The sequence below is a fragment of the Lepisma saccharinum genome, chromosome 21 (genome assembly GCF_977018435.1).
Source record: "Lepisma saccharinum chromosome 21, izLepSacc3.1, whole genome shotgun sequence".
Taxonomy (NCBI): domain Eukaryota; kingdom Metazoa; phylum Arthropoda; class Insecta; order Zygentoma; family Lepismatidae; genus Lepisma; species Lepisma saccharinum.
This window is the reverse complement of record NC_139249.1, coordinates 22,753,714-22,878,135: the sequence shown is the minus strand read 5'-3', so window position 1 is coordinate 22,878,135 and position 124,422 is coordinate 22,753,714. Positions and strand designations below refer to the sequence as shown.

Sequence of the window (124,422 nt, the reverse complement as noted above, 5' to 3'; positions counted from 1 at the left end):
GAATAAAAAAGTAATGAAAGTAGTGGTGGACAATTTGCCTACCATTATCTTTGCCGTTGACTGAACGTCGTTCACTGTGTGGGAGTGTATATTTTTTTGTCGGTTGGGAAGGAATTGGGCCGGAAATAAAAAGAAAAATCCAACATTGTCAACAGGAAACTTCTAACATTTTTAAACGGGAAACGTTCATAGTTTTTTCAGAATGTAATGGAAATATGGCGGTAACACGAAAACCAGCCGTAATATTTCGGGGAGTGGCAGCCATTGGAAAAACTGTGGCAACAATGTCTGCAACGTTGTGGATTGTGATCGTTTTAAACCAATTCTCGCATGCAGAGTTGATGAATTTCTTGAGAGGTCCAAACACTGACCAATCTATTGGTTGCAATTTGTGCGAACAGTGGGGTGGGAACGAGAGAACCACAACACCGTCTTCTCTGGCGTATTCCAAACATTCAATTGACCGTCTCATCCATATTATAGATATCTGAGGGACGAAACTTGTGGCGTTCCATTATAAGCTTTAAATTGTTGAAGAATGTTTCGACGTTTGTTTTGTTGAAGCTGGTTGCTCGCGCAAGGCTGGTTGCTTGGGGAGTTCTTATAGCAAGGTCAGCATGTCTTTTCAGAAATCCCGAAAACCAGTCTGTGCCAGCAGTGCCCTTTTCGTTCCACGACCTCGGACACTTCTTTCCGAGCGCTTTTGCATAGTTGTAAGCCAAATCGCGAACCTCTTTCGTCGTGAGTCCAAAGTATATGTCCGAAGCTTGTTTTAGGTATGATACTAGTAAGTCTTCCTCATGTTCCGCAAATACTCTGTTACATGTTGAGTAATCCAATGTGAATGAGCATTGCCCGGACTGTAGTTCACCGTCTGTAACACGTGCACAAAATCTCGCCAATCTTCTGTAGTGGACATGAAATTCTTTGGCAGCTTTACGTATTGATACGGGGTTGTCGTTTCTTTTCACGGCTCTTGCTGCAGCCAGTAGGTCTCCCATGGGCGGGGCATTCTTCTCAGTCTTTCTCTTTTATGTTCTCACCATCTGCGAAGCAAGAGAACCACTTATTAAAAGAGGAATACACCACTTGCATCATGACTAACACACAGTGGGGCACATTGTCACAGTGACAACATGCCCCGTCTTATTTGTGACAACTTGCCCCAGGCGTCGTCGTTCCTCGTTGTAAAAAAATACCTGTACCAAACAATAAGATTAAGCGCATTCAGAGTATCACATCATGAAGCTCTATTTCTAACCTACATAACACACACGAAAATACCAGGACTAAAAAAATTTACACTGAAGCACTGAAAACAGACAAAGCTCAACTGACTCTGCCACGTGTTTCCCGCGAACCTCTAAACGAGTACAGTTGTGAGTGACATCCAGTGGGTAAAAGAGAAAGCAGTACCAGCTCGCTGACGTTTAGGCTTTTCTCAGAATTGCTACTGTGACAACGTGCCCCCTGTGACAATGTGCCCCGGTCTCCCCTAATATCAACATTTATGTAATCAGAAATAAGGATTTTGTTCTACTCAATCGGAACGCTCCGGTATGGCGCCGTCGAGGGCAGTGCCCCAGGCAATCGCTTTGGTCGCCCGGCCCTTAAGCTGCATTCACACACAGATACACTTATTGTTTTGAACGTTGGTTAAGCATTGGTATAAATATGTAACACTGCAACTTTCAGCCACATCAATGCAGTATGAAGTAGCACACACATGTTTACAGGTACATGTAAAACAAAATACTAATCCTGATTATATAAAACAGTGGCATATTGAAAACAATATTTTCAACTCCTGCTTCACTTTCCCGAAGGGAAACAAATAGGTGCCTCCTTTGTAATTGACTGGCTCATTCAAGAGCATGAAAACTATAGTATCCCCATGCTTCTTCCTCTATTCTCGCACATATTAATTTATAATATACCATGCGTTTTACTTAATCCATTGTCGGTTAGAAAAAGGAAATACTGAAATAGTTAACGCACAAGCACAAGAAAGACACTCAAACAGCCCATTTCAGAACAGAATCCTGCGAAATTTCCCACCTGTTGTGTGCGAAGTTTCTGTGTGCAAAAGTTATGTAATTTGTTGAAAGTTATACATTGGGCCCCTATAGGGAGGGCCAAACGAGAACTAGAAGGGCCCGGGCCCCCTATAGGGAGAGCCAAACGGGAACTGGAAGGGCCCGGGATGTCCGGTCCTCCGGTTTCGGCGCCCGTTGTTATGTGATGACACAGTTTTTTCACACTTGAAAAATGATACACTTGGTACAAGCATGCAGCCATAACTATTTCCTGATTAAAGATAGGTTGAAGAAACCTTCATCCCTGCATTTCTCGTGATTGATTCTAGTCTGACTGCCACGCGGGAGACCCGGGGTGGGTAGTGTTGTCCACGAGACGAGACTTTGGCCTGTCTCGTCTCGTGGAAATGCTGTCTCGTCTCGAAAATATTCGTTTGCCTCATGTGACATGGTCAATCTCGTCTCGTCTCGAATTTTTAAAAGCCTGTCCCGTCTCGTCCCGTGGACAACACTAGGGGTGGGAGATCTAAGGACGGATTTTTTCCGGCTTTGTTCCCGTATAAAGCGACTCCAGGGCCCACCCAGCCTCAAATGAAATGGTACCGGGGGGAGGGGGGCGGAGTGTGGTGCTGATCACATCACCTCCAAGATGTCAGACATCGAAAATATGTTGGGCCTTACCCCCATATACCCTAAATGTGCCTTCATGGCACGGTGCTATATGCACATTGAACTTTACCTGTATACCTATATATATTGTATTTGTTTCTGTACTCCTGAGTAACTACATTTATTTTTTTACATACGCGAAACCTCTACTATGTCAATGGCTGAGGGCCCCCTAAAGGCTTACTTGTCTCCGGGCCCCCTTGCACTGGGGGGTTTTGCGGCTTGTAGATCCGGCACTGTCTGAGATGCTTCTTCAAAGGAGCAAAGAGATGGTAATCGCTCGGAGCAAGCACGGGAAGTATGCTGGATGATGGAGCACATGCCACCCAAAACCGGCCAGGCCAGGACGTAACGGTTGGGCTCTGACAACAGGACCCCGAGTTCTATCAGACAGGCATCATGAACCTCGTGAAGCGCTGGGATAAATGCCTGGACCGGGGAGGAGACTATGTTGAGAAATAGTGTTTGAAGTATCCTTTCACGTGAGTCCGTTTGTATTCGTCTATTAAATACATACTGGAATTTACAGGCTTTGTATTTTATTTTCCGATCATCCCTCGTATACACACATGCATACTTACATGTGTATGGCGGCTGCTACGCCACTAGCCAGAAGAAAAATAAAAAAAAAGAAGGAAGTACACCATCTCCATTGATCTGCTTACAACGTTCAATGTGCTTTGACACTTTTGTTGAAACCAGATGCAAATGAAGATGCCGTACGGTAGAAGATATTCTGTGTTACGTTGTAAAGAAACAGTTTGTCACTCATTAGGCTTCTGGGCTAAGCATATGCTCGTTGTGTGGATGGATGGATATTTTGTGGGGACCGTTACACACTTAAGTTTTTTGCGGCATGTTAACGGGTAGTCGTCCATCACTCATAAGTGCAGCGTGTTGCTTTGTGTTGAGATAAACGATGTAGCAATATGAAGAGGAAGGGTGTGTTTAAGGGTTTCAGGGAATGACAACTGCATCTTAGTTATTTTAGGTAACGGACAACGCTAAACGATGGGTTAAGGAATCTCGCTAAACGATAAATTAAGACAGGGAGGTATTTCCGGATTTTTCGGGGAAGGGGCAGGACCTGGCAACAACACAAAATACATAGAATCCTTCGTTAATATCATTTTCAGATTGCTGAATGATACAAAACAGTTTAGCACAACTGGCGTATTTCACCCTGTGTTTTTATTTCAGTCCAAAAATTTGTTCATAACCTTTCCTCGCGTAACCTTCGCATCAGCTCGTCAGATAACGAAACCAATAATAGAAACTTCCATAGCAGACACAGATTATTAAATTTTGTAGTCTGTACTTCGCAACACTGTAGTAAATTCTCACAAGTGTGATATTTCTACTATAATGCACAAATCAATAACAACTAAAGTTATTTAATTTGAATTTGAATATAAAATTGTGGGTGCGTCAGCACTTAGGCTATTTTGCACCTGTCACTTTATACGGGGTCCAGCCCCTTACCTAAACCAAAATGTAACTGATAACATAACTGTAACGTTGGAAGACTTAAATATTCTGACTTAGGTTAACAGAACTAATATAAACATAACTGTAATGTCGTGTTGTAACTAAAATATTAAAATATTCTGACTTCGGTTAAAAGCTGAGGCTGTAAAGAGGCACTCAGCACACACAAGGACAAAAAACAGAACAACACACAGAATTTGGCCATAGGGTCAGTCGCCAGAGCCTTGTTCGTCTGCAAAATGCAGTCCAGGGTGTACTACGTGGATGTGAGGTTGACAATTGGGTGAACTACGTGAAAGTTCACCCTTTACACCCTAATAACAACTAACAAGTAATGTGTTAACATTTTTCAGATGGGATTAATGTTCGTTAAACTGTCAGGAAGAAATCATGTGCGTCGATTTAGACTTCAATTTTAACGTACGAGTATATTCACGAGTATTCCGTGCATCCCAATCTTGCACCAAATACAATTTGTAAATAGTAATAAATGATTTCTTTAACCTTTAAGTAGGTATGTGGGGTGGCCACAACACCCCAGGGCTAAAAATTGTTAAAAAAATAGTCATAAGTTGGCAACACTGTTCATCTTTCCGTTACCTTCATGTTGTTTACTCCTTGAAAGGTAAGTTTTTTAGTAGCCTGATTGTTGTGCGTTGGTCCACAATAACAAAAGAGCTTTGCGTTCTGGGGTGTTATCAGCACCCCACCTACCTACTTGCGTATTGATTTAAACTTTATTTTGCTCGAGTGTTGCAATACTTGTGGCTTTTCTTTTCTTGGAAATGGAATACAAGAAAGAACAGGAACGTGTCAAGAAGCTGTTCGAGTTTTTGGACGTGGTTAGTAGTGTAAATGCTCTTGCAGATCCTTATCTGACAAGTTTTCTTTACGTGAACTGTAGTGATATTCAAAAATTATAGGCGTGTATCGGTTTTCTATATTTTTTGTAGCCTGAAATTCATGTTTATGTGTTACCATTTAATCAGTAATGATTAAATATAAATACTCGTACATTTGTTTAATACATATGCTACGTTTCAGTAACTATTGTGTATTCTATTTGGAAGGAAAAGTAAAAAAATATAATAAAAAAGGAATTGTCCCTAAAAAATAGAAGAAAAAAGGAAAATTATAAAAATGTCCTTAAAAAGTCTCAAATTTAGTTATTTTCATTATTCGCAATCTTACAACCGTACAAATAATGTAAAATTACATATATTACAATTATAATTGTTAGAATATTACTATAAGTGTATCTTTTCTGTGTACCCGCTTGTGTACAATTTGACCTACGTACCGGCAAAAGTAATATAATTTTTTTTTAAAAAAAAAAAAGCCTCACAAAATTGTCAAGAAAAAGAACTTCTGTCGTTCGGAATTTATTTCACTGCAACTTTTCTTCTTGCTCTGATGTGTATGATTGATTTTGTGTGTTGATGTGCACATATACACAAGATATGCTTGCCCCTAAAACTATGTGAACATTCACACCGTGTAGAGGGCTTCGACATGAAAGAAACTTTTTTTTTGGTAATAATTCATTGTTCTGATATCTATTAATATCATTCTCTATCCTGCACACGTAACCCCGTGGAACAACTTCGTGGTTATCACTGGCATCCGCCAGATACGGTGGGGGCTATTAGAGGGTTGGCTGAAATGGCAGTTACCATTCCACACCCACTTTTTGCTCCTCAGTAAACGCCCCTTCCCCCAGTTTTGGCACCCAATCGCTTCTACTGGCCAGATAAGATTATAAAAACGATAGTACGCCAGTGGAGACTCCGTCAGGATGAAGCCATTGGACTTACCCTGTCAGGGTTAAGATAAAATAATAAGATAACATTTTCACATGGATCCCCCTCCCACACTTTTAGTAGTATGAAATACAATACGGACAGCGCCGGAAAGGAAGAGGTCCCTCAGATTGATTTGTTTATACTTAAAACTTGCTCAACATGAGCATATGAGCTTTTTGCTCTAGTGTGGAGCTTTTTATAATCCAAGATTTTTGTAAAAATGCTCTCGGGAATTTTTCAGAAAGGAAGAGGTCTCTCAGATTGATTTGTTTATACTTACAAAAGTTGCATCAGCTATAAACTTGTCAAAAAGTGATATATTTTTGGCCACACCAGAAATTAAGCTTATAGTATGTTTTTCTGTCAAAATCCCAGGAATTTTGAATTGATATCTATTGGGTTCTGAGACCGAGTGGAGTGTGGTACATGGTTTTTATTGTCTTGTAATCAAAAGGTTCGGGTTTGAGTCCTCATAAAATCTGATGGCAAAATGTTAATATTGTTGTTTTGTAAACAAGGGGCTTTGGGTTCGAGTCCTGATAGATGTGGCACTCCATACGTGAGATTTTGAGAATAATTACTGTTAGTTGATAGCCCCCAGATCTTAAATTTGGTAAAAAATGTTATACAACAGAGCAAAATTATTCTTTATTAAGAATCACCAGAGTTTTGTTATCTGGGTAAAACAATACGGGCAAAACTGCCTGATCGATACAATAGAATGGAGGTCAAGTAAACATTCCATGTTCTTTCCAATCTTTTGATCAGTCCCATGTTTCCGCCAACAATTAATCATGCTTGCCCGGGAGTTGTATGCCAGCAGATAATAATCTTTATTGCGTCTTTTCAGAGAGAAATAACATCATCAAAGAGTAATTGCCTTCTTTCTGTATGCCTGAGTGATTATATCTGTTGATATTACCTATGTGCCTTTTTCCGAGGGAAATTACATGTCATTTGTCATGGGACTCAAAGAGAAATTCTTATCTACACTGTGCCCCCCTTTCAGGGGCTATTCATCATATTGAGGAATTGCCTTCTCGGATATTGTCATGCAAAGGTTTGGTATTGTCGCAACAAAATAATTGCAATGGCAGATGTGCTGGGTAGGTAAAAGCTTTTCTGCTCGTAAGCATAGGTGCTATAAAATGGGTAGGTAATATATTTTCTGACGGTAAAGTATTGTTTTATATCCAAAGAGTTTCTGTGTTTGAATCGTGCTTCTAGTTCGAGTTGCTGTTTTAAGTCCATTTTATGCACAGTAAGGCTAATCGGGACTGGCCCTACAGTTTTAAAGTGGGATCCGAACTACTTGTGCCTCTACCGGGTATCGAACCCGGGACCCCTTGATTACAAGGCAATGACGCTACCACTGTGCCATGGGGGGAAGCCCTGAATCGGGCCTCTAGAACTGCTCTGTGACTCGCTCATTTCTTACATCATAAACATATGATTTTTCACCTATGAGAATAACGCTACATATGGTGTCTTCAGGTAAAGCCTCGTGGAATTCACAGATAATTTTAATGTTTGTCCTGTCATTAACCACAACTTGTTTCCTTTTTGAAGTGTTAATTACAAACATGGGTCTCCGTGCCTTGAATTCATCTGGTGTGTAATACATATCAGTACTGCCAGTAGTGACACGCTTGAAAGCCGAAAAAGCCTCATATAATTTGAGAAAATCATCCTTGGACATGTCTAAATTGTAATTTTCTCTAGGAAAGACCTCATTTCTGCCATTTTTAAGATATATGTTCTTGATGTTGCAGTTATCAAATCTACTTGAATTTTTTTCCTGATTGTTGTGTCTTCCAGTCTGAAACAGTACCACTACAAAATCAGGCATGTCAAATTGAATACTGGAGAATGAATTTGTGGCATCAAATTCATAATAAGTACCAGATGCAACCTTCTGTACGCATTGATATGTATAAAATTGTAAAGGTACTTGTGGATTTTTTATTATATCAGCTTTGTATTTAAGAGCGTAACTGGCCTCATATTCAACAACAGGGATTCTTAGCTCCATAGTCTGAATAATGCATTTGCCTGCATCAGGTAGGGTATTGGGCAGAGCTTCCCCTGCGGGGTTTATGTCACTGTACCTCATCAAAGCATTGTTATCATTGGCAGCTCTTCTAAATGTGATTCTTAACCCCCCCTTCCACATGATATCTTTGTAATCTGAGAAGAATCCTGGCAACAGGCGCATCGGGAACAGCACTGTGTGGCTCTTGGTTAATATCTTATCACCAGCCTCAAATCCGCCGATTCTGTAGTAAGAAGCCTCTGTTTTGGATAATTTTAATGTGGCCAAAGCTGTGGAGGTAATGCCGGGATAATCCACTCTGTTTATAACAACACCATGCTTTCTGATCTCAATCTCTGAGAACAGATGTGGCACAAAATTGTCTACAAGTCTTATATTTGTATTTGCCGGATAATCTGTACCATCGAGCTTTACAACATCAAATTTGATGTATAGATCTGCTCTGTGGGGGTGTATAAAGCCATCCCCTACATCAAGATCAACCTCGATCTCTGTGTTGGGTTGATTTAAATTTGCAAATGTCCTCCTGTTTGGGGGGAATGATTGTAGCTCATAACTCTCAATATTTTCCATTGTATGTATTTTTATTTAAATGTTAATCTCTATGATTGCAGTTGTTGTGGCTCCAGCAAAATCAACTAATTCTTCTTTTTCATTAGTGACCATCAATTCAATGTTATCTATTCTGTTATGACACACAGGAAAATATAATGTTGGGGATGGATTGTAGATGATTGGCTCCATGAATTCAGAATTAGGTTTGAATGTTGCAATGATGCCAGTTTGTTTGTGAGTGCCTATGCCATTTGATTTGGTGATCATACCCTCGGCCACATTACAGTGAATATTCAGAGTCTCTATGGCTAAGAATTTAGGTATATTCATAGCAGTGTGTTTGATGGCCGGTTCAAGTTTTGTGTTGTTCTCAAAGCCTAACAGCTCTCCTATAGTACCCAGATCCACTGTTTCTGTAGCAGATACAATCTCTACTCTGTGAGTGACAGAATTTTGACTTAACACCACACCTCTGGGTAATTGAGCATTTAGAGTGGACAGATTATATTGCCCTGGAGTGATGACAATTTTTTGATCCCCTACTGCAATTGTGTTGTTGTGGTGTGTAATATTAGGGATCAGGTACATGCCGTAAAATGCTCTGAGAGCTATTGTTTTGGGATACACTATGTCATCATGTAATCTAAGTTTCAATATTGAATTTTGGCTGGTGAGATGGAATACCCCCATGATGTTTTAAATACCACAAGGCTTTTTGAAAATCTTCAATTGATGGTTTATTTATTTGAGACATATATCTGAGAACAGATAAACATAAATGTCCACAATTAACATCTTTGAAATTTTGAACACGGGCATTATTGTAATAAAGATTAGGTGATTTTAGATATTTTATTAAATTTTCAGGTGGAACACCTCCAAATGAATCAAACACAAATGCCTCATCTTTTAAATATTTAAGATAACAAATCCAGTGAGTGCCCTGATTTTTGTACTCATCCAAATTAACAATGCCACACTCTTTGTTGAGTGGTTGTTCCGGTAAAGAATCAGACATGTACACACCTCTAAAATGTTTGATGCCCAGTGGCTTGATTAAAGCTTCAATATCTTGGTTTGTAAGCGGCTCTTGTTTTTTTTAAACTTATTCATGGCTCTCTTAACACCTTTGCCTTTTTTCTCCATGGCCAGGTTATGGCGCTTCTGCTCATCTAATTCTGCCCTATTTTTCTTGGCATCTATTACTGTTTTTGCTATGGCAGCTGATCCCCCAGCCAAGCTCCCAACAGCCCCGAGAGCAGCTAAGATGGCAGGGATGGTAAATATGAATCCCCCCACATGTGATTTTTTTCTTGATTGCTGTAATTTTTTTAATTGAGGGGTGCTAAGTAATAATTTCATACCATGGCCCTTTGCAAGACAAGAATTTTTTTTCTTTCGCTGCTTTTTGGTCAAGAGACTGTCAATAGTTTTAAGAGATTTAAGACCTGCATAAGGTATTTGATACATAACACCCTTGGCCTTCATTGTAGGTTTATTATATACATATTCACAACCCCCACCCCAGTTTTTGTTTGGTGCTCATAGCTATGGTGGTCCCCAATGCTGCTATTTTTTCACTTAAAGAAGCATCTTTGCTTACAAATCTGCCAAATGCAGCCTCTTCTAATTTCTTGTCTGCAACATGTCTCTTGTCAAGATCAGAATGTGTGTTGTATGCTATGTCATGGTCTCTACAAGCAGCATCTAAAGGATTAACACCAGGATCCCCTCTGTTTAATCTATGATCCAGTTTTGTGCCTGGACCACAATACTGATAGCCTGGAATATGTAGTTCAAATGGCAGCTTGTTTATGATGTCATTAACCAGGCCCCGACCCTCAGAAATATTCCAAAATTTAGGTGGTAGAGTATTAATAATTTTTATAAGATATCCAATCCCCTTAGTGTCATTCACTATAAAATTAGACAATTTTGTGCTTATCATGTCCATAATTCCAACCTTTTCGTTGTAAAAATTGTGGTTGCCAGCATTTTCCTCCCCAGCTATCACCAATAACCTATCTACAAGTTTCCTGACATCATCAACCCACACAAATTCTTTAGGCAGGGTGTTGTATTGTTTGATTCCACTGCCAGTCTTGATCTGAGACCATATGGGCTTGATTAAATTATTGTATTTTGCTCCACTGCTCGACTTGACTCTTTTTTGTGTGGGATCATTGTTCTGGTACAGAGCATCTGATTTTATTAATATTTCTTTGTAATGTTCATAATCTTGATCTGTGTAGCTGCCAGGCCTTTTCCTAGTCATCAGTTCCCACAATCCAGGTGTTCCGGGGTACTTAACAAAAGCACCTTTTTCTCCGAGACGAGATTCTGAATATACAATTATATCATCCCCCATAAAAGTTACTCTGAAATTACCGATTCTATGAATAATGCTGCCATCAAGCTCTGTGTCGGCATATAAGCCAAACACCTCATCTTTGTTGTCTTTAGGTGTGGTTAAATATTTTTGAGCAAGAAGACCCAATTCAATAGGATCCTGTGTAGCTTCAATTCTTCTAGGAGCAACAGGACTAGGTGTATGAATACTGGAAAGTGGGGTGAATGGATAATCTAATATGTTCCTAGCAGCTACAGGTACAAGCTCTGTGATCAAATCTTGATTTTGCTCTGTAACAGTTTTGATATTCTTACCTAAATTATTAATAGCATCAATGACAGGCTGTTCTGTTTGTTTGTGTTTTTCATAAATTCCACGGTTCTCTGATTTCCATCCCTTAAATCTTTTTACAAGATAATCTCTTAACTTAAGATCATCAATGACTGGTCGTTTCATGGTTATTTATATATGTTTCAACGTCTAGAAAATCGTTGATTTTATTTCTGTATTTGCCAGTATTAGGTGTTCTTGTCATATCAATTGTGACAAACCCATAACTGTCCTGGTTCCAGCACCTGCTGCAAAACTTGGAAAAATCATTGTAGCTCAAGTCCCCACCTACATATTCATCATGTATGTGTTTGAGGTTGGTATGATCTTGATGAAACACACATATAAAATTGCTATTGTCTCGGATCAGTTGCTTCGGTATTTTAGAAAAAGTCTGTGCCAGGTAGAAGCAGTCAATGTTTTTGTGTCGGCCCTGTGTAAAGAAATTTCTAACCTTGTTTTGATTATCCAGTATAATGTCATCAAACACAACAACAGAATTATCGAGACATTCATCGAGTGGCTTAACATCTGGTTCAAAAGTGGCAATATCCAATCCATCATATAGCTTCATCAGCTGCTGATATTTTAATTGTTCCAAGCTCTTAGAGAAAACATACAAGTGCCTGTTTTTCCAGTCTAACCAGTTGGGTGCCAATAAAAAATTATCGACCATTAGTGTAGTTTTACCACAAGCTGATGGCCCAACAATAAGACACCTAATATTATCAGGCAGCAGCACTCCATTTATCTTATTCTGCTGTTCAGGTTCTGGCAGCCTCTTTATAACATCCCAGGTGCTCATATTATCACTTTGTCTGCATCGATCCAGCTGTTTTCCGGATGACCCAGCCATTTGACAAATAACTTGTTGCCTTTTCTGCGGATGATTTTTTCTATGAGATATGTGTCGGGCTGTTTAGTTTTGCTGAGTTCTTGTTCATAGAATCTGCCTTTGAGAATTTCTCCTCGATGATCCTTTATTATATATGTGTTAAGGGTCCCGGGTTTAACTTGAACTACTGTAAATAATTCAGTGCTCCAGTTTCTTGTAAAGCCTCTCTTGAATAAGTGCTTATATTTGCTGATTCTTACTTGATCGCCCACCCTGTATTTGGCCCTTCTTGTTGTTGGCTGGTATCTAGGATAATAAACAGTCCTGATCAATCTTTGCTCATCAGATGAAGTTACTTCAGAGGGTTTCATGTTGATTGTGGAATGGACCGAGTTGTTATATTTATGTAGAAGTTCTGGAAGAATATTAACCCATTTATAATTACCTTGGAGGGTAAATTGTTTATACATAAGATTTTTTAAGGTTCTGTTGAATCTCTCTACAATTGAGGCCTTGAGATCACTGTAACTCGAGTAATGTTTTATTGCCTGGCTTTTAATAAATTGTTGGAACACAGAATTATAAAATTCTTTGCCATTATCTGTTTGCAAATAGCGCGGTGATCTTCCTGAATGATTGATGATTGTCCTGAGGGCTTCTGTAACACATTTTCCAGTCTTGGATTTGAGTGGCACAGCCCAGGCAAATTTTGAAAATGTATCTATGACAGTGAGTAGATACTTGTAGCCCTTGTTGATTTTGTCTAAGTTTTTCAACTGCCCACTTGACAACTCAATCAAGTCGCTCTGCCATAAATCATCTATGCCTTTTGTGACTACTGGGAGTCTCTTAAAATTATGTCTGGCTTGTCTGTGTAATTCATCAACGATAATTTGTCTAGACATAATATGTAAACAAGAATATTGCAACTATAGGGTGTTCAGCAGCTGATACTGAAGGATTTTCTAAATATAATTTGTCCCCTATTTGTATTTTAAATTCCAAAGTGCCATCATCTTCAGTATAGGCTGTTTCTAATGTATTGGGATCTGTAAAATCCTCTAACTCTACACTGGTGATTTTTGGTTTATTATCAGCATTTGTTATTGATAAGGTGGGGTAGTGGTGTGCCTGTGGTTGAAGCCAATATTTGATCTTGATTGGTCTCAATGTGCCCCCAACAAAAAACTGGTAATAAAATTGTGCAGGGGACAGCATATATATTTTGCCACCTGGTGTAAATGGAGAATCATATTCTTTGTTGGGGATGCTGTACAATTCAAGAATTACTGTATGTTTTGGATTCTCGATTATGCCCGTTATTTCTTTTTCTGCTGTAAGCAATCTGCTTGTTACAGATTCAAGGTGCTCATTGATTGTCCTAACAACATCATCATGGCCTGGCTTGATTTTTATGTCCACAGCAAGTCTCTTGTATTGTTGCACAATCTCTTGAAGCTGGGTGGCAAAAACAGACAGAGCATTTGCTTGATTGGATTCCATGGTCCCTAGCTGTTGCTTGATATTAGCTACAATTTGTTGCAAATTTTCAACAACTGCCAATTTTGAATTTTGAGCAGTAAGATCATGGACCTGTCTTCTGATATCCTCAAACAAGGCATGCAGTTCATTAATATGTTGATTGGTTGGTAGAGTGGCCACTGTCTGAGTGAGATGTTTGATCTCTGTTTGGATATTCTTGATATCTTCTGATTTCAATATCCTATTCACTGCTCTCTTAATATTTTTAAGTTCCTGTGATGTAGGCAAATTGGATACTGTATTTTGCAAAAATTCAAGTGCCAATTTTACATTGTTTAATTCAGAAGCATCAGCCACATTTTGCATAGCATTTTGGAGCAGGGTTATATCTGCCTGAGAGGGTGTGGATTGTTGTAAAATTTCAAGTTTTGTTTGGATATCATCAATCAAGTGATGAAAATGAGATAGTTCAGATTCGGTGTTGAGGTTTTCAAGCTTTGTGATCTGTTGCTGGACACTGACAAGTGTATCTACAATCCCAGGCAATCTGGATTCTAGTACATTTGCCAAATCACTTTGCACTGCTGCTATTGTACCTTCAAGATGGGTTATGGAACTTTGAATTTTTCCAAAATCTTCATATGTTTCAAGTTGCAGCTTAATATTAGCTACACTCCGAGTTATTGCATTCAAAGCATCAGAAGATGGCAAGTTGTTCATAAAATTTTCAAGTGTCTCAATTTTTTCTTTAACCTCGGCTATGGCATTGTTCAGAGGGTCCAGGTTAGGTATCTGGAGTGACTGAATCTGTTCTTTTAGAGTGGAAATCACTAGATCAAAATCTTCTTGTGATTTTATGCTTTTGACAATTGTTTGGAGTTGTGTCTGGACATTATTTATCTGTTCCTCCAATTGCTGTTTCAATTGTTCCGAGTTGGTGGCCTGGGTCTTAAATTTGGCTTGAAGAGCTGCTACAGCTTCTTCTAAACTTTGAAAATTATCCAATGTCGCCAGATCAGTATATTTCTGAAGCAATAATTTGAGCTCAGAATCAATTTTAAGAAGAGGGTCCATGCATTGTGATATTCTATAAATATTTCTCCCTACTGAAATCTTGACATCACCCTCAGGAGTTGTAATAAATTGCAATTGACCACCTACAGGTAATTGGTAATGATTTAAATTATTGTTAAATATGTACAATGTTTTACCCGTTTCATCATCAACATCTGTAAGTATGCTGTTCAGATGAATAATTAACAAGCCACTCAGTTTAGACAGCATATCGGAAGAGGGTTGTGGTGTTGGCAGCTCCATAATAGCCTGTTTTTTGAACCCAAATAAGTTCATAGGCATGTTTATTTATTACAAATCATGCTCTGGAATTGGGCATTGTTTCCCATTTTTCAAATCACAATGCCCCCAAGGTAAAGTATGTATGTCACATGATAAAATGCATCTCTTATCATCATGTGGGTCCAGGGCCACTTTTCTTACAACATTTGAAGTCAACAAGTGATCCTCACTCTGAATTCTATTTTCTGATGTTCTGATTGAACTCTGGGATTTGATGCAATTTTTATAATCTTCAAATACAAGATCTTTTTCCACAGTAACTCTGCTAATACCCTTGGCCTTTTTGACAACAGCACTACATGTTTTAAAACTGTACACCTTGGCACTTAACCCAGCAAATTCCACAATAGCATCACCACATGTCTCATCTTTTAACTTGCCAGGCACCTTTTTGTTGTGGGGTTGAATTATTGTATGTTCACTGGTATCAAAATATTGAAACAATTCAGGCTGTGACATATCTTGATAAACATCTTCTGTTTGAATATCAAGAATAAAACTATCCGTATCCATGTACAATAATTTTACACGATCACCATAAAAAGGTTTCAGCACATCATAATATAATATTAACATATGTAATTTGGACAATTCCAATATCACAGCCCCTACGTAAATAGGTTTATCAAACTTGATCTTTGTTTTCATCATGTTGAAAAGTGCCATGTGCTCATCATAAATTCTTCTGTAATTGAAGTTGGGCTTTGCAACCAATTTTTTGCTCCGGCTGGGGTCAGTAATTATTTTAACATCGGTATGTTTTCTGACATTTTCAATTGTTTTGCCATACACTGAATTCACCATCAATTTAAACAATGCCTTATCAAATTGGCTCTTTGCTGATGTTCGAAGCTCCGTGTTTGTATCAATGTATGGTTTCAACCATTCTGAGTGCCTGAACCTCAAAACTTTGCCAACTTTGGTCACTTGAACACCATGTTTCATCAGGAACTGGAGGTTTTTGTAATATATAACATAACCCTCTTTCGGCTCCAGAGTCATCATGAGCTTCTTCTGTTTAGAGCCAGGTGAGCACTGAACCTCGGGAATTGGGGGCAGATCAGAAAATTTATTGTGCAAATCATCAGGAATTGTCAGATCAACCTCTAAGAAGAGGCCATAGTCACTGTCATCAAAATTCTTAAGATCCTCAATATTAAAATCTTCAACCCACTCAAGCCCTGCATATGGCAGTTTTTGCATCATAGCGTGACCATAGAGGTTGTTTGCATCTACATACAGTATATAATTTGATGGCCGTGCTGGATCATAATCAGGCATATGCTTGTTATTTGCTCTGGCATATCTCTGGGAACATTGCACCATCCCTCCTCTTATACATTTCTCCATAAACAGATACATATTTTGATCGTGGATCAGATCCAATTGCATTTTAGTGTTCAAAAACATTGCAGACCATGCTAGGCCCGGGGCACTGTAAAAATATACTGGGTCCAGTTTATAATTTTGCATGGAAGATTTTCTGAATGCCTGCAATATATCAGCTAAGAGGGTCACATCAAGTTTCAAATATGCCATGTGATAATCACCAAATGTCTTGCATTTTAAATCGTTCCACATCAACTGAGCATGGTGATAATCATCATCACTGATTCCAGATCCTCTGATTTTGCTGTAAAACTCTTCTTGTGGTGGCAGGGAACACTCATCAAATTTAGAAAAATCTGTGACATAGTCATATGAATATACACCCTTCCGCCTAATTAATTTCAGGTCCTGATTTGGAAACAATGCACTTGTGATTTTGAATTGATCATCAGGTAATTGAGTGGCCAGTGTATCCAGGCTAGCCGATAAAAATCTGTAAGAATCAAGAAATCTTATGTGAATAGGAACACCATCAACTTTAATTATCTTGCTAATAGATATATATTTCTCATCATTTTCAGCTAAAATATTTAAATTCTGCTTCTCAAACCCCTCGTACCTGATCAGATGATGAAAATCATAATTGGATGCTCCGTGGCAAAATATGGGGACAAATCTTGGTCTCTTGATCTGAATATTACAGCTATTACACAGAGCCATTAAGAATTTACCATCTGTATGAGAATGGTGATGAACCTTGATATTTGTATCTAAAAATTCACAATCACATACCGGGCATTTTTCTGCATTGTTGAAATCTTCAATCTGTTCCTCTGTTAAAGGCAACATAGGCTTTGATTTTAATAAGATGTTATATGCTATGTCACGGCACTCATTTTCTATTCTATGCGCAAATATTTTGATGGCATTTGGTCCCTTGTATGAATATTCTTTAATAACAACACCATCCCGTATAACCACATAACAAAAGCTGGAAGGTTCATGTAGCTGGTATGATGTACTTGAAGATTCTTCTGGATCTGGATTGCAGAATGCAAGAGATTTGAGATTTGATTCAGAATCCCAGACAATATATGCTGGGTGTTCCAACGAGGCTTCATACTTTTTGAATTTGCAATTTTCACTTGGATTGGGCATCACCATATGAACAGGTTTATGGTTGCCACAGTATTTCAGATGCTCAATTAACTTGTTTTTGGCAATTTCTGCATTCACTTCCCGAACCCCCTTCACTATTTTTTGACCATCAAATACAGTTAAACATCTTCTGCACAACTTGAATATTGTATGAGTTTTGTCTAGTTGCGTTCTCACTAAAGCTTCAAGACTGTGTATCAGAGTGTAATGGTATGTATCATCCCCTTCAATTAAGAGCAGATCAATCGGAATTGCAGCTTCATCATCAAGTGTACTGATTCTGAGAGGTGCTATCGGGCAATTGCCAGTGGAACAAATAAATACATTAATAGATAATTGCTTGCCATTGATGTGCCTGGCCCTTTTTTCAAATTTATCAATATTCTGTACAGACATTGGATATTCCAAACCCTCCATTGCATCGTCAAAAAGATGCTCATGCTGTTTGTAATAAGTTATTCTCTGAGGATCCCTTGAAACTGGATACAAAGCAGCTAATATACACCACAAAAAGCATTTCGCGTCATTATTTTTTATATTGACCACGGCTCTTTTGTTTTTGATATTAGCAGGTAATGGCAGATATGTAGAACCTTTTAATGGGCTGAATTCAGAAATATGAACATATAACTTGTGTGATGAACCGCATAGGCTCCATCCTGACTCTTTTGCTGCAAATTCAGAGTGTTTAGTGTTCAGTTGATCTATCAACCTGCTTATTATTTTGTCCGAATTTGTATTTGAGTATACAGGTACAGTTTCTGTTAAGTGGGGATGTATAAATTTTGTGCCGTTTGGTTTCTTATATTGTACAAACAATTTGAGGGTCAGCTTATAAGAGCCATTTTGTGCATTTAGAATTGCCTGGAGATTAGGATTTACACTGTTCAAGAAATTCTCAATACCACATCTTGGCTCTGATACAAACCGATAATCCCTTAATTGGCCATTAAAACTGCTACGGATAGGTTCATAGCGTGGCTGCTTTGCTGCTCTGGCATTAAGACGTACTTCGTGCCTTCTTTTCAGAGCAGAAGTAGATGGTTGAGAGGGCAAAGCAGAGCAAGTATCTTTATGTGTATATGTGAAGTATTGCGTGCTGTATTTTCTATTGCATTTGGGGCAAATTATTGTGGGAGTTCTGTATTTATCTGGGTTACAAATTTTTTGGTGTCTTGCCCAATTAGAGCTAAATATATTTTTATTGCACTGATTGCAATATTTTTGATTCGGCATTTTTGCTGTTGTTTATTATATACAATTTCCCGGGTTTCAATTCAAAACTTTATACTGGATAAAAAATATCAGATGGGTTCAGCACTGTGATTTGTATGTATGTATATGTATGTATGTATATATGTATGTTAATATTTTCGGCTTTGGTATTTATATACAATTTCCTGGGATTCAAATCTAATCTCTATGGTTTAATATTAATAATATGACAGGTTGTAAAGCCAATAGCCCACAAGTGGAAAATCATTCACACTAACCCAGCACAAATGCCTGCACGAACATGCATATCTTGAATAGCAATAACCTTGTTATGTATAACAGGCTAGGACAAATATAAGCTTGACTCTAAATATGAGTGGATTACAACAAATAACAGATTTTATATTGTTCAATATGAATTTAAACCAGTAAGTATGAGAAGCACTGTATCAATACATCTGTTCTCCTCAGTCACTTGCACAATACTGGCTGATGTAATATCCGGGAATTTCTGTAAATACTGGCGCTGAGGGCAAAGCAAAAATCAATACTACCGTCTCGGGAATTCCACATACTGACGCAGAGGAGAAACATGCAAACACAAAGCAATTCTAGAAGTAGGCTCTGCATATTGCATTGTTTTAATATTAAATAAGCAAATTAAATAATATCCAATTAAACTTAAACCTGAAGTAAATATGTATAGGTAGGTATGGATACAAATTTATAAACTGGCTGATGCAATTTTTGTAAATCTGCTTGAGGGGGGGGGGGGTTAATACTTTCCGAATTACAAAACTCTTGGGTTAGGCAGGTGCTACACTTGAACAAATAGACATGTTGAGCAAGTTGTAAGTATAAACAAATCAATCTGAGAGACCTCTTCCTTTCTGAAAAATTCCCGAGAGCATTTTTACAAAAATCTTGGATTATAAAAAGCTCCACACTAGAGCAAAAAGCTCATATGCTCATGTTGAGCAAGTTTTAAGTATAAACAAATCAATCTGAGGGACCTCTTCCTTTCCGGCGCTGTCCGTATTGTATTTCATACTACTACTTTTCACTCTACCATCTCTAACTTTCCACCCTGGCTCCTCTACTTTCCACGCCCAATAAAATCTTGACCATATAACATATTTACCGTTTTAAATATGAAAAATAATAGCCTTATTTTAAAATATTTTAAATATTACTGTTAAAGAATACGTTTATTGATACGTGTGAATTTACGTATTTAATACCTACATAATGAAATCAAAACAAAAGTATAATATCTTAGCTTAAATAACTACATGATTTTGGAATATATGTATTATGTTCTGCAGCAGTAAATTGGATAAATTCTTCCTTGGAAGGATGGGCCACATTGAACTAATTGAATTGAGTGGCTATATTGAACTGGAGTTGACTTCGTTGCCTACCAATTTACTGTACGCTTGAATGCAGAAAACCCTTCCATTTTTCTTTCCACCTTCCACCTATTATCTATTTCTTATACATTGTGCTCACCTTATCTACATATTTTTATTATATTTCTGCTTTCAATAAATCGACATTTATCCTCCAACCATTTATTAATATTATTTCTTCATGTGCTGTCATCTGTTTCATTTTCAAAACTCCTTTCTTTCCATCTTTTGTTATTAGAATATCTGGTTTCCTTTTGAAACAAATAGCCACGGTTATATAATCAAAATTAAGGGTTTGGCGGTACTAAAAGAGGACGGACACCCCAGTTTGGTGTTGCCCGGCCCTAAAGCCGCCTCTGTAGTCTGTACCCTTTTGCCCTCTCAAGTGTGAAGAGGGCTTCTTGCGATAGCAACTTTCTCACTTTGATTTTGAAACTATCGCTGTCTGTTTATAAATGGAATTCAAGTGAGGACACTTTGCTCCCCTCCCCCCTGAAAAAATCTTGCTTGTCCTCCCTGAAAAAAATCCTGCAGACGCCCATGCACATTCATCATCATAATCCTTAATTATGACGCATTAATGACAAGAAATATTTGCTAAAACCAGAGTTCACCTTTTGAATGAATGCAATTTTATGCCAATTAATTTCAACTTTTGCTGCTTCAATTGTCGCCGATTGGCAAAAGCCAGGCATAGATATGCAAGGCGCAACACACACACACAACTTTGTAGCATCCTGTCATAGGTAGCAGGAAGCAAGTTGAAAAAAACAAAGGCTTGTTTTGAAAGCTTTACTAACCGTTAAGCTCCTGAAAACACGCTCGCAAGCATAGAGACAAGGGAACCAAGTATTCTCTGTAAGGGAAATACCAGTACACGAGGTGTTGGCCTCACGTCGAATTGTTTGCCTGTCACGTATGAAACAAGCACAGACGACATGACCTTGCCCACTTATACCCTTGCAACAGTGGCACACCTAGCGGCAGATTGACTAACAAAACGAGGCGTGTGTTTGTCCTTTTGTCCCTCCCTTAAAGTTTATTATGTGCTCTGCTTCAGACGCCCCAATATGGCGTATTGCGTAAGGAGAGTATTCTGTGGAGAGATTATTTAAGTGCTTGTGGGTAATTTTCTCGGCTAGTTGATCTTGCTGGCTGTTTTTATCCGCAATGTTTCTTCCAAAAATTGAGTAAGTAAAATTAAGTTTGTTAACCTGTAAATTGTAACGGTGGTGGAGTAAAATTGAATCTGAACTGGATTGGCGTGCACAGGCTCAACCAGAAAGTTTGTAAATGAGGGTCAGAGTGTTGAAAAAGTGTCTTGAACGTTCTTATGGGCAGGGAAATGCAGCATAATATTTACAATTACCTATTTTATCAAGAGAATTAAGTCTGAAGAGTTATGCTCCCATACCCAGCCCTCTCTTCTGTGCGCCTATGGTGACGAGGTGATTGACTTGCTCACATTGAAATTAACTTTGATTGGTTGGTTTAAAGAATGTTGCCTTTTTTTTGGGGGGGGAGTTGCAAGTTGTGAGAAAATGGAATAAATAATCTATTTGAACTACAATTCAAGTAAGCTGTGTTTAAAAAGAATGTAATATTTTAATAAAAGATTAAAATGCTGACCATGGCAAAATTTATTGTATAAAAATATACACTAAAAACGTAACGTTTCCACCCTCTAACAGGGTCTTCTTCAGACGAAGATTCACAATCTGAAAAAGAGCCCGTTAGAGGGTGGAAACATTACGTTTTTAGTGTATATTTTTATACAATAAATTTTGCCTTGGTTAGCATTTTAATGTTTTATTAACATGGAAGCAAGGCTAAACAGTGTTTACCATTGGTAATATTTTAGTTCATTTTCTTAAATATCAAGTATCTACATATCATCGTTCCTATTAACCTAACTCATTCTGTTGATGTGAAACTGATGTTACCCTCTGATTATTGTAGTTTTTATTTCGATTAATGATCACCACATTGTGGAAAGTGAAAATGGTGAGGGACAATTTGCCTACTATTTTTTTTGCCGTTGAGTGTACACAGAAGCTAATGAAAACTTTGAAGTAAACTCGTCTCAGTAGTGCTCCAATTCTGTTCTTTGCACAGCGTTATTGTTCTAGGTGCAGTTCAACCGACATTGTTCGATTTTTTTTTAAAATAGAATTTTCTATTCCTTATTGTAAGTAGTATTTAATTCGTCTCTCACCGAAAGTGAAAACTTTTCTAGTGATTTTTACAACATTTAAAATGAGTGCATCACAATTGCGTTATACAAATTACACAATAGCTACTACTAAATTCGTTGACTGTACAGCCCGAACTCCTGAAAGGTGGATCTAAACACAAATCCAAGCCAAATACTCCATTAGATGATGAAATGTACGCTATCAGTTAGGACTAAAATAACGGTGCGAGTTTGTTCAGAATCGGCTTGGTTGAAACTAATCTGTTCTGTTTTCTTGTACTGATGGGGAGAGCTCGTTGGTGAGAAGTGCCGCGTAACCGTCACTCCCTAAGGTCGTTGGTTGCCGTGCTGCTATAGCAAGATGGTTAAAGAAGAAAAGTGTGTTATAGAGAAGTGGCATCTATTGCTGCCAACAATGTACTTGAGTGACAAGAGTAAGTTTTAATTGCTGTTCTCGTTTCAGACCTACCATGCTGTTGTTTGTGCTGTTTGCTGCTTCTGTCGCTGCAGACACTGTGGACTCGATAGCAGCTAATTCCACCAAAACACCAGTGGGTAAGTGTTTCATTAATTTTTATACAGAGTATCTAATTTCTTTTCTAGCGAGGTTTACCTTGGAAAGTTACGCGTGTCTTCATATATTTCATCCCTACTCATAGTTCAAATGTTTGTAAGTCTGGAACAAATGAGTCCTTGTGCCTATTTCACTCTGTTTTTCTGTCTGCTAGGGATGGTAACAAGGAAAGACGAGACTTGGCTGCGTCTCGGTTTTGTCTCGAATGTCATATGATTCTTATTCACGGTGTCGAAGGCTGTCACCAAATTTGGACACACACACACACAAGTCTAGAAATTTGCGTGTGTGTGTGTGTGTGTGTATATATATATACACACTGTACATCATACATATATATTTATTTTCTACATATTAATAATATTCATTACATAATGTAGTTTATATGCCGTTAAGTTCTTAATTTGTTGTTAGTAGTAGTTTTACACAACACAGACACACATGTGTGTATGTTTGTGTGTCTAATACAATAACTATAAAGATGAAACAGATTGTGGCCCCCATGCAAAGTTTTTCAAATAAATAATTTGTTTTTCTAATATTAAAGTAAATTTTCGCCTAAGTCACGGTAATTTGTTGGGGAGGGGTAACACGTGAAAGCTTCCGAAGAGCCAGTGCCCCCAGACTCCCTTACCGACGTCCCTGCTCGAAGGGCAAGTGTCTGGCTTGTCTTGAAAACAATGGCAACTTATACAGCTTGGGATGCCGCCAGAAATAAAGTGTGTGTGGAGGTTAAAAAGTGCCGGGAATATCCTCCGTGGTGGCAGCCACATTTAGTAAATACCCAATAACTACAAAAATGCATATTTGGAAGAGATTTCAAGAAATTATCGCGAGGCCATGTTTCGCAGTTTTCACGAGAGAAGTTTCGAGATATCACAGTGATAAATGTGGAATCTCTTGCTGTCATTTTAAGTATTCTTTTATTCGCGGAACCACAATGGAATTTGTATGAATATTTGTGAGATATTAATTTGTTACCTACCTTTCTTTGTTCTTTTGCTTTTCAGACCCTCGCCTCCTCTTCGTCCAATTCAACCGGGTCTCCTGCAGAGCGAGAAATGGGCGAGAAGGGACGTGCTACAACTTCGCCGAGTGCCTAAGACAAGGAGGAAGCAACGGTGGCGCATGCGCACTGGGATTCGGGATATGTTGCGTTTGTAAGTAAATTTTATTATCATATCTTCTTCATCTACAATCACAGAAATGATATTTCTAAGAAACTGAAACAATGTTTCTTGAGATAAAAGCCATATCAGTAGTTATGTAAGATCAGAAGGCCTTTTCTCAAACAGCTGCTTAAAAAAACATGATCATGTTTTAGCTGTATATTCGAATGCACTTTCCAATGACGTTTATAAGCGTGCAATAGGTGCTTAAATATCCAGCACCAGAAATATAAGAAAAGGGAGGGAATGTCAGCACCTCAGCACCATAAAAAAACATCCAGAAATAAGACACCAAGTTTTCTTACAGATTTTTGTTTCTTTCTTGTACTCACAACTATCCTTCGCTACAGATTAACTCACCACATAGATGCAGCTCATCTTTGCACAATGAATGTTGTTTCTTCTCCAATGTGTATGTGCAGTGGACCACCCAGTTGTATTTCAGTGTCCCTTTGGATCACCTCTATACTATGTCCCGGGAATGTCTGGAGCGAGCGAACAAAAACAAGTCTGCGCAAGTAATGACTCCAGAGGACTCGACCAATAAACTCGTGGGAGTAAACGGGATTGCGTGGAGAGGGAAAAGCGACTGCAGCTACCAGGCTTTGCAGCAGTGTGTCTGGAGCGAGCGAACAAAAACAAGTCTGCGCAAGTAATGACTCCAGAGGACTCGACCAATGAACTCGTGGGAGTAAACGGGATTGCGTGGAGAGGGAAAAGCGACTGCAGCTACCAGGCTTTGCAGCTTTGCTCCGCTCACTTGCTTTCTCCCCTTCCCTACCGTTATCAGCAACCTTGCTCCAGAGATTCTCGGGTTACAGTATAGTTGCAAAAATTACCCCCCCCCAAGTTAGTGATTTTTTGGGGGTGGGGTTAAAAATTGCTCCTTAAAAGTCTGACTAAATATGACTATTCTCCGTTCACTGAAAGAACGAAGTCTGTGTAAACAAATGCATATGACGTTCGAGAAATCCCATTAGCTAATCTCGAAGCTAACTGTGGCGCAGAAATGTTGCGCGTGGGAATATTGTCGGTTTGATAGAGCCAGTCCGCATAAGTAAGCTATCATGGTGAAATTTTTTAAATGAAGTGTATAACTATGGTCAATATATCTATGAATGAGCTGATTAACCAATAGGTAAACTGCACAACTCACGTGCTTTTGTTTACATTGATTTCATTCTTATGGTGGATAGAGAATTGTTTAGTATCGACTAGAATACGTCTGTTTTTCTCTGTTACTAATATGCCACCCTTAACTCTGATCGCTACCTTTATGAGGACATATGAAACGAACTTCCAATAATTTTTCAGTGCAGAAGACTTGTGGAGCGACTACTTCAGCCCCAACATCATACTTTGTGAACCCCAGCTCGCCCAATGACGACACTCAAGCCAGAGCATGCCAGCTTAACGTCAACATTGTCAACAGGAATGTCTGCCAACTCAGGTAAGTAATATGGCCTCACAGTTACCAAAAAACATGATAAGACAAAGTTTTCTTACAGATTCTGTTATTGTACTCACAACTAATTCTTCGCTGCAGATTAACTCACCACATAGATGCAGCCTATTTTTATTAAAACTAACCTCGTCTCTTCTCCAATCTGTATGTATGTACATGTGTAGTACAGTGTATCGCGTAGCAATAATTTCAATGCAAACTTCACAACACACGTAGAGCACAATTTTATAAAGGTATTAATAAGATCGGATGCGGACACATCTCTTTTCTTAATCTTATCTACCGACTTAACTTTCGGTGTCACTGATAAATGCTCTTATTTAACCAGGGATCGGTTGCGCTTGCTGGAGTCTCATCGTTGCTAGCTGGTGAGGCGGCGCTCACCACTGTTTTTCAGACTTATTCCACCGCATTTAATTTGTTTTGCGAAGATGGGGATGAGTGATGATGTGATGAAATTGATGAATGGACACTCAGAAACATCCACGCCTAGGCCGGGATTCGAACCCGGGTTAGCGCGACGTGCTAACCAGTTTATTTGTTTTCCAACAGCGTAATACGTCGTCAAATCGAACAATCTCAGCGCTAACAAGAATAGCATGTTCCTCAAAGCTGCTCTGAAGAACTCCATTTGTGCTCACAAATCTGCCACAATACAAAACAATTAGATACCGCTACTTTTCGTATATTCTATTAACACGACAAAAACACGTCATTACGAAAACTCACTACAAACTGCGTGAACTTATTGACTAAATAATGCACAAATCTAAATAAAAAGAATGTAACGAAATCGGTAGTGGGTGAGCTCTGACAACACTACTTCCACAATAATGGTCTATCTCATTAGAATGTGATCAGGTCGCTCCTGGCACTCTAAACGTCAGGTAGAGAGCACCACAGATCAATACTTTAAATACTGTTAAATTTGCACTTCATTAAAATTGAAAGTGAGCGCGGCGACCGATCACAAGTTAACTCATGCCGCGTGTGTGTGTGTGTGTGTGTGAGAGAGAGGGGGCGGAGTTAATCCAAAATGAACCTTTTGCCTTTTCAATAATAAAATGCTCTTTGATGATTGTAGCATTCATCTGAAAGACTTAATTATTTCTCATATGACTTACTTCTCACTGCCTGTGTATATGCCCCCTTTAGATAATCCGAAAAGTCTCCTAAATATCTGAAAAACGTGTTTCTACTTAACATTTTCGGAGACTAACACACCTCCACATTACGCCATTGCTTATGTCTTATTGATGCACCCGTTATCCACCCAGCTTAGATGGACAAAATGCACATGTAGTCATTCAGATTACCGAAATGAAAAAATAATCTAATTGTAATGATTAGTGAACGGAACTTTATGTGCTAAAAAACTCAGAAATATTTTTTTATGTGTCATAAATGTTGAAAATATGTGATAAAAACAGGAAAATATGTGACAAAAATAAAAAAAACATTTGGTAACAAAAACAAAATATTACATGCATTTTAAACACCTGAAATCAGTTTCTAAATGCTTACCTCTTCGCGAGCTATTTTTTGGAAGAGTTGCAGTGGATCACCATAGTTTTTTTTCCAAATTCTCCTTTCTAAATGCATCTTCTATTGTGAGAAAGATCGCTCCACGTCACAAGAAACAATTCTTGCATATTTGAAGCACGAATGCCACTAATGCTGAAGTTTTCCAAAGCTTCCTCTTCCTCTACTTCACCTTCCAAAACACTGCAATTTGGCACAAATTTTGAAAACCTTGGTTTTTCCCAAAAAATTCTGTACATTTAGACATGAGCACTTGTGCGTTAGATCCAGTGGGGGTAATATTTTCCCCCAATAGGATCGTAGGCGAGGCGCCAGAAGTCTGCCAGCGAGCGTGTTCAAAGACAAAAAAAAACCTAACACTTTCGATATGAAAGAGGTGTGGAGAATAAACATTTTTCATTCGAGGATTTCGAGGTAGCTGAAGTCAATGAGCGATTTTATGTATTTAAAATGAAAATTTGCAAACTATGTATTTACATATGGAAAACTGGAAAATATGTGTTTTTATGTAAAATAAAATTTGCTGTGTTGACATATAAGGCTATGATCAGAATTTTGACAAAAATGAGGGTCTCTATCTTATCGCAGAAGAAACATTTATTTACCTAAACTTCCGTTTCCTAGTAATGATTCTGTTTTGTAAAGTTCTTTCAGTTTCTTAATCTCCCATGTATATATTTCTTAAAATGTGAATGGTTGTGATTAAACATATCTTAGGTTCTGATCTAAGAGGCGGCTAGACCTTTGGCTTGTCTCAGGAAAGGCTTTTCCGAAAATTTCTTTCCTTTCGTAAATTCGGTAAGATACTCCAAATTCTGAAAAGTTACGCCTGTTTACAATTCCATCTAGAATATTCGTGTGGTTTACTTTTTAAGTTGTCTAAATTTCTGCCATAGAAAGTAGATTTTCGGTGTTGCAGAACTGTTGCAGATAACTAGACATTTGAAGCGAAAGCAAATTCCACGAAAATTCACTTGAATCCTTTATAAACAGATGTAATTTTTTCAGAATTTGGTACGTCTTAGCGATTTTTCTAAACGAGGCAAATTTGCGAAAAAAATCTTTGGAGGTACAAGCTAAAGGCCCAAGGTTCCTTTAACTATTAGAGAGATGGGGTTTGGCGAATTCTAGCTTGTGCCAGAAAGTACTATCATGATCTCTTTGGTAATTTATTTTCTGCATGACTAGGCTGGATTTCGAGTCCTTCAAGCTAGCAGCCCCAACTCCCAGTCCTGCAACAACAGGACCTTTTAGATGCCAGGACCATCAGTTCACCGTCCGCCCCAACACAGGTGGAAATCTTGGCTTCACCGATTTGTGTGGGGACAACGCGGGACAACACAGTAAGTCTTCTATTTTCTTTCATGTTTAAGTCTATATTGTCAAGAATTCATCAATGGCTTATGAAAAAGGTGGAGAATTTTGATACGAAAGCGAATAATTTGATGTTCAGAAGTGGGAAATATTTTCAGGCCGGTTCTGCTTTGGTGGCCATGGGTGTTAAGATTCAATCTTTACTCTCTTTCTCTCCTTCCTTCCTTTTTTCTCTCCTTCCTCCCTCCTTTTCCCTTCTTTCTCTCTCCTCCCTTCTTTCTCTCCTTCCTTCCTTCTTTTCTCCCCTTCCTCTCTCCTTTCCCCTTCTTTCTCTCCTTCCTTCCTTCTTTTTCTCTCCTTCTTCCCACCTTTCTCTCCTTTTCCCTCCTTTGTCTCTCCTTCCTTCTTTCTCTCCTTTCTTTTTCCTTCTCTCCTTCCTTCTTTTTCTCTCCTTCCTTCCTTCTTTCTCTCTCCTTCCTTCTTTCTTTTCTCTCCTTCCTTCTTTCTTTTCTCTCCTTCCTCTCTCCTTTCCCCTTCTTTCTCTCCTTTCTTCCTTCTTTCTCTCTCCTTCTTCCCTTCTTTCTCTCCTTTCTTTTTTCTTCTCTCCTTCTTTCTCTCGTTACTTCTTTTTCTCTCCTTCCTTCTTTCTTTTCTCTCCTTCCTCTCTCCTTCCTCTCTCCTTTCCCCTTCTTTCTCTCCTTTCTTCCTTCTTTTTCTCTCCTTCTTCCCTCCTTTCTATCATTTCCGTTCTTTGTCTCTCCTTCCTTCTTTCTCTCCTTTCTTCTTCCTTCTCTCCTTCTTTCTCTCCTTCCTTCTTGTTCTCTCCTTCCTTCCTCCCTTTTTCTCTCTCCTTTCTCCCTTCTTTCTTTCCTTGTTCGTTTCTCTGCTTTTTTCCCTGTTTTCCCCTTACTTTCCTTCCTCTGTTTCCTTTCTCTTTCTCTCTCTATAACACTTTCTTTCTTCCTTCTCTCTTATTCTTCTATCTCTTAATCTCTGTTTCCTCTGTCTGTGTATGTGAATCTTGCTCTCTTTTAGCGCCTCAACGACGCATCAATGGACAGAGCCAAGTCTTTTCTTTTTGTTTTGATGTCTTCTTGGTCCGCGGGCGCCATTTAAATAACAAATTGCTTAATTGATTTGGTTTATTTTACTTCGCATTCCTGCCACTTTTGGCTAATCGCTAAGATGAGTGATGATATGATGAAAATGATGAAGGAACACTCACAAGGAACACCCATGACTAGCCCGGGATTCCAACCCGGACCACTTACTTCGTATCGCGCTGTGCTAACCACGGAGGCCTGCTAATGACTAATTGCAACGACGAGAAGGAATGATGATTAGATGAACGGACAATCACAAAGGAACAAATATGTCCGGGTCTTCACTGTAACCTATAACCATAGACCAATGTATAAGGTTTATGCATTGGTCTATGCTATAACTATCGATAGCATTTAAATGTTCCTCTAACTTTCCAACAAATTTCCATTGTTAGAATTAGGCCACGAAATCACACGCAGTGATTCAATTTACATAATTTACTTGTTTTTTTCCCAGTTTACGTACCGGTGGACAATTCTCAGTCAGGGGTGCAGCTGGCAGTTACCACCTCGGGATCAACAGCTTATAACTGGCGAATAAAAGTAACTCAACTTGACTGCTCCAGAAGTACGACTGTACGAGGTAAGTAGTTGCTTCTTATCATCTTTGTGCTGCAAAACACTTTCAGTTTCTCCAGTGATTGTTTTGTTATGACAAGAAACAAAAATATATCACACATCAAGAGCTTTTCAATTTCAAGTAGCCATTTAAATATCTAGGTCAGAAAGAGAGTGAAGCTTTCTCGTATATTCTTTATAATTTCTCATTGTCTATACAAATATATTTCTGAACAGATCTGAAGTAGGACCGACACTCACAGTTGCCAACTTTAGCAGGAGCAAGCACTTTTCAACAGTAGCTCCTGTTTTTCATAGTATATTTATTTATTTGCTCAATGTTGCTCCCCTCAATTCATTTGATGTTGGTGCTACTGCTTACATTGGAGACTTGGGTTTGATTCCTGGTGAGTGATTTGAGGTAGGACTTTTTCCATGGTAAATGTCTTCTGTAAACGACTTGGTGAGTCACCCAGCTTTCCTACCAGTATCCTTTGATAGCAGTGACGCAACCACAGGGGGGCATTGCCCCAACCTGGGACTGAAATGAGTTCTAGGTGGGGCAGGGGGCAAACATTTACGGCCAAGTGTACCTGCAGGGGGCAATTACCGCCCGCAACTTCAAATTTTATGCAGATATAAATACTGTTCGTAAAATTTTCTTGCTCGCTTACTCGTAATAACTGCTTTTCTTAGTCTTATAAAGTTCAGAACCGTAGCTAGGGGGCGGCGGGAGTCGATCCTGGGCGCCAAACGATCTAAATGAAAATACGTTATAAGATCGATTTATTTATTTTTGGTTTTAAGTCCACTTTACGCACAGAAAGCCTAATCGGGACTGGACATACAGTTTAAAGTGGAATCCGAACCACCGGGTATCGAACCCGCGACCCCTTGATCACAACGCGACGATGTTACCACTACACCATCGGGGAGGCACAAAAGTTGTAAAAAAGAGAATGCATTGGCGTCCAGTGAAATTATTTGCGCCCTATTAAATCAATATTGATTACAGCCTGCAAAAAATTGTATCCAAAAATTTTCTTGCTCGCTTTGCTCACAATATATCATTCTTTTCTGTAATGCATTGTAAATTTCCAGGCAGAGAAATAAGACTTGTCTTAATTGATTTTGTTTTAAATGCATGACCAATTGTTTTGAGGAAAGGGAACGTGCACATTTGAGAGACAATTTATGTAATTCTTGCTGATGGTTTATTGTGAGATGAATGAATTGGATGTGTAATGTATTTAAATAATACCGGGTGCGTCAAAAAAATGTATACACACTTTGAACTGTCATAGAAAATTTATTTTCCAACCTACAAGGTTAAATTTCTGGGAAAAGAAAGGCTACAGTCCAATTTGAAAAATAAGTGTACTTTCTGGTCAAACTGAATGTTCCAAATGGTGGTTAAAGTAAATGTTCAAAATGTTCGCCTTCAGCTTCGATACATTTCTGAGTAAGGGTCACGACTGTTTCCGTACTTCGCACCAAGGTGTCCAATGGGATTTCTGCACACACCGCTTGAATCTCATCCCAAAGTGTGTCAAGGTTAAGTGGTTTTTGACGGTACACCTCATCTTTTACTGTGCACCATCGAGCGGCGTAAGGTCTGGAGAGCGTGCAGGAAACTCGATTGGTCCCCTGCGTCCTATCCACTGGCCTGGTATATTTTGATCCAGGTATGCTCTCACATCCCTATGATAGTGCGGCGGGTCGCCATCTTCTTGGTAATGAAACCTGTCATTACCTTACATTGCACGAATGGCAGGGAAAATGGAATCAGCAAGCATTGTTAGGTACTTTTCTCTAGTTACAGTACCTTCAAAACGGAAAGGACCAATGAGTCCCCTAGGAGACAAACCACACCACACATTTACACCAGGCAATTTCACAGCCTTTTCAACAGTAGTGTGGGGATTATCTTCAGGCCAGTACACACAATTATGCCTATTGACAGTTCCATTACGTTTGAATTGTGCTTCATCCGACCATAAATCCCGGTTCACGCGTAACCATCTCCTGAACCCATTCACAAAATTGTACCCTGCGATCTGGCTCGTCGTCACTTAGCTGTTGCACCAGCCTTGGAATGTACACACCCAACTTGCCTTTCTTCAGAATGCGTAGCACACTACTAGCACTTACACCACTCTCACGTGACCCTTGCTCAGAAATGTATCAAAGCTGAAGGCGAACATTTTGAACATTTACTTTAACCACCATTTGGAACATTCAGTTTGACCAGAAAGTACACTTAGTTTTCAAATTGGACTGTAGCCTTTCTTTTACCAGAAATTGAACCTTGTAGGTTGGAAAATAAATTTTCTATGACAGTTCAAAGTGTGTATACATTTTTTTGACGCACCCGGTATATTTCGTATATAATATGTATTTAAGAAACTTAGAATACGTACACAATTTAGTGTCCACGTCGCTCCATGTTGAATATTTTTTATGTGAAACACATATCATGCATCAAAGTTATACATGTTAATGTAAAAAAGAATTTTATTTGGAATGCATTTATCAAGCATTTTCTGTCTTTCAAAAATTGTTTGTGTGCTTGTTTTCCATTATTAGGGCCTAATGTGAAATTGAACGTGTTGAAGAAATAATTCAAATCGTTTGTTCGAACACAAATGCTTTAGCGACAAATTCTACCCCGTTCTTGCATAATTTACGAGGGTAATAACGTCTTTGATACTACCGCTACTACTACTACTACTACTACTACTACTACTACTACTACTACTACTACTACTAATAATAATAATAATAATAATAGCACTGCACAACACGAAATTTGTCCTTTAGATGAAAATGTGTGATTGTAATATATTTGTGCATGGCAAAAACAAGTCTGCAATTTGTTTCCGAGTATAATTTACCCTAAAACACAAAATTTGAAAGTTACATAAGAAACGTAAGGTACAATAGCCAAAAGTGTGTTTCTCCTGTGTTACAAAGGATGAATGCTCGAAATTATACATTGGTATGACAGGAGAAGATGTATGCAAGAAGGTTACATGAAATACTGTTGCTTCCTCTGTGAGTGGGACAGTCGGGACAGAGACGATCATTATGTCCGTAAACACTGGTCGCTACTACAGGCATCAAGAACATATCACGAGATCTAATTGAGACGCCCCAAAATGTGAGATGCGGCAACGAGAGAGAAGTTATTTTAATATAATAAATCAATCAGAATGTATTTCTGCACCATTACAAATCAAGCTTGGTTTGATCAGATCTTTGATCTTCGTCATGGCACTAGTCCGGGAAGGCCAAGCTTTCAGGTACCTATGGACGAAATTCCCACAGTTAAGTGAGGCAAAGGTTAAGGAAGGTGTGTCTGTTGGCACAAAGATTAGAGTCGGTTGATTCTACAATTTCTGACCCAGCAAATGCAGCATGGCAGGCATTCAAGTTGGTGTGTTCTAGCTTCCTGGGTAATGTCAAAGCACACAAATATGAATCACTGTTCGTGACATGGTGCACTGATTCCATATCATGGGATGCCACATGTACCTCAAATTACACTTTCTGGACTCACATGTGGGCTTTTTCCCGAAAAACCTGGGAGCAGTCAGTGATGAACATGTGGAAAGGTTCCACCTGGACATGCTGTGTTTGAAAAGTGGTTGGAACGCAGTATGCTTGCTGACTATTGTTGGTCTTTCATCAGGGAGACCCCTACAGATATGTACAAGCTTAAATGCTCCACAACGTGATGTTTGTAGGTATTGTTACTGTGCTTTCTTACTGTATAGTGTATTGTAATATGCCTTTCACACATGCATCAGGTGCCTGTCCAATGAAAATGATACGTGATAGAAGCATACGGTTTTCACACTTCAATTATGTATTCTTGGTTTAGTCCAAATCACATGATTTCATCTAAAGGACAGAAAATGTATTCAAATTTGTTGTGTACTGTAATAATAATAATTTTGGTCCCGGGTTCGAATCCCGGCTTGGGCATGGATGTTTGTGAGTGTCCATTCATCAATTTCATCATTATTATCACTCATCCCCATCTTTGCAAATTAGCCAAAAGTGGCACAAGAAGCGAGGTAAAATAAAGCAAATGAATAATAATAATAATAATAATAATAATAATAATAATAATAACATTATTATTATTATTAAATAATAAAATACTACTACTACTACTACTAATAATCCTTTGCGCAACAGTCCATGAAGGGCCTGGGCATACCTACCGACTGCCGGTCTCCCTCCCACACTTTATCTCGTCACCTCTAAGCGTGTAGATCTTCAACCAGTATTGGAATAGTCGGGGGGTCAGCCCGACGTATCCCCAGCCGTTATAGTAGGTCGCCTCGACCGGATTACGCTCACTCACTCGGAGCTTCCCAATTTCCTCACGATGGTGGGTTGCCACCGGCCCTATACGTAGGCCGAATAAATTACGACCAGAGCCGGATTCGAACCTACGCCGTCCCGCAGCGAACGATCTCAAGACGAGTGAACGCCTTAACCCGCTCGACTACGGAGGAGGACACTACTACTACTATTATTATTATTATTATTGGTATGTTTATCCTGATACTTGCCCCCCCTCCCAAACAAAAAATCGTAGTTGGCCTCTGCGTTTGATGAGAAGCTTTAATCTCCCTTAAAGCGACAGGCGACAAGTGTTGCTTCAGGATTTCAGAAATCGAACTCTAGCTTCCGTCATGCCGCTACGGTGTGAAACGTTGCTGTTGATTGGCTCATTTCAAGCGGCACATTTAGCCTATCGCTGGTACCTTCCGTCCGAAATCTCCCTTGGAAGATTTCACACTGAAGTGATCAGCTTAGAGCAATAGGTGATAAGCGACACGTGACAGGCGACAAGCGACATGGAGAATTCACACTGAAGCGACAAGCGACACGAACCCATTCAGTCTAATGGAAACATTCACCGCGCATGCGCGAGCAACAACACGAGGCGACACGATGCACGGTAGTGAGAAAACGGCCCAGTCCGAGCGACACGGAAGCGACAAGCGACACGTGCAGCTTGGTTCGTCTCTCCGGTTTGAAAGGTTGCATTGATTACTAAGGGTACGCTTCCAAGCCACACGTGTAGTTTGTCGCTTTGGTGTGAAATCTCCCTTACACTCTGTCATGTCGCTTATCACGTGCTGTGTTGCAGATTTAAGGCGACATGCAACACATGTCGCTTGGGAACAAGCCAATCAACAGCAACATTTCACAGTTCACAGGCCGCACAAGACTGCGTTCGATTGGTGCATGCAACACGTGTCGCTGCCGTTTGTCGCTTCGGTGTGAATTCTTCCTAAGGGAGATCTCCCTTACACCGTAACGACAAGCGACACCCGACACGTGTCGCTTGGGAACAAGCCAATCAACAGAATCATTCACCGGGCATGAACGAACAGCAGATCGAGGCAATGTTTCACACCGTAGTGGGCCGTGGCGGTTCGCACAAGCCTGCGACACGATTGTGAAAAACGGTCCATTCCGAGCGACACTCAAGCGACAAGCCACAGGTGCAGCTTATCGTGTCGCTTTAGTTCGAAAGGTTGAATAATCTGAGGGTTCGCTTACATGCAACACTTGTCTTTCGTCGCTTGTCTCTTTGGTCTGAAATCTTCCTAACACATTTCTATTTTCAAAATGTTGCAGCGCCTGACGGATGCCTCCAGTATTACACAGACCAACGAGGTTCGTTCGAGAGTTTCGGGTTTGCTAACGGCGCAGGGAAGTACCCAGCAGGTCTCAATTATGCCGTGTGCGTTCGAAGAGCTTCTGGAACATGCGGAGTCCGCTATTCATCCAGCAACTTCCACATTGCAGCGGCAGATCCTGGCGTGCAAGTGGGCAATGTCGGATGCGATAGCAGCGTCAGCTCTTCAGGCGGCACTGCGACCACCACCATGTCTCCTTCGACCGGGGATTCGCAAGACTTCTTGTTCATCCCTCAGGGACGCTACGACACGACGAGTCCGGAAGAGAGCAAGTTCTGTGGCGACTTCCTGCAGAGTAATGTAGTTACTAGTAAGTACTTAAGTTCTTTCTAGTTAGTGGCGGGCTAACAACCTTCTCTCGTGGGCATTGGGCTTTAGTCCACTAGTCCACTCTGCTGCCCGCTCAAATAAACACTTAATATTTATTACAGTAAAACCTCGTTAATCCGAACTAATGGGGGGATAAGTTGACCGGTTTAACGAAAGTCCGGATTAACTGAAATAACCTAAAAGAACAGTAGAACGTGCATTAAAACTCCGTTTATAGCAACAAAACACGTTTATTATGGTGTATTTAAAGGGTATGACCTAAATACACTATACAGTACAGTCCAAAGTCTGCGGGAAACAGAGTTTCATCAGTGGTTGAGTGCCTCTTCTTTGGGAAGTTCTCTTGTTGACTTCTAGCCACATTTAAAACTTGCATTCTGCTTCTTCTTTTTTTTTCAGATTAAGCGAAGTCCGGCTTATCGGGCTCCGGATTAATGAGGTTTTACTGTATGTACTAGTATAGCAACAATCTCTTTCTTATCTCACAGCAGAGGTGCCCACGGGGGGTGGGGGGATACTAGTTCTAACCGCGCCATAATATTTTTTGGGGGTTATTTTCCCATAAAATAATATAAAATTAAACATTACGTTGGTATTCTTTAAGTCCACTTTATACACAGTTAGGCTAATCATGACTTTTTTTGGTAAAGGAATACCCCTATTCGGCAGTATCCCCGTCATTCACACATTTCTCAAACTTTCACTGTATTCTCGTTTTTACTCATTTTTGGACAAACACAAACATCCAAGTCCTAGCCGGGATTCGAACCTCGGACCCCTGGCTTTGTAGCGCGCTCTGCTAGCCAGGTCGACGGAAAAAGTCGGTTCTACAAGAGATTTGAACCTGCGACCTTCAGACAACTGGACCAGCTCTTTACCATTTTCCCACTCTATTACTCGACCTACAGTTTATAGTGGGATCCGAACCACTATAAGCCTTCACCGGCTACCGAACCCGAGACCCCTTGATTACAAGGCGAGACCCAAAATTAAACATGTTTATATTCTTCTAAAATATATGAAAAAATATGTGCGATGAGGCGAGGGTGGGGGAATCATGATAGGTATATTTTCTTAGTAATTCTTGTACATTTGCTGGTTCTGAATCAATTTTGCAACTAGACGCACAATATTTAATCCTTCAGATGAAGAAACGGAAGAATTTAGGGGGCAGATCAAGTAAAGTGTTCAGTAAAGAAGAAAGTAACTTTTAGTTATAGGATAGTGGTATACAAGCTATCGTAATTAAATATGTTATTGGAATCATCATTTGATCTGGGGAGACGCGCCATTGGTCTTGGGAAGGGGGGATAGGCACCCCTGTCTCACACACACACACACAGACAGCATGAGAGAGAGAGAGAGAGAGAGAGAGAGAGAGAGAGAGAGAGAGAGAGAGAGAGAGAGAAAATGTGTGTGTTTTATAATTTGTAAACTAAAAATGAACATTGTTGTTCTAAAGCAAAACCTACTGCAGCAACCTGGTTTGGAAGACAAGCATTTACATTGACATAAATCATAAATGAATACATCGTACTCGATAAATCGAGCATTTCATTTTGTATGTCGTGACTACACCACGTGTCAGACTCTACTTGTAGTCACGTCTTTAGTTCAGCTGCACCTCATAATACTGTAAGTGCTGAACTTTTCCATTCTCCACTTTTTTAAAGAAATGTACGATTTATTGTACACTAATTAACGCTGTCAGCGGGGTATTTGGGGCCAATCGCCTAACCCACTTTTGTGTCATCATTAAGTGATAAATTAAATGCCCGGCGCCTCCACCATGTTAAGTCGTTCGCCAGCCTAACAGCTTGGCTACGAGAGGGGTTTAAATGTGAGAAGCGGGAATAATTAATGCCCCTTTGTCTCTCACCTATTTATTATTGATTGATTGATTGATTGATTTGGTATTTTAAGTCCACTTTATGCTAAGCGGGACTGGACCTACAGTTTAAAGTGGGATCCGAACCACTATGTACCTCCACCGGGTATCGAACCCGGGACTCCTTGATTACAAGACGACGACGCTACCACTGCGCCATCGAGGAGGGCTGCCTATTTATTATGTACAAGTCGAACAGGTAAAGGGGTGACGGTGTGTACTTTGGGCACTGCCCAACCTTTGCACGGACGCACTTCACGAGTCGCACCACTTACAAGGGAGGTTATGTAAGTGTCCCCCACCGATTTCAATGAAACTTGGCAGGTGTATAGAGGGGCCCTATGCCCCCTGTTTCTTCCTATGACATATTTACGTGGTTTCGGGGTCAGATCCCCACTTCAATTTCTTCTCATCTTGACATTTGAGGGGCGGGTTTAAGTAAAACACAAAAACACGTACTTCTTCCATTGGGCCCCTCTTTAAACCTGCCAAGTTTCATGGAGATCGGAGTGGGACACAGGGCTCAGATCCCCGCGTCAATTTGTCTTTATCTTAATATTTGAGGGGGGGTTTGACCCCTAAAACCGTTTCTTTTTAAGCTGAAACAAAAAAAAGTATTTCTTCCTTTGGGCCCCTCTATACACTTGCCAAGCTTCATGAAAATCGGAGGCCCTAAGACCGTTTTTTAGCCGAAACAAAAAACACGAATTCCTTCCTTTGGGCCCCTCTATACACCTGCCAAGTTTCATGGAAATCGGAGGCCCTAAAACAGTTTTTTGGCCGAAACAAAAAAACACGAATTCCTTCCTTTGGGCCCCTCTATACACCTGCCAAGTTTCATGGAAATCGGAGGCCCTAAAACCGTTTTTTTGCCGAAACAAAAAACACGAATTCCTTCCTTTGGGCCCCTCTATACACCTGCCAAGTTTCATGCAAAACGGAGACCCTAGAACCGTTTTTTAGCCGAAACAAAAAAAAACAAACACGTATTTCTTCCTTGGACCCCTCTATACACCTGCCAAGTTTCATGGAAATCGGAGGGGGACACTTAGATAACCTCCCTTCTTAGACCAACCACTCGCCTTGCCCGCTTCTCTTCACACTTCTGTCTGGGCTGCTTTTGTGTTGACAAAGCATTTTATTTCCTTACCCCACACTATGGCCTCTTAATTCTAAGCCTTTTTTTGCCAAGAGAAAGTAAACTATCCTTTCCCTCCCCTCCCCCCACAGTTTGTAACGGTATATTTTGTGCTTTTAAGCTGATTCTCAGCAACATACACAATATACACAACCATACATTTTTGAATCCTTGTCCCGAGGTTCAAAACTTGCAGTACTTGAAGTTCTGTGGATGCTAGTTTAGGCAATAGACACGTACCTCTTCAAATTACAACTTAACGCCCATTTCCTTTTAGATATATATAGGTTTATTCATATTATATTTACAGAAGTTAATTCTTGGCCGTTATTCGGAAGATTACATTTCGGTGTACCCTGTCCCCTCTTCCCGAAGAGAGTGTGTAGACTCGCGTAGCCACTGGCTCCATGAGTAAAAAAAAATATAACCCTCAGTACCAAAAAAGGTGGCTGAAGGTATGTGTGTTATGTACCCGGTTTCCCACATGAAATGAACTATTGGAATAATGTGAAAAGAGCAAGTGTGTGTATTAAAAGAAAGAAAGTTAACATCCCCGCCGTCGGTTCACATAATAAGGAAACAAAGCTCGCCCAGCCGCTCCCCACAGAGAAAAAGATACCTCTTACATTTCTGTACTCCGACAAACATCTGAGGCCGACTGCTCCCCTGCCCTTCCTATTTATAGGCCCCGCTAATGACCTAAACCGTTACTGGAAACTTACCGCTCCCCCAACGGCCACGAACCCAAAAGTACAGGAATACATAGCCATACACAATTTATAACATAAAAAAGGATCCAGTAATGATCGCATCATTACAAGTTTTGGCACCCAATCGCCGCCACTGAACGCTGCTATACAGTAACTAAGTAAAATAAAGAATTCCTGCTCACGGCATAGTCATATTAAACCATTCAGCAATCATGGCAGAAGATGAAAGTGGACAATACTTTTGCGACTCTTAAAATGACTAGGAAAACAATTATCTTGGCACATGGACCATATTATTTATTGCCTTTCAATCTTTCCACTGATCCTTTAACACAAATTATTCCCGACATCCATTGAAACTTTTAATAAATGTTAATTCTCAACCAATACTTGAAACTGGGGGACAAAACGGAACTCTGCCTCTTAAGACATTTGGGGGAGAGGGCAGAAAGTGCTTACCCCCATAAGTCGGCGCCTATGGATAATACTAATTATGATTATGTTTTAGGTCGTTCTCCTGGTCCAATAGTTGTGTCGTTTACATCGGACGACAGACAGAACGAAGCCGTCACTCTGCCAGAAACAGGATTTCGCGTCAACTACGAGCAATTGTCGACTTGCTAATATCTACATCTGAAGTCTTATGTTTGTACTGTGTTTGGAAGACAAGCATCAATCTACAATATCTGGTAATTCGTACGTTTGTAATTACTTTTCTTATTCAGAATTTAAAGTATTAACCTGTGTTCGATATACTGTATACAAGATCTGATTGTGTTATATTTATGACTACCAAACATTTTGTAATAATTTTGGATTATTGTAAAAGATAAAAATAAAAAAAACATATTACGATGTGCACAGTTTGCTTCCTCAGTACTATTTAGTTGAAAAACTCATTCATAAAAATCCTTAATAATTCTTCGCAACTGGATTCATTCCTTGGTACAGTGGGAAGCACAAGTATTGCTTGGCAAATTGTCCGTGGCTATTTTTATTAATTTTGCTCTTGAATCCTTCGTGTTATTAAGGACTGGATTTTTACGTGTGCAGGTGCAGAGTTTGTAGCTTGTTGGACATTGTATCTAAATTCTTGAAACTCTCATTGCGTAAAACAAGGATAATAGATATGGTGACGGACAATTTATTGGTAATATTTCTACACTTACACTTCAAGTTAATAATATGCAAATTATATGCAAGAAGGGCTTTATTTCTTCTTGTTGACCTGGATTTTTGTACATTGCATTGAAATGCATTCTTTTTTATAAGTAGACAATATAGATTTTTCTCATTAACTGACCTTAAAGTGATTTGATGATTCTGTTCCTAAACACCATTACGTTGAGTTATTAACCATTGACAAATTACATCTATGAGGTAGAAAATGAGTAGATAGTTCATACAAATCTTCTCACTTCGACACTATTAAGGTCTGTTCATCGTTGTTACAAGAAATTCAACTCGGGTAAGATGAAAACAATTGAAGCCATGGTCTTGATATTTTAATTGTGATCGGTAATAATACAATGATGTTATAAATACTTACCGGAGTGAGCAAGTCTCCCACAGTAAGCTTAAGTGGTGCAAATGTTGCTCTCGAGGTTTCTTAGACTATCTTCTTCAATATTACCTTGGTCACCCCCTTAACAAGTGCCTGTATGGAAGGTTACAGACTTTCCAATTTCCACGGAAACATCTCTTTCTCCGCAAAATGTAAATGTCTTTAGACTAAGATTAAAAAGACAAAAAAATGACCAAATCAAAGACAATAACAAGTGGTTACGTTGAACAATACAGTAAGGAGTTACATTAAAAATCCAACAAAATATGGTCGCACAAAAACAGTGCCCACACATGATGATGATACGATCTTAAGTCACTATATTTAGCCATCTCAACGCTATTTTTTTTTTTTACGGAAGTTGTCAAAGACAGGCGTTATGTATTCCACCAATTCATCTGGTGCACTTCAATATTTACAAACCATGTATTTACTAAAATATATACAAAAGAAAAACAGTAAAAATAACTGATACATAACGCATTCGGTTTAGCCCGAGGTCTGGCATGCGCAAAGCGGGAAATGTTTGTCGTCTGCAGCAGAGGTCACGTGACTCATAGGAGCAGTGTTGCAATACGCGGAAGTTACAATTCTACTAGTCATGAAACTGGTAACGCTATATGCTGTTGTCTAATTAAAAAAATAAATACTTGCGAATCTAAAGTAGAACGCCGTCCTTCACGATCGTGAAATTCGTCAATTCTTCTACGAATAACACACTTGTCAAATTCGTCCGCATCACTTTTAAATTTCTTTCTTCTGCGTGGTTTGTTAGGCGTTACCAATCCCTTTCCCAGTTACTTTGTAGCGATCATTTTCGTTTCAAAGTATTTACTGACATATCAGTAGCTGCGGAAACACGCTTTTGCACTTGTTTCACGTTCAACGCAAGACCACTGTCAGCTTCTTTCTTCATAAACTTATGCACGTTCAGATAATTTTTCTACTCTGACTATGAATCACTTTCTTTTCTCCAATATTCATTCCAGTTTTCACCTCAGCTTCCGTGAATAAAACACCCTAAGCAACAGAGGTCAACAATCACCTTACTCGCGGTAACACGATTTGCCCCCCCCCCCCCCCCGAGAGGAAGAGGAGGAGAGGGAGGATGCCTCTTTCGTTGAGGGGTTTAATCAATGTGGGTTTCACCTTCTCAAACTGTCGCTTTTTAATATATATATATAAATGCAGCAAGTACCGAACACACCTACCAATAAGCTCTGAAGTCAGATTATGGATATAGGTAATTGTTAAGACAGTTAGCAACACTGCTCTCAGTGGAACTCTCGTATCGTCGCGCTGAGGGCAGGCTTCTGCTGAGCTGAAGGTCAGAGCTCAAGCTAAACCGAATGGCCTTGTAAGCTTCTGGAAGTTCTGCGTTCTACAAGAGAAAGGCAGATTTTAATAAGAAATAGCCCAAAGATAGAAAAAAAGTCTTGTTATTTGCTGGTGAAACCAAAGAATACAGAAGTACTTAATTCCTGTTCAGATGAAATACGCAACTATACTCTGTCCCAGGAATGTCTGGAGCGAGCGTACGAAAGCAAGTCTCCGCGCAAGTAGTGACTCGAAAGGACTCGACCAATGAACAAGTGCGACGGAACGGGATTGTATGAAAGAGGGAAGGCGACTGCAGCCACTAGTCTTTGCAGAAACGTGTACTGCTTTGCTCCGCCCACATTTCTCCCATTATGCGTAGACTTGCTCGAGATTACGAGGGTAGAGCATGGTGCTTCTCCAGGTTTTCAAATTGAAACTAATCATGTTCTGTGCTAGATCACGAGAAACGACAAAGTATAATTTTAAGTAGATATAAGCGTGCGGTTTGCATACGAGTGTTCACAATAATGTTCTTGTACTGAATGCAGATTTACTACTCTCCCTTGTAACTTCATCTTCAATTGAAAAAGTGAGAATAACAGTTCCATTTATTTTCAACAATTTCCCCAAAAATCACGCTATATTTGAAGTAATACAAGAAGGACATGGGGGAAATTGTCCCTCTCCCCCTTAAAATCCGCCAGGTTTAGCGAATTCTTGCTAAAGTTTGCAACTATGTAGCACAGACCTTTTCGATTCCCCCTAGACATGCCTTGTATATGCTGCACTTTGGTGTCGAATGTAAGAAGTATTGCCGCTTGCATAAGTGTTCACACAGGGAAGTGAACATCTTCGAGGTATAGTGGCCAACAGCCCCTTAGCTGTCAGCTCTATGCAACACGCACAGCACTTATGTTCAACGCCCTCTGTGGAACACCGTGGGAGCCAGTGTTTCCAACTATCTACAAAAGTTATCAGACGAGAAAGAAGTCGTGTCAGAGTAAATTGTGTGTATATACTTGAACATCAAAAAAGTACTTTTTCGATTAAATATATATGTGTGTGTGTGTGTGTGCATTTAATATGTACGTAATTTAAGACATATACATGAGTGTTCACGTCCTCATACGAACATTATCAGGCGACGTACCTGCGATTCTATGTTATATAAATTCAGTCTTCAGTTCACAAATGAAACATTTCTAAAACTAACAATGCTTAAATATTTTACTTTTGCACAAATATAATTCATCTTGCAGTAATCAGAATAACTGAATACAATTAATTCTAGATATTAAGATGTGTGTGGGTCTCTCCCATGGCGCAGTGGTAGCGTCACTGCCTTATAATCAACCCGGTGGAGGCACAAGTGGTTCGGATCCCACTTTAAACTGTAGGTCCAGTCCCGATTAGCCTTACTGTGCACAAAGTGGACTTAAAACACCAACTTAAACCAATTAAGATGTGTGTGCGTGCGTGTATTCAATTTTTTTATTCACATTTCTCAACATATAGTAAACTTTTAAAAAGTGGGGTATATAATGTATATTATAAAACTAGAAATTAATTTCTTATAATATTTAAAACTTACTTATTCGAGTAATCACTAATCATGGTTATTTGTATCCTTGTGACCATGAGAGGTTCGTTACAGTTTTTGCAAGGCAATATATTTCCCACAAGTCCTCTCGCTTCGTGTCTCCATCCCAACTGCAGAGACGTCACTTCCCCAACTTCGGTTGGACTGGTTGCCAGAAAGGTGTGAGTTTTGTTTCCTTCCATTTCCCTCGCGCTGCCAAGAGAAGAATTGAATGTTCATATCAGCAGTTTTCTGGTTTAATTCATTTTTGACACCTCTCTGGAGCATAAGACCCACTTTTGACTTCAGGATCATTATGACAGAAATGCACCTTGGACCAATTATGTCTTGTGGTAATATTACTATTTACACTCTTTAATTACAGCAATATTTCTTATCGGTAAAGTTCAATTACACATTTAAAGAAAACTTCTTTAGTTTTAAGAACACGTGTTCTATTTATATTTAGAGGCTTAGTATTCAATCGAAACTACAAGGGCTAACTTTTCTGCTTAACTATAAAGATAATATTTACCATAGTGAATCTCCCACTTCTGCTGAGAAACATACATACAACGATATTATACGTACCAGGGGCGTATATTCTAGGCTAGCTAGGCTACTTGCAAAGCCTGAAGTCTAGAGAATAAAATACAGGAGTAAAATCGTTCACAAATTGCAAATAAAATTATTCATATCAGTGAAATGATAATGGTGATTCTGATTTCTTGTGAGTTGGTAACCTGATTTCCTATGAGTTCGCAACCTGGTTTGCTATGAGTTGGCAACCTGATTTGCTATGAGTTGGCAATTTGATTTTCTATGAGTTGGCAACCTGATTACCTATGAGTTGGCAACCTGATTTCCTCTGACTTCGCAACCTGATTTCCTATGAGTTGGCAACTTGATTTCTTATGAGTTGGCAACCTGATTTCTTATGAGTTGGCAACCTGATTTCTTAGGAGTTGGTAAATGTATTTCTATTCATAGCCTAGAACCACGTGACATAGTGAGATAGCCCAGATCTTGGACTCAGTATACGCAAGGAAAGCAAGCCCCCTACAAGTATTGGATCATTGCTTCTACTTTTCTTCTTTCATGTCTTCATTTGCCATATTTCCACTTAAGTTTTGTTTGTCCTCACTTTTATTCTTCACTTTATATTCCCTTTATACTCTCCTCTTTCTTCATTTGCCTCCTGGTATTAAACTTTGCTGCTTCATTCACTTTTAAGTTTTTCTTTTCACTCACTTGTTTTATAATATTTTTCCTACTTGTTTTATATTATTTTTCCTACTTGTTTGTTCCCCCTTGACTTTCTCATTTCTTGCCTGGTTTATTTGTTTTCTTCGCTCTTTCTTCTTTATCTTACCAATTTATTAATTTATTTTTCTTTCTTTTCCATTTCAATCTGAATTTTCTCTTTCCTTTCTCACGTGTTTTTCAATATTCCCTTCCCAATCCTTAAGAAGAGATCTATCTTTATTTCTACATATTCTATGTCACATGCTTGATTTCTAGGTTCTAAGAATGTTGTGAACAAGACAAAATGCCTGAAAAAATCTCTTGAATATTATGCACAAATGTATCAGCAAACATCAAAATCACACATACCTACCTACGTGCTACATCCAAGACTACATCTGATGCCAAGTTTCCACTTAGTTGGACTGTAATGTATCCATTCACTGATTTCGGATCATGGTTTGAGGTATCTATAGCTATCCGGTAATGATAAACTGAAAACAGAGAAGATATTTAATCAATATATCCCGCCAATTCCTCATGTTCAATGATTTTAAAAGCCTACATAATGATTTATTTACTTGTACTGAATACTGAATACGTTTCAATACTGCTAAAGCTAGTTAAATTCTATTGATATGTATTTTATTTATTTTGATGAGTTCATTCGCGAGTAATGTAGCCTATATTTTCATTGCAGGCTACTGTTTATTCTTAACTGGCTGCGAAATGATCATTGGAAAAGCACAATGGCTCATAGGGTAGTTGTCAAGTCTACGGAATTTTAATAAGATGTTCTGATAAATACTTTTGTAAGCCGTGGCAAGTTAAATAAATGCAAGTTAGAATATCTTAAAAAAATAATATATTTAAAGTTATTTTAATCATAGATTTACATTTTCAATTTATCGTGTAAAATGTATCGTTTAACCACCTCAAGCGAAAATATGTTCAGTTGAGGGCAAAAAACTAAGTTAGCATTGATATCTAATTCACAATGGGATCCATGAGAATTACGTGCAAATTGTCCATGACTATTTTCATAACTTTTTCTCTTACATCCTATGTGTTTTTAAGTGATGGTTTTTTTATCGGGTGCAGAAGTTGTCAACAGCTTGTTTTGAGTTTTATTTTAATTTTTGAAGCTCTTATTGGGTCAAATAAAGTGCACGAACCTGGTGTTGGACAATTTGCACAGTAATACTCATGGGTCAAGTTTTCAGGAGTCTTGCAATGATATGTAGAAAAAGGAAAATACTAAACAATAAGGTGTTAAAGGCGATTATCTGTAATTTCATCACAGTTCTCATTTTAAATTGTCCGATATTTTTGAAAATCCGATCTCTAAAGGAATGCTGTCCACATTAAAAGAAAGGAAAAACAAATGACCTGCCAACACTGTTAGACAATATTTTCGTATTTACCTCACTTGGGTTTAAAAGTCGGTGGTGTTTATTTTTACAGTGAATTGTGAGAATTTACAGATCGTGTTGTGCAAAGGATGTGTGCGAATACTTCACTAAATCTGAATAGAACTATATTATTTATTCTACAGACCTGGGATTCTTGCCTGTTAGGAAGAAATTCGAAGATACTTGTAACGAAGATTCACCCTCTTCATCTCGAAACCGTAAAATTCTCACCGTCAGGGTGCGAAATCACTGCAGATTGGTTGGGGGGGGGGGGGAGGAGCAGATGATGATACAAAGTTTCAGGGATGATGGAGAAGGGCTCATGTATCAATTTGAGATAAGGAACCCTGATCCGGAAACGACTTAGTCGAAAAAGCGAAAATCGGTGTATGAAGATGTAATACTTTTATTACCTGCACAAGTTTCACAAGCTGCTACATTCACAACAGTTGTTCAAAGTGGCGTCCCCCAGCTTCGCTGCAGGCATGACATCGTAGCACAACGTTCTGACGTACCCGCAGACTGAAGAGGATCTCCTGGCAAGAATTATCGCTGCTTGTGACATTGTTCGAACGACCCCGGGGTTGTTCCAACGGGTACGTCAGAACTTTGTGCGACGATGTCATGCCTGAAGCGAAGCTGGAGGACGTCACTTTGAACAACTGCTGTGAATGTAGCAGCTTGTGGAACTTGTGCAAGTAATAAAAGTATTACATCTTCATACACGGATTTTCGCTTATATCTTTCGACTCAGTCATTTCTGGACCAGGGATCCTTATCTCAAATTAATACATGTGCCCTTCTCCATCATCCCTGAAACTTTGTATCATCAGCCCGGAAACACCCTGTATATATATATATATATATATATATATATAGTCATTAAATATGTGTCAATTATTATATAATCAAATTATATTATAAAATATACAATATATTATATCAACTGTCTTTCATCCCAAATGTAATTGCATATTGAAAATTTTGATGTATACTGATGCTATGAACAATGATTTGAGTAAGAGAGGAGGAACAAAAATTAATAGTTTCCTGTATAAAATTCACATACAAGTGTTTTACGTGTTTTACTAATATATTTATGTACTTCGTTGTTCCTAACGAAAGGCGATGAGAAATGGAGAAGAAATAAGTCGGTCTAATTTCCGTGTTCTGGGGATTGCTGGATTTAGTGTACTAAGTATATTCGAAACTCAAACTAATTGTTTATGTTCGTTGTTAAAACAAAATCTCTCCGCCCCGGAATAGTTTGGTGGTGGGAAATTTCAGGACAAGATTGATGGTGGGGGAATCCCCCCCCCCCGGGATTTCGCACCCTGCTCACCGTACAGGTAGATTCAAAATACATTTTTCACACTATTTCGATAAGTTTCTTGACTATGTAAGATCCTGTCAATTTTATCGTCCGAACCACGTAGATTCATATTTTCAATATGAAGGGAACTTTAGTGCCATTTATAGGAAAGTGTGATTTAAACAAATTGAGAACCTAGACAATCCCAAGTGCTTTTGCGTTGATGCAAATGATAGGCGATTGTTGATTGATTGATTGGATTAGGTTGTTTTTATTTCGCTTTTCTGCCACTTTTGGCTAATCGCGACGATGGGGATTAATTATGATAAGATGAGATGTATGAAAGGACAACCACAAGCACATATGAACAACACACAACACGAGTTCCACAGAGGATTATAGTAAGTGAGTTCAGACGCCAGAGCCTAGTTAGTTGCAAAATGCAGTCTATGTACTACATGGGAGTAAGAATGAAATTTGGGTGCCTTCATACACCGCATGTGAGTGTAGTAGAACTTTCAGCGAGGGGTGGGAGAGGGGGTGAAGTCACCGCGTTTAATGTAATTATTTGTTATAAATAAATATAAGTGTTCTTTCGTAAGTCCGGGCAAGAATTGCCTCCAATTTTTGTTATACTGAAGAAAATTTAGAATATCCATCATCGCATGTTCGATTACCAGATTCGACTTGAAACTTCAAGTTTAATTCCGATAAAACAATTTGAGTATGAAGAGTACCTAAGGCAAACTTTATTTTAATCAGCATATTTAAATGCAACTGATTGCAATAATTAACTTAATGAAGGGAACAATGTTATTTTTTCAATATACGTAGACGCATTGAAAGCAGTATTGGAATATTTGCATCATTTATAATGAAAATAATAGTAACTTCCAGAAAAAAGTTTACAAATATAGACCTGCAACAACATAAAGGATTTATCGAAAGATAACTTCACAATACTTACGACAGAACGGATGCTGAGCAGCTGTTAGAAGATAGAATTTGTTTTCTTGTCCTTCAGTGATTGGATTTCTTTTAGAGTTCAATCCCATTTCTGCACAGTCTTCATTGTTAGGCCCACAAGATGTACATTCTCCCTGAAAAAGGGTTATACGATTGTAGGAATGAATGAGCACGTGTGTTGTGGCAGCGGAATTTTGAGGTTGCAGGTAATAATTCAAATTCCTGCTATCACATATACGTTTTCTGATACCAAGTATTTGAATTATTATTACAGTTACACTATTTCTGAGAATTATTGTCTGAATTATTTGAGCAGTTGGAACAGTATTGTTTATAATAGATGAATATTAATATCGATTGTGAGTCACATAAAATCCACAATAAAAATATTTCGAAAGCGTAGCTTGATACTTTTGGCAAGAATTTTAACCCCGTATGGGGCAAGTAAAACAAAATATTACCATATGAGATCAAAGTTTATTCTCTTAAGACGTGAAATTTGACATCGTTCGCAACTAAACAAATTGTTATCTGTACCTACCCTGAGCAAGATTAACAAATGCATACCATCTTTGTCAATTTCCTTAAAATCCATCTCAAAAGTATTCATCAACTTACATCTTGGTTTTCTTGATGGTTTATTACTTTCCGTTTCCCAACAGGTATCCTATAAAGTTCTCATGTGTGCCGCAAGGACACCACTCCCCACCCCCCACCCCCGGCCAGGCAAGGGTTCTAAATGGGGAGATAACGGTGCAGATCAAAATTTGGAGGAAGGCCATTGCATATATATTTCTAAAATATATGTAGTAAAAGTTTACACCTTGCCACCATGATGCATTAAGTGCGTAGAGACAATTGGGGGTGAAGTGGGAATGAGAATATATTTCCTTAGTAATTTATTTACTTTAGCTGGTTCCAAGAACTTTTGCTACTAGAGGAACCATCAGTTAGATGAAGAAAAGGAAGAATTTAGGAAGGGATCAACTTAAGTGTTTACTAAAGCTTCGACTTTCAGTGCGATAAGATACGCTGTCATAATTAAATACTCTATGGGGATTATGACATGATATGGGGGGACGCGCCATTAGTCTTGGGCGATGTGCAACCCTAGGCCCTAGAAAGTATTCTTGATCTAATTGTTCTAATATTAGAAAATTGATATATATTTTGCAATTCAGTAGTATGCAAACTTCTATACACACCTATTTCTTAACATGTCAATTCTAAATGTAGAGAAGATTCTAATTTGTTAGGACCATCGTATAGCCTGAAGTCAGAAATATCCGCTGCAATTGTTCAATGAACCAAACTTGTTCAAAAATATCCCACTTACCTGTAAGAACTTGAAGAAGTCACTGCACCTGAAAGTGACGAATTTGCATTTCGAGTGTATGGATTCGGTGAAGAAGTGGATGCTCCTGTAATGGCTGCAGGACACGGTCTCGTCCAACGAGCCCTCCTTGAAGGGCTTCAACAGGAGTTTACTCGCAGCCCACGCCACGTGGCAGCCCGGTTGGATTTCGCCGTTGTTTGGGTAGAAATCAAGATGGCCGCCGGGGTCGATATCGCCGAAACCTGTGGAAAGATAGACGGACACGTTCATGAAGTGTTAGCACATTGTTGCAGATAAGATTTAAGAATCGGCCATGCTAGTGGCTAGGCAAATAAATAAATAATAAAGAAATACTTGTGGCATTTCGAAATAAAATAGTGGGTAGAGCGGGATGATCGTTACCCCAGGAATCCAATCTCCTATTTTTTTTTCAAACTTTGCAAACTTAGAAAAACTACCCATCGAAATTCGAAATGCATCCTCAGTATCAATTTTTAAGAGCCAAATATTTCCATCAACTTTATGGGCGTACTGGTAACGTCGTCGCCTTGTAATCAAGGGGTCCCGGGTTCGATACCTGGTGAAGGCACATGGCACAGTGGTTCGGATTCCAATTTAAACTGTAGGTCCAGTCCCGATTAGCCTTCCCGTGCATAAAGTGGACTTAACGCAACAAATCAATCAAATCTAAAATTCATATCTGTGTGGTATGCTCATGTTTATCTCTGTCTAAATTTAGATATCTTTGTGTACTATTTTGTTTTTGTGTTTATTTTTATTTTCCTATTTTTTATTAGTCTTATTCTTTTCATATACTTATATCAATGAAAAAAGTAGATGTAACCATGGCTACGTGGTACTGAAGGCCCCCACAGCCTTAACTTTGCCATGGAAAAATAAGGCCGAATAAATAAAAATATTGAATGAAAAGGAATCTCTACCGCTTTTGTGTAGGCCTAAGTGTAAGTCTGCCTATGCAAACAACATAGAATGCTTTACTTCTTTATAAATGTCAAAAGTTTGTGTCGAGCATGAACGTTCACAGGGATTTTCTAGTGATGGGCAAGCAAGGTATCTTTTATTCGGGGAGGTGGGGGGAGAGCAAATGAGGCATATTGTCACCTATAATAGCCTTGCTTCCCTCAAAAAGACGCCTCATCAGCTTGAAGTTATGTTCCCACAACGTCGTTTTAATTATTACTGTGACTGAAAGGAAATTATATATGAATCGCTCGCTGCAGAAAGGCAACATGTCAACATTTCACAATTTTTCAGGAGAGGCAAAAAACTGCATAAAACTATCTTTATGATATTTCCATCATGACATGTATTTTTCCTTTCTTAATAGAAGTATACGTGATGAAAATACGAATGCAAAATTTGTGTATTACGTAAAGGGATAGAGAGAGCAATTAGGCACCAAAATGGTTCACATTCACATGTCCTGATAAGTGCAGATGCCAATGCCAAATCTCCATTATGGTATGGCGAGGAACTTGATAACAGAGGCAAGGAAATGGAAGACCTTATTGCAAGCAACAACCTTCATATTGCAAATAGAAAATCCCCAATACCAACATTTTGTAATAATAATGGTGGTAAATCGAACATAGATATTACTTTAGTGGATTACGAAGGCCGGCAGTTCATTCATAACTGGTGGGTTAAAGATCTGACGACCAGTGACCACAATGTAATTGGATGGAACATAGCCTGTGTCAAGGATGGTACATGGATGACTCCAAAATACAATATAAAAAGAAAATGGAGTAGGAAAGAGCAAGACGAACTAAGATATAAGGTCAGGAAAGGTTTTGAGAGTAACCCAGTTGTAATAGACCAAAGGTTACAAGATAATGTCATGAAAATAACATCAACATTGACAATAGCAGTTAACCAATTTTCAAGGCAGGGAACAGCAGAGAAAAAACAAGTGTGGCCTATATATATCTTGAGAAGAAGAACGATAACAAGGAAATTGCGCAAGAACTACCAGAGAGCAATTGATCCTAGAATAAAACAAACCTATTTGGAAAAATATAGGAAATCCAAATGGATTTATCAAGACCTGTTGAAACAACACAAAATTAAACAATGGGCAAGATTACTAAAGAATCAGATCGTTAAAGATCCATGGAGCATCGCGTATAAAGTGGTAACTGGGAAACTAAGACAGGCATATACACCCACAACCTTAAAACGTCAAGATAATACGTACACAAACTCATGGATGGATACTCTGCTGTACTTGATGGAAAGGTTGCTACCACTTGACAGTGAAGCTGAAGACTCTGATATTCAAAGAAATATTAGATGTGAACTGCAAGAGACTTACGAGAATGATACATTAGTTCTACCTTTTGCAAAGGAGGAAATTGCCCTGGCAATAGACCAACTTAAATGTAAGAAAGCCCCAGGGCCTGATGGACTGGTAAATGAAGTCATAAAAATAACTAAGAATGAGTTATTGGGAAGTCTGCAACAAGTTTATAACCAGTGTCTGGCAGCTGGTGAGTTTCCAGAGGACTGGAAACTGGCCAATCTGATTGTCTTGATGAAAGACAAAGATAGAGATCCCGAAGAGCCGAAATCCTTTCGACCAATCTGCCTGTTGGATACAATGGGTAAAATCTTAGAAAAATTAGTAGTTAAGCGATTGAATGAGAGAAGAGCATTAACTGGGGTGTCAGAAAAACAGTATGGATTCACCCGTGGACGTTCAACAGAGGATGCAATACAACACGTACAGACATTCGTCCAAGAGAATTCACATAAATATGTACTGGCCATCACACTTGATATAAGCGGTGCTTTTGATAATGTGTGGTGGCCGTACATATTGAAAATTCTAAGAGAGGCTCAAACACCCAGACCATTGTACAACTTGATAAGGGACTACTTAGATGGCAGATCTGTCCAGTTTAAAGGACCTCAACAGACAGTTAAAAGAGAAATAAATAAAGGATGCCCACAGGGATCTGTTCTGGGCCCGGTTCTTTGGAACCTTACTTTGGAACCATTATTATACTTTCTTGAAGAATCCAAGGATGTGGCAGAAGTAACGGCATATGCCGATGATATCCTGATTCTCATAGAAGCAAACAATCGCAGAGAGATAGAAGTTCATGCAGAGGAAGCCCTACGACTAGTCGAGAAGTGGACCCTAACATCGAAAATGAAGATAGCAACTGACAAATCCCATCATGTTCTGTTAAGAGGGAAACTTCAAAGACCTGCTATTATTAAGAGAGCTAATATAATTGTTAAAGTAGCTCCGCATATTGAATACCTAGGCATAACTTTGCAAGCCCAATTTAAGCTAAGAATGCACGTTGAAAATGTGGTTGGGAAAGCTAAGGTTCAGCTTCACAAGATCCTCAGTATGGGGAATCAAGCTTACAAACTCCCACAAGAAATATCGATGACATGTTATAGATCAATCTTCTTGAGTATAATATGCTATTCAGCATCGGTATGGGTTCATCTCACTGACCAACAACAGGTGATTAATAAAATGAGATCCTCACAACGGAATGTATTAATGAGAATATTCGGAGCCTTTAAAACTATATCCACAACATCAATCATAGCGATTGCAGGAGTGCTTCCTATCGACTTGGAGGTTAAAAGGAATGCCTCGAGGTATTGGTGGAAAAAAGGAAATTACAAGAAGACCAACCGAATTCTGGGTACCCAGATTAATACCCTTGCTGAAATAGACTCATGTTTATGGGATAAGTGGCAGGCAGAATGGAGTCAACAGCAAATCTCGATCCACAGCAGAAGATATCTTCCTGATGTGAGGATAAGGAAAAAGTTTTTCAAACCAACAAGGGGCATGGTCCATTTGATTTCTGGCCATGGACCATACAAGTCTTACTTCAAGCGATTTAACTTAAGTCACAATGACCAATGTTTGAAATGCGGCGTTGAAGATACTCCGGAGCATGCAATTGTTAACTGCACTAAGCATTCCAGTAATGAAATTGAGAGACTAAGGCAGGGACTTCTAGAAGAGACCTTGGCAGCTGACATCTGGAAACCTGAAAGGTTTCCAAGAATCAATAGGCTGGCAGAGAAAATCTCAACCTTAGAAGAGGAGAGCTACATCCCAGAATTGAGAGTGAGGCGTAATGAAGACACAATTCAACTCACTCTATCAAGAAGGAAGAGTAGCAGAATCAGTAACTTGGAAAGGAAATCCCAATATCAAGAATTGGAAGTGTCTGAAGAATCCAGTGAAGTGAAATTTTATGAAATGGGCCCTACAGCATTAAACAATGGAAATTCTATGTAAAATCACTACGAGGGACCAAACCAGAAGAGTCAACAACGTAACTCTGGCTGGTGTTGGCAGACATAACAGCCAAGGAACCGTCATGGACTAAAAGACGGTCCGCAATTGGCCTTAGTGGACCTCAATGGATAGTGTATTCGTGGAAGACTGTATGAGTATCCCTAAGTGGAGATTTAAAAGTAAAGTGTGATATTTGGATACTGAGTGTGGTCACTCCAAGAAGCCCAGTAAAGGACCATGGACTAGCGAAACTTCATCCACGGATCTGTCATGAACTTTACATTTATCCATTGGATGACGTCCAGGAACCTCTAGATGCGGAAGACTAAATCCAAGTCGAAGAAAGGAGATTGAAGAAGAAGCCATCATCCGGTCTAGTAACTCCCCTCACTTTGGGAGGCTAAAGGATCTAAGGATCCACTGTATTAATCTTAATTATGTATCGATGTTCTGTGCTTGGTATACTGTATTATATTTCTTATATAATCATCATATTATTTATTCTATTTTATATCATATCAGATTCTATTATATGTTGCTAAGCAAGGACAAGGGATTCTAAATTGTGATTGTGATGTCTTAAATACTTTTACTAGAGCAAACATCATAGGAATAGGTCTAAGGACCATGACTGAATAAGTCAATCATTTCTGACATATCACTTTCATTATTATTTTCTATATTATTTATATATGTTGTTTGAATTTATTCATAGTATTTATTCTTTCATTCTTTCTTATCTTTATTCTGACCCAAATACTATACATAGAGAAAACATCCAAACAGTAAACACACCTTGGTTTTTTCAAGATAGGCACCAAGGTTAATTACCTCTCCACCATCACCTGCATCCTCCGTTCATCCTTTCCTTTGGGACACTACCGCTCCTGGTAAGATTATAGCTAGATTAGAAATCGACGCCAAGTACGCCAGGAGAGGGTGATATGTGTGAGTGGCGAGAGGAGGCTGGAGGACCTCGTCCCTCAGTGTCCCTATCCTGTAGGTCCAGTCCCGATTAGCCTTCCTGTGCATAAAGTGGACTTAACACAACAAATCAATCAAATCTAAAATGCATATCAACTACAGATAAGGACACTACACTCGTCAACACTCTTAAATGCAAATATTATCCGAATATTTCCGAAATGAGACGCGCTCTGTGTGATATGCTCATGTTTGTGTCTCTGTCTATCTTTAGATATCTTTGTGTACTATTTTGTTTTTGTGTATATTTTTCTTTTCCTATTTCTTATTAGTCTTATTCTTTGCATATACTTATATCAATGAAAAAAGTAGATGTAACCATGGCTACGTGGTACAGAAGGCCCCCACAGCCTTAACTTTGCCATGGAATATGAGGCCGAATAAATAAAAAACAATCTCTACCGTTTTTGTGTAGGCCTAAGTGTAAGTCTGCCTATGCAATCAACATAGAATGCTTTACTTCTTTATAAATGTCAAAAGTTTGTGTCGAGCATGAACGTTCACAGGGATTTTCTAGTGATGGGCAAGCAAGGTATATTTTATTCGGGGAGGTGGGGGGAGAGCAAATGAGGCATATTGTCACCTATAATAGCCTTGCTTCCCTCAAAAAGACGCCTCATCAGCTTGAAGTTATGTTCCCACAACGTCGTTTTAATTATTACTGTGACTGAAAGGAAATTATATATGAATCGCTCGCTGCAGAAAGGCAACATGTCCACATTTCACAATTTTTCAGGAGAGGCAAAAAACTGCATGAAACTATCTTTATGATATTTCCATCATGACATGTATTTTTCCTTTCTTAATAGAAGTATACGTGATGAAAATACGAATGCAAAATTTGTGTATTACGTAAAGGGATAGAGGGGGAGTTTGTTTTGTGTTTTGGACATGTTCCCTTTCTGCAGGAAATTGAGTGTTCAAACGAATTTTGGATCGAATTGATTAAAGAAAAACACAATAAAATTTATAAACTTAATTTATTGTAAGAAAAATTATTTCTTAAACATTCCTCAATAATATTTGACGTTGTGGAACTACAAATTACTCAGTCATCTTTGTCTTCAGCATGTGTTTCCGTTTTGATAGGAAATGATGTTATTGAACTCCAAAACAGCATCTTGTCTTCAGGTATGTAGACCAACGTTTTTGTGATGTCATCCATTTTGTTGTTGTTTATGGGCAGTACAGAGTTATAGGCTTGCCTGGAAGGTAGTTCAAATTGTTCAGCAGACTTCCTCGGCCGAAAAGTGTCCACTATGAAGCCACCAATATTCATGTTACACACTATGCGGAGTTTGAGATGAGAAGGTCATCTCACGGTATTTTGAAATAATGAAATTCTTTTTCAGGTGTTTAGGGACATTTTTACCATAAGAGTCATCGCTCAGACAGTTTTTTTTTTGTAAAATGCAGGCCACCAGGAACTGTAGTTATTTGACCCTGGTGTTTCAGCCGGTACGATTTGCGCTTTCCAATTGACGTGCTCTTTCCCTGAAACTTTTGCTTTTTTCATTACATTACTTCTGTACATTTTTAAGTTGAAGACTCCTTTCCTTTTCTTAACTACTTTTCCTTCGTCAGCAGAGGTGCTGATTTTCTGAAATCACAATATGATTCACACAATCAACGAAGAGAAAACACAGCAATGAACGTCCACACCGAGGGTTTGAGCTGTACTGTCAAACAGAGCGCAGTTCGTAAACTGGCCACCTTAGCGCCACTACGAAATCTCATTTTCTGCACACAGGGAACTAGTCAGGGACAAGTTCCCTTTCTGCAGTAAACGGAAAATTGAAGGCGTTTCCATGCCCATTGTTATCGAGCGGATAGGTGTCATTTCTGCGGTAAACGATCCATTGAGCTATTACAAACTATTTTCGTCACACAAAAGGAAATGTGTAAATATTGGACTAGTTGTCTTTCTGCAGTGAGCAATTCATATGTGAAGTGTGTACTTTTAGGATTGCATTCATTTGCCAAGGTATAATGTAAACGTTATGGTCAGATAAACTAATCGGAACTGGATGCACAGTTCAACTGTGAAATGGGCCTCCTCTGAGTATCGAATCCAGGACACGTTGATTCCAAGGCGACACGTTTCTACCACGAGCCAGTTTTATTTATTTATTTCTTTGGTTTATTTGACTTCGCTTTTGTTGCCACTGTTTGGCTAATCGCGAACGTGAAGATGAGTGATGATATGATAATATTACTTACACTTACCCAATACAGTATGCGTAGGGTCCGAGTCGGTGTGTATGACGTCTACGAACAACGCGTCTGAAGAGTCCAGACGTACGGCGGCTGGCATTTGGGTGTAGAGTGGTCCAGCAGGATCCAACCCTAAAATTACAAATCAGCTTCAATTATATTACACTTTTTTGAGTTGACTTTCTAAATATAATACAGCAATTGGAGTCAATCAGTTATGGCGCGAGAGGGTTGGAGCAGATGGGCAGGCGCCCCATTTGTCGATTAGTTCTACCACAGGTGATTCTACTCTCTTACTGACTCCTCCTAGCAACCAAAATAGTGCATGAATAAATTATAGTCTAGCTCAAATGAAATCCATTTTTGTGTAGCATTTAGGGTACATGAAAGAATGACCCAACAGAGAAACATTTCTCTCCCTTCTACCTCCGCACGTACTTTTATATGACACCTTCACTTGGGTCTAAATTTATGAACATCCGAAATAATTTTTCATCCTCTATGTGAAATCACACACACACACACACACACACACACACACACACACACACACACACACACACACACACACACACCCCACACACACACACAAAAACATACACACTAGCGAAAGTGGAGGTATGAAAAACCACGCTAAATGAACAATGTTCAGTACGACCAAGTGGATGGACTCTGTCGTAAGTTTGACGACGGAAGATGTTGTAGCACAATAACGCGCCAGCACACAATAGTTTATCTGTTAAGCACCCACCCTATAGGCCAGACTTCCACATATTTCTAAACATTATATTTGTTATCAAATGAACCTCATTTCTCTTAAAGCGAAAAAGACGCGGATTTGAATACTGCCAGCATGTTAAGTTATAAACAGGAAGGAATGGCCGAATCTGGATTGAGGGCAATTATTTTATCTGAATTTCAAAGCAGGATATTTGATATTTAATTATTTATCCATATATCTAGAAGAGCGTTATTATATGTTGCTTTATAAACCATTATAGAATAATTTACAATCCGCCATTCTGGTTTCCTGGTCGTAGCTAGAAAGTTTGAGAAAAATGCTGGTTTCAGACTACCCAGGCCTGATATTCATATCTCTGGAAGTATGAGATCTGAGGAAATATGCATAATGGTGGATATATAAGGTATCTATAAGAGTAAGATATCAAGTTCCATTTACAACGTCGAAGTTTGTCAAATAATTGAATATCAATCCGCTGTGTCTATTATGTAATTAGCAGCTTAATGAACAGAACAAATTCATACCTGTGATTCTTCCTAAGCCTGGTACCTCTGAACCAACGTATCCGCAAATCTGTGCTCCTAGACTGTGACCAATCACATGTACATCCTGAGATTTCACACCAAATGTACTCTAAAAGATAATAAATAAATCGTGTTAGTCGATATAAAGTCAGGAATGTGAGAGTTGTCTTTATTATTATTATTATTATTCAATCAATGGTAATGAGTTCTTGAATAGGATTTCGGACATAAATGTCAGTATTGTCGATCAAGCTTACGTTATTCTAAATTTCATACCTCTTGTTATTGTGTTACTTCAGTGTAGTTGGAGTACCTCACTTGATCCTCCTTGGGATAAGGAAATATTACCTACTTATTCTTGCATTATTTCTCGATTTTGTTTCTGACTCTTTCCTCTTTCCCCTTCCTTGTATCTTTTCTCTCAGTTTCGGTATCAATATGTTCGTGCTCAGGACCTCTCCTTGTAGTCAAGAGATCCAGGGTTTCACACCCGGTGGAAGCACGTGATGATTGGGATCCTATTTTAAACTGTATGTCCAGTCCCCATTAGCCTATCTGTGCATGAAGTGGACTTGAGAACTAAAAAAGAACTCAAACTATGTTCGTGCTCAGTTCCTCTGTACCAGTTAATTTATTTTCCTATTTTTTTCTTAATTAATCTATCTCGTTCGCTCTGTTTCCTTTTTTTGTAATTTCTCTTCCTTCTCTCCGTCTTCTCTCTCCCATGCGTGTATTTGGTTATTTTAATTCTCTTCCTATCATTTTCCACCGCTCTTTTCAGACTCGGTGTCAATATATACCCCACGTATACAGTTTGTCCCATAAGACTGTGGAGCAAGGCCGCGCATAACGGTAGGGAAGGGGAGAAAGCGAGTGCGCCGAGAAAAGCAGTGCGTGCTGCTTCAAATGGGTAGTAGTTGCAGCCGCGTTTCCCCTCCATGCACTCACTTCCCCTCTCACCCGTTCATTGGTCGAGGTCTCTGGAGTCACTTTGCGCAGAAGACTTGTTCTCGTTCGCTTGCACCATGGACGTCTGGGACAGAGTGTACGTATATTGAACTGCTTAAGGATTCGTACCATTCGATTACTTGTGTTACAGCGCCTTGAATAAAGTAGTGTGGAAAACGGCACGGTTCTGGGCTCTCTGGCTGGTTCCACTCGAATATGATACTGCTAGAGGCGCTGGTGTTGGTCTCGGTGCATATTCGTCTGCTTATAATGGAAGTAAATGGAGTTTTCACTGCAACGTCTGATTCTTTTACATGGAGCATTTCTATGAATGTGATAATTGATATGATATTTGGTACAGTGGTCGCGAAGATATTAACGAACATTCTGTACAGTCGATCACGTCCTGTTATCGTTATACTTTCATTAATAATACGGGAGAAAAAATACGCGTGGAATGCTCTTGGCAACTAAATCTTTGTGTATGAATTAGATACATAATTATTATCATCATCATCATTTCTTTTAAATATATACACACTGAAGCATTTATATATTTTTTATATTTACTGTCTCTTTTCTTCCGCTTTAAACTAATCGCGGTAATGATGATAATGATGATTGCATGAAACGACAAGGGGAAACCCACAAAACGTCCTTAATGCCATCGACATGAGTGTAAGGAAACTTTCAGACCAATGGGACAAGCGACACGGGATGTTTACACTGATGTGACTAGTGACACAGACACTTCCAGACTGTAAAATAGCATTCATTGCACATGAGGGTCCAAACAGCAAACGACACGTTCATATGTCGTATTCGCATGCTACTTGTTACTTCGATCGGAAAGCTCCTTAAAGGAAGGGTGTCAGACCGAAGCGACACGCTACAGGGGAAGTTCCCAACTAAGTGACAAGCGACAGCCTTGAAGCGGCACTTCAGTCCATTAGCAAGAGTTTGCTACTAATTGTGCGAACAACAGACTTAGGCCACACGTGTCACTTTGTCGCTTGTGTGTCGCTCAAACTAGGGAGATTTCCTCAATAGCTTGCAACGTGTTGCCGTGGTTTGTTGTTCGCGCATGCGCGATGCAGTGAGTGTCTTGCTTTAGGTATATTGCACACCAAAGCGACACGCGACACTTATCGCTTGAGGATTTCACCAACCGAACGCTGGCCTGTGCAGCCCGTCATGCCTTTACAATGTGAAATGTTGCTCTTGATTGGCTCGTTTCCAAGCGACATGTGTTGCGTCTCGCTTCGGTATGAAAGTAGCCTTGGACCGAAGGACCCGTGTCGCTTTGGTGTGAAATCCTCGTATCGTTTGTCGCGTGTCGCTTTGGTCTAAAATATCCTTGAGGAAACGGTGCAGTCAGAGCTTGTGTCCCTACGGTTCGGAAGGCTGCATTGATTACGGACTGCTCGCTTCCAAGCAACACTTGTGGTTTGTCGCCTCGGTATGAAATATCTCTCAGGATACTATTTATATTCTAATAACATAGAAAAATAAAACTCTAGTACACAATCCAACACCTGACGTCCGGAATCACTTTGCAATGTTTCTTCTTGTCTTACGAATGCTATTTATTTATTAATTTTATTTTACTTTTCTTTCCAAATTAATGTCATTTCGTGACTGCAAATCACTCCACAAATATAACTGTTTCCATCAATTCACGTACCGCCTTTCAAGACAAACAAATCTACATAATATATTCCAAAAACTTACAAAGCCGCATTACTTTCATAAGAAAATTAGCACCGATACTGAACGCACTGCCATCTATGTTCTCATTCGTCTCGGGAACCAGTTTTTTGGGTCGTTTTTCACACTACGTTATTCAAGGCGCTGTACTTGTGTGTTGGAAATTCACGACTTTCTTAGTACATCAAAGGTTGATTTCTTTTAACGAATGAGATTTTGATGCTGTAAGGCCGTAATCATTTGAGAAATGGATTCACGGGAATTCTCTTCCAGATTGAGGGGAGATTTCACACCGAAGCGACAAGCGATAAGCGACACATGCCACTTGAGAACGAGCCAACGAGCAGCAACGTTTCGCACCATTGGGGCATGACAGGCCACGCAGACCGGTTCGTGAATATCTAGAACCTTCCCGTGCCGTCTCTTCAGAAATGGCAACGGATCATTTGTTTATTTTTTTTACATTTTCATTTTCATTCAATATGTACTGTTTGAGAAATGTTGGGGGGCAGAAAGTGCCCCACTCCTAAAGTCGGAACCTGTGGTAGTGGATAAACTAATTGAATACATATACCTGCAGAAATCTGATGAAATTCGCAATCTCCAGAGCGACAACTCGTGTGTTGGCCACAGCTTGGAGATAGGGCGGTAGGGCCCCCTTGAACCAGCCGACGGTGAAGGCGGTGCCTTTGGTAACATTCACCAATGCTCGAGCTATTCCCTGGAAGAGGAAGAAAAAGAAAATGTTACCAAAACAATTTATTTCATTGTTTGATTTTAATTCGCTTGTCTTCCACTTTTGGTTAATCGCGAAGATGAGGATGATGTGATGAAATTGATAAGTACATACACACACAGAACACTCATGCCCAGGTCGGGATTCGAACCCACGACACCTGGCGTCGTAGCTCAGGTAGATACTGTACGGGGCATGGGATGGCTCCATGAAAGCTATCACTCTAACGATATGAAAAATTGGACCAAGGGACAATTTTCTACATGGCTGATAAAGTGTTGCCAAACTCTTAGCACGTCAAAACTATGTATACACGTATATTATATGGACCATATTTTCGTTTGCTGGACAGGACACATTCATCTTACGTATTTTCTTACACAATTATACATGCATAGTGTGGCGTATTGAACGTTTTGTTATCGAGCCTGTACCTCACTTTATGCACAGATAGGCTAATCGGGACTGACCTACAGTTTAAAGTGAGATCCGAACCACTATGTGACTCGACCGGGTATCGAAGCCGGGATTACTTGATTACAAGGCGACGATGATGCTACGCCCTGGAGAAGACCCTCTGCCAACCTTTCAATTGCTGCCAGAAAACAAACATATTTTCATTTAAAGATTGTGTTTCAAGTTACTTTAACGCTTTTCTTTCTTTCCCTTTGTGCAGAGACCGAAAATTATGTTTTTGTCTTACGAATGTTTCTCTTCAACTAGTTCAAAAAAGTTCACTTTTTACAAATTTTTAAAGTTGGACGGATTTGATTCCCATGCACAACAGCGGAATCAAACATGTCTTATCACAGTTCAACGAAAACATATGACTGTTAATTCCTTTTTATATATAGGCCCTAATTAAAATTCTCTCCATGACCGTACGCCTGCATGAAACATGAAATTACCGTACATGGACAGTTAGGACCGCACGGTTGGCAATGCTGAAGAGGATTAAAGTCTGGGTTATGTCTTGCACAATGGACGACCATCAGAGAACGAATTTATATGTACCAAAAACTGTTAGACACGTAAATACATATTTAGTTATCTTCGGTCATCGGGAGATCCAGCGATGACAGAGCAAAATAAGAAAAAAATTGCTTTTTAAATATTTTAGAGAAGAAGTAAAAAATAAACCAGAATACTCGCATATTTGAACGAAATTAGTCAGGTGATACCATGAAACAGCTAGAAATATGCAAGAGTTTCGCTAAGTTTAGCGCATCGAAGGGACAGTCCAGTTCTACCCTCGTGCCCAACCTTTTCGCTACATTTTCTGTTGAGTGCAATGGTGTCAGGCGGGACAAGTCATCGCTGCAGGTCTACGAATCCAAGGTCCTTCGACCGCTTTTCCCCGCTCTTGAAGGTCTGGTCATAAGACCATTTTTCAGCCTCCTTATTTACAAACACGGCAGGGTTTCTGTGACGCCATCAAGATGAAACTTCTCAGAATGTCCAGCAGTGTAAATCATGCAACGCTCTTGTTTTTAAGAGAGAAACACATTGAAGAGCATTGCAAGGCAACTTACACAGGTTACATGAAAGTAATGATGCATAGAAAAAATATAAGTAAGCAAAAGCATAAATTTTCCCACGGTTAATGATAGAAAGAACTGAAAAAAATAAGCAGTTCTGGATCCATTCTATTTCCTTCATAGTATTTCTCCTTTTATTTATTATTATTATTATTATTATTATTATTTTTGGATGTTGAGGTTCAAATATGGATTTCGGAAGAAAATGTTCTTGCTTTACAAAACACGAAGTACTTCATGTTGTTTTGTGTTTACTATGCTTACAAATGACAAGACTGATCAAGATTTTTGTTCTCGAGGTGACAGACATACTTAGACAGAACGTTTTTCCTAATATATCTTAATTTCACACCAGCGATGGTAAAAAACATCAGGATTCCGGAAAATTTTAAATCTCGATTCGGAAATTTTACTACCCGGATTTCGGAGGCAATCTGAATTTCGGGGAGAGAGGTTTAACAATTTTTCCATTTTTCGGGTAGAATTTATTAAGAAACTATAGTCTTCTTTTTTCTACAATCATATACTCTGTAAAAAAAAATCATTTGGCCATCTCTACTTTACATGTCTTATACGAACACTGTTATCATCATTATCAATGTAGGAATCCCCCATCCTGGCCTAAAAGATTAACCCTAACGTTCGGCAAGTCGTGCGATGACTACGTAAAAATGTCACGCTTCGCCACTGTTAGTTATTATGATCAAAAGCTGGAATTAAATATGGACTTACAATTGTGATAAATGGCAATTTTTCATTAAGCAAGTGAGTCACCTACTAAATAAAATGCATTTGCGTTACATGACATTAACGGTGAGCAAAATTCATATTAAAAATGAGCTTTATTTCTTGTTACCAAACAATGGATTATGAAACATTCTTTCAAGTGCTGAAACGTGAATCTCCTCCTGTTGTTTCTGAGACAGATTCATATTGACTGAAACTGCGTCCACATGAAGTAATGGGATTATATTTAAAATAATCAATGAATTTCACAGCAAAAGTTTGAGCTTGCATTCTCTACCGTTGACAAGAATGCTAGAATAACAGGTGTATTGTCAAGATGTAAAACAAACAGGGAGTAGGGAATACAGACGAACGGAAAATACAAGAAGGGAAAATGTAGTAATAGCGTGAATATGGAATATATGTCAGAAGAAGTTTGAAAATATGTAAAAATAACTAAAATGTGCAAAATATATGATAAAAGCTAACATATGGAAAAAATGTAAAATAGAAATATCATTCTTCGAGCTTAAACTACCCAACCTATACCTGCCGCTAACAGGTCGTCCTATAGCGCACGTAGTTGCAATTTTCACCGTAGATGTTTCTTATCCAAGAAAATGGTAAGAGAGACAGTTGCAGAAGGAAAGAAGGAGAGAAAAAGGTGGAAGAGAGTGATAAAGAAAGGAGGGAAAGTGAGTTAAAAAGTGCATACATATAAATGATAGTTTATACTGTATGTATCATAATTAGGGAACGGAACTTTATGTGCTAAAAAACACAGAAATATTTATTTTTTTATGTGTCATAAATGTTGAAAATATGTGATAGAAACAGGAAAATATGTGACAAAAATAAAAAAAAAACATTTGGTAACAAAAACAAAATATTACATGCATTTTAAACACTTGAAATCAGTTTCTAAATGCTTACCTCTTAGCGAAGCTATTTTTTGGAAGAGTTGCAGTGGATCACAATAGTTTTTCTTTCCAACTTCTCTATTGTAAATCTGTGACGATTATGTCTAAAAAGCATCTTACATTGTGAGAAAAACGCTCCACGTCACAAGAAACAATTCTTGCATATTAGAAGCACGAAATGTCACTAATGCTAAAGTTTTCCAAAGCTTTCTCTTCTTCTACTTGACCTTCCAAAACACGTGCAATTTGGCGCAAAGTTTGAAAACCTTGGTGTTTCCCAAAACTTTCTGTACATTTAGACATGAGCACTTGTGCGTTAGATCCAGTGGGGGTAATATTTTCCCCTAATAGGATCGTAGGCGAGGCGCTAGAAGTCTGCCAGCGAGCGTGTTCAAAGACAAAACAAACCTAACACACTCGATATGAAAGAGGTGCGGACAATAAACATTTTCTCTTCGAGGATTTCGAGGTAGCTGAAGTCAATGAGCGATTTTATGTATTTAAAATGAAAATTCGCAAAATATGTATTTACATACGGAAAACTGGAAAATATGTGTTTTTATGTAAAATAAAATTTGCTGTGTTGGCAAAAACGAGGGGTCTATCTTATCGCAGAAAAAAAAACACATTTATTTACCTAAAGTTCCTTTCCCTAATCATAATGATGATTTCACCAATGTAATTAAGATGCTCTTCGTGCATTTCTACTCACGGTCATCCAGTAGGCCTTCCCGTTGCCCAAGTAACCATGGACGATGATTTGTGTGGGTTTCGTAGCGTCATAGTCGATGCCTTGAAAAGATTCTGCATTAGGCTGTACTTTGCGATGCTGCGGAGAGAATAGAGTTATTCTCACACTTTTGGTCGTACCGACAAAAATATCAGAAACTCTACATAAGGCTAATCAATCAACGATTGTGCTTGATTCACTAAACATAATGCCTTGGTGAAATCTCATAAGGATTACGCTTGATTTCTCCGTGCATATCTCGCACACAAGGACGATCTATAGTCTGTAATAAAACTTAACAATGGAGACTATTAAAACAAATTTTGTGTTGTCTGTCATTCTATTTACACTATGGATCGTCAAATCGTCACGAGATATTTTCAGTGCTGTGATATGATTGTTTACAATTTTTGTTATCATGAGAATGGGTGGTGATATGAGGAAATTGACAAGGAATACTCACAAAGAATACCCATGCCCAGGCTGGGAATCGAACCTGGGACCTGGCGAAGCAGCAGTATTACTCTGGAAGTTCTGCAGTCTGTAAGCCTCGTCAATCTAACAAGCGAGAAATATAAAATGGCCGTCGAACCGCTCTAAGAAAGTCGTTAATTCGTCGCTGGACAAAGGAGGGGCTATAATCCCCACCGACCCTCCCGAGTACACCACCGATTTCGTCCAACTATCATGTTTGTGTGTATGCATGCCCTTGATTCCACCCAAGAAAGTTCATATTATGTTTATACCGTGTCCTCCCGTTTCGCCTTATTGCGTTTTCACTTCCCCCAATACAATTTCAAATGATTTATGTGACACGAACTTTCTAAGGCGAAACGGGATATCCCATTTCGCCTTATCCTGTTTCACCTTACACACAAAAAAATTTCCCACCTGGGAATATTATCGACTTGCAGGGTAATTCATAATGGGTTAGGTTAGGTTAGGTTAGCTGGGAAGTACAAGGAAGATCCTTCTGTGAAGAAGTGGATTCGGCGAGCTGCTGCATCATTCTGCATGAACCTAGAAAATTGAAATAAATTATACTTGTAGTATGAGTCCCAGAGACACGAGATAAATGTACATTATATCAATGTAGCATGGTGTTTTATTACATTAATAATAATGACCCTTCATGTCGATAATATCCCCTGGTAGGAAATTTTTTTGTGTGTAAGGCGAAACAGGATAAGGCCAAATAGGATGTCTCGTTTCGCTTTAGACAGAGTGCCACTTAAATCTCGCGAAATGGTATTAGGGTGGGATGTGAAAACGCAATAAGGCGAAACAGGCTGTAATCGTTTATACAACAGAACCAATACTAACTTGTAATTGCTGGTTGTAGAGGAAGAATTTGGTGGCAACGTGAGCTCTGGATGATGGTAAGACGTTCACAGGTCTATATCTTATATTATACCACTCGTCGCCATACCTGATGCAGCCTAAGTCTTTGATGCAGTATGTGGCATTTCCAGTCCTGTTCCAGGGTGTTAAATGGTCCGTCAGCTCTGTGATGAAGAAACAGAATAAATTAGAAATTGTCCCCGGACGAGAAAATCGAGTCGAGAGCGATACTTGATGTATTAGACACTCGGCACGATATTTAGAAAAAATACCTAAACTAAATGTACTTTACTGTGCTACCTCATACATACCAAGGAAACATTTACCTGATTATTTCTTAGAAATGTCATTTATTTTGTTTATTGTAATGAGAAATATCAATCAATCCATTAGCTTTTTTAATTGTGAAACTGAAAAAATACAATCACATACAGACAAAATTAAGTTATTCGAGGGGTTGTACTGTCGAAATGAGACACCCGTTATTAACATGGAACTGATTTACATGTACTAAAATTTGTTACATATGTAAATATATGTCTAGTTATTTTAATCAATATATTGAATTAAATATGCATTTATGATTGTGAAATATGTCGATTTTATTTATTTAGCGGCTCACTTAGCTAAATAGAATACATCAGGTTTACATGACATTAATTGTAGTGCAAAATTTAAATACAAAATGTGCTCTATTTTCTGTTACCAAACAGTACAATACCAAACTTCCTTAAGTGATGAAACATGGATCTCCTCCTGTTGTCTCGATAGACAGATATGCATTGACTAAAACTGCCTTCATTGTCTCATGGAGCAATGGAAGCATTCAACAGATTTTACCGCGAAAGCTTATTGAAATGAATGTTATTTTAACAAATGCCTTGTCTACTTTCAAGATTTAAAATAAAGACTACAAAACTAACAGAGTATTCTAATACATAATATTTAATAATATATTCAAAATGTTGTATCTTTGTAATTAAAATTTTGTTACTTTCTGTGGGTACAATGGCATATATGAACAAATGAATCTACAAAATTTTGTAGTTTATAATTACTTTTCAAAAATAATATTAATATTATTATAATATAATTTGTTTGAAAATATGGAAATTATATGTAAACATAACTAAAATATGTATGACATATGTAAAAATATGGAAAATGAAATTAGCTTTCACACCACTATTCGCAAAGATAATACAAAATAACATTGATCTTAGCATCATATGAAGATATATGTTTACATATAAGTCCGTCCTGGTCATTAAGAAAGATTTTTTGATTTAATGACCTCCATACGAAGTGAATATTTGTGTATGTTGTCAATACCATAAAATTTCAAAGCTCGAGACAGTACTGAGACATGCCCATACAGGCGAGAAGAAGTCGGATATTTATAAGTCGAGACAAGTCTTGTCTCGTCTTGCCTTCACACTATTCCCAGCGTAAATAATAATATGAACCATTGAAAATGAAATTTACTTTTGGAAGATTCTCAGCAGTAATGACTATTCAGCAGAATCTAATAACGAAATGAACTGCAACAAAAACAGTGACCCACCCGATATGAAAACAAGTATTACTATATTAGAACTTAGTTTAGCAGTAGTTGTTCTGTAAATGGGCGCACCGAGGCATTTTTCCAGGGGGGCAAAGAAAACATACTTTCAATACAAACAATACTTTCTCAGTAATGAAACTATACTGAAAATTTGTCAGTTTTTTTTTTTAATTATTTGAAAAAGTAATGACATTTATTTTACTTTCTACCTAAAAAGCACAGTGAGCCAAATGAAAAATTTCATCATTCTTTCCAAGGAGAGCGGCCCTCTTTGCCCCCCGCTGGGTACGCTCATTATTATCTAGTCAGTGAACTTTATAACTAAGAGATAAGTATAGGATGGTTAACCTGTGAGAACATGTTTCTCATCGTGTAACGCAGAAACGATTTCGACTTTAAAGCCATACCTCGTACTTTGTGATACAAGTTAATTGCTTCGTTTGAACTATTGATTAATTACTTACCTCCTAAGGAATTCGAGAAGTTAAAAGCGAAAGAACAGGAGCAGAATATCACGATAATGGCCGAAGAAAGAATGACACATTTGGGTATCTTCATTCTTGGCAATGGACACCTGAAAAATCGCAGAGTTTGATGTAAAGTACCTTAACGCGAATTAAACACCACAAGGAGAGGTCAGTAAGTTCCAGGACAAAATTTATTTCATGCATTTCTAAACCATTTTCAACATACCTGGATTAATAACTTCTTTTCTTTCTTGTTCGTGTTGAATGACTTAAAATATTTCAGCCTTGTGCATTCATTTGTGAAACTAACAATGATGTAGAAGCTTCCTTTTTAAAATATTAAATTTTCCCCAGAATAATTGTAATGTAAACTAATTAAAAATAAATTAAAAATTTTGTATCTTTGTAATTGAAATTTTGTTACAATGACAATGGAATATATAAGCAAATGAAGCTACAAAATATTTTTTGTAGCTTATAATTACATTTCATAAATAATATTAATATTATTATAATATAGGGGGGCAAAGGCTAAATGGGATTTCTCGACCTTGAGTCAAAAATCCTGATGGAACTGATATGCAACCTATATCCAAACACCATACGTTTGGTGCAGTGAATTTCGGTGAAGTCCGGAGGGCTCATTTAGTCAGATCCACTCTCCTCACCTCCTCGTTGGGGCCCCCTGGGATCTTTCAAGATGCGAAAGAGAGAGTGGTGTGCGGAAAGCAACGGGAAGCTACCGCATATATCTTTTCCCTAGAAAAACTGCAATCATGATGAGTTATTCCAAGGCAAAATATTCCGGACGTAAACTAGCCCCCCATTCGGATGTCCGGGAGGGGGATGTCTGGGAAGGACACGTTATGACAAAGGACACTGATGGGGAAAAGAGAAGCAAACAGAAGGTAAGATTAAGGATTGGAACGTGGAATGTCAGAACCCTGTTACAGTCGGGAAAGCTAGAAAACTTAAAGGCAGAAATGAGAAGAAACAAAGTAGATGTTATGGGAATATCAGAAGTGAGGTGGGAACAAAATGGTGAAATAGTGAGTGATGAGTTCAAGATGTTTTATTCTGGAGGTGATCAACAAGGAAACCGTGGTGTGGGAATAGTGCTAGGACCAGGTGTGAAACATAAAGTTATAGCAGTGCGTTATGTGGATGACAGGATTATAATGGTGAAACTTCAAGGAAAGAAGAAAGACTTAGTGTTAATTCTAGTGTATATGCCACATAGTGGGTTGTCAGAAGAAGAAGTGGAGGAAAACTATGAGAAGATAGAGGAATTGATGGAAAAAGAGAGAAAGGGTTCGTGCATTATCGTAATGGGTGATTGGAATGCTGTAGTAGGAGAAATGCAGGATGGAAGTACAGTAGGAAGATATGGATTAGGCGAGAGAAATGAGAGAGGGGAAAGCCTGGTAAATTTCTGTAAAAGAAACTCCCTAATTGTTGGAAACACACTGTTCCAACAACATAAGAGAAGGAGGTACACCTGGATATGTCCACTGTAAAAGATACCAGATAGATTACATACTGGTACAAGAAAGATTTCGAAATTGTTTGAAAAATGCGAAGACATTGCCAGGAGCTGACATTAATTCAGACCACATCTTGCTAATAGGAGAAATCAATCTTACATTGAAGAAGATAACCCAAAACCAGGTGAGCAAGAAACCCCACTTAGAGAAGCTAAGGGAAGAAGATGAAAGACAAAAATTTGCAGAACATTTCCAAGGAAACTATAATAAGTTTAAAGCTAGTTGTAACAATAAGGATGAGATGTGGGATGGAATAAAAAGCTGCTTACAGAAGGCAGTGGATGAAACAATAGGCTACAGGGAAAGGAAAAGTGCAAAGAAACCATGGATTACTGAAAGTATGATGGAAAAAATGGAGGAACGGAGAAAATGGAAGAATGTAAATACAGAAGAGGGAAGACATAATTACAAGATACTGAATAACCAGCTAAGAAGAGAAACTGACAGGGCAAAAGAACAATGGATGAAACAAAAATGTGAAGAAATTGAAGAACTGGAAAAAAGAGGAAGGTATGACTTGATGTATCGTGAAGTAAACTGCTTGGGCTTCCAAAAGAAGAAATGGAAAACAATGTGGATGATAGAAGACGAGGAAGGATGTGAAATCACAGACAAAAAAGGAATATCGAATGTGTGGGGAAAGTACGTTGAAGAGCTCTACCAGAAAGAGAATCGCCCAGACAGTCTGAATGTAGAAAATGAAGACGACGTGCCTGACGATGAGAAAGGATACTATATCCTGAATGAAGAATTTGAGCAAGCACTCAAAGAAATGAGGAATGGGAAAGCAACGGGCACTGATGAAATTCCTGTTGAACTTATCAAATGCCTGGGAGATGGAAAAAGAGAAATACTGCACTTATGCAATGAAATCTATGAGAAAGGGGATTGGCCACAAGATTTCACGGAGACTGTTTTGGTACCTCTGCAGAAGAAAAGCAATGCCAGAAAATGTTCTGAGTACAGGACAATCAGTTTGATATCTCACTCGGCAAAAATTCTTTTAAGAATTCTGAACAGACGCCTATACTCGAAGGTCAGTGGCGAGTTAGAGGAAGAACAGTTTGGTTTCAGGAAAGGAAGAGGTACAAGGGATGCAATTGGTTTACTGAGGACCATTGGGGAAAGATATTTAGAGAAAGGAAAGGAGGTGTTTGTAGTATTTGTAGACCTGGAGAAAGCCTTTGATAGAGTGAATTGGGTTAAACTTTTAGAAATTCTGAAGAAAATTGGTGTAGATTGGAAAGAGAGAAGACTTCTAAGCAACTTATACATGAATCAACGAGTTAAAGTGAGAACGGGAGACGAAATGACAGAAGGCTGTGAAATTGGAAGAGGAGTACGACAAGGATGCTGCCTATCGCCTACTTTGTTTAATATTTATTTAGAAGATATAGTGAAAACTTGTTTCCAGGGCACAGGGGGTGTCAAATTAGGAGGAAGAAGAATAAACTGCATAAGATTTGCTGATGACATGGCATTATTCGCTGAGGATGAAATAACCATAAATAGTATGTTAGAAGAGTTAAACAGCAGATGTGAGCAGTATGGAATGAAGATTAATGTAAAGAAGACAAAGGCAATGGTTATAGGACGGAAACCAAGGAATATTAATGTGAGAGCAAACAGTGAAAGAATCCAGCAAGTGGATAGCTTCAAGTACCTCGGATGCACTATAAGCAGTGACATGAGCTGCAACCAAGAAGTGAAAATGAGAATCGCAATAGCAAAAGAAGCTTTCAATAGAAGAAAAAATGTTTTTTGTGGACCCATGGACATAGGTCTAAGGAAGAGATTAGTGAAATGTTTTGTGTGGAGTGTAGCACTATATGGTGCAGAAACCTGGACGTTGAGAAGAAATGAAGAGAAACGACTCGAAGCTTTTGAAATGTGGACATGGCGAAAAATGGAGCGTGTAAAATGGACGGACAAGGTAAGAAACGAAGCCGTACTGAAAAGAGTTGGTGAAAAAAGATCTATACTGGAGACCATCAAGAAGAGGAAAAGAAACTGGTTAGGACACTGTCTAAGAAGAAACTGCCTGCTAAGAGATGCCTTGGAGGGAATGGTTGAAGGAAGAAAAGTCCGTGGAAGAAAGAGATATCAGCTTATGGATGATATTAAATTAACTGGGTCGTATGCTATTACGAAGCGTAAGGCAGAGAACAGGGAAAGCTGGAGATTGCAGTGAAAAACCTGCCAATTAGGCAGAAAACAATGAATGAATGAATGAATTATAATATAGTAAATACAATTAATTTTGATTAACTACACATACAGTCATTGCTAGTTATTCTTAAATAAGGTAGTTGTTTAGTTTATAATTAACAGTATTCCAGAAAATAGTCTAATTAGTTTCGAATTATTACATAGTTCTATCACAGCTGTGGTTCTATTCTCTTACATTTAGGCTTCTATTTTCCTCCTTTAAGTGTGTTTCCGTTTCATTTAGCCTGAATGTTATGAATTTCTCTTCTCTATTGTGTATTCCTAACACCATATTATTTGCTTTGCTTTTGAATTTTTTCTTTCTTTTAGTCTAATGTTATCAATTCCTTATTTGTAGTTTTCTTCCTAATGTTTGTCGAATTTCTCTTTATTAAGCCTTAACAAATGAGGACCTCAGGGAAAGAACGCCCTTCGTACATTTTTAGCCAAATTGAGGTAAAGATGTTATCAGACGAATTGTAGAAGAATAGAACGTGTTTCTTTTCCCATTGCAATGAGGTTTTGATTGTGTATACAGGGAAAGAACGTGCTCATGACTAGGGAAAGAATTCTTAGGTGCAAAATTATGGTCGGATAAGGAAGAAAAAAGGTTCTGAAAATATTTTAAAAAAGGTGCAAAAAAGGTGCTAATAAAATGCGTTTATTTGATCCTCTCTCTTTTCTGCTCGTTCTATATACATGCAGAGCATAGGCGGAGTTCTGGAGGGACCAGGGGGGGCCTGGGCCCCCAACTTAAAGGAGACTAAAGAAATAACACACGATTAAGTTCAGTTACTACATTTTTGTTATTAAGTCATACAGCAAATCTTGACGTTTGGCATGTTGTAAATGTGCGGTAATTGCGCCGCAAGAGCGGATCTTAGACGATTTGATTGATGTGTACAGTTTGAAGAAAGAAAAACGTAAAATGACTTTGTGTTGAGTCAACAGTTACTGCTGAGCCATCAAAAGAACTTTTCAATTTAATTTTTCTAAAATTTCTGAAGCTTACTATTGTACGGTAAGTTTTTTAAAAGTAATACGAGTATTGTATCAATAAAAAAATAATGAAATGCAAACTGCAATACTCGTACTGTTTTGCTCATTTTAAAGCTGACAACCAATATACTAATTAATATTTGTTTACTTAAGCGAGGAAATTTAACATTTTAAAATCTAAAAGGCCTAAAACTCAGTGTTTTTAATTTTTTAATTACCGGGGGAAGGCCCCCTTATATACTAGGGGATATTCAATAACCCTCAGGTACATCATATGCTTTTCCCAGGGTCTCCCCCCACCCAAACAAAAGCAAAAGCTCAAACTCCGCCCATGATGCAGAGAACTGGTTCTGACTTAAAGGTGTTGTTTAAGTTCGTGTTTTCTTTCGCAATTTTAGCTTCATCATCTTGGGAACAATTGGGGCTGCAATGATTATAGTATTGTACTTTTTTATATCTCTCGATCTGCTCTACAAAATGAGACTATAGGTTTTTATGTAGCTACTCAAGAACAGTGAAAATAATTTATTTTTCTGTTTCAACATGAAAGAAAAGGACGGAAAAAGGTGCTGAATCATCAAAGAGGGAGTATAAAGAGGATAAATGTGTTACTCTCACGAGAAGGTCAAGAAGGTGCAACAAAGTGTGTTGTTCATTTTACTTGATCTCATGTCCTAAAATACATATCTCAAATAATCGGATGATTCCTGGTGGAGGCACATACTGGTTCTCCCACTTTAAACTATAGGTCCAGTCCCGATTAGCCTTACTGTGCATAAAGTGGACTTAAAACACAAATCAATCAATCAAACGATCTGTATTGAAACAGCTAAATTTTTGAAACGGTGCTGCATCTTAAAATCATTTGCCCACTCATGACCATGCTAACAGGCAAATAAGGTACTTTCTTTACCTGTGGTCTTCAAATGATTATACAGAGCATTCCCGGACATTCGCTATGAGACTAGGCGGCAAGCGGCCCGGCGTCAGTGCTTGTCTTTCCCGGTGAACGGGGTCCGCGACAGTCGCACGCTACAGTCTGATTTTTCCCCTCTCCCTGCATTCGCTCTCTTTCCCTTTCTGTTGACGTTGCAGACTGACGTCAGTATAATCCTTCCTCGGAAGTTGTGTTGTGTCGTGTCCGTGTGTTGAATATTGTGGCTTAACGTGGCACTACAAACGTTTACATTACAACAAAGGATTTATCTTGTCGAGTGTTACTTCGGAAAGAGGAATTGTGCAGAAGTGCGACGACGTTTTGCAACGAAATTTCCTGGTGTTGCCGTTCCACATAGGACCACTATATTAAACCTAGTAAAAAAGTTTAGAGTAACAGGATCAGTTCCGAATAAAAGTGGAAAGAAAATCCCACGTGTACTTACTGAGGAAAACCTCGATGAGATAGGACAAAGGTTAGAACAGTCTCCTCGGAAATCTATCCGCCGCCTTTAACAAGATACGAGACGCCGGGCCGCTTGCCGCCGAGTATTGTATCGAATGTCAGGGAATGCTCTGTAGTAATATATGAGGGTGTCAAAGCACAAGTGACGTAACTCCATTCAAGACAGTTTTGAGGAAAAAGGCGCTTTAAATAACTTAGTTTTATGTTCAAGTGTTATAGCACAAACTTAGTGGTGCCTTTATGAGCAAGAATTTGAAACTAAGGAGATATTTCTAGCGCTGAAATCACTTGTAAGTTATACAGTATATGTAACTCAATTTTCATGAAAATGAAGTTACCCCTCATTTAAATACTAGGATATATAATAATATAGGCTATTGGTCACGTACTTTATTTTTTGTGCGACTTACCTTGGGCTGGACACTTTTATCCCTTCGGGCCAGATAGACACTTTGAACGAATGACCAGTTCGGGAAACTAGAAGCATGGCCCATAAGTCAGTAATGGTGGCATTTGACATTCATTTTCAGCATACGGCGTGAACAATGGTCGTTGTAAGGATGTAATTTTCTAGCCAATTCCTTTTGTCTTGCACTGAACCGCCGGTAATAGAGCAAGCAACGTGTAGCATTCCGCATGCAATCAGAGTAAGAAATGTTTGCATTCCTGCTTCGTTTTGCCTTGTGTAGGTACACTGTGCAAAAATTAAATGTTTTGTTGAGTGGAATACAGGGCATGTAATACTTCAAGATAGCTTTGGTCTGTAGTCTATTTCCCTAACATGTGTGTTTCAAGGTTACAATCATCTGTTTTCCTAAAGAATACGTATAATCAACTGAATCGCTACTTTGAGTGATAAGAATTATGTAACATTGTGAACCATAATTTTTTCAAATAATATAAAAGTAGATTTCAAGTTTAACAAAACTATTTTATATTTGTATATTATATACCTTTTTACTAACTGTCAATATTTTTTTATTCTCATGTGTTTTTGATATGCGCGTTCATAAATTCACAATAGAAGCTCATCACGTTACAACTCAAGTCGACACTACAACGTTTGCACTCTTCACAATAAACCCCCTCTCTTAAGGGTATAGCTTTATTCCGGGTGCCAAATGGAAAAGCATGACTTCAGGTATGAATAAAATGTTTTGACTAATTTTGAAAGCTTATGTTATGCACATTTCAGATCCGATTGATGTCACTCAGCCAACCTTCAACAATTTGAGTGGTTCAAGATGGCGCCAATATGGCGGACATTCCAGTTAATGACCTTTATCTTAGTAACCAGTGGTCGTAAACAAAAAATCTTTTTTAAGTCTTGATCCTCATTACATGGACTACGAAGAAAATTCGGTTTAGTTTTTCGCTAATGTCAGTAGTTTTACCGTAATTTGAAAATAATCCTTAAAATATGTAATTTTTCTAGCACTATCAGAAGTTTTTGCCTTGTAACTTTTGAATAAATTAAATGACAGGAAATTATTTTGAATGAAAGTAGTAGCCTAATTCATAACCTTTACAACAATATAAAACTTTATGAATTTGAATGAAAAATTTGCTATAAAATATGTCCCAAAATGGAGGATAGTGCCAAAAAAGTGCATCTTTATTACAAGCCGGCGGCCAAGTCCCGAATCATTGAGTTTTTCATAAAAGCAAGAGACTCTGTAGGATTAATTGTTCTGTCATTAAAGATATTTTTAGTCGAATAGCTCATTTATATGTGCGCTCCGACGGCCGCCATATTGAAAATAATCCGCCATATTGTATATTTTTTGATTTGATATATCTCGGGAACGGTGTCCCCTATCAACGTCCGGATTTCTCAGAAATATTCCAAATAGCGTAAACTTTCATAATAAATCAATACATCTATTTTTGAAAAATAAAAAATATAAATTTTGCAGAAAAAACACTAAACATTTAATGAGATTAACTGGTAGTTGAAAGTCTTCTCGAACCAAACAATGGTATTTTCTATTTTGTAAGATTACGAAGTTTTTGTTAGAAGTATTTAGATGAACTGAACCCCAAGTTTGTTTAGATTTATAAATTTACCTTAAATAACATTTTAAGATAAATACAATTTACAAACAAGTCGACATAATTTCTGAATAAAGGAGTCATTGAAATTTATACAGTACGTGATACAAAACTAGTGAAAATTGTCTACCGAATTCATTTGACATGAATCACTCTTTGGATCTTTCTCCTTCTTTGATCAGGTCTTCATATCCTGCACGGGTCAATAAAATAATACAAATTTGAAGTTAGCAATGTATGTACAGAATACTCTACTTTCAATTTTATTTTTATTATTGTATTTATGTATTAAAATGCGAAGATCGAGTGGCTGAAATTAAGTGATAAACGGATTTATCACAACCTTGTCCTACTATACAAAGCCCTAGAGATAAAAGACCCAAAATACCTCGCCAGGAGGATCAATATCTTTTAGACTTTTACTCCCGCAACACCAGATCACGTGGAAAATCTCTGTTATCCATCCATATCCACAGATCTAACTTCCAAGCCAATTCGATTACCGTTACCTCTGCAGGACACTGGAACAGACTGCCCTTCGAAATCCAAGCCGCATCCTCAATTGTAACATTTAAAAGACAATTAAAATCATACATGCCTAACAATTGGACCTACGTAGATAAAAGTCCCAGAAAGCAATGCGTTATACATTTAGCTCAGGAAATCTGCTTTCTATGTAGGTATTTGTGTGTGAATGTGTGTGTGTGTGTGTGTGTGTGTGTGTGTGTGTGTGTCCATGTAGAAACTGTATTGCTTTTATTTTTAATTTTACTTTTCAGTTATATTTTTCATTGTGTTAGTAACAATAATGAGCAAGCAATTCCCCTCCAGGGAACGCCACCTTAAAGTAGCACTGACCGTGCGGGCGGAGGGGTTTGCGTGCTTTGTTGAGGCTGAGAGCTATGCCAGCGGTAGATTTTCTACCAGCAGGGTCACCCATGCTGGACAGGTCTCAGAAGAGAAGCCAGACTAAGGCGTTCTGCAACGCCCCATCTTACCTAGTATATCCTATCCTAATATTCCTACCCAGTCCCAAACAAACAAATGCGAACATCTGCATCTGTGTCCCACATTGTGGAGTGGCAAGTGCCCAGGCCTAAAGATGGCAGCCCCATCATGGCACTCGGGGTCAGAGGGCCAATAACCCACTACCCTTAAAATAGATTATTAAAGAAACCAAACGAGGAAATAGCCGGACGGACAAACTGTTGACGACCTTTGGACTTAAAAAGAAAACTCTATTGGGGTTTTGGAATGTTAGAACATTATATGAGGCAGGAAAATTGCAACAAGTAGAAATAGAAATGGAGAAATATAATTTGGACATCCTGGGAATGAGCGAAGTGCGTTGGAATGAATTTGGAGAGATGAAAACATCTAGTGGTATGACATTCCTCTATTCAGGTAGACCAAATGAAGATGATGAACATCGTAATGGAGTAGGCATACTCATAAACAAGAAGACTGCTCGAAGTATATTGGACTGGAAGCCTGTATATGAACGAATAATTATGGTCAGATTACAGGCAAAGGTTAGAAATGTGAGCATCATACAATGCTATGCACCCACAAACCAAGCAGAAATAGAAGAAAAACAAGAGTTCTACAAAGAATTACAAGACACTACAAATAAGGTTAAGAAGAAAGATGTTATTATTGTAATGGGCGATTTAAATGCTAAAATTGGCTCGGAAAATGTTGGACTGGAGCAAGTGATTGGCAAGCATGGTCTAGGTGATAAAAATGAAAATGGGGAAATGTTTGTAGATTGGTGTGCCTCAAATGAAATGACTATTGGAGGTACACTATTTGCACATAAAAATATACATAAGATCTCTTGGGTATCCCCAGATCATAGAACTCAAAATCAGATTGATCATATACTATAAGTAGAAAATGGAGAACATCTTTATTAGATGTGAGAAGTAAACGTGGAGCAGACATTAGCAGTGATCATCATCTTATGGTAGCCAGTTTTAGGGTAAACATTATGGCCGCAAAGGAGAAATTTAATAAACAAAGCACAAAGTTTGACATTGGAAAACTACAGAATAATAGTGTAAAACAGGACTTCAAGTTGCAACTTCAAAACAAATATCAAGAACTAGGGGAGTTGGATGGTGATGAGGTGGAACAACACTGGGAAAAGGTGAAAAATACATTTACAACGGTATCAAAGGAAGTTTTGGGATATAGAAACCCTAAGAAAAAGAACTGGATGTTAGAGGAAACTTGGAGGAAAATAGAAGAAAGGAAACACATTAAGCAGAAGATTAATATGTGTAAAACTAGGAAAAAGAAAGCAGAATTTCAAGAAGAATATACGTAGGAATAAAGATCATGAAGTGAAATATAGTGCGCGAGCTGACCGTAGAAAATGGACCAGTGAGTCAGCCGGGAAGGCAGAAAAAGCAGTAAATGAGGGAAATATAAAGGAAGTATACCAAATTACAAAGATCTTGTCTCAAAAGAAAACCATACGGAATCGCCCAGTGAGAAATAGAGATGGAGTACTCCTTACGAATAAGGAAAATCAGCTTAATAGATGGAAAGAACATTTTTCAGAAGTATTAAACCAAACCATAGAAGGGACAGAAGATTTGCTTGAAATACCGGAAGAAATGCCAGAATATGAAATAGAGGATGAAATAACTACTAAAGAACCAACAAAAGAAGAAATTTAAAAAAAGTATTGAGAAAAGCACCTGGAATTGATAACATTCCACCAGAAATTCTTAAGGAAGACATGGAGATGACAATAGAAATATTACAACAACTTTTTGCAAAAATATGGAAAACAAAATCAATACCAGAAGATTGGAAAAGAGGTTTACTAGTAAAAATACCTAAGAAGGGAGATATTACTAACTGCAATAACTGGAGAGGCATAACACTACTTTCAGTTCCTAGTAAAGTTCTAAGTAGAATTATTTTAAATCGAATTAAAGGATGTGTTGAGAAAAAGATCCGGAGAGAATAAGCAGGCTTTCGAAGCAACCATTCCTGTATAGATCAGATAAATACACTGCGTATTATTATAGAACAGAGTATGGAATACTTCTCTAATATGTACCTTATATTTGTGGACTTCCAGAAAGCATTTGACTCTGTAAATAGAATGAAAATGTGGACAATTGTAAAGGAATATGGCATTCCAGCATATATGATTGATCTTATTAAAAACTCCTATGATGGTTCCACATGACAAATTGTGCATGAGGGAATACTTACGGATCCAATACCAGTTATTTCAGGAGTAAGGCAAGGATGTATTTTATCACCAACAATATTTCTGATGGTAATTGATAAAGTAATGAAGAGGGTAACGGAAGGAAAAATGAGAGGTATAAATTGGAGTCTCACCCAACAGGTAGAAGACTTGTGTTTTGCAGATGATGTTTGTCTGGTGTCTCACACATACCGTAATATGGAAAAGAAATTAGGAGATTTGGATAAGGAAGGGAAAAGAGTTGGTTTAAAGATAATTAGTACAAAGACGAAATCATTAAGAACAAATGTAAAAAAGATGGAAAATTTCCACTTGAATGAGGAAAATATTGAAGAGGTTAAGGAGTTTACATATCTGGGGTGTTTGGTGACAAATACAGGGGGAACAGAAGATGATGTTAGATCAAGAATTAGGAAAGCAAATGTGGCATTTATTCAGCTATATAAAGTTTGGAAAGCCAGAGAAATTTCAATAAGAACTAAGCTGCGAATTTTTAGAACTAATGTGAAGTCAGTTCTCCTTTATGGATGTGAAACTTGGAAAGTAACGAAGAAAATTACTAAAGACCTACAGACATTCATAAACAGGTGCCTAAGGAAACTTCTGGGAATATATTGTCCAGATATTATCTCAAATGAAGATCTATGGAAACGTACGCAAGAGGAACCGGTGGCAATACAGATCAAAAGAAGAAAATGGAAGTGGATTGGTCACACATTGAGGAAAGATCCATCGGCAATAGAGAGACAAGCATTGAGCTGGAATCCACAAGGACAACGTAGAAGAGGAAGGCCAAGAAATGAGTTGGAGAAGGACAATAGAGCAAGAAATATGGGAAGCAGGAAGCTACGAGATAAGGAAGATGGCTGGAAACAGAGTCCGTTGGCGATGCTTCGTTGAGGCCCTATGCTCCGTAGCGGAGTAACAGGAAATAAGTCAAAGTAAGTCAATTAATGGTTAATCCAGGGCTTGACTGCTCGTATTCAAACTGTATTGCTTTCATTTTATTTTCATTTTACTTTCATTACTTTATTTTTCATTTACCTTTTTTTATTTTTTAAATTGTATACAATTAACTGTAAAGAAAACAATTGGCCCCTGTAATTAATGGTTAAGTGGAAGAAAGGGCATTAATGCCTTAACTTCGCCATGTAAACAAAGTCGTTAATAATAATAATATTACATATATTTTCAATAACATCAGTAATAAAATACGATCCGTAGGGCAAAATAATAGTTCCAGTTGTGAAGTAGGTACAATATTTACTCAAGACTACAGTAATTTATATTACATGTGTTTGGTAACAGAGGCAAATCGTTAAAATGTACGATTCGTACACAGGGAAAGAGTAAATGCATCATCCGAAATAATTAAAAAATGGATAAAGTGTGTATCTCAGACCAAATGTTTAAGTGCATCGTCGAGAAAGATGCATGACGGTGCAAAAAACGTATGCATTAAGGTGCATCTCGGCAGAAATATACTCATTTGCATCAACTTCGGCGTTATCCTTACAATTTACAAAAATGAAAAAAAAAATGTAAAAGTGATTCTGTAAAGAGGCTAAACTGTAAAACACACTTTAGTGCATCAATCTAATTTTATGCATTTAGTCTTCTTTGTGTACATGCTAGCGGGGCAGGTTTGGAACACTGCACTGCACGAACGCAACATTACTGTAACCGATATTCTTCTCTGCTTCAGATCTTGCGCACAGCTCGATGGGTGATCTGAAAGAAAGGAAGAAACAGAATTATTGTCATTACTATGATATTGATTAGTATAATTTATTGCAATAAATCGCAGAGTAATGATTTTTCGGAGGGACCAAGGCTTACAAAGTATTAAAATTAAATAATCAATATGTAATTGTTTGATTACAGCCCGTTTCGCCTTATTGCGATTCATCTCCCCAATACAATTTTGCGTGATTTATGTGACACTAACTTTCTAAGGCGAAACGGGACATCCCATTTCGCCTTATCCTGTTTCGTCTTAGACACAAAAATTTTCCCACCAGGGAATATTATCGACATAAAGGTCATTATTATTAATGTATTATTAACCTAACCTAACCTAAACGACAGGACAATGGGAGCCAAGGTATGCAACATCACAAGCTCTGCGCTCGCATTATGAATTACCCTTCAAGTCGGTAATATTCCCTGGTGGTGCATTTTTTGTGTGTAAGGCGAAACAGGATAAGGCGAAATGGGATGTCCCGTTTAGCCTTAGAAAGTTCGTGTCACATAAATAATTTGAAATTGTATTGGGGGAGGTGAAAACGCAATAAGGCGAAACGGGAGGACACGAATTGTTCAGCCATTTGCTATATAATTTATGATTATTTATTTCTGCTGAACTTATTGGAAGGCAAGGATTATATTGGGATCATGTGCTTTGAAGGACAGTAGCAAAGAAGATTTATGCACACTACTTATGATAATATGCTTAAAATATTAATCAGCAATGTTACTTTTCGTCAGTTGTAATAGGCAATTAAAAGTGATCACCGTATAATTATTTTTGGCTACTACAATTGGATCTAACTCCTTTTCTGTTATTCAATAAAAAAATAATTCATAACCTATTTGGCATTAATTTCCTTGCCAGGGCAGTTGTTTTTATACAAATTTTGGCTATCTTAACTACACCTAAGATACATAATTATTATATGCTATTGTTTTATCTTCTATTTACTTATTTATGTAATAATACAGTATTAATTAATATACATATTTAATTAATATTATTAAATGTAATTGAATATAACAATAGTTATTACTATTATTATTATTGCGACACTTGGTCGGATCCCCCCTTCCCTACCCGAAATGTATTTCTGGATACGTGCCTGGGAGGGACGGACTATTTATTTTTAGGCTTCAACCAGCAGTTGTCGATTACAGTTATCGTTAATCATTTATGCATTTAGAAGATGCGTTTGCAAAGACTCAGGACGTCCCAATTAGGAACTACGTCGAAAGTTCCCAATTTAGGCCCTGATATTTTTCACATGGAATGATTTAAGTTGAATGTTTCTAACTCAGGAATCGCTCCCTCGGGAGGGAAGGGTAGGAGACAGGTTTTGTAGAGGTTCTTCTCGTTACGGCACGTTACTCTAATATACTCCGTACATATATCCATTTGCAGACAAAGTACTGTGCTTCACGTGGAGTTTCATCTCTGCTCTATAACCCTATCCCAGCTAACTGTGGAGCAGGGGTGCGCATAGCGGCAGAAGAGGAGGAGGGAAATTGAGTGGTGAAAGCGCAACGTTGCCAACCGTACGGTCCTGACTGTACATGTACGGAAATTTCATGACATGTACGGACGTACGGTCCGTGGGCTAAATGTACGGCTTATCAAAATTTGCACTTGCTGTTCTATCCCTAATATTTCCCTAAAAAATTCTTATACCAAGCGTAAGAACCTGAAGACAAATATACGGCCCGTTTGCCATATGCGTACGGTATTGTCGCTTTCAAAAATTTGCAACGCTGACGGAGCGAAGCAGGGAAAGCGGGTAAGTCCCGTCGCCCATTACACAATCCCATTTATCTCACTGTTCATTGGTGGAGCCGTCTCGCGTCACTACTTGCGCAGAGACTTGTTCTCGTTCGCCTGGTCTACAGTTAGCTGGTACAGGGTATAATATATTTTGAGTACATTGCAGATCATTTGCTTCAGTTAGGATAGCAGTTACACAGGTGTGTGTAACTCAAACTATTTAAAACGACAATTCACCCTTCTCAGAGGCAATTAGCAGGATTTCCTGAGTTGGAAAGACATTTCAACTGGTAAAGACCAGTTCCTGAAATGGCACTGCTATCATTGGGATTTCCATAGTTCCTGAGTTAAGAAGCCCTGAATTTGAAATAAATCGTTTGTAAATGTATTTGATAGAAACCTGAGCAAGGATGAAAGAGCGAGACGTAGGAAGAAGAAATATGTTGACAAAGAGAGAAAGAGGAAGAAAGGTGAGAACTAGAAAAATCGAGAGAGGCAAAGTGAGGGAGGGAGGTAGATAAAGCGAGACAAAGGGGAAAGAGGGGAAAAGGGTATAGGGGAAGAGAGTGAGAGAAGGAGAGGAGAATAATGTGTGTTAGAGGAAGATGGCGTGGGAGAGAGTCAAGGAGAGAGGAAAAGACAGAGAGAAAGGGAGATAATGAGATAGAAAAAGAGAGAGAGTGAGAGAGATAATTCTAATCACCATTACTACAGAAGTATAGCCCATCTGAATTATTCTCAATCCACTCTAAGAACGAAGTTAATGTAATCAAAATGTTCCCTTCCCATTTAACCGTTTCGCTCTTTTATTACTTACAAATACATTGGTCGCAGCTGTATAACTCATAAGGTTCCATACCTTCAATATAGTAGATTTCTGCACAGCTCCGTTTGGAATAACCAATAGAATTTTCCAGAAGTCACGTGTATTTGTTTACATTGACTTCGTTCTTACAGCGGACGGAGAATAGTTCCTCCCACACTAGAGTCCACCCTGGTGACGTCACTATCCACATGCGAAAAGCGAACAGGTCAGTAGCGATTTGTTCAAGCGAATAAGTAAAACGGACAACATCCAACACAATTACACATTTATATCTATATATGATGGTGTAAAATATTTGCGATATTGATTTGACAACTTCGGAGAAAATACCCAAACCGCGTAAGTAATAATGATGGAAACATACCCATTTATAGCGTCCAATCTAAGTCTGTGAATTCTCAGAGTTTGCCTGGCATCAGATGACACGAAGTTTAGGAGTATGGCCGACACGGTCTCACCATCAGGAATGTTGAGGCCAACATATGGACTCTCCATAGAGGTGAACAGATGGCTGAAATAACAAATATTACTTAATTCCCCTTATTCAGATAGGTTACATTAAGATTTACACGAACATATTCGGCTATATTCGTTTTGGAAGATTTCTACTTGCTAAAGATTAACAAGATTCAAATATATGTAGGGAGCACCTTTGAATTATTAGGCTGTTGTACACAGTTTTATTACTTGTTTACTTTAATCATAACAATGGCCAATTTACAAATATACAAGTATTGGATTTGGCTTATAAATACTTCCTATATATCCTGTATATACAGGGTGGCCAGAATTAAAGTTACCCAACTCAGAGCCCTCTGTAGCCTGTTTGAGGCATCGTAGAACTCTGAAATTTGGTGAATCCACTATGCAGACCATGGGGAAGAGGATGGCGATAAAAAAATAGTTCAATTTTCCGCCACCAGTTTGAATTGTGGCGCTGTACTTCCATGATGGGTTGTAATAATGACGTAAACTGCTCCAATTGGTTATGGATTTGCCTTTACCTTGCAATCTTGCAAAAAACGAGAGATTATTTTCTCGCAACTTCCAGCCACTAACAAATGTCTTTCTAATTAATAACTCAACGAAATTACTTAACGTGATTATTTGTACAACCCACCATGAAAGTACAGCGCCACATTTCAACCTGTTGGCGGAAAATTGAACTATTATTATTATTATTTATCGCCATCCTCTTCCCCATGGTCTGCATAGTGGATTCACCAAATATCAGAGTTCTACGATGCCTCAAACAGGCTACGGAGAGCTCTGAGTTGGGTAACTTTAATTCTCTCCTCTTTTGGAGTTTTATACTGACGATGGCAACACTAGCGGCATAATGACCACGAAAACTCTGTTTCTTTATCGTTCTCACCTCATTTTTAATCTTGAGTGTATAATTACCTTGTTGTACCCCACTGATAGCGTAGTTGTAAAGTCGATGTCTTGTAATCAAGGGGTCCAGAGTTTGATATGCGGTGATATAGTGGTTTGGATCCCACTTTTAACTGTAGGTACAGTCCCGATTAGTCGATCTATGCATAAAGTGGACTTAAGAAACTCAACAACAATTACATTATTACATACATCGAGTTGGATACGTAAAATTGCGAACAAAAATATGTTGTAACTAGCAGTAACAATCTTGTTATCATTCTTGCAGACTGTAGCGAGAATTGGGTTCTAAAATTATCTTTATTTTGCTTTCAGAAGTAGCGCATGTTACTTCTTCTTTGTCACATGAAGATGACCACTTAAATTATTACAGGAGGAGCCTATGTAATCTGTTGTCAGTAAGTGCATGTGTCCCATTCCAACTTTCCATGCACAAGTTTATACCAGGGTTGATAAAGGTCCAGGATTTTTAAATAAATTCAATTCCGGTCCAGGAGAGAAAATCAGCAAGCGTAAATGGGTTCTGGACCGTAATGAACCTTTTTATCTGTAAAGTATTTCAATTCAGTCCAGGAACCTTTTCTTCGGATTAATTTAAATACGGTCCGGGAACCTTTTTTCCGAACCAATTTAAATTCGGTCCAGAAACCTTTATTTCCGAATCAGTTTAAACAGGGTCCAAGTTCCGTATTGAAATGAAAGAATACGCAACTTGGATCGAATACGGACCTGACGATAAACAATTATCCACTTGTGAGCATGAAAGACTAATCCAGGTGCTGGCTGTCTCGAGAATCTAAGGTACAAGGTACAAATGGGCGAAACGCAAACGCTGCAGTCACGTTACCACTCTCCATGCAGCCCCATTCTCTCGCGCGCGTTCCTTCACTTGTTTGTAGCAGCACTGCCAGGCACTGCTGTTCCCTGTTGTAATATCTGCTGGGAACACAGCAGCCTCACGTTACCTCATCGACGGTTCCTATTGGCTGCGGTTCCTGGATCGGATGCCGGAGCAACACGTGACGGGTTTTTTTGAACTCAATGTGACGCCATATAGTCCATTGTGTTATGTACAGTAACTCTTCGACAAGGGAGTTTTTGAATCTGAACTTTGTAATGATGGGATCATTACTGGATCCTTTTTATGTTATAAATTGTGTATGGCTATGTATTCCTGTACTTTTGGGTTCTTGGCCGTTGGGGGAGCGGTAAGTTTCCAGTAACGGTTTAGGTCATTAGCGGGGCCTATAAATAGGAAGGGCAGGGGAGCAGTCGGCCTCAGATGTTTGGCGGAGTACAGCAATGTAAGAGGTATCTTTTTCTCTGAGGGGAGCGGCTGGGCGAGCATTCTTTCCTTACTATGTGAACCAACGGCGGGGATGTTAACTTTTTTTCTTTTAATACACACACTTGCTCTTTTCATATCATTCCAATAGTTCATTTCATGTGGGAAACCGGGTACACAACACACATACCTTCAGCCACCTTTTTTGGTACTGAGGGTTATATTATTTTTTTTTACTCGTGGAGCCAGTGGCTACGCGAGTCTACACACTCTCTTCGGGAAGGGGGGACAGGGTACACCGGAATGTAATTGTGCGAATAACGGCCAAGAATTAACTTCTGTAAATATAATATGAATAAACCTATATATATCTAAAAGGAAATGGGCGTTAAGTTGTAATTTGAAGAGGTACGTGTCTATTGCCAAAACTAGCATCCACAGAACTTCAGGTACTGCAAGTTTTGAACCTCGGGACAAGGATTCAAAAATGTATGGTTGTGTATATTGTGTATGTTGCTGAGAATCAGCTTAAAAGCACAAAATATACCGTTACATACTGGGGGCTCAGAGTCTGGATATTTTTTTGTGAAAAGTACTGAAGGCATTAGTTATTGTGAAGTGGAAAGAAAATAATAGAAGACAAAATGGCAATTCAAATAGACAGGGAGCTCATTAGCAAGTTGCTAGGTAATACGAACTTGGAAGGAAGGCGTGAGGAAGATATTGTGGGGGAACTTCAGAGACTTTCTCTAAATGTTACACAAGGAACTTCGATAAGGACCGGCGAGGAAAAAATGAGCAAAATCTTGGAAAAAAGCAACATTAACATTCCGATCTTTAAGGGAAACGTCGGCGATGTAAGTCCACACGATTATTTATATGAATTACGCAGTTATCAGGAAATCATGGAAATTGGGGATACTTTTCTCTTAGATAGAATCTTGCCGCTTTCGTTGAAGGAAATCTCTGCAGATTGGTTCAGATTTTCGAGACCATTCGGCACTTTTAGGGAATTTGAGAAGGCGTTCTTGGAAGAATTCTTTAGTGTCGATTACGACTCGGAAATAGCAAGGATCATTCAGAACAATTACCAGTCACCAGACCAGTCTCTTCTTGCATTTATTCGACACACCAGGAAGCTTTTTGCAATGAGGGAGAAACGGGGAACAGAAGACGAGGTCATCCAGCACGTTTTGAAATTTTCCCACCCTAAATTCAGAACGCACCTGTACGATAGAACCTTTGCAACCTTGAAAGATCTGGAGATTCGCGCTATGGACATTCAAAAGAGATTGTATTCAGAAGCCCTGTACTATTGTCCAGAACTGAGGGACAACAGTTCGCCGCATCTGTCTGCCATGCCGACTTCAGCGAGTGGCACAAGGCAATTAGCAGCCGCGGGGACAATGAACACTTTCGGCCGCGTGGGAACAGAAGTATCAATGAGTGCCATAAATCCGGGTCTTTTCAACCGCTTGAGCCTTTCCGGGAATATTGGAACCCCGTCGAGAGCAGAAGAACCGGCGAGGAGAAGGGGGTATGATGGTCCGCAGAAGGGCGCCACCTGTGCCGTCTCTAAAGATACCGTTAGACCAGAACAGATAACTCCGGTTCTTGCACACGTAGAAGGAAAGCAAAACAGGGGGAGGAATAGGGAAATACGTAACTGCAGAAATTTCACTTCTGGCGACAAAAAACCGTTAGTCACCTGTAAGGTTCAGGGAAAGGACTTCACGCTATATTTGGATTCTGGTGCGTCTGTGAGCACCGTGTCTGTTGAGATCGCAAGAGAACTGGAAAAACAAGGAAATAAGATTAACAATAAACGTATTAATATTTCTTTGGCAGTAGGCTCTGTACAATCATGTGGAGAAATGTATCTTACTGTACATTTGAATGGGATGAAATTTAAGCATAAATTCGTCGTTCTGCGCAATTGTTTCACGGGATTTATCGCAGGTCGTGGGTTCATAAGGAAGGCCGGCATATCGCTACATTTGAAGCAGGGAGGCTACAGTTTTGAGAACAGTAACGTCATTCATTTATTTTCTGCGGAGAAGAGGGAAGTGGGAAAGAGGCTTCCGTTCTCGCAGCAGGGGAGAACGTCGACTGTGGAAGCTGAAGATGGGCTAACCGCGACGATGACTGCGACGTTGGAAATAAATGAAACTGTTACTGAAGCAACCGCGACGATGGGAAATTGCAAACCACACCCCGAAACTGAGGACATGATTGACCGTGTCGAATGTTCGACTGACACTGTGCAGAAATCAGTTGCAGATTTCAGCGCTTTGTGTACTGCAGAAAGTGCGAACCAAATGAGGAAGAAACAGAGGGAAAATTTGCTTCGAAGCACAAAACTGCCCATGCTTCGTCTCTCTGGAAATAAAGATATGGAAGATTCTTCATTGTTGCCATTCTCTGCCACTGAGGGAAATGAAGAATACAATTCTGAGGAGCCACGTAGGCTTCTGGACACAGCCTCCCTCATTTCCGAGCAAATGAAAGACAGGTTTCTTGCTGACGTAGCGAGGGTTACAAGGAATGAGGAGGTGGAAGGAACGAAGAAGTACAAGGAAAAGGTGAAGACCCAGGCCAAATCTTCGTATTTCGACAACGAGGGAATTCTTAGGAGAAATTTGCCTACGGAAAAGTACAAAGAGAAGGGAAAAGGGAAAATATGGGCACCTACTTCTCTACGTTCGCAAATTCTCGTGTCGTTGCATGATAATGCATTCGTTTGTCATCCTGGGAGATTGAAAACGTTAGCGAAGGTTAGGGAACAATACACTTGGATAGGCCTAACTAAAGACGTTATCCAGTATTGTAAGTCGTGCCAGCCATGCTGCGTATTAAAAGATGACAGGAATAAGCAAGATTTCATGTCAAGTAAGGAGGAAACGAAATTCAGGATAGAAGACGCCAAGAAGAAAGCTTGTGATAGGAAACGCCGCAAATGCACGTTTGAGGTGGGGGATAAAGCTTGGCTTAAGGAACATCCTATCTCTGGTAAGGCCCGCAGAGTAACCAGTAAATTCTCGGGGAAGTCCTCTGGAGCACACGCAATTGTGAAGCAAACTTCGGCAAATACTTTCAAAATGAAACACAGCGGGGACGGAAGAATATCGAGAGCCAACAGTGACCAGTTAAAGCCTTATTCTTCGCCACCTGACTTTGCAAGGAAAGTAGCCGAACTCAATTCAGCAAAGAGAGCGCACATAACTTCGGCAGGAGGAGCAAGACGAAGATATGTCCCGGATGCGTTACAAGCTGAGAAACAGATTCTAGTCTAATTTCAAAGGGGGATTTTTTGTAAATATTGTACATAGGGACTTATCTATCTTTTCTTTATTCTATCTTTCACTTATTTTCTCTACGTCATACCTCATACAGTACTCATACAAAAGTGTCGTTCCGCAGTCAATTTCATCGCGAAAGTAACGCAAAGTTAGTGCGTATTCTTTTACCGTGTAATTTCGTCGAGAAGTCGCAGTTCGGTGGCGAGTGAACGCAGTTCTAGCGCCGAGCATAGCAGTGACATCTTCGGATGTAGAGCCACTTCGATCCATTCATGTGGAAACCGGTAGAAGCGGTGTCTTCCGATCTCGGCAGGAGCGCAGACCAGTGGCGTTGCCGGGACTCGAACCAGCAGCCTTGATGACTTGGATGGATTTCCAGGAGACTGTCTCTCATTGGTCCAGGAGGAAGGATGGAAGAGATGCTGAGCGGGTAAGAATCGACGTGTGTTAACCAGCCCCAGTGCTGAGGGAAGATCACGGATCTCGAAGTACACTTGTGGACAAAATTAGAGTGAACATTGACTGTCAGTGTCGTGTTATCTAATGAAAGTGTGTTTGTAGTGAACAGAAACTGCGGACAAGTGTTTTGTGTATATTATTATTATTTTTTCTAGGTTACAGAACTTTGATTTTCCTCTCTTCAGGAAGGGGGGACTATGTAATGATGGGATCATTACTGGATCCTTTTTATGTTATAAATTGTGTATGGCTATGTATTCCTGTACTTTTGGGTTCTTGGCCGTTGGGGGAGCGGTAAGTTTCCAGTAACGGTTTAGGTCATTAGCGGGGCCTATAAATAGGAAGGTCAGGGGAGCAGTCGGCCTCAGATGTTTGGCGGAGTACAGCAATGTAAGAGGTATCTTTTTCTCTGAGGGGAGCGGCTGGGCGAGCATTCTTTCCTTACTATGTGAACCAACGGCGGGGATGTTAACTTTTTTTCTTTTAATACACACACTTGCTCTTTTCATATCATTCCAATAGTTCATTTCATGTGGGAAACCGGGTACACAACACACATACCTTCAGCCACCTTTTTTGGTACTGAGGGTTATATTATTTTTTTTTACTCGTGGAGCCAGTGGCTACGCGAGTCTACACACTCTCTTCGGGAAGGGGGGACAGGGTACACCGGAATGTAATTGTGCGAATAACGGCCAAGAATTAACTTCTGTAAATATAATATGAATAAACCTATATATATCTAAAAGGAAATGGGCGTTAAGTTGTAATTTGAAGAGGTACGTGTCTATTGCCAAAACTAGCATCCACAGAACTTCAGGTACTGCAAGTTTTGAACCTCGGGACAAGGATTCAAAAATGTATGGTTGTGTATATTGTGTATGTTGCTGAGAATCAGCTTAAAAGCACAAAATATACCGTTACATACTGGGGGCTCAGAGTCTGGATATTTTTTTGTGAAAAGTACTGAAGGCATTAGTTATTGTGAAGTGGAAAGAAAATAATAGAAGACAAAATGGCAATTCAAATAGACAGGGAGCTCATTAGCAAGTTGCTAGGTAATACGAACTTGGAAGGAAGGCGTGAGGAAGATATTGTGGGGGAACTTCAGAGACTTTCTCTAAATGTTACACAAGGAACTTCGATAAGGACCGGCGAGGAAAAAATGAGCAAAATCTTGGAAAAAAGCAACATTAACATTCCGATCTTTAAGGGAAACGTCGGCGATGTAAGTCCACACGATTATTTATATGAATTACGCAGTTATCAGGAAATCATGGAAATTGGGGATACTTTTCTCTTAGATAGAATCTTGCCGCTTTCGTTGAAGGAAATCTCTGCAGATTGGTTCAGATTTTCGAGACCATTCGGCACTTTTAGGGAATTTGAGAAGGCGTTCTTGGAAGAATTCTTTAGTGTCGATTACGACTCGGAAATAGCAAGGATCATTCAGAACAATTACCAGTCACCAGACCAGTCTCTTCTTGCATTTATTCGACACACCAGGAAGCTTTTTGCAATGAGGGAGAAACGGGGAACAGAAGACGAGGTCATCCAGCACGTTTTGAAATTTTCCCACCCTAAATTCAGAACGCACCTGTACGATAGAACCTTTGCAACCTTGAAAGATCTGGAGATTCGCGCTATGGACATTCAAAAGAGATTGTATTCAGAAGCCCTGTACTATTGTCCAGAACTGAGGGACAACAGTTCGCCGCATCTGTCTGCCATGCCGACTTCAGCGAGTGGCACAAGGCAATTAGCAGCCGCGGGGACAATGAACACTTTCGGCCGCGTGGGAACAGAAGTATCAATGAGTGCCATAAATCCGGGTCTTTTCAACCGCTTGAGCCTTTCCGGGAATATTGGAACCCCGTCGAGAGCAGAAGAACCGGCGAGGAGAAGGGGGTATGATGGTCCGCAGAAGGGCGCCACCTGTGCCGTCTCTAAAGATACCGTTAGACCAGAACAGATAACTCCGGTTCTTGCACACGTAGAAGGAAAGCAAAACAGGGGGAGGAATAGGGAAATACGTAACTGCAGAAATTTCACTTCTGGCGACAAAAAACCGTTAGTCACCTGTAAGGTTCAGGGAAAGGACTTCACGCTATATTTGGATTCTGGTGCGTCTGTGAGCACCGTGTCTGTTGAGATCGCAAGAGAACTGGAAAAACAAGGAAATAAGATTAACAATAAACGTATTAATATTTCTTTGGCAGTAGGCTCTGTACAATCATGTGGAGAAATGTATCTTACTGTACATTTGAATGGGATGAAATTTAAGCATAAATTCGTCGTTCTGCGCAATTGTTTCACGGGATTTATCGCAGGTCGTGGGTTCATAAGGAAGGCCGGCATATCGCTACATTTGAAGCAGGGAGGCTACAGTTTTGAGAACAGTAACGTCATTCATTTATTTTCTGCGGAGAAGAGGGAAGTGGGAAAGAGGCTTCCGTTCTCGCAGCAGGGGAGAACGTCGACTGTGGAAGCTGAAGATGGGCTAACCGCGACGATGACTGCGACGTTGGAAATAAATGAAACTGTTACTGAAGCAACCGCGACGATGGGAAATTGCAAACCACACCCCGAAACTGAGGACATGATTGACCGTGTCGAATGTTCGACTGACACTGTGCAGAAATCAGTTGCAGATTTCAGCGCTTTGTGTACTGCAGAAAGTGCGAACCAAATGAGGAAGAAACAGAGGGAAAATTTGCTTCGAAGCACAAAACTGCCCATGCTTCGTCTCTCTGGAAATAAAGATATGGAAGATTCTTCATTGTTGCCATTCTCTGCCACTGAGGGAAATGAAGAATACAATTCTGAGGAGCCACGTAGGCTTCTGGACACAGCCTCCCTCATTTCCGAGCAAATGAAAGACAGGTTTCTTGCTGACGTAGCGAGGGTTACAAGGAATGAGGAGGTGGAAGGAACGAAGAAGTACAAGGAAAAGGTGAAGACCCAGGCCAAATCTTCGTATTTCGACAACGAGGGAATTCTTAGGAGAAATTTGCCTACGGAAAAGTACAAAGAGAAGGGAAAAGGGAAAATATGGGCACCTACTTCTCTACGTTCGCAAATTCTCGTGTCGTTGCATGATAATGCATTCGTTTGTCATCCTGGGAGATTGAAAACGTTAGCGAAGGTTAGGGAACAATACACTTGGATAGGCCTAACTAAAGACGTTATCCAGTATTGTAAGTCGTGCCAGCCATGCTGCGTATTAAAAGATGACAGGAATAAGCAAGATTTCATGTCAAGTAAGGAGGAAACGAAATTCAGGATAGAAGACGCCAAGAAGAAAGCTTGTGATAGGAAACGCCGCAAATGCACGTTTGAGGTGGGGGATAAAGCTTGGCTTAAGGAACATCCTATCTCTGGTAAGGCCCGCAGAGTAACCAGTAAATTCTCGGGGAAGTCCTCTGGAGCACACGCAATTGTGAAGCAAACTTCGGCAAATACTTTCAAAATGAAACACAGCGGGGACGGAAGAATATCGAGAGCCAACAGTGACCAGTTAAAGCCTTATTCTTCGCCACCTGACTTTGCAAGGAAAGTAGCCGAACTCAATTCAGCAAAGAGAGCGCACATAACTTCGGCAGGAGGAGCAAGACGAAGATATGTCCCGGATGCGTTACAAGCTGAGAAACAGATTCTAGTCTAATTTCAAAGGGGGATTTTTTGTAAATATTGTACATAGGGACTTATCTATCTTTTCTTTATTCTATCTTTCACTTATTTTCTCTACGTCATACCTCATACAGTACTCATACAAAAGTGTCGTTCCGCAGTCAATTTCATCGCGAAAGTAACGCAAAGTTAGTGCGTATTCTTTTACCGTGTAATTTCGTCGAGAAGTCGCAGTTCGGTGGCGAGTGAACGCAGTTCTAGCGCCGAGCATAGCAGTGACATCTTCGGATGTAGAGCCACTTCGATCCATTCATGTGGAAACCGGTAGAAGCGGTGTCTTCCGATCTCGGCAGGAGCGCAGACCAGTGGCGTTGCCGGGACTCGAACCAGCAGCCTTGATGACTTGGATGGATTTCCAGGAGACTGTCTCTCATTGGTCCAGGAGGAAGGATGGAAGAGATGCTGAGCGGGTAAGAATCGACGTGTGTTAACCAGCCCCAGTGCTGAGGGAAGATCACGGATCTCGAAGTACACTTGTGGACAAAATTAGAGTGAACATTGACTGTCAGTGTCGTGTTATCTAATGAAAGTGTGTTTGTAGTGAACAGAAACTGCGGACAAGTGTTTTGTGTATATTATTATTATTTTTTCTAGGTTACAGAACTTTGATTTTCCTCTCTTCAGGAAGGGGGGACTATGTAATGATGGGATCATTACTGGATCCTTTTTATGTTATAAATTGTGTATGGCTATGTATTCCTGTACTTTTGGGTTCTTGGCCGTTGGGGGAGCGGTAAGTTTCCAGTAACGGTTTAGGTCATTAGCGGGGCCTATAAATAGGAAGGTCAGGGGAGCAGTCGGCCTCAGATGTTTGGCGGAGTACAGCAATGTAAGAGGTATCTTTTTCTCTGAGGGGAGCGGCTGGGCGAGCATTCTTTCCTTACTATGTGAACCAACGGCGGGGATGTTAACTTTTTTTCTTTTAATACACACACTTGCTCTTTTCATATCATTCCAATAGTTCATTTCATGTGGGAAACCGGGTACACAACACACATACCTTCAGCCACCTTTTTTGGTACTGAGGGTTATATTATTTTTTTTTACTCGTGGAGCCAGTGGCTACGCGAGTCTACACACTCTCTTCGGGAAGGGGGGACAGGGTACACCGGAATGTAATTGTGCGAATAACGGCCAAGAATTAACTTCTGTAAATATAATATGAATAAACCTATATATATCTAAAAGGAAATGGGCGTTAAGTTGTAATTTGAAGAGGTACGTGTCTATTGCCAAAACTAGCATCCACAGAAATTCAGGTACTGCAAGTTTTGAACCTCGGGACAAGGATTCAAAAATGTATGGTTGTGTATATTGTGTATGTTGCTGAGAATCAGCTTAAAAGCACAAAATATACCGTTACAACTTTAAACGACAGACTCACTCTCAACTTTTCTGTTAAGATCAACCGTTTCCACCTCTCAGTCTCCAAAGCAACAACTGATCCTCTCTCCCACAAAACAACACTCAGGCTCTGTCCGAAAGGTGCAAAGTACATACTTGAAGTATGGTTTTGACGGAAGAGACGTCACCTAGTACAGTTCGACAGCGCCAAGAACAGAAGCACACAAGTACGCAGCCCTCAGCACAGATGCTTGGTGACTAGGTCACGTGATATCCACACTCGTATTTCATTTGTTTTGAATCGCGGAGATAGAAAGTCAGCAACACGGGTTAAATATGCGTATGGGTCAGCAAGTTGTTGGTTAAAGTTCTTGTAATGTGTGGAAATGTATGTGTACGAACATTTGAAAATCCTATGCGATTTCTATGGTTATAAACTAGTCTTTAAAACGCGAGGGAAACAACGTGTCCTCAGTTCTATCTACTGATCGTATTTGGCGCTGCAGTCGAAGTACAATTCGAAAGACTTTCACTTCCAGTCCACGACTTGAAGACCGCACTCCAAGACCATACTCGGAGGATGCTCGCTTCAAGTACGGTCTTGTACCTTTCGGACACGGCCTCTCTCTCTCTCTCTCTCTCTCTTGCTTCAAGCATTCGGTCATTCCCCTTACTTCTCCTTCCTTCCCCTCTCACCATTCAATGCTCCCAACAATGGACAATACTTGCTACCTTAGTTGACACATTATTTACTTTTCTGCCAGCTGTAGAATGACTGAACTGGACAGGAATGTTACTGGATGATACGGTATGAAGGATATGGACATTACATCTATGGCCCGGGATACACAATAAAATAGTTTGCAATTACCCATCTTAAACTTCGTTTTAAAAGTTATTCAAAGACTAAAATGATAATCGGGGTAAAATTATGTTTTTTTGTATTTGCCAGTTTCTGTTTTCCTGTTTTTTTTCCTACTTTAATTTGAAAATTTATACCGGGTGTCCCAGAAGTCTTTCCCTGATTACAAACTTGATTCACATCCGCTATATGCAAGGTAGAGATGTGAAAGTGGTACGAAAATGTTGGAAAACTAAGCAAGTTTTTTTGTTGCAGGTTTGAGTAACGTGGCTGTAGTGTAGCAGTGTCAGTGCCAAGAAAACCGGAAATGTTCACAAATCAGGAAAAAGCTCAGCATGTCCTCTGGTATCATGAACCCCGGTCACCAATAACAGTGCAGAGGAACTTTCAAATGTACATAATTCTTTCGTCTAGAATATCTGCCATCAATAAGTTGGTATTTAAAAAATGGAATTTATCTTCATTCCCAAATCCTGTCAAGTCCAAGAAACATTGTATGGAAAGATGTCACCCGATGTCAAGAGCATTAATTCCGGATTTCTTGGCACTGACACTGCTACACTACAGCCACATTACTGAAACCTGCAACAAATAAACTTGGTTAGTTTTCCAACATTTTGGCACCAGTTTCACATCTCTACATTGCATATAGCGGATATGGATAAAGTTTGTAATCAGGGAAAGACTTCTGGGACACTCGGTATTTTCTCAAAATCTTGCGGTGATTATAGCCCCATCATCTCCCTTGAATTGACACATATGTATTTAAAATGCATACATAAACTCCTAATGATTTGCTTGTAGTGCATCAAAGGATCTAGTTTTATCAGTTGTTAAATGTGGTGTACTAAGAATGCATCAATAGAAAAGATAGGGCTCGACCATTTGAAAGAAACCAAAATAGTGCATACATAAACCATAATTTCATGAACTTAATAGTTCTGTGTGTGAAGGAACACACTATAGAATGTCTTGTTATTACAAATAAATCCTCCAGTTCTGAGTTTATCAACGTGACGCATGTAGAGTAACGCAAAGTAACTAAGAAAATGTAAAGTGTTACTTGCAGTACCCCCCCCCCCCAATTCTGATGCGAACACACTTGTTGTCATTAATCTTACGAACAAAAACTCAAATTTAATAACTTGTTAAGTATTAATTTTTGAATGTACCTACCACTTTTACTTCTCCCGCCATGCAATTGTACAGTGTGATCCATGAGTATTACCGTGTAAATTGTCCATGACTATTTTCATTAAGTTTTCTCTTGCATCCCATGTGTTTTAAGCTATATATTTTTATGTATACTGGTGCAGGAGTTGTCAAGAGTTTGTTGAGCTTTCGTTTAATTCTTGAATCTCTTACTGGGTCAAATAAAGTGCATGAATATGGTGATGGACAATTTGCACAGTAATACCTATAGATCGCACTGTGCTACATTCTATTTTATTTTTATAACTGACCTTGCTACTTCACAGTAGTAGTTGAGAACTTACTTCTGCAAGCTGAGTGAATACAGTACACCTTTGTTCCCATAAGGCTGTATACTCAGAACGCCTTGGACACTGGGTGCATAAGGGTCCAATTCTATGTGGATATAATGTGTTGGTGGCAGCGCTGTCAACGACAATGAGAGATATCAGCAATCAATACACTAAAGCATAGGCGTAGCTAACTTTTGATTCGTGTGTGCATGAAGTTAAACATAAAGATATCATTCAGAAGGTTTGAGAATTAGCTATAATGGCAGGGATAAGCTTTAAAGGCCTCTCACATGCTCCTTCCAAGAGACCGTGCGGTCTGGCGTCAGGCTTTTGTGCTCGGGCTACGGCAGACACGCAACTAGAGCTCTCGCCACGAAAACAGTCCAGTCAAGGTCACACCATCCACCTATAGTGTTGCCAATGAGCAACAATTTCAACAGCATACGAACAACGCGCGAAGTGTCGACCGTGTAGCTTAGAAGAAGTGTGGCAACCTTGGAGGGACAGGGCCTGGGAGGAGGCAAGGGGAAACTCCGACCTTGAATGGACTGTTTTCGTGGCGAGAGCTTTTAGGCACACTGTTTGTGAAGAGTAACACATAAACTAAACGTATTTGGACATTAGGATATGTCTGGCAACGCCCGGCATACTCCGTAGCACCGCATATGTAGGCTACTCAATCTTCACGAAAGAGCACAAATAGATGTGTTTCACTTCGTCACAAACTGCTGAATTGTGACTTCGAGCCGTCATGATGGAGGCCAGTTCTTGTAAGCATACGTAATTCATGCTGGAGATTTGAACTTTGTTTATGTGCGATATTCGGTGTTTAAAACCGAAGCTCATGTTACTTCATGATACTTACTTGCACACGACAAACAAAATAGGCCGCAAACATGGCAGCTGTGCGCATCCTGACGTCACATGAAACTCACCTATAGACCTCAGACAATTCTTTGTGTTCGAGAATTTTCATGTGACAGATACGCACAAAACGACATTTATGGAGAGCCTCAAAGGTTTTTCGAGGAAATCGACGCGAGTTTGCGCATATTGGACAGTTAAAACCGTTAAATTTAGAATACTAGGAGCTTTTATTCTTTAGAAAGACAAGAGCCTCCTACAGTGAGGTCATCAAATGGAGTTCGTTGCCTATCGCAGATGGATCCACCTATATAAATTATACCTTCATGATGTATTGTGAACTTGAAAATTTCGACATTGACTCGAAACTAATATAACAAATACTGTTTTAACTGTCTGAGTACAGTAAATTTGTATTTTACACACATTCACAATATCTGTTATTTGTGGAGGTCATATGATCAGCACCACGCTCCGGCCACATTTATCCAGGAGTGTCGTTCCAGGTACCCATTTATTAGAGACTGAGGGACATTGCTAGTGAAATTCCCGCCTGAAATCACCCACCCCAGGAATGAAACCTGGGTCTCCAGCATGGCAGTCAGAAGGTTAACCGACTAACTACCACAGCGGCTCTAATAATCTGTGTGTATTGGACACAATGTTACAAAAATGTTTAGCATTAGGCCTATATATATAGTTTAGTGTAAAAATTTGCATATAACAAAACTACATTCCTATTGAGGTACATTAATTCTTGATAAGTAATGCGATAGTTACCTTGATTGGCCGGGGGTGGTGGGGGTGGAGGGGGTGGAGGAGGGGCAGCGGTTGTAGTGACCGATGTCTCGTAGGGGTTGTTCTGCAGGTACTTGCTCGGTTGGCAGAACTGGTTGCCGCTCCCGGATGACGTGTGGAGGTAGAACATCCTATTGTTGTCCCCGCGTTGCAGAGGATACCTGTCCGCCCCTAGACCCATCAGAGCGCATCTGCGTCCGTCGGCGTCGCATGAAATACATTTTCCCTGCAACGTAAAGACGTGGTAAATAAAACCAGTAAATAAAGTCTTGATAGATGTAACTCTTATATTATTTAGGAAGGTTAGAAATGTGAACTTTATATAAAAAAACCTATTTGTAGCTAATCAGTGGTGATTTATTCATTCTAGTATTTTTGACTTTTAACCACTGTTATTTTTTAAAGAGATTTACCTACGATTCGGTAAATCGTCTATATCAAATTTATTCTATCTATATTAGGAGATTGCCGGAATTATGGAAATATTGACGCTTGCAGTAGATTTTGAATTTTCAATATTCTTACAATTAGTACTCTATTTTAATGTCCTTTCTTCTAAATTAAAGAATGAACTTTATTTTCCAACTGCCGCATTTTTATACAGGGTGACCCAAAAGAAAGGTAACCGAAACTTAAAGGAACGGTTCTACATTTCGAATACCTTTTTTGGGTCACCCTGTAGCTTTTGCAAAATGTAATCCTCCTCCCTCATTACTTCTTAGGAGTATATTCCTGTCCCACGCGAGACTGTAACTTACACAGGTATACTACAAAAAAATGCAAACAGGAAGAAGAGGAGGAAGACACACACACATACACACAGACAGAGAGAGAGAGAGAGAAGTATACAAGCGGAAGAAACAAAAGAGACAGAATAGAAATAAGAAGTAGGAAGACATTAGGAGAGAGGAGAGAAAGAGAGAGAGAGAGAGAGAGAGAGAGAGGGACAGAAGGAGAAGAGAAAATAGAGTGATGGGAAGGAAATGAGGAGAAATACTAGAGAGAGAAACGGAAAGAGATGTAGGAATGAAAGAAACAGGAAAGAGAAGAATATATGTATGTGCGTGCGTGCGTGCGTGTATGCATGTATATAAAGGGAAAGAGACAGAGAGACAGAGGGAGGAAAGGAAAGAGGAATTGAGAAAGGAAGAAGACGGAGAAGAGCATGAAAAAGACAGGGTCAGAGTGAGAGACAAAGAAGAAGTTGGAGTAAGGGGAAATGATAGAGGCAAGAAAAAGAAGAGAAGAGAGAGAAGTGTCTCTCCCCTCTCTTTCTTTGTTTTCCCTCTTTCAGAGAGAGAGAGAGAAAGAGCATGCAATGAAGGAATACGGAGATAAATGTTTTGCCTCTTTGAACGTTTTGGCCAGTACACGTATCTTTACAAAAAACATGCATTCAAATTCAAACAAGTAAAAATTGTGGCCGTGGTACCGACCTCCGAGTAAGCTTGAAACCCGCCGCACATGACCCCGACGAAGGAGCAGCCGGGCGTTCCCCGGATGGACTCCAGGAAGTACTTGAGTGCCATGTTGCCGTGGCACTCGTTGTCCCTTCTTGACTTGCACCCGGGCTGGTTCCTTCCGGCGTTGGGGAAGAAGTCCAGGTGACCCAAGGGGCCGTCGTAACCGGGTACACTATCTGCAGAAAAAGTGATTAAACAGGATGTAGCAAAAGCCAAGCTACATATCAAAACAAATACGTGCATACAAACATAGGCGTAACTTGGCGGGGGCAAGGGGCTAATAAATTTAAAAGTTAATGACACTTTTGTTAACCTCTTGGGGTTTGAGTAGCAAAGTATTGAAGGGTATTTTTTTATGATCGTGCAAATGGAAGCTATTCAGAAAAATAGTTCTGGACGCTATTTTTATGGGATGGAACACTAATTAATTCTGACCCCCACCCCCCAAGTTAAGTGCCAAGTTTGATTATGCCTCCAAACCTAAGTCCAAAGTTTATTCTGATCCTCAAAGTTAAGTCCCAAGTTTAATTCTGCCCCCACCTCAAAGTCAAGTCTCTAGTTTGATTCTGCCCCTCCCCAAAAGTTAAGTCCCAAGTTTGATTCTGCCCCCCTCAAAGTTAAGTTCCAAGTTAGATACTGTCCCTTCCCCCCAAAGTTAAGCCCCAAAATCGATTTTTGCTCCCCACCTCGAAGTCAGGTCTCTAGTTTGATTCTGCCCCCTCCCCAAAAGTTGTCCAAAGTTTGATTCTGCCCCCCCCCCCAAGTTAAGTCCCAAGTTTGATTCTGCCCCCACCTCAAAGTCAAGTCCCAAGTTTGATTCTGCCCCCTCCCCAAAAGTTAAGTCCAAGTTTGATTTTGCCTCCACCCCCCAAGTTAAGTCCCAAGTTTGATTCTGCCCCCTCCTCAAAAGTTGTCCAAAGTTTGATTCTGCCCACCCAAGTTAAGTTCCAAGTTTGATTTTGCCTCCACCCCCCCAAAGTTAAGTCCCAAGTTTGATTCTGCCCCCTCCCCAAAAGTTGTCCCAAGTTTGATTCTGCCTCCCCCCAAAGTTAAGTCCCAAGTTTGATTCTGCCCCCTCCCCAAAATTTGTCCAAAGTTTGATTCTGCCCCCCCCCAAGTCAAGTCTCTAGTTTGATTCTGCCCCTTCCCTAAAAGTTGTCCCAAGTTTGATTCTGCCCCCCCCCCCAGTTAAGTCCCAAGTTTGGTTCTGCTCCCCACCTCAAAGTCAAGTCGCTAGTTTGATTCTGCCCCTCCCCAAAAGTTATCCCAAGTTTGATTCTGCTCCCCCCCAAGTTAAGTCCCAAGTTTGATTCTGCCCCCTCCCCAAAAGTTAAGTCCCAAGTTTGATTCTGCCTCTCCCCCAAAGTTAAGTCCCTAGTTTGATTCTGCCCCCCCCCAAAGTTAAGTTCCAAGTTTGATTCTGTCCCTTCCCCCCAAAGTTTAGCCCCAAAATCGATTTTTTGCCCCCTTCCCCCAAGTTACATCCCAAGTTGCGCCCATGCGATACAAACATGCACATGATTGATATGTAATAGTTAAAGTTACAGTACAAGTTCGATATGTGACCATCTGCTTGAATTCATGCTTTAATTCGACGCTTCCAGTTGAAGACGCCTGCTAGTTGCTGGTGAACCAAAAAAGCATGCATGCCCAATATGAATGCTGGAAATTACATACTTTTTGGTCCTGGATGCATAGGCGTGCGCAGACCCTCTGATCAAGGAAGGGCAAATGCCTTGATGAAAGTTCAATCGGAGAAAGAAAAAAAAACTCATTCCATCTCACTGTTCTATTGTATTGATTGGTACTAAACAGGAGCGTATATAGTGTGTTTCCTGACCCACCAAAAATCACTGTATTAGAAGACTTCCAGCTACCGTAGCACAAAACTTCTCTGTTCTTCTCCCTCTTTATTTTCTATCTCTGTGGTTCAGACTAATTTACATATAAACATGATTTCATACAGCAGATTCAAAACAACTACACATAATTTATTCATTTGGAATGCGTAACCAATTTATTCTGCTACCAACGAATGAAATGCTTGAGTAATTTGCTGGAGAACGAAGTGATAGGAAATAAACTCGCCGTAGTTGCTGCGAACTTTCGTCGTCTTGAAATACTTTATTTTTCAAAGAACAAAATATTGTTTAGGAACGGAAATAAGATTTCTCTACACCAATTTTCTAGGTGAGATTGTTAGGAGGGGCTAGTGCCCCCCATTATCCCCCCGTGCGTACGCATATGCCTGGATGTTCCAAAATTTCTCTAAAGGCTACAAACAAGATAAATACACTAAATGATCCTCCAGGCTTTCATATATCTAAGCAGGCTTTCAGAAAGGCGTGCATTAAGCAGCTGAAGAGTAATTAATATTTGTTATATCATAGTTATTGTTTTATTCTTGTTACACATATATGTGTGTGTGCTTCTCATTTGTTAATTTCTAATTTTTTCTGTCTGTTGATATCCTGATATAAAATGGATTCTCTCTGTATTCAGGATTTTTCAAATAAATAAATAAATAAAAATACATTAGATGCAATTGAGCACATGCATTGGCGATGAAAGTAAAATATTTTGCTATCGGTTATTCTTTCAGTTAAGCATTGAAAGAACCTTTCTAAAAAAACAAACAAACAAACAAACAAACAGACAAACAAAAATTCCATCCATTGGAACCTGATGTGCTTATCTTCCCATGTAAGTTCAGAAATGTTATCTATATGCTTACCTCTCTCCCCAGTTGTGTGTATGACATCCACCAAGGCAGCATCGAGAGGGTCCAGACGATGGGAAGGGTTCTTGCCTTTGTACCCTCTGCTGTCAGGGTTGAGGGCTGCAAAGAAAGGTTGATGGAAGAATACTTCCTGTACACATGCTGTCTCGGTATGGAAGTTCCCTTAGCATTTATAATCTGAAGGAAAACTGGGATTAAATCTTTGCAAATCTAGCAGCCTGCATATGTTACTGACTGCGTCTCTCATCATGTGATAGCTAGTGTTCATTATGCGAATCCAAAATGCAGTTTTCAACACTCAACTTCCATGGTGCAGGCCTCTAAAATAATACTGAAGTTATAATATTTAGGACAAGTTGTTATATGGTTGGTTATATTTTTTATATTTTTACCATATTTCAAGTACATATCTCATTATTTTTATTCTGTATCCTTCTCAAAGGGGCTACAGCCACTTTTCACATGGACGTCCGGGCTGTAGCAACACCCCCTCCTCAAGTCCCCTAAATCCCAAGGGTGAAAGAGCTAACCCTTTCCGAAGACACACAGATGTCAACCTCCCTTCCACGTAGTACATCTTGGACTTCATTTTGAAGACTAGTGAGACTCTGCCGCCTGACTCACAGCTAGTAAAGGATGGAGCACAAGTCATCATTCTATTTGAACTGACCTTTACTTTGACATCTTGTTTATATCAGTAGTGTTTTGTCAGTTAAACAGAAGATACTCACTAAATTTATTGTTTGCAAAAATGAATAAGTATATCCCACAAGAACGTTGAAAAATTGTGATAATTTTTGGTGACACTTTTCCGAGCAGAGTAATATCCCGTTTTGGTGATTTGCCATAATCAGGTTCCCCGATTTGACCGCTTCAGATTTTCTCTTTTGGGGATATTTGAAGTCATTGGTTTAAGTGAATAAGCCAGAGACGTTATAGCAACTAAAGCACAATATTCAGCATGAAATTGAAAACAGATTCTTTCCAACACCACCAACGCAAAGAAAAGAGCCCAAATTTGTATCAATTCGAATGGTGGTCATTTATTGGATGTTATCTTTAAAAATTAAGAACATAAAACTTACAAGCATCAATAAAAGTTTAACACAAAAAAACCTACATTGTTTAATTTAAAACCCAAGCTATAGGCTAAGAAAATCAGGTGATGACTTTTGCACCACCTTGTATAATCATCTGTGAGGCGATTGCTGTCTCATCCATCTCATCTTATTAACATTCATCTCATATTACCGATTAGCCAAAAGTGGCAGAAAAGGGAAGTAAAATGAACTAAATCCATCATCAATCAAATCCCCTAAATCCGGGTCTATGGTGGGATCAGATTAGTTCTGAAAATTCTGTCAAAAGGCATTGTCATTTTCTGTCGTCCTGTGAATTGATTATTATCATATGTCAGTGTATTTCAGTGACGACTTTTTGGGGGTAAGAAGAAGTTATGGTAAACCGAGGAAGGTTTGAAAAATTGTGTACGACGGCTCAACAAACGAAATTGGTTAAAGATAGAGGATAGATTGTGGCATTGTTGTAAAACGCTTGTCGCTGTGTAGACATACTCCCTTTTATTTGAAACATTTCCGTTGGTGAAGTAAAAATAAGATTTGGACCTAATTTTACTTTAATTTCCTCTCCCAGAGACTCACGTTTGCAGATTATGCTATATTTGACCATTATACCAAAATCAGGGTGCCAGGTTTAGTACAATTTTGCTGGGGTTGGCATCACTGATTGCGGAAACCCTCGATGCTTCCTCGCTGGATGCTTTAAAACCGCAACCTTCCCTTGCCCCTTTTCCACTCCTCACCCATCTGTTTGTAGTGATACCAGCGAGGTTCTTCAGGCGGGCAGCAAGGCCTGTGTGTCCATCGTCTTTGGGCTGCAGCTGGAGCGAGCGACAGCAGTCAACTCTTGACAGTAGCTAACTTACTCAATTGTACATACATTGCGCTCATAATTTTATAACGCTCATTATTACGTATTAAACTCCTAAAAAGTAGAGAACTGGAAGCAAGTATAAATGAACTGTAGGAAGTTCCTCACTTCCTACATGGTGGAATCGCCCCTGGTGCTCTAGCTGTTAACTTCCACTAAGTTCATACCACTTCCTGTCGTAATACATGTTGTGTACTACGCATGCGCAAGAGGTTGATTGTGCATGCAGGTTCCTCAGTGAATTCTGTGCTTGAGACTGTTGGCAGTTGGTAGGAAGTACGGGCAAAAAACTCCGCGTACGTAGCAGTCAAAGCGAGATTGGTCAAACTCATTCTGTTAGATGACAGGTAGATATTGTATTCATTTGTATGTTATACTTTGCTGTGTGCTGTGAAGTGACCTTCAAACGTATTGGATTTAAATTCAATCTTAAACTTTCATTTCTCATTTATTGGAGATACTACAAGCATTAGTTGCTTGATATCTACACTCGGTTGAACGTGTAGTGATTACGTGACCTTCTGTAGTTCCGTCCTTGGTCGTACCCCTTGACACTCTGTACCCCCTCGAGAAAGTGAAATATTTTGCATGTTTTATGAAGATTTTGTTGTTTATGAACGTTTCAACAGTTATTTTAACTCGCGAAAATGTGTTATTGTGAAGAAAAGTACGTCTGTTACCTTACAGTGAAGCAGAGCAGCCCGAAGGCTTGGTACAAGTGAATATAGCACCCAACACGACATTCCACAACAGTATTTATAATGATTGATTGATTGATTTGTTGCCTTTTAGACTAGGACTGTTAGGTTTGGGACTGATAGTAATTTAGACTTGATCTTTCGCTACTTTAGTGAGAATACAAACAGTTTTTACTCATAAAGAGTAGTAAAAGTACTCCGAAATGGTAGGATTTTACTTACGCGGGACAACTTTAATATCAAATATCTCCGTTATTTTTTCTTTCTACGCACTGGAACCAATTTTATATTACGTAAAACATCGAAATCTGTCGATTGAAAAAAAAATCAACATAATTCTCGAAGGGGTACACGGCCTCGTCGTAACTTGTGCGTCCAGTGTGGTTACCAACAATTGTTCCATTTCCAATAAATACAGATTTATAGAGATTTAGCTAATGTGACACAAAATCGACAAACTAGTCATATTCTTTGTTTTGAACTGAGTTTTTTCTTGTGAATTATCTTTCGTACCTAGTATCATGCTGGTGAAAGGTATTTACAACGTTTTTACCCTATAATTCAATTTGTAAACGTCAGTTTTGTCACGCAGGCTTGTCAAATACCTGTGATTCTACCAATCGGCTTGACCGCCTCCCCAACATAGCTCGCAACTTGTGCTCCGTTGTGGAATCCAATCAAGTGGATATTCTCAGCTGGGACACCGAAGTCATTCTGAAATCATGAATTGCAATATTAATTACGATAACGTAACGATATCACAAATTGTAAACGTATTCAGTATGAAAATTGAATTTGTTCTTTTGAGAAGTAAATTAGTTCTCTTTTTGGGACAAATAAATACATATTATTCTTGCTAATGAATGACTACTGAAGGAAAACATGAAGATAAATAACAATTTTATAATTATTCACAGGCGCCGACTTAGGGGGAGGGGACATATGACTCCGCAATATTCTTCAAGGGGTGCATATACGAATTATATGTATAAAATATCGTTTATGTTTATCTTGTTTCCCCAACTTATTTGAAGTTGGCACTACTGTAATAAATCACTCATGTGCCCTCCAACTAATATTTTCTACCGTATTTATATTTATCATCCCTTATTGTATTTTGAGGAACTTATTAGTCTAAAATAGGAATAGTACCAAGACGAGGCAAGTTTCGATGTCACCTCGAAACTCGACACGAGTCGGTCTTGTGGATATCGAGATTTTCATGGGGACACACACATGCACGCTTTAACCTTTCAAACACTAATTCAACAAGAAACCAAGAATGGACAAACCCATGCACCTAGCGAACTCTGGAGCCAGTATAAGGTAAATAAGTATACTTCCTGCTTCCACAAACATAAGCGAACAGCTAGAGCATGATCGTTACTATTTTTAGCATTTATTTATATGTGTTACATAGCTGTGTAGCTGTGTTTGTGTGTGAGAAAGCAATGGTGCACATGAGGAAACAGCTGACTTAAAAGAGCCATAGGAGTAGTAAAGCATTTTATTCTTGATATTTTTGTTATTTCGATGTTATATGTCTCGGATAACTCACAGTACGCTCCACATACCTTAATATGAGATTCTGGCACTATCTATGACTAAAAATTGTCCATAACAAAGTACGTCATTTCCCTGTGCGAATTAACCTTTTGGCTTTAGGGGATGCAGGATTTTATTCGGGGGGGGGGGCAAAATATGTTGATATGTTGTTTTAAGTCCACTTTATGCACAGTAAGGCTAATCGGGACTGGACCTACAGTTTAAAGTGGGATCCGAACCACTTGTGCCTCCACCGGGTATCGAACCCGGGACCCCTTGATTACAAGGCAGGGGGCAAAATAAGATTTCATATCTTGCTCTTCAGTCATAGAAACTTATATTATTGTTGTTTTGTTATCATTATTGATATTATTATTATTACTTTACAAATCATAAATTTCAAGGGTGGCCATAAGTCAGTTGTCACTAACAATCGTTAGACTGTTTTGCCTAGCGTAGTGGAAGTCAGTTGTGAACTTGACTAGTGCGTATTACCCAATATAAGAATGCTGGGTAATACGCACTAGTCAAGTTCACAACTGACTTCCACTACGCTAGGCAAAACAAAGTCTAACGATTGCTAGTGACAACTGACTTATGGCCCACCCTGGCGCTATATGCAAGTTTAGACTCCAGTCTACCATCTACGAGATAGAAACTGGTTTCGCCTCTCTTCCTTTCCATAAACATGTATCAATTGGTTGACGGACAGTTCTTCGTCTTTTTGTACATATTCACAAAGGACAGATGTCAAACCGATATCAATTAATCCCTTTGTCCTTCATGATCCGTATATTTCCATGCCGAAGGGTAGGCCTACTGTAAAATAAAAGTAATAATTGAAAATGACTGGGTTTGAATTATCGAGGTCAGATCCCGACTTTTCGTAATCCATAACAGCCGAGAAATTCCAAAGGATCTCATTTGAAAGAGGCTAATTCTTGATATTTCTGCACTACTAGAGTCTGACATTTCTTGACATTAACAGTTCGTATTCCAGAAGTGCAACGATAATCACTTGAAGAGGTAATAGTGTGTACAATTCGAGATTTAAGCGGAATCGTGAAATTCCAAAAAAATTCCGACCTGATCAAAAATGAGAATTTTTTCAGTCCCGAACGTCAGAATTGTTAATATTTCCTTTCCAACCCCATCCCGACCACCCCTGAACACTCCTAGTTACGGCAGTCAACATTATTCTAGGGTCTTCCCGATGGCGCAGCGGTATAGTCGTTGCCTTGTAATCAAGGGTGGAGACATAGTGGTTCGGATCCCACTTTAAACTGTAGGTCTAGTCCCGATTATCACTATTGTGCATAAAGTTAACCTGGCAGTTAATTGTTGAAACTGACAGCCTGTAAATAGTAGAAAACAATATTCCTTGTAATAAAATATTACTATAATTTTGACATTCGTATTACAAAACTTTTTCCAGTAATCTTGGGAGGAGGGGCTGCTCCCCCTTCTGGTGCCGTTGGCCCACTCAGTGGCGTATTTGTGATTTAATTTTGGGAAGTGTTTTTTTTTTTTTGGGTGTGCAAATTTGTATATATGTTACCAGTCAGTAAAATATACTATTGTCTTGCGGTTCTACCTGTCATTAAATCTTACTTAATACATTTATGACATAATTTAGGCCTATAGTGTATTTACGTTCTAAAAAAAAACCAAACTGGTAGACAAAAAGAGCTGTCGAACTAGTAACACCAAAAACATATCTAAATTTCCTTTGCCAGGTTCAAAATTAATGTCCATTTAACCACCTACAAATTTCTTGTGAACACTTTAATACATATTCGGTGAGGTTTGTCAGTTTCAGAATGACCCTCCTTTAATCCAGAAGGATGCATACTTTTCGGCATGGAAATCATTGATGACTTTAGACAATTCATGGACACGAATTATTTTTCATTTGTGTTTGTTTCAGTGTAGAAATGGTATACTGTATGCTTTCAACTACATATATTTGGTACGGTCAATAAATAACCGGATTAATGCCTTGAAAAAGCGAAATAAAGTGACAGAGCGATGAAACTTACTGGATATGTAGGCCAGGCTGGGGTACGTCACATGTCTGCGAGACGAGTTCCAGACCGCGTCGCTAGGTGGCAGCACTGGCAGGGAAGGAAGGTTGTGGTGTTCATGTTCACAGTGTCAGGTGCCATAAAGGAGGTTCAGCGATCCGTGATACAGTTTTTGACTGCAGAAGGCAACACCATATTGAAGGTGTTCATGAACAATAGTGTATGCAGAAATTTTCAGCGAAAAATGCAGGCTCGACCAGGACTAGCTCAATGGTCGAGCCTGCATTTTTCGCTGAAAATTTCTACGTTGTACACTCGCCTCATCAAGTACTCCGTTACCCCCCCCCCCTCCCCTCCCGAACCGAGCCTCGACTCAACGAAAAACCACGGTTAATGTATCAAGACAGCCAACACTGATTGGAGAAACAGACACAGGTTCTTAACGAACTACTGTAAGGTGCACGTCCTTGATGCGAATACTCCTGGATATCGAGAGCAAATTAGCTTTTCTTCTCTTTTTCCTTGCATTGGATGACGTCCTGTAATAAGTTGCAAGTCAATACGCAATACGCTTGCTTTACTTGAGAGCGTGAGCGATACCAATGCCAACGCCGTGATAGCAATGAAATTATCAGGTGTGTGAATGCGTCAGCGTGGCGTATTGTGTGCGCGCGAGGGGGGGGGGGGGTAGGTAGGGGGCAGAGAGATATGCACGGGTTCATCGAAATTTCAGACCCACATGTCAAACTCTTAACCCACACTGCTGACATACGTGGAGGAGTGGTTAGCAGAGCACACTACGTCGCCAAGGACACGGGTTCGATTCCCGGCCACCTGGGAATGGGTGTTCTTTAAGAGTGTCCCTTTATCAATTTCACCATATCGTCACTCATCTTCATCTTCGTGGTTATCCAATAGTGGCAGAAAAGCGACGAAAACAAACAAAAGTAATCAATCAATCAGTCTTAATCCCCGAAAACCCTTCTCTCATAAGTAGCTCCAAAAAAGTCTCGACATGAACCCCTCCCGCTAATTCTTAAACATAACTCAGGTCTTCTAATGGCTGTTAATATATTTTTAAAAAGATAAGAAGAAAGCACGAATGATTTCCCAATTACATTCGTTTCATGACGAAAAATTTGTAAAACGTTTATCAAGCAACTAACATGCAGGCCTCTCCGATGTTGCAGTTGTGATATCGTGCCTCGTAAACGAGGAGTTCGGTTTCGATATGTGGAGGCACGTAGTGATTCAGGTCGCACTTCAACCTGCAGGTCCAGCCCCGATTAGTCTGTCAGCATAAGAAGTAGACTTAAACAATATCCAAACAAACGAATTTAGCTGCTGTAATTATTAAAATTAATATGTGGTTAAAATTGCAATGAAGAACATTTTAAAATTTCATATAAACCAAGTAAAGCTAATAATGGAATATAATGCAACTCAACATGAAAAAAACTAATTTTGATTTAATTTCGTTTCGATAGCATAAAATAAACTAAATCAACCAGTCAGTACCGTCTTATATTTCTGAAAAGAAAAAAGAGCCTAAAATTTCCAACAGTCCTTCGTGACCGTGCTATCTAAGGCGCTGCGTGACGGCATGGGTTCGAATCCGCCTGGGTTCAGTCTCTGGGTTCTAGGCCTATGTATAGGACCGGTGGCAACCCACCATCGTGAGGAAATTGGGGAGCTACGAGGGAGTAATGTAACATAAAAATCTCCTCTAACGGCTGAGGGTTCGACGTGCCGACTCCACGTCACCTCATTACCGGTTGAAAATCTCCACACTTCTTGGTAGGATTGTGGTAGGGAGACTGGCAGTCGGGAGATAGACCAAGCCCCTTCCAGGGCTGTAGAGCCATGGAATATGTTAAAATTTCCAACTTTTTTTTTAAAATTCGTTTTCCGTTTGATTGGTTACTTAGGTATATATTTAAAATTTACAATGACACACATCTCAAAGCCTGGACCAGACTTTGAGATGCCTTCTATCTCTCTAGAAACTAACATTTTTCTTATTTAACGTCGCTTCTCTCTGCCATTCTTGCCCAGTCGCAAGAATAAAAATGAACATTGTTGGGTGAGATTTGTGAAAGGACACTCCCAATGGACACGCCTATGTCCAAGCTGAGACTCGAACCCGGAACCTTCGACGACGAGACCGTGAAGAGACAACTAAGTCAGCAAAGGTTTTTGTTATTCTATAGGTCGCTGTTCTATCTCCCACGTTAATCTCGACAAAGAGAAAGGATAAATTGATGAAATGGCGATAGCAAAAACATTCATGACTGACCAGGGTTCGAACCTGGGACCTCTGGCTTCGCAACGCATTACGTTGTCGATTTATTTTCAGATTCCCCTACATTAGTTGTAATAAACATATTTTTTGTAACAAGATCAACATGTCAAATGCTGTTTTTTGAACTGACACAACTCATCTAAGAGATTACGTGTGTGAGAGAACGCACACAAAAACACCAGACATTTGTCACTCTTATATAGAAATCCTAACTCCCACAGGTACACGAAGATATATTCCCGTGTTGCATTTGTAAAGCCTCACTTCTTTTCCTAGTATGCTGACATTACAGTGAAATGATCCTGTATTAAACTGTAGATAAGTCGCAATTAGTAGATTGCATGAAGTTGTTTTCAGGTAAAAAAAAAAAGATAGTGTTATACATGATGTATTGTTGCAGGCACACATGAATAAAATCAGAACACATTTACGGGTGGGCACACGCAAACTGAAATTTATATAGGAATGTGAATATATCTGCAACCGCATCTCTAATGTATTTGTGTTTTTGGTCACTTTTCTACCACTTCTGACTAACGCGACGATCAGGATGAATAATAATAATTAAATGAAATTGACGAAGGGAACTTCACAAAAACATCCATGTGAGGCCGTGAATCGAACCCGGGAACTTCGGTGGCAAGATGGAAAATCGACTACGTAATGCCTTCGGCTGTCGAAGGGAAATCCACGCTTCTCAGTGAATATCAGCAAATCTAAACACCCCTCCCCCTTCCTCCTGTAGGTTGTGTCGATCGAGTTCATTCAAGGTCTTGTTTGAATCGTGTGCAGGCGGGCAGTGTGGATGGAAATGAGGTCTCGGACATTTTTTTCTTACTAGTCACGACTGCACGGCATTATCAGATTAGATGCAGGAGTTCTTTCTGAGCTGACTGTACAGTGGGATCCATGAGTATTACAGTGCAAATTGTCCATCACCATGTTCGTGCACTTTATTTGACCCAATAATAGCTTCAAGAATTAAAAGAAAACTCAAAACAAGCTGTTGACAACTTCTGCACCAGCATACATAAAAAATCATCGCTTAAAAACACACAGTATGTGAGGGAAAAATTAATGAAAATAGTCATGAACAATTTGCACGGTAATACTCATGGATCCCACTGTACATCTCCTTTGTGTGCCTCATCTTGAATAGTGTATGCTGTACTATGCCTAATGCAGAGTTCGGTTGCAATCTGGTTCGGACTAATCCCCCGACACTCCCCTATGAGGTCATCAACGGCAGAAATGGACTCATCCGTAATGGCATACTCCCCTGTTGAGTCACCTGACACTGTGAACGCCATGCCTCACCTCACTGAATGACTGACTGGCACCTTGGAGGCAAATTGCACATACACAACCTCCCTTTCCTGCCAGTGCTGACACCTAGCGACGCGGTCTGTAACTCGTCTCGCAGACATGTGGCGTACCCCAGCCTGGCCTACATATCCCGTAAGTTTCATCGCTCTGTCACTTTATTTCGCTTTTTCACGGCTTTAATCCGGTTATTTATTGACCGTACTGAACATTTCCTTAGAGGGGGTAAAAACATCCCTGGCAGGGATAACAATAATTTTCTTTTGTCGGAGATTTTTGTGTCTGTGGGGGGAATTCCCCGGCATCCCCCCGTTAATCCACACACTGCTTCATTTATATCTGTATATAGACGATTTCTCTTGAAATTAATCCAAAAGCAGTCGGATATCTTTTATTTTTTAAAAAATATTATAATGATCCTACCTTTAAAGTGCGAACCAAGTTACTGGCGAACAGCCCTACAAGTCTTCCCACGTGGTACGCCCACTCGCGATTGTTTACAGGCCATTGGATGAGGAACACGTTGGAGTCTGTGACTGTCTGCAAGCTATTGGCTATATCCTGCATGGGGAAGCAGAAACATATTGAAATAAAACAATTAATTATAAAATACATTTTACAGTAGAATGTAAAGAAATGTTCTTAAATACGGGGAAAACATTGTCAAAAGATAAAGAAATAGCACTTTGCACATGTACGGCACATTGCCACCAGAGGATACTTTAGTAAGTCAGAGGACAATGCTAATTGCAATTACATCAGCAACTAGGTATGTTGTTGTATAAAGAATAATATAACAATTCCAGGCTCAAGTTCTGAAGATCTTATACATATTTCCTTTTGAAATATGTATAGAAACACAAGCAAAACATGACAACATGACAACTCCACAAACATTACTATTTAGTTCTTGCTGCAATAGTTGTTTATTCCATGTTCCTACTTGGTCTTGTAGTTCCTGTTTATATGTTAAGTGTCATATAATGGTTCATTCTGTAATTCTTCTTTTGCTCCGCAGAAACTAAATATCTAGAATATCACACAATTATTCGGATTAGGCTCAGTCGGTAGTGCGTCTGACAGCCACGCGAGAGACCTGGGTTAGATTCTCTGGATGGATGATTTCAAGGTGGAATTTATTTCAGTAATGTTCCTACATGGAGTGGCTGTGGGGTTCACCCAGCCTCAAATATATAGATTCCTGGGGGCAACCATAGGGGGTAAATGCGACCGGAGCGTGGTGCTGATCACATTATCTTCACAGTATGGTCTGATATGCTCTCACGTCATGTTGCAATATGCTAGGGGGCCTTCCTCGATGGCGTAGTGGTAACGTCGTCGCCTTTAGGGAATTCACACCGAAGAAACACACGACACGGAACACGCAACATGCGACACGAAACACGTCTCGCTTGGAAGCCAACACTCAGTAACCAATGCAACCTTTCGAAAAGAAGATACACGTCAAGATGCACGTGTCGCGTGTCGCTTACGTGCCTCTCGGACTGTGCCATGCCGTTTTCTCAACACCGTGCATCGTGTTGCTTCAGTTTGTTGTTCGCGCATGCGCAGCGAATGCTTCATTCCAACCAGCATTATGTTTGAACCTCTAATTATTGATATAATAAAGCATGGATATGTACAATGTGTTAACATTGTTTTAAGATTTAAACACAACGTTCTTTTCGCTTTTTCAAGTTTTTTGATGCAGTTATCGGCTGTACTTTGCCTTCAACATCGTGTAAAGAGGCCGTGTTTTGGCCATTTACCTGACTGCTTTTATTTGAAAAAGTCAGCTTATGGAGGCACTTTAGTCCAAAATATATTAGTCAACATGGTAAAGTACTCTAGTGCATTGTTTCTCAACCGCCGGGCCGCGACCCGATACCGTACCCTCGTATCAACTATACTGAGCACCGAAATGTTCTGCTGAAACTGGTTGACAACTATCATAATCCCAATATCATATTTGAGTTGTGAGTTTTCGTTTTTTAAGTCCATTTTATGCACAAATAGACTATTCAGAACTGGATCTGCCCGGTGCCTCCCCGGTTATCGAACCCGGGATCACTTAATTACAAGGAGACGACGTTACCACTTTGTCTTCTATATTTTTATATTTATCAACAATCCTACACGTAATCAAACTATTATTACTCTTGATTGTGCTAGAATTTATTTATCAATATTTAATTTCATAGGTACATGTTAATTCATGCATAAAATCTTAAATACTGTAAAGATTTACGAGGAAAATTCTTCGGCTAAGGGCGTTGACTTAAAAAAAAATACCGTAACATGGTTTCACGAAGGTTGAGAACCATTTCTCTAGTGTTTAGGTATTCGCTTTATTCAGGGTGAAGTCCTCCCCGATGGCGCAGTGGTAGCGTCGTTTCTTTGTAATCAAGGGGTCCCGGGTTCGATACCCGGTGGAGGCACAAGTGGTTCGGATCCCACTTTAAACTGTAGGTCCAGTCCCGATTAGCCTTACTGTCCATAAAGTGGACTTCAAACAATAAATCAATCAATCAATCAATATTCAGGGTGAAATGTCTAGCGTATACAGTTTGAGGTCAGTGCATATTATTTCTCAGTTTCTCGTGCATAACATGCCTCTCCCAAGTTTCAATAACTTGCACAAATTTTACAACGCACTTTTACATGTAACAATGTCTCTTGTTACGTTATTTCCAGGTGACTAATAAACTGATTAATGCAATTATATCGGTACCATCATGCAAACTGAGCAAAGAAACCAGTGTCGCTTGCGGCGTGCATCTTGTCTCTTCGGTGTGAAACACTCGTGTCGCGTGTTTCTTCGGTGTGAATTCTCCCTTAAATGAAGGGATCCCGGGCTGGATACCCGGTAGAGGCACATATTGGTTCGGATCGCACTTTGATCTGTAGGTCAAATCTCGATTAGCCTATCTGTGCATAAAGTGAACTTAAAACAGCAACTTAACAGCAATATATTGAGGGTAACTATACCCTTTACCCTGATTTTCAACGTTTTTGCATAGCTATATCCTTCGGTCAGGAAGATACGTTGCTGAAATGCGTAAAACATCATGGTACGCGTATGAAAAATATACTTGAATTGTGTGACTTCGTTATGGCACATTTATGAATATTTGGTCAGCTCTACGTGATTGAGAATGTTGTAACACCTTTTTGAGCATATTCAACATAAACGTTCCACACTGCAACTCTGACTCTCACTTATACAACGTTCCTAATTCCATAGGCTATTGAATCAGTTTAAGAACATCTGAAACTAAACTGATATCTTCATCTATTCTTCGTCTTTTATCGCCAACCTACAAAAAAGTGTACATAAGTAATGATATTGTGAAAGAGAGTTCTGTTTAACTTTGGTCATGTTTGGTTTTGTTTTAAACACAAGTGTATGTATTCCTTTACTGTTATTTCTTTCCGGTTTGAAATTGCTTTCGCTGTACTGTAAATTTCATTAATAAATAAGCAAATTTAAAGCCTTTTGAAACCACACAGAACTTTCATTATACACTTAGCTTTGAGTTAAGTTACCAAAATTGAAAAGTACCATTTAACTAAACTTTAAACAATCAATATGTATTAAGAACTCACATTCATAAGCTGCGTGGCTTCGTTGTCCATTTTGTGGCTTCCTATGAGAACCTTGACCTTCTTAGATTTGTCGAAGCCATTTTGATCCAAGCTCTGCCTGTTCGGAAGTACAGGGTTTGACTGAAGAAAGATAGAATATTTTATTTTAGTTTTTCACGAGGTGGAATAGTGTTTAATTATTAGATTTTGTTTCGCACTGTCTGTTAATATTACTTTCGCTAGAGTAGCACCTGTCTCATTATATGTTTCTTCTCAACCATAGCCTTCCGAGCAACACCATGTGCCTCTATCTCAGAATTCCTGATGTTTAATGATGGCACCGAGAAAAGACAACCTATTGTTCATTTTTATCAATCAACCACATATAAACTTTTCCCCATATTTTTACGTCAAAGTGACTACTATCCGTGACAAAAGATTTTGAGCCCTCGGTTTACGCGCTTGTAAAATTGTACTCTGTGGGAGGAAAAAAGTAAAATATACCTCATTGCAAAGCTTCAAGTCTCTACTTTTTAATAAGTGTTACATGAAAATTAATCTTAACATTGTTTTCTTACTATAATGAAAAAATCACTGAAAAGTGTAGATTTTTTTTTTCAATTTTCACGAACCGGGAACTTAACACCATACAGTTCATAATCGACTGTACATATAATCTTGAGATTTTGTTAACTTGAAGTTTGATTATTTTTGTACCTCTGTAGAAAAAATGAAATGCATATGTGTACTAGATACTTCAAAAATTCACATTTTAGGGAAACGCGCAAACTTGAAATTCATAATTACAATTTCAATGAAATTGCAAGAAACTGGTGATATTACGCATTTGATCAAATTCCAGAAGTTTGACGCGTGTGCATTAAAAATGGTTCCAGATATTAATTATTCTTTCGCACTCCTAATATGGTAAACTGGTGCATGACGTATGGCGGGGTACGGCCAATCTCAGACTCCGCGGGCTGCAGAAGACTTCCACAGCGTTGCCGCTTCGCTGCGAGAATCGCGCAAGTGCGTTCTTTCGAGCCGATCCAAATTAATGTCGCAGCATAAAATAATAAATGAAATATTTCTCATATTGCAAATGGAGTACTGCTGTACTGGTTTTGCTGCTGTACATACTACATTTTGTTCTAGCTTTTATCTTCATATGAACGTCGTCTCCTTCGATATCCGGCGAAGGTACATACATAGTGCTTCGGATCCCACTTTGCACTGTAAGTCCCGTCCTGATTAGCCTACCTGTGCATAAAGTGGACTTAAACAGAGAAAACAATTCAACTCTGCAAAATTCACTTAAGCATTGTATCGAGTAGTGGTGGTGGTTTCAGCATTTAACGTGCTGCTATAAATTCCACCTGAAATATTGTTTTTATATTTTTGTCTGTTTCACAGCTGCAACTCCTGTAATAAGCAAGGAGTTGTGGGTTCATTAAGAGAGACAGAAGGACTAAAACATTAATACATTTTCAATAAATTTAATGAGTGAAAGGTAAAAGTATAAAATGCTGTTCATAATGGATTCTATTGAACTGGATAATTAAGATAAAAGTCGCGTATCTTTCTTTTCACTACACCTTGGAAAAACTCGCCCAATAAAATACTGGGTCGATGCAAATATTTGTTATTCCCTTTTTCTATACATACCTTTTTCACTGTGCTGACGTAACTCCCAAGCACTCCGCCATGCACTTGACATCTTGGTTTATGTCTTGAGATGCGCCCATTCGTTTCTCCTGGTCGAAATATGTCTTGGTATTAACTATCATTGCTTTTGCACCACTATATTACCGTCTTGCCATTTTCGTGCAACAAAAAAATCGCTTCACAGAACAGCCATCACTCAATACTGTGCGTACGAACAACACGCAAACTTGTGAGAGACCGACTTCCTGGATAGAATGCACAAAATAATTATTATGGCTATGTTGGAGTTCAGGCAATAATGTTAAACACAGAAGTGACAAAAAAAAATCGGCATCTCTACAATGCTTTCCTTTGCGGAACACATTGTTTCGGCTCATTTCCAGTGTGAATCAAAGCTGTTTGGACGCGGAGTTTAAAGGGCAAGCTGCAACGCTTGGCAACAAATCTCACTTGCTCTTCTTGCGTTCTTAGCAACGATGCGAATTGCGCGGGAACCGGTTACCAAGAAAAACAATTCTCTGTATTGATTTCAATTCGCACAGTGTGCAAGAATGAGATATGGAAATTTGATTATTATTCCACGGCCATCATTTTGATAAGCTGTCATGACCATTGGGCTGACCATTACCGAGATTGCAACATCATAATTAATCATTAATTGTGGCTGTTCCACAGATGATAGTACCATTATATTTGGCTGAGATATTTTCACATAAACGATGCTTCAGTCACAAAAAAAAAAAAAAAAAAAAAAATACGACGGTTTTACACGAAGCTACACACAATTGAATTCGACTTATGTAAAAAACACACGAAAAACTACACTTTTACGAAAATTTTTGTCTGAATAGAAAACAGACAGAGTTAAAATCAGTTTGTCTTGCTTTTATCTAAAAGGAGACAATTGTAGCTTTCCAATGACGTATATTTGACTCTTTTCCTTCCGCGGAGTACAATTTTACAAGCACGTAAACAGATGGCTCAATATTTTTGTCACTGATAGTAGGTCAGCCGGCACGCCAAAAGAAAAAATAAGAATAAATGAATACTTACGCTTCTCTGCCCTGGGACAAATAGCTGAAGCTTTATGTTCCTTGCATGATCTCTCTTTGGGTACGGGTGATAAGCGCCGTCGTTGAGAGGATCCCATTCCCTGCCAGTGGACAAACATCCAATGCCGTCGAAACACTTATCCCCTGAAACAAGTGGAAGAGTTTCTATACCAGGGACCGCGAAACTAGGCGCTGGTTCTGCATACTACACGTCACCGTTTATTATGCAGTGTTGCCTAATGCACGTGCCAACTACTGTATACCTTGTGGTGCCTGATCGACAAATGATAGTATTGATTCCGTCTTTGTGTGATCTACATTACAAACACGGACTGCAAGGCCAGAACATACGTTTTCGTAAACCTCCTCGTAAACCTCCTGACAAATTTCGTTATGAACAGGGACAGTGTGGTAACATCGCCAGGCGCCTAATTTCGTGTCGCTGAGTATAGATGTGTGAAGCTTTCAAATTCAGGGGCGTTGTGGTTAAGTGGCGAGGGTGGGCTCTACCCACCCCTCATCCCGTTAAATAGTTCTAATCCCCGACACTCTGCCCACCCAAAGAGTCTACGTTTGCAGAATCATAAAGTGCAGAGCAAAAACCACACACACACACCATCACACGTACACCCCCCCACACACACATACACGCACGCACACACACACAGAAGAATAAAAATTGACAGAAAAAACTTAACCATATAAAGGAACAAGACAGAAGGGATATATATATATATATATATATATATATATATATATATATATTAGAGAGAGAGGATCATTTCAAACGAAAATCCATACTGTCAGACGCTGTTTTGTTTTCCATAGTAGGCTTTTGAATCAACATTTACTTACCCACCACAGTATCTACCACATACAAGAAGAACAAGAGGGCAGCACATATCCTTGGCTTCATCATCTCCACAGCACAGAAGTTTCAAGATGGTGAGTAGTATACTCTGCGAAGCAAATTGGGTGCAAAATATTATCATTTACAAAGAACTAGACGCTGTCCATAATGTATTTACCGTAACCGTCATTAAATATAATGTAACTGTTATATTTTTATAACAATAACACCTTTCCCCGGAGACCCAACTACCATTGCCGAAATGGATATCTCAGAGCTTGGGCAAGAAGAGAAACTCAGTGTGGCACTGTAGTCGAAGGGAGCGAAGGGAACGTGGGCAATGTAATCAGCTGTTTACCATGTAATAATGTCCCTGCGTTGCCAAAATGCGAGACGTTCTGCAACACATCGTCACCTTTGGCCAGTGCCAAGTGTATCGTCATAAATTGGAAACTGTACACAGACAAATCAGATACGATAATTAATAATCTTTTGACAACTTGACAAGGGAGGGAAATATAAATATGGCAACACGGGGGCAGAAGCGAAGGAGAAACCAGAGCGAAAACACCTTAGATCCGACTTTCCCAGGGTTCTACTTATCCTTGTCAAGCTGTATGGTGTTTTCTGTTTATGTGCGTACGTGGCTGCGAGGTTCACCCATAGGCGTAACTTGGCGGGAGCAAGGGGGTGCACTTCCCCTTCCAAAATTTTCAGGTTTGTTAAAATTTACAAGTTAAGTATACTTTTGTTAACATCCTAAGACCTCAAAAGCTAAGTAATAAATAATAATATTTATGATTTCGTAAATGTAACAGATATTTAGCTAATAATGTTGGACACTATTTCTATGGGATGGAAAACTTTTCGACTGCACCCGCAAGAGTTAAACCTAAGTTCGTACTCCCCCCCCCCAAAGTTAAGTCCCAAGTTACGCCCATGGATTCACCCAGCCTTTCATCAAAGGGCGCCTGGGAGCAAACCTTAATGGATAAAGGCGGCTGGATAATCGAAATGACCCAAGAACAATTTCCGGTGGAGGCACATTTCACCGGATGACAACTGAATTGTAGGAGCGGCCTCCATTAGCGTATATGCACATATTACATTAAAAATAACAAAGTAAGGAAGCAAACTGAGGCAGCTGGAGCGTGGAGAGGATCACATCATTCGCCTTATGGCCGAGAAGATGAGTGAGTGAGTTCTATTTTCGCGCCTTCGTGCGAACACAGGGATTAGCTTTACCTTTACATGTTTTTTCATACACTTGTAGGCTGGTCTCCGTGGCGAAGAGGTTAGAATACCCCGCTACAACGCCAGGCGTCCCGGGTTCGAATCCAGACCTGGGTGAAGGCGTTCTTTGTGATTGTCCTTTCATCAGCATCATTCGTCGCCTCATAGCTAAAAATGGCAGAAAAGCAACGCTAAGTAGCAAAAAATCAAGTCAAATCTATCCCAATTAGCTTGTCTGCGCATAAAATAGTCTTCTACAAATCTGTTTGTATCACAGAAATACATTTTTTAACGTTTCAGCACATCACACTTTCTTCAGAGATTTACTTTACAAAAAGCACAAGTTCGGAGATTTACAATATTTTACAACGCACGTACAAGGGCACTAGATGATAGAAACCTCTTCTTTATCCAATAAGAACCACTGAATCCGAAATTAAGTTCTAAACAGAGAAACTAACTCAACTCACCCTAAATTAAACTGTGGTATGAGAACTGCATATTCTTCTTGCACATTTTATAATCTGCTATTAACGATCCCTCAAGTCTGATCACGAGCTAATTGCCTTTGCACCTTTTTATTACCCTCTAAACACATCACTGTCGGTAGCAATTTTCAATAAAAGTCATAACGTACCTCCACCTAGAGAGTAAATTACAAATTAACGAAGCATATAGATTACCCTTTCTGTTTAATGATTCCATACTTTATCTGTATCTTGAAACATTGTTTTAATGAGGTAACTGTCATACTCATACCTATTGTATATCGCTAGACTTTTCCATCATTTGTA

At 39.2% G+C, this 124,422-nt stretch overlaps 4 protein-coding genes across 5 annotated transcripts; 2 read left to right on the top strand and 2 right to left on the bottom strand.

Moving 5' to 3' along the window:
* The first annotated feature begins 21,172 nt into the window (after positions 1-21,172).
* LOC146004066 (uncharacterized) lies at positions 21,173-40,562 on the top strand. Its single transcript, XM_083142686.1, has 8 exons — positions 21,173-21,257; positions 22,725-22,816; positions 23,846-23,995; positions 25,319-25,454; positions 28,200-28,354; positions 29,886-30,011; positions 35,648-36,019; positions 40,284-40,562. Exons 1-8 carry the CDS (start codon positions 21,238-21,240, stop codon positions 40,397-40,399), a joined length of 1,167 nt encoding a protein of 388 aa, XP_082998812.1. The 5' UTR covers positions 21,173-21,237; the 3' UTR covers positions 40,400-40,562.
* A 702-nt stretch (positions 40,563-41,264) lies between these two features.
* On the bottom strand, positions 41,265-76,630 carry LOC146003913 (pancreatic triacylglycerol lipase-like). The gene is made up of 12 exons (XM_083142398.1): positions 76,511-76,630; positions 69,945-70,054; positions 67,899-68,080; positions 66,558-66,674; positions 62,500-62,646; positions 59,271-59,379; positions 58,017-58,136; positions 50,510-50,751; positions 49,175-49,307; positions 45,857-45,977; positions 44,251-44,451; positions 41,265-41,506 (listed from the first exon to the last, which is right to left on the bottom strand). The coding sequence occupies exons 1-12, from the start codon at positions 76,618-76,620 to the stop codon at positions 41,422-41,424; spliced, it is 1,677 nt and encodes a 558-aa protein (XP_082998524.1). The 5' UTR covers positions 76,621-76,630; the 3' UTR covers positions 41,265-41,421.
* A 2,826-nt stretch (positions 76,631-79,456) lies between these two features.
* LOC146004477 (protein CFDP2-like) lies at positions 79,457-80,041 on the top strand. Its single transcript, XM_083143334.1, has one exon. It carries the CDS (start codon positions 79,457-79,459, stop codon positions 80,039-80,041), a length of 585 nt encoding a protein of 194 aa, XP_082999460.1.
* Positions 80,042-82,624: 2,583 nt separating this feature from the next.
* On the bottom strand, positions 82,625-124,215 carry LOC146004086 (pancreatic triacylglycerol lipase-like). Of its 2 annotated transcripts, none has more exons than XM_083142715.1 (12): positions 124,099-124,215; positions 122,401-122,504; positions 121,547-121,689; positions 118,850-118,969; positions 115,667-115,804; positions 108,655-108,763; positions 105,396-105,500; positions 102,635-102,837; positions 101,181-101,424; positions 99,549-99,669; positions 86,083-86,229; positions 82,625-83,112 (listed from the first exon to the last, which is right to left on the bottom strand). In XM_083142715.1, the coding sequence occupies exons 2-12, from the start codon at positions 122,462-122,464 to the stop codon at positions 83,013-83,015; spliced, it is 1,494 nt and encodes a 497-aa protein (XP_082998841.1). In that variant the 5' UTR covers positions 122,465-122,504; positions 124,099-124,215; the 3' UTR covers positions 82,625-83,012. The 2 variants fall into 2 exon arrangements, with proteins under 2 accessions (XP_082998841.1, XP_082998842.1); XM_083142716.1 differs by having other exon boundaries at positions 124,007-124,110.
* Between the last annotated feature and the right edge of the window lie 207 nt (positions 124,216-124,422).

Excerpts from the sequence above, each read along its gene's own strand:
- LOC146004066 (XM_083142686.1), top strand. The coding sequence starts at position 21,238 with ATGTTTCTTCCAAAAATTGA. Across the intron at positions 21,258-22,724 it reads ATGTTTCTTCCAAAAATTGA|ACCTACCATGCTGTTGTTTG; the intron begins GTAAGTAAAATT and ends TTCTCGTTTCAG. Across the intron at positions 25,455-28,199 it reads AGGAATGTCTGCCAACTCAG|GCTGGATTTCGAGTCCTTCA; the intron begins GTAAGTAATATG and ends CTGCATGACTAG.
- LOC146003913 (XM_083142398.1), bottom strand. The coding sequence starts at position 76,620 with ATGTCAAATGCCACCATTACTGACTTATGGGCCATGCTTCTAGTTTCC. Across the intron at positions 50,752-58,016 it reads CCCTACGCATACTGTATTGG|GTTTCGGCGATATCGACCCC; the intron begins GTAAGTGTAAGT and ends ATCTTTCCACAG. Across the intron at positions 45,978-49,174 it reads TGCTCAGCATCCGTTCTGTC|TTTATCATTACCGGATAGCT; the intron begins GTAAGTATTGTG and ends CTCTGTTTTCAG.
- LOC146004086 (XM_083142715.1), bottom strand. The coding sequence starts at position 122,464 with ATGATGAAGCCAAGGATATGTGCTGCCCTCTTGTTCTTCTTGTATGTG. Across the intron at positions 108,764-115,666 it reads ACTTGGTTCGCACTTTAAAG|AATGACTTCGGTGTCCCAGC; the intron begins GTAGGATCATTA and ends TCATGATTTCAG. Across the intron at positions 83,113-86,082 it reads AGATTGGACGCTATAAATGG|ATCACCCATCGAGCTGTGCG; the intron begins GTATGTTTCCAT and ends CCTTTCTTTCAG.
- LOC146004477 (XM_083143334.1), top strand. The coding sequence starts at position 79,457 with ATGGAGAAATATAATTTGGACATCCTGGGAATGAGCGAAGTGCGTTGG.